This window comes from Ictalurus furcatus, chromosome 20 (assembly GCF_023375685.1).
Source record: "Ictalurus furcatus strain D&B chromosome 20, Billie_1.0, whole genome shotgun sequence".
Taxonomy (NCBI): Eukaryota; Metazoa; Chordata; class Actinopteri; order Siluriformes; family Ictaluridae; genus Ictalurus; species Ictalurus furcatus.
The window spans coordinates 11397934-11542112 of NC_071274.1; the positions used below are offsets into that span (position 1 = coordinate 11397934).

At 39.2% G+C, this 144179-nt stretch overlaps 4 protein-coding genes across 11 annotated transcripts; 2 read left to right on the plus strand and 2 right to left on the minus strand.

Annotated features, from left to right (window-relative positions):
* Positions 1-17652: 17652 nt before the first annotated feature.
* LOC128624473 (C-C motif chemokine 20-like) lies at positions 17653-18941 on the minus strand. Its single transcript, XM_053652156.1, has 4 exons — positions 18831-18941; positions 18475-18574; positions 18284-18361; positions 17653-18181 (listed from the first exon to the last, which is right to left on the minus strand). Exons 1-4 carry the CDS (start codon positions 18910-18912, stop codon positions 18127-18129), a joined length of 315 nt encoding a protein of 104 aa, XP_053508131.1. The 5' UTR covers positions 18913-18941; the 3' UTR covers positions 17653-18126.
* A 10736-nt stretch (positions 18942-29677) lies between these two features.
* On the plus strand, positions 29678-76083 carry capn10 (calpain 10). Of its 7 annotated transcripts, none has more exons than XM_053650941.1 (14): positions 29701-29838; positions 30092-30306; positions 30572-30709; positions 37193-37324; positions 37981-38177; positions 38866-39062; positions 57485-57626; positions 58127-58293; positions 61639-61892; positions 62138-62340; positions 65346-65586; positions 66850-67043; positions 69086-69131; positions 75293-76082. In XM_053650941.1, exons 2-14 carry the CDS (start codon positions 30304-30306, stop codon positions 75320-75322), a joined length of 1944 nt encoding a protein of 647 aa, XP_053506916.1. In that variant the 5' UTR covers positions 29701-29838; positions 30092-30303; the 3' UTR covers positions 75323-76082. The 7 variants fall into 7 exon arrangements, with proteins under 7 accessions (XP_053506919.1, XP_053506916.1, XP_053506918.1 ...); XM_053650942.1 differs by having other exon boundaries at positions 29703-29746; XM_053650944.1 differs by lacking the exon at positions 30092-30306 and having other exon boundaries at positions 29678-29746.
* Positions 76084-77819: 1736 nt separating this feature from the next.
* eif4e2 (eukaryotic translation initiation factor 4E family member 2) lies at positions 77820-86368 on the plus strand. 2 transcript variants are annotated; one of them, XM_053650949.1, is made up of 8 exons: positions 77820-77954; positions 83237-83348; positions 83558-83692; positions 83950-84054; positions 84209-84361; positions 84913-85049; positions 85236-85313; positions 85517-86368. In XM_053650949.1, the coding sequence occupies exons 1-7, from the start codon at positions 77935-77937 to the stop codon at positions 85282-85284; spliced, it is 711 nt and encodes a 236-aa protein (XP_053506924.1). In that variant the 5' UTR covers positions 77820-77934; the 3' UTR covers positions 85285-85313; positions 85517-86368. The 2 variants fall into 2 exon arrangements, with proteins under 2 accessions (XP_053506924.1, XP_053506923.1); XM_053650948.1 differs by having other exon boundaries at positions 85236-86368.
* Positions 86369-88653: 2285 nt separating this feature from the next.
* LOC128623806 (phospholipid scramblase 2) lies at positions 88654-117448 on the minus strand. The gene is made up of 6 exons (XM_053650911.1): positions 117432-117448; positions 117172-117200; positions 96092-96284; positions 94955-95066; positions 92449-92548; positions 88654-92264 (listed from the first exon to the last, which is right to left on the minus strand). Exons 1-6 carry the CDS (start codon positions 117446-117448, stop codon positions 92194-92196), a joined length of 522 nt encoding a protein of 173 aa, XP_053506886.1. The 3' UTR covers positions 88654-92193.
* Between the last annotated feature and the right edge of the window lie 26731 nt (positions 117449-144179).

Sequence of the window (144179 nt, forward strand, 5' to 3'; positions counted from 1 at the left end):
TCTTTCTCTCTCCTTTTTTTTGGTCCTTTACCCCTCCCTGTGAGAGTAATGAATCTGAAATTCTGGTGAATTCAGGTTATTTTAAGACCAAGAGGAAAGACAAATGAAAGACTGTTTTACTTTATTTTTGGTCATTAAGCCTGATGTAAGCCATGATAAATTGTCTGCTAAAACACTACTAAATGTTTCTAGACTGTTTTGTGATAATCAGCTTTTTCCCGAATTCTTGGTTGTTTTTAGATTATAGGGAATTACAAACACAGAGAACTTCCTTTACATACATAATGAGAGAGATTTATTTGATTTATTCTTTGTGATTGTCTCACAGCTGAACATGCAGCATAAGCATGTCACATTTGATGAATTTTAATAACTCACTCTGATTAGTTCTTTGCTTCCAATCAACATACAGCATGACCGACTGATGGGCTACAGCCCAATAGTAAAGAGTCTGGAGAAATGTACCATTTTATGCAGCATAGCTTCAAATAAATTCCTTTATTTTCCTCCTCATCTGTTGCATTAAAAAATATTTTTTAAACACAACTTAATCTGAGAGTTACTCTAAGCTAGTGGTTCTCAACCCGGGGGAGAGATCGGAAAGGGGGCGCAAATTGTTTAAGAAAAAGAAACACAGACAGGGCATCATTTGGGTACTCTGTGTATTTTACTGCATTTCAAACAGAATGTACATAAATTAAAAAACCCACGTTCCCTCTCCCTCTGCATTTTCTTTTTGCTGGGGAGAGGTGGAGCTTAGCCTGCCTTTTATCTAGCTGTCAGTGCAGACCAGTGCTGCCAACTTAGTGACATCTCAGACCCCTTTAGCGACTTTTTTTTTTAACCTTTTTTTTTGCAAAAAAAAGTGCCTAACGACAAATCTAGCAACTTTTTGGACAAACTTCAGCAACTTTCTAAATGTCGCCAGTACTGTCCTGCAAGCGCGAGGTCTTGTTTTTCTGCTGCACTCTCACCTCTCTCTGCATCTGCTCTGTTCAGTGAGTGGCTGAGAGCCAGAGCAACACATTCCGTTTATCGCATGGCAGTTGACATAGACGTGAATGTAAAAAGAAGTGAAAAATGTCATGGCTAACGAGATGCACCCTTTGTCCCAATTTGCATAATTCGTATGCGAATGTTTTTAGAATGCAAGACGAATGGAATGCAACAAGTTTTACATGTAAAATAGTACAAGTTATTACAGCCTAATTCTCTTGTTCAAAGTAGTTATAGTGTTCAGAAACATTTTTGATAATTCATGTTCCATACCTGTCCATTATATAGTTTTATAAAAGTCTTAAAAGCTATTTAAAAAATCATAAAAGTAATTTTAAAAAAGTATCTATCTATCAAAACAGATTATAGATTAGGTTATATACATGGATAGATAGATGGATAGATTTTTATATAGAATAGATAATCATTATACCTGGTCTCCTCCAATATGGGGGGGGTCGCCACATGATAGGGGAGGCTTGAGGGGGCTTTAGTTACAAAAGGTTGAGAACCTCTGATCTATCTGATCCACAATTATTGACAGTCTATCTATTTATCTATCTGTCTATCTAATCAACTCAATAACGATTGGCACTGTCTATCTTTCAGACTTGCTTTCTCAAGCCAACATCAAAGTTTGTCATGACGAACTTTACCTATCTAGTTATTATTCCTTTTCTGAGACCCAAAATTTTAAATTGCTATTCTTCCAAGAGCTTTCAAGCTACATGCACCAAACTAGGCCCAGACCATCAGCCTGTTCTGACTCGAGTTGCTTTGCTATACTTTTCTAAGTGATCTGAATTACGTAATTCCACTTACAGAATCTCAAAGTGGCCAAAATTTACATTGACTTTCAAGCTAATTCCACCAAACTCAGCACAGTCCTTCTGGCTGTTCAGACTGGTCAGATATACCGTTTTCTTGTTGCAGACGATCCCAAAAACTCTCATTCACTTACATTGACAGAATGTTCAGAGCCTGGCTCGGAATGTTCAAGATTTCAAACTCCAACTGTCAAAACTCACACACACCTACGTGCACGTGGCCTGAAGCTGCTCTTCTCTTCCTCTCACTCTGTCAATATACCTGTAACAGAGACTCTCACTTCATCTGTCTATCTATCTATCTATCTATCTATCCAACCCCAAAAGTATTTGCACTCTACCTATCCAACTCTTGAAGTATTGGCACGCTATTTATCTAACCCCACAAGTATTGGCACCCTAGCTGTCTTTCCACCTCTACAAGTATTAGCACACTATCTATCCAGCCAACTCTAAATGTATTGCCACCCTAGCTATCTGTTTAGTCCTACAAGCACCCGATTTGTCTAACTCCACAAGTATTGGCACCCTATCTATCTGTTTCTCTTTCTTTCTTAAAATGGGACATTACCTTCACATTTCAAATTGATAACTATTTTAACCTTTCAGGCCAGTTTGTCAAGCCAACATCAAAGTTTGTCATGATGAACTTTACCTATCTAGGTAAACAATTTTAATTCATGAGACTGGTGTAGATATTTAGCTAAAATGGACCTACGTTACTTATGATGTAGTTAAATGGAAATCTTGTTACAGTAGCCTAATTATGTTGCTTGAGAAGTGCAGAGCCCTTGAGAGAGAGAGTTGCGTCAACTCTGTTCACTCCAATGGACCAGTTTTTTACAGCAATGCTGTACCTTTGCTGTGATTTGGTCGGAACCCTGACTGGAAGACATCAAAACAGTTGTTTAGTTCTAAGTAATTGTTCAGCTGTTGAAAACCAGCTTTTTCAATAATTTTACTTAAGAAAGGGAGGTTTGATATGGGTCTATAATCGCTCATTAGTGACATGTCTAGATTGTTCTTTTTTAGGACTGGCTTGATGACTGTAGTCTTCAGGGACTGTGGGAAGAAACCTGAGAGAAGAGATGTGTTGACAATTTCTAATAGTTCTGAGGCCATGCAATTAGAAACCTTTTTGAAAAAGCCTGTTGGCAGAATATCAAGGCAGCAGGAGGAGGATTTCAGGTGTTGTATAATGTCCCCCAAGGTTTCATGAGTGATAGGATGAAATTGTATCATGCTAATTGAGTTGTTTTTAGGTGGACACAGAGACAGCATATATCCTGTACCTGACATGGAAACACGGATTGCTTGTCTAATTCTTTGAATTTTGTCAGTAAAGAAAGAGGCAAAGTCATTGCAGGCCCTGGTGGATAAAAAGTCAGAGGCTACTGACACAGGAGGGTTGGTTAGCCCAGTGGTTTTCAAAGTGGGGGCCGCCAGGGGGCGCCCGGGGGGCCTCAACAATTTGGTGTGAAAAATAAATAAATACATGATTTTCTCTTTCTCACTCTCAGACAACCACACACACACACACACACACACACACACACACACACACACAATCAATTCCTAATGTAATGTATTGTAAAGATGTAAGATGTAATTATAATAAAAAAGGGGGATATATTCAGAAGTCTGTATTTTTAATGTGTTTTAAAGACATCTTGCAAAAGGGGGGTCTCGGTCAAATGTTAATTCCATTTGGGGGGCCTTCTCCTGGAAAAGTTTGGGAACGCCTGGGTTTGCCTTTCGATAGTAGCAAACAAGGTGCATTCGTTATTATTGTTTTTGGAGATGGTGTAAGAGAAGAAGGACCGCCTTGTATTTCTCAGTTCTAAATTATAAATGCGAAGTCTCTATAGATGTCATAGTGAATCTGGAGATTTGTTTTTTGCCACCTGCGTTCAGCTTTCCGACACTCTCTCTTTTTCGGTTCTTACCAGAGTGGCATTTCTCCATGGAGATCTTTTCTTACCAGAGACCACCTTTACCTTAATGGGTGCAATGGTGTCGACAACATTTGTAATTTTAGAATTGAAATTATCTACAAGCTCATTTACTGAGACCCATGAGAGGGCAAGAGAAAGCCTGAATTTTTGATTACCTCTGTTCGAACTTTAGTATGCATGGAGATGGCGCTCTCAAAGAAAACACAGTAATGATCAGAGAGAGCAACATCAGTTACCACAACCTTTGAGATGTTCAGACCCTTGGAGATGATTAAATTCAGAGTGTGCCCCTTATTGTGCGTGGGCTCAGTCACATGATGAGTCAGTCCATAGTTATCAAGAACACCACACAGTTCTCTGTCCTGGGGGTTGTCAACATGGATGTTAAAATCACCAACAATAACTACACAGTCAAAGTCAATACAAATTATAGCGATTAGCTCGGCAAAGTCATCAAAAAAAAGGCTGTACAGTATTTAGGTGGCTTGTAAACATTTAGAAATATAGCTCGAGAAGAGGAATTCAACTGAAGAGCCACATATTCAAAAGAATAAAAATTTCCATAAGACATCTTACATTGTAGAGAGTCATTAAACAAAATGGCAACTCCACCTCCTTTCTTGTGTACCCTATTTTCACTTACAAAACTGAAGTTAGGAGGGGAAGATTCAATAAGAACAGCTGCACTGTTATCTTGGTCTAACCAAGTTTCAGTTAAAAACATAAAATTAAGATTGTACTTGATTATAAAATCATTAATTAAAATTGTTTTTTGCTGCCAGAGACCTAATATTTAATAAAGCTAAATTTAGTGTGTTAAAAACATTATCTGTCCCATTTTTTGCATCAGGCTGTGGCTGATGAGGAATTGATGCTAAATTTGCAGAATCTATAGAGCATTTTCTCTTTCTCAGCAGATTCACTATTCTATTTCTCTTACCTATCACCACAGGAATTGAAAAAAATACCGGCACACTGGGCCCAGCATATATCAGTTGGAGCCTGCTGTATTGGAGTGTGACAAATGTGTCAAAACTGGCTGAGGACTAAATGTCAATGGTGGAGGTGGATGGTGAGGGCCGTTTAGGGGAAAGAAAATGGAAGTAGGGTGGGGGGTAAGTTTAGTCCCAGCATTAACCAGCTCTTTCATATAGTCAGTGAACTCCAAGAGGAGGGAGGAGGGAGAGAGGGTGTCTGAAGATAGGGGTGTCTGAAGATGGGGTTCGGGAGGTGAAGAAGGTAAATCCTCAAGGTAAATCCTCAGGGGTGCATTGTGGTGCAGGGGCCCTCCTAATTTTGACCACAAGATGAAGCACAAAGATGGTGGGAATAACATCTGGCTCAGCCTAATCTTGGCCTTTTTGGTCCTGACAAACTGGTGTGCCATCAAAATGTACCTGCAGAGTGTTTTGAATTTACTTCCCACACACAACAACGTTTTGTCTACCCACATACTGTACATGTCCCCATAGTGGTTAAATGCACATTATTAGGGAACACTTTATACATAGTTAAAAGACACCTAAGAACATGAGCCCGAAGACCTGCAAGGAGATGGCACTGTCACCTTGAGTCTCAGCTACCTGGGTTTTGCAAGTCTTTTACTGTTCCTTATTTGTAATAAACCTAATATTAAACTTTCCCATGGTGTGGTCTTTGTGAGAAAGTGAAAGTATATTTAAGTATGATTACCTCACAATTGTTTTGATTTTCTAATGTTTTGTTATATTTAGATTGCTCCTGCTGATTTAGCCAACCATTTTTTCCTCCTCTCCATATTAGTGGGGACACCATCCATTCATACTCCTTTCTCTGAGTGATTGGAGCATCCCCATGTAGCACAACAAACCATGGTGGACACTATACAAGGGCAACATGGAGGAAAGGACAGACAAAATGCTTGACATGCTTTTCAGTTTATTAGAAATTTATTTATAAATCCATTGCTGTAAATAAGTACATAGTAAAAGTCTGCACACACACACACACACACGGTCACAGTGGGAATCAAACACTGACGGTGTGAGGCAACTATGCTAACCACTAAGCCACAATGTGCCTGTATGAACCTGTGTTTAAATTTAATATTCTATTTATTATTATTATTAAGCTATAAGATTAATTTCATTTCACTTAATTACATTTTACATTTCACTTATTTTCAATTTGTTTTCTAAGATAACACACTTAACTTCATGCTGCTACTGCTAGTCCATTGACCCATTGAGCAGTGAGTTGACAATCACTGATAGTATCCTGTCTCTTGTCCTATCTGAAAGTCATTAAGATGACATTAGTGATTGCCCTTGACCAACTTAGAAGTTTAAGAACATAAACAATATTAATTAAAAACAACAGCAACACAGTCTTTAACCATGGTATGTTAACAAGGCAGGTAACACTAATTGGCCACACTGATCCTCAAATATTAGTGGATTTTATTATTTTTTAAACAACACTGATGTAACTTATATACATACTACATACACATGTCGTGTTATATAAATATTCTAAATCAATGCATTTATTGCCTCCTAATTACCAAAAATCGCAGTTCTGTCTCTCTAATTCTATGAATTTAAAAAGCCCGCAAATAACTTCCTGGAACTATCTGAAGTCTGCATGAATCACGTGATGATCAAGCATTTTGAACTTCTTTTGGTGTAACTCTCTTTCTCTCAAAGGCTCTGGAGAAGTGGTCCAATGCCAAGCTCACATACAATGACAGAAGCTGAATAGAAATTAATTTGTGACAGTTTTTCTTTTAATTGTAGTGGTTTTGAAATCAATTTATAAACATCATATCTAAGCCCTGTGTTTAATTGCCCAAATTGCAGTTGCATTTTGTACTCGCATGCTCCCAAACCCCTAGGGGGTTCTCATCTTTGTCACCTTTTTCACCCCTGATGAGTTTGCATACTTGTCCTGTATTTTTAGTGAAGTCTATTCATTTCACCAAATAACATGTTTGAGATTTAATGAAAATATACTGTATGTGGATTACCTAAAGGAGACCTGAAGGAGACTTACAGAGAATTTCTTGATTTATTCCAACATTTATCAACTGTGTTCACACGTAATGTTTTTATTTATTTTTATTTTTTTTAAGCTGTTAGCACTTGTTTTACATAATAATACTATGGAGCAGACTGTGTTTTCAAAAACACCCCGGGCTTCTTTTGGGATGCTCTCAACTGCATTTTGGACCAGCGTTTTTACATAGCGTTACGTAACACAGCCTAACTTTGTTTAGCTACACTACGTTAGATACTAAGGTTCAGTCAGCTAAGATAGATAGATACATTAGATGCTAAGGTACAGCTCCAAGAAACACTTAAGGCACTGCACCTAAGCCTAAGCCTTTGTATGGTAGGGAAAACCCTGTTTTACAGGGTGGTAGCTTAAGTTGATGTCTAATTTATGCTTGAATAGATCCACACTATCATTAACTTTGTGAATTCTTTATTAACAGTTACAAGTAGGGATGCACCGATACCACTTTTTTTCAGACCAAGTACTTACATTTGGGTACTTGCCGATACCAAGTACCGATATGAGTACTTCACACTTTTCGGAATGCCCCACGTCTGAAGCATGTCATCAAACGCACCTGCTATGGCTTGGCCAGTGTGCGAACCCCTAAACTGCGTTGCTTGTTAAACGACTCTCTGGGGAGTAAAATCCTCATCAATCCACTGTGCTGTTAAACTTATAAGAGACATTGGGCTGTCACTGCTAGTCCAAATATCAGTGGTGAAGTCATGCAGCTTTGGTAATGCGGTATCTGTAATGTGGTGATGGCTGGGAATCTCATACTTCGGCTCAAGTACACCAAGAAGATGACGAAATCCTGTATTATCTACAACTCACAACGGTTGGTCATCAAGAGCAGTGAACTGGGTAAGAGCTTCTGTTATTTTTACTGCCCATGGGTTGTCTCTGGACATTTTCCCTCGCTTCTCCAGCATTTGCTGCAATGTTGGTTGTTCCTGTTTACCGCTGCTAGCATTAGCAAACTCTTTGCACTCGGCATTATGTTTGTTCTTTAGATGTTTAATCAAACTGCTTGTGTTAAATTAGCTATTTTTTACCCCATCCTCTTGACAGTTTAGCAGAGCATAGTTTGCAGTCTGCTCTATTTTTATCATGATCACTTATCTTAAAATATCTCCAAATTGCTGACATTGCTCCTCTTCCGACTACTTGCTCAACTGACGAGAGGTTAGGCTGTGTCACGTTGTCATAAAGTGGTATCGGCGCGGTTGTATCGGGGTAGTTTTACAAGTACGAGTACGAGTACATGAGCACAGTATCGGGCTAACACCCGAGTACTGGTATCGGTATCGGTGCATCCCTAGTTACAAGTCTGGCTTGGTCTTAGAATGTCTTGCATAGAACAATGTATAGTGCACTATACATGAACAATCTGAAAGGGCAATTCAAATACCTGGTTTGGCGGCATCAATAATGTAGAAGAACTTCAGTTTACTACTGTAATTCTGAGTAGTTCCATTAAATATTCAGTTATTTTTATTACCAAATTATATTGACCTTTGAGAATACTGAGGCTTGTTATAAATCTCAGGGCTGAGATGGCAATATGAATCATCTTGTTACTGATGCAACATTTAAAACCTCAGGTGATGATAAAACATTCATGTTTGAGGTCTTAAAGGCTACAGAAATCACAGGAGTTTTTGTAATATGTGTAACAGGAAAGAGCTCAACAGAGATTGTATTCTGTGACACAGGTGTAAAGAAGTAAGAACACTTCATTGTACAAAACTTTGGTCAACGCCTTAAAAAAAAAAAGATTACTTAGCCTATTTTTTCCTAAAAATATGGAAGGTCAAATATTAACGCTTGCTCAGATGCTAGTGAAGTCACTACATTTTCTTCCATTTATGTGAGTTAACTATGCTTCCCACCCAGAGAACAGGGACAGTTTTGCTCATTTTCTCAGACTTGCAGACATGGATGACCGTGGCATCTTTGGGATTCAAACTCACAATCTCCTCACAGTGAGAGTAGTTTATATTATAGATCTTGGCAATAATGTTCCTGCTCATTATATGTCTATATGTGCTCTTGCACTCCTTGCTCTCCTTGTTCGCTCTGGCTGGTTTTGTGGAACATTCAGCGCTGTCAGTGAGTTTGATGTAAATGTTATAAGAACCATTGACCGTTGATTGTGCCATGCAACCCGCCCAAACATCCCCCGATATCAGCCAGCCTTGTGAGATACTTTATTCTTTATTCCCGACTTTTTCTTCAGGGTTTACAATCAACATTCATTGCTGTCAGTGGATTTTAGTTTCTGAAAGTCACTGAACAATGAGTGTAACTGTGCCTGAATTTCCTGCCTCACCATGGGAGAAAGAGACATACTACACATTCACCCTCTGGGCCCTGCTTTCCCCTTTCCATTTTTAGCTCTCTAAAGCTGTAAGGCTTGCTTGGTTGTTCTCCCTCTTTTTTTTGCTCTTCCGCAAAGATCTCAAGCCTGCCTCGTGGGATTAATTGAAGGTTGTGTGTGCAGACGCATTTGTGTCTAGCAAATGGAAGGAAGCGGAAGATGAATGTGTAATCATGTTCTTCTCATTTAGCGATTTTGTTACTTAAATTATATGCTGCACTCGCTGCAGGCTGGAATGGGCTTAAATACTGCATTTTGGATGTATATCAGGGGGATGCGATCTGGATGAACGAACGGTTTGCCAGTTCATGAATGTTTCCTCTTGCGTGTTCCTCACAGAGCAAATCCCAGCCCTAACCCTCAGTTTTCTGAATTATCTGGACATTAATGTGAAATGTTCCTCTAGTACTTTTAAACACAGAAACCCATTGGTGTAAAGTAATGCAGGAAGTTATTCAACATAAACAATTAAATCAATGTTAAGACAAAGAGGTATTGACTGATTTGGTCTCTGAAGGAAAATCCAATCCAGTATCCAGAAATAAATGACTATCTGACTATCTGATGGGCACACTTTGACCAAAGCATGCTGATTTTAATGTATTAATGGAAACTGGGCTAAAAGCTGTGGTAACACTTTAGTAAAAATGAGTGCATTTTTTTTTTTGATCCTCTGAATATTGATGGAATAATGTCATCACATTGTTATATAGTATATAACACAAGACTCGTGTTCACCTCATGTTTGTGTGGGTTTCTTTCCACCCCTGAAAACCATGCCATGCCGGTAAGTGGAATAGCTACACTAAATTTCTGCTATGTGTGAATGATTGGCTGAATGTGATTGATTCTTATCTCTTAAATCTATGTTAGACTCCTCTAATCCTAGAGCCACTTTTGCATTGATGCTTTAGGCATGTTTCTCCTCTTCTGCATTTTTTCCGTCCTCATCTCAGGTTCTTTGTACACTTCCTCATCTTTTCTTTTAAGTTGCATTGTCTGTCCTTTTCAGACCACAAGGGGGCCCTCTGCAACTGATGGAAGGTTGTAAAGTCATGTCCATAAGTATTTGGACAGTGACACAATTTTTGTCATTTTACCTCCACCACCACAATGGTTTTGAAATGAAGCAGTCAATGTGTGCTTGACTTTCAGCTTTAATTCACGGGATTTAACAAAAATATTGCATTAACCGATTAGGAATTACTGCCATTTTTTACAGTCCCTCCATTACAGGAATTACAGTCCCTCGATTTTCACAGGCTCAAAAGGGCTGTGGTAGCTCAGTAGTTAAGACAATAAGACTACTGATCGGAAGGTCATGGGTTAAAATCCTACCAAGCTGCCAGTGCTGGGCCATTGAGCAAGGCCCTTAACTGCTCAGTTGTAGAAAAATGAGATAAATGTAAGTCGCTCTGGATAAGGGCGTCTGCCCAATGCCATAAATGTAAATGTATTTGACTGACAAACAGTATCATGGGCAGGTGTGGCCAGCTTCCTTGTTATTTCATGACAAATTAAGGAGATAATAGGGCTGGAGTTGATTCTAAGCATTGAATTTGCATCTGATATTCTTTCTGGACCCGACTGTAATTTAGAAATTTATTAATAAATAACCGTATGGTAAAATCATTGATCTCACCTAAGAAATAAGCTAAATAAAGGTAAATAAATTCTTGAATCCTTGAAAAAAATGCTCTGAGCTTTGGTCAGTTCCATATTTTCTGGGGCATGAATATATGGTTATTGACATGCATTCTTTTGTCATCCATTACAAGAGACAGATGCTTGTTGACCAACCAACTCTTATGTTAAGCACAATGGGCCTCACTCATGAAACATGAGCAAAATGATTTTTTTGTAAATGTTTTGTATGTTCAAAATGTTAGTTGGTTCAAAACTAATTTACACCTGCTCCCAACCATGCATAAATGATGCGTAAAACATCCAAATGTTTTGTGTTCTTTCAGGCAAACTGATGACCCTAATTAGTTAATTATTTCAATGTGAAAATAAATTATTTAAAACAAAAATTATTGAAAACACCTGCGCAGTCTGTTTTCCTTTTTATTATAGATTATTATTATTCTGAGCACCAGTAATAGCCTATAACTTTTCTAAAACAGTATGTAATGAAAACAAGTACACAAAAATATTTGCTCTAAACTTGAACGCGATTGTCATGTTAAATTGATAAGTAGCCTAATGTGCACATTATAAATTCATAATTGTTCTGAATTATTTTAAAATTGTGTTTAATTTCTTTATGCAAAATTATTCAGTTATTCATTAGCTGATTCGCAATCATGACATACTAAAAATGTTGCCCATTTAAGTAGTTTCAATATAGTTAGCTACTTTTTGTTAGTAACTTGTAGTGTAGCTAGCTAATTTTTTAAAAGGGTAGCTTGACTTTAGCTTAACTACTTCAAACTATGAGTAGCTTGTAGCTTGAGAAGCTACAGTTGCAAAGTAGCTTCCCCAACGCTGTTCTCATTGTAGAAGAAGTGCAGCTTACACAGAGAGAAAGTATAGATAAGCATGGGAAAAATAAATAAATTCATGCTATGATAAATTCAATATAACCCTTTTCAGTCAGTCTATATAACAGGATATAATTACTAATTACATGTTTTTCTGGGTAGTTTGAGTGATTTTTATTTTTATTTATTTATTTATTTATTTATTTATTTTTGCCAAAACAAAACTAGTCTGTGCCATAGTTCCAGAGTATCCAAAATCTATGAAATCATTAAAATCTGGGAAGTTAAGTGAAGTGTAGTATAGAGAGGTCAAGTGATGTGAAATGGTCAAAATAATTTTTTTTTACTGTGGCAAATATTTCTCACAATTAAATAATTCCTCTCAGTCCTCTCTTTTCTTTTCTTTTTTTAGCCATATTCTCATGTGTTGAAATCCAACTTCCTGGACAAACCTCATCATAAAAAAATAATTTAAATCATTCAACTATACTTCTTATACATATATTTATACTTCATAAACATATATTCACCGGTCACTTGCTCATTTTTACACCTGGACAATTGCTCATTTTTACACCTGGACACAGCCAATCAAGTGCCATCAGTACAATGCATAAAATCATGCAGGTACAGGTCAATAAATGTACAAGCTTCAATTAATGTTCACATCAAACATCAGAATGGAGAATGATCTCTTTGACTTTGATCATGGCATGTGAGTTGGAACCGTATGAGCTGGTTTGAGTATTTCAGACTGCTGTTTTCCTGGGAATTTCACACACAACAGTCTATAGTTTACACCAAAGGCATGAGAAAGAGCAGTGCTACACAATGGTATATTAGGCCAATGCACATGACTTCTTTGTAATGTCTTGCAAACGTTAGCATCTAGTTCTGAGCCTTGTATATTGTGATTGCTATTCCTGTGTTTTGATCCCTGACGTGACCTTTTGACTACTTTTTGTTGGATATCCATACCTGTCTGTGTTTGACCATTGCTATCATTATGACATTGAGTTTTGGATTATGGCTTGGCTTTGTTAATAAACTTTCTGTACATGGATCCTCAATTATCAATTATATTATCATTATTATTATTATTATTATTATTATTATTATTATTATTATTATAAGACATAGTATAGTATGTCAAGGAGTCCTTCACTTTTAACTGTGGCTCCAGCATGGTTGCCTCACAAAACCGACTATACGGCGCTCATGCCAACCAACTACAACAAATCTCTAGTAGGAGCTCATTCGTGAATGCTGAGGTACCATCAACAAATCAGTGGCACAAACCCAGAAGTATGTATGCAAAAGCCTTGCATAGTGCAACCAGATAAATATGATAGCTCACCATTAAAGGGATTTTCTTATGCAATGTTCTCCCTCTATCTACCCTAGATCTATCAACAATATTTACAATTTGCTGGGAAATTATGGTCAACATCATAAGAGCCCAGAGGGATGAGGCCATACCCCCAGACTTTCTGCCAAAAAAGAAAAAGTGATGCACAAAAGCAGTTTATCCAGTTGGTTCTTACCAAACTCAGTTCTGATCACCCAGGAATACAGAGAACCATAAATATTGAGCAATATATTATTTTAATAACATGAAATAATTTTCATGTTAATGAACATTGTCTTTTTACCTCCGAGCAAGTTTACCAGGTTTTGCCTATAATGGACATACATTGCAGATGCGCACCAATGGTAAAGAATGATGAGTCTACTATTTCCTATATTTGAACAAAGGTTTTGTGCATTTTGTTTGTAGAAGTTGGGGTATGAGTTTTGTGCAACCCTTATAGAAATCACAAACATCTAAAATCTCACATTTATATATATATATATTCAGATTCTTTATTCAGTGCTTTGTAGAAGCACCTTTGGCAGTAATTACAGCTTTTTTTTTTTTTTTTTTACAGCTTTACAGTGATTTTTGTTCACCAAAACTAACTGATATTTTTCCCCAATCTTCGTTTAGGTGGGCCTGTGTTCACTTTAGCCTCAAATTCCTTTTGTTGGCTCCTCCTGGTTCAGCATGTTGTATGTTCTGAGGTGCTTTTGTGCTTACAGCAGTTGTAAAGAGTGGTTATTTACAGTATTAGATACCATTAAAGTGCTGTCAGCTCAAACCAGTTCTCTCTGACCTCTTATCAGCAAGGCGTTTCCACCCACACATCACTGTTTTTTTTCTTTTGCATGATCCTGTGTCAACTCTAGAGACTGTTGTGTGTGAAAATTCCAAGAGATCACCAGTTTTTGACATAAACCAGCCTGTATTTTTTCCCATTCTAATGTTCAATGTGAACGTTACCTGAATCTCTTAACCTGCACGATTTTATGCATATGTCACTATGAGACTCCTCGATTACTCCCATGTCAAGCATATCCTTAATAATAGAAAGTACGGGATGTTAGTGCAACATTAGGCTGGTTTTGTTGACGATCAATTACTCTCACTTGGTCAAAGGCATGCCTCAGGTTCTCATTGCATGACTGCTCCCAGGGGAAATCCCAGAGGGGAATCCCCACCATCCTTGTCTCCCTGATGTAGAGCTTATGTAGATGGCCCCAGCACCGCCTCCCTAGCCAACGCTGTGCATATCCCACATTGTGCCTCACTACTACGGGATCCATCTACAAACATTTCTCACTAATGCCTGAAACCCTTTAATACTGACTGGCACCAGCAGATATTCATGAACATCAGCTTAATAAAATTGAGGAACGTGTTAAGGACATTAGGCATTGGATGCTTATTAACTTCCTTTTACTTAATTCGGACAAGACAGAAGTACTTGTACTAGGACCATGTGTAGCTAGAAGTAAACTTTCTGATTACATAGTTACTCTGGTTGGTCTTTTCGTTTTGTCACGTGCAGCAGTAAAAGACCTTGGTGTGGTTATTGACCACATTTGACGCTCATGCAGATAGTATAACTAGGACAGTCTTCTTTCATCTCAGAAATATTGCTAAGATAAGAAATATAATGTCACTACATATTGCAGAAATGCGTTCATGCTCTCCTCACCTCTAGGCTAGATTATTGTAATGCCTCATCACCTCTAGCCTAGATTATTGTAATGCCTTACTGTCTGGATGTTCCAGTAGGAGCATAAAGAAGCTCCAGATAGTCCATAATGCAGCTGCAAGAGTCCTTACTAGAACCAGAAAATATGAACACATCACCCCGATCTTATCCACACTGCATTGACTCCCAGTGAAATTTTGCATTGATTATAAAAATACTACTACTAACCTACAAAAGCACTAAACGGTCTCGCGCCACATTACTTAAGCAAACTTTTGGTCTTCTGTGATCCGTCACGCGTACTTAGATTAAAAGGTGCAGGCTATTTGTTGGTACCTCAAATAGTGAAGGCTACAGCAGGGGGAAGAGCTTTCTCTTACAAAGCCCCACAGTTATGGAACAGCCTTCTAATTAGTGTTTGGGACTCAGACACAGTCTCAGTGTTTAAGTCTAGGCTGAAAACGTATTTCTTTATTCAAGCTTACCATGAATAGACTTTCTTTTACGCAAAGTACACAGTCTTATCCATCACAGGTTGGTAACCATACCAAATGATTTCTCCTTCTCTTTACCTCCCTCTTCCTCTCTCCTTCTGTCGAGCCACACATGATTTTATGGAGATGCCAGTGATCCCGACCCTTTCTGCGCTCTGGACCTGCCTGATCCATCCGGATGCCCTACCACTGGATGGAGCTCCCATCAACTGGAGGCTGCAGCCTGGAGATTGCTTGAAGTACCATGAAATGGTTTTGGACCTCAATTCCACATGGACATTCTCACGGTGGTTGCTGGGACTATGGTTTCTACTATGGCCTTGGGACTGCAATTACCACATGCAGTTTTGCACTCAGGTCTCCTTTGGTGAACAGTGGACTAGTTCAGCAAAGACTTCATGTAAAAACCATAATGAACTTTCTTTTACTTTCACACTATCCGTTGTTACCCAGATGAGGATGGGTTCCCTTCTGAGTCTGGTTCCGCTCAATGTTTCTCCTTCATATCATCCTAGGGAGATTTTCCTTGCCACCGTCGCCACTGGCTTTCTCAGTAGGGATAAATTAACACACTTAAAATTAGGGCTGCAACTAACGATTATTTTCGTAATCGATTAGTTGGCCGATTATTTTTTCGATTGATCGATTAATCAGATGGGGGGCGGGGCAAACTTTCAGTACTTTTTTGTTGTTGTTTATTTAACATAAAATCCATAAACTGAGTGTTACAAATATAAATTCAGACTAAAACTTTACACATCTGTTTATCCAAAACAGAAAAGAACCCAACACACACACACATGAATATTTATTATTAATTTAGGACTGTAGTTTAATTCAGTGCTTTTTTGAATGTATATATATTATATATAATTTATTTAATAGTATTTATGCATTATTTTTTATGGATGCACAAAAAGCACAGAATTAAACCACAGTCCTAAATTAATAATAAAAACTCCCTTTCACTGCACCTTGTGGTTTCTGTTACTCACTGCCTTTAGACATGTTGTTTTACTTATGTTTACTTTTGATCATAATGTTTTAATTAGACATTACAGATCTTACTCGCGCTGCACACTGTATCACTGCGTCTACACTACACGTGATCAGTAACGCGGCCTCGTTACTAACACATCAGTTCCGTTATAATAAACGACAGAATTTACACTGCAAGCGCGCAAATACAACATATAATGACAATAAACTTAAATTGAATTAAACCTTTTAAGCAACTTGCGACCGCATCACTGTCATGCTCGTGCTAAACAAACTCCGCTTTATAAAGTTTGATCTTCTCTGCTGTGTTTAATATAAAAGGACTTGGAGGTCGCACACTTTCTTCCTCAGTCGCGTGACGATTTCGCTTCCGTCTGATGGTGACTGAGGTCATGTTGGGAATAAAAGGTAACACTGACAGAAATAGTAAATTGAAGGAAGTCAGTGTCGGGGACTGGGTATTAGGCTAAAGCTAGCGGCATCGCATTACGTCCATGTGGCGTCATGCACTGTCGACTAGGAAGCGAATTATACTTCCAGTTAGTAAAAAACCGCTAGTGTTCTATTTGAGATGATATTACCTTTCTAAAATCCACACACTAGACGGTAGTGCAGAGTGCACAGTGTAAGTGTACAGTACTTAATTTGGGAGACAACTTTAGCATTTACTCTCCGAAGCGTGTTTTCGGAAGAGAAGTAACGTAATGAGTAAATCTCCCCCTTACCGCACACAGACCAACTAATCGATTTTATCGATTAGTTGTTGCAGCTCTACTTAAAATCTGTATCCTGTGTTTATATGTTTCTGTAAAGCTGCTTTAAGACAATATCCATTGTAAAAAGCGCTACACAAATAAAATTGAATTTAATTTAACTTCTTTTGTGCCCAAACTTGAGGCTTATGTGTATTGTGTCATCCTTTTTCTTTGCCTTGTTGCAGTCAAGCTGATTACAGAGAAGACAAGGGGTGTGTGTGTGTGTGTGTGTGTGTGTGTGTGTATGTGTGTGTGTGTGTGTGTTGTGTGCGTGTGTGTTTGGACAAGAATGCAAGTCGCTCTCTGATTAATGGCTCATCTTTTTGCTGTACTCATTAAACAGGTCTGTAGATTTTCAGCATTCTAGCCATTCCTCTGCTCTTATATCTTTGCAGTTTTGCTTCCTGCTGTACAGGTGTGGGAAATTCCCACCTGGACATTTAGAGGTGATAAATAAAACCACCTTTGGTTTACTGTGTACAGATCTCAGGATAGACACCTGCTTAATGAGTTGTGTATGTAATAAATATGTTTATATAAATTACATTAATAAATAGATGCCTTTTCATATATATATATATATATATATATATATATATATATATATATATATATATATATATATATATATATATATAATGACATTTGGCAGACACCCTTAACCAGAGCAACTCTCACTTATACAACTGAGCAGTTGAGAGTTAAGGGCCTTGCTCAAGTAGCAGCTTGGCAGTGCTGGGATTTGAACCTTTTTTCCAATCAGTTGTCCAATGTCTTAACCACTGAGCTACCACTGCCCTGTTATTATTCTGATCTATAAAGTATTTAAAAATTTCCAAATGCACATGTTCTCTTTTCTGTGACAAAAGAGGAAGCCATTTTAGTGGCCTGTAAAGGTCAGACGGATCATGTTAAGCAATTGATGGTGCATTCACAACAATTTAATTAATATTTATAATGATGTGTAGGCATATATAGGTGTATGTTAGGAGGCTATTTCATGTTTTTTTAACGATGGGAAAAATCGGTGTTTATACGAATAGCACTTCCTCATTGACTATGCTTTCAGAACACAGAAATCAGTTTAACAAACACAAACTAATGAAAAAATAATAAATTAGATTTTATGTACTGAATCTTCAATGTACTGATCTTAATAAATCTTAATTCAATATCAGCTTCTCTTTCTTCTGCTTCTTCAGGGCCCACACTCTTTTCCTAGAGATGAAAGAAAACAATTTCAGTTGACTAAACAATTACTTTTATTTACCTAAAATCTTTCAAGAAATGGGCATATTGCTTAAATATGCTTATGCTTACGTTAGTTTCTGGATGCTGTCTGTCACCCAGGGTTGAGTTGGATCAGCACACATTTTTCTGCCTCCATATGTGTGGAAACTAACAAGCGGGATAAAAACAAATGATTTTAATATGATTATTCAATGAAGTGCATGACAGAAGAGGAAAGAGATGAAAGAAGAAAATGCATGTGTATGTATACAGAAACTCACATAATAGCATTGATGTTGCAGATTGCATGGATGGTCTGGATTGAATATCCCCTGATTAAATGAACAGGGAGCTGTCCTTTAGAATATCGCCTGCAACATGCTAAACAATTAATAAGAAATAAGTATATTAGCATGTATGATTTTAGTTTCTTAAAGCAAACTACTTTTTTTTCTGCTCATCCTCAGTACCTTTACACAGTACAGAACACATTGAAATGTAGTAAATTTAAGGCATTCATTCATGAAGTAAAAGAAACAAAAAAAAGATACCACATGCCAAGAGCAGTTCACGTGTGCAGAGATTTGTCTTTCTAGTTGCATACTGATAACAAAGAAACAGAAAGTGAAAATCTTACCCCAAGCAGCAGTGTCTTGACAGAACAAACTGACTGTCAGAAGCAGCAGAAACATGACAGCTGCACCACTAATCTGGGCCATTGTGTCTGAGTTACTTTCCAGGTGGTTTGTGTCCCTTTGTCTGAGAGCAGAAGCTTTATACCTCTCATGATGGAAAATCCTCACCTGACGAGACCAGTGGGTTTTCCAATTCCACACGTGCTTGAATTGGACTTTCTCGGTCAATGCAATGAGGAAGAGGTTTACATAAAAAGGAATTTGGGGAACTACTGAGGTCATGCTGTACTATTATATCTGACATTCATTGTAGTGTGTGCCACAGTGATGAAATAACATTTAGATATTTTTAAAGCATAATTGATTTCAACTGCAGCTGATGATGACTCTTAATTATTTAATCACTAGTTGCTTACATATATATATATATATATATATATATATATATATATATATATATATATATATATATATATATATATATATATAAGTATCTCACAGAATATCAGTATCTCACCGCAGGGCAGTATTCCAGCATGATAACGACCCCAAACACACCTCCAAGATGACCACTGCCTTGCTAAAGAATCTGAGGGTGAAGGTGATGGACTGGCCAAGCATGTCACCAGACCTAAACCCTATTGAGCATCTGTGGGGCATTCTCAAACGGAAGGTGGAGGAGCACAAGGTCTCTAACATCCACCAGCTCTGTGATGTCGTCATGGAGGAGTGGAAGAGGACTCCACTGGCACCCTGTGAAGCTCTGGTGAACTCCATGCCCAAGAGGGTTAAGGCAGTGCTGGAAAATAATGGTGGCCACACAAAATATTGACACTTTGGGCCCAATTTGGACATTTTTACTTACGGGTGTATTCACTTTTGTTGCCAGCGGTTTAGACATTAATGGCTGTGTGTTGAGTTATTTTGAGGGGACAGCAAATTTACACTGTTATACAAGCTGTACACTCACTACTTTACATTGTAGCAAAGTGTCATTTCTTCAGTGTTGTCACATGAAAAGATATAATCAAATATTTACAAAAATGTGAGGGGTGTACTCACTTTTGTGAGGTTAACTTTAAGCTCTAACAGTATACAGTCTCCTCCAAAACTATTGGAACGGCAAGGCCAATTAATTTTTTTTGTGCTATACACCAACGACATTTTGGTTTGAGATAAAAAGATTGATATGAGACAAAAGTTTATGATTTCAGCTTTTATTTCCTGGTATTTACATTTAGATGTGTTGAACAACATAAAACACAGAACATTTGTATCAGACCACCCGATTTTTAGGCCAGCAAAAGTATAGCTAGAGATCAGTCTTAAAATAAAAGAAAGTAAATAACACTTAATATTTGGTTGCATATCCCCTGCTTGCAAGGACTACATCAAGCCCGTGACTCATTGATATCACCAAATTGTTGGTTTATTCTTTTGTGATGCTTTTCCAGGCTTTTACCGCAGTCTCTATTAGCTGTTGCTAGCAGGTGAAATGCATGCTCAATTGGGTTAAGGTCTGGTGATAAATTATGGATACACACCATAGGGGAATCACTGAGAAAAAATGCATTAGTTATTTTGAAATGATCTTTTCTTGTATGTACAGTGCAAATCTTCCTAGTTGCCCACTACTAATTATTGCTGATGGAGTTTTTGATTCCAGACATAAAGGTGAAACCTGCCTCTGTGCGTCAGTCCTGCACAAATTAAACTCCATCCCTTGCATCAGTGTGAATGTGCTTCTGAGAATTTCTGTGAATTTCCACTCACTTAGCTCTCTCTGGACCACTAACCTCTGACTGGCAATGGCATCTGTACTGTAATAGTGCACAACAATGTTGACTTAATATACCAAAACTCTGTTTACAGTACTGTTTACAATAAACCAGCATTATATGCAATAGTCATACCTCTTGGAGATGTTAAGCATTCGACACCTGCTCGAAGAAGCGTAACTCTGAAAAGTGATGACAGATTTCTCCTCAGGGAATGTTCACTGTGAATCATTTCAGAGCTTTGCTACTTCCATTATATGGTAGGTGGGTCAATATTTTGTCTAATTATGTTAATGTTCACTATTAGTTTTTTTTTATTTTATTGGCACGTAGGTTTTATTTTATTCACATAGTGTTGCTTCCTAGTGGGGCACATAGTAGTGGTGCATCCTAGACACTCACTTTGGCAGGCACACATTTTTTTGCATGGGTTTTAGGCCAGCGTAACCACAGACATATAAATTCATAGATACCTCATTGGCCACTTTGGCCCATTGCAGTGATACATCAGCGCGTCCTCCATATTGATCTGGGCAAGACTGCGCTATAAACAAATACAAGTAAACAGGGCAGCTAGAGTTTTTCTGGATAAAAACCACAATAATGTTTACATTTCTCAAATTATTTCAATGGTTTATGAGCTGCGTCAGAGGTCAGGAACCTTTTCAGCTGGCAGAGCCATAAAAGCCAAAAAAAAATAAAAATTCTTTAAAGAGAAAAGTAAAAGTTTTTTAAAAAAATGTTTTTATATATGTCTTCTTCTTCTTATAGTTATTATCTTAACTATTATTGCATAATTATGAAAAGTAGTAATGCAATAAAGGCTATTTCACATTTTGCATGTTCTTGACCTAACAGCCTAATAGGCCTATATGTGGCACTTGGACTTCATTTAACCAACTATGATAGATTCATCAAATGGTAAATCAATACAACATGCCGTACATAAGTGAGAATAAACTGAACACTACTTACCATTAATGTGAATGGTTATTTCCAAATATGCAAATTTGTCTTTCTGTTCGTCTGTCTGTTCTGGCTGGAAAGAACAATACTTGCCATCTTTTTTTCTTTTAGCCATTTCACCTTTGTTTAAAAAACTGGAATCACACTGGCTATGTAGTTTTCAACCGATTTATGAATTAGCATAAGCATAGATTTGGCTTATTTTTCTTGGTTAATAATGGTGGCGACAATCTCTAATGTAATATAATTTAATGTACATGAAATGTGCATTTTTTTCATTGTGGAAATGGCTTTTTCTGTCTTCAACCCCATCATTTTAGCTTTTATTGTGCTCCAGCTCAGAACACAGCTCGTTCACTTTGAAATACTGAAATAAATAGTACAAATAATTGTGTATCTTTCAGTACTATTAATTGAACATCATTGAGAAAATGGAACAAAATTGGCAAATACAAATCAAATAGTGAGGCAGTCAGTCTGCTTTCTATATTTTTATTAGCAATGAAAAGATACAGATATACTCCAGACAATTACAAAGATAATTATTACATAATCCTTAAACATCTGGTAAAACATTTACAGTTGCACTCTTAAAACAGATGTTATTTTTAATACATCATGTGTTAACTTTTAACACACCTGCATGTCGATTTTGTGTTTATTTCTACAAAATCCGTGTGTTTGCACATTTAACACATGCTGTGTGATATTTAACATCTTTTTGTGGAAATATTTAACACATCATGTGTGTTAAAAATAAAACATCATGTGTTCATTTTTAAAACACCTCTGTGTCTAGTTAAGGACAACACATTTTGTGTTGCTTTCAACACAATCCGTGTGTTAGCACATTTAACACATGCTGCCCCACTCCCTTCCATTTGAAAAGCTCTAAAAGAGTGTTGGTTAGTTGTTAGCTACAAAATATGGACAAATGCCTTTGGGCTTCAACTGAGAAATTGTGTTACAGAATCCCAAATGTGTAATTTTGTAAATGTCTCCTCCACTCTCCTAATGAACAAAATGGCGCTGTAAACTCACCATGAAAATCTAGCTAACTTGTGAATATTTATTTTCCCTGCCTTTAGCATCTCAAGACCTAAGGTTTGTACAACCTAATTAAATCAACCAACATTACAGAGATAGTGGAAAGCATTACAACCTAAAGCCCATCCACTCTTTTTGTCATGTAAACCTTGTGAAGAACTTTTGGCCTCGACATTACTGAGCTAAGTAAGTTTCATTAGCCACTGACTGACTGTATCGGTTTTAACATTTCAGCATTAACATTCACTTAATATATGAAGAAACATGGCCCTAACCCATCCTCCTAATGCTAATTACTACAGCTTACCTTGTCCAAAACACTTGCTAAATGTAGGTAACATTAACCCACTCTCTGTATTACATCATGGTGAAGGCTGTAATGCTAGGTTATTGTTAACTTTCAAACAAGGGAATGGGATTGGGGACAGCATCCACATAGCTAAGCATAACTCGGAGCCTCAGATAAGATGCAAACCCAGAGAATTATAGAATTATAGAATTATAGAATAATCTCAGTCCATATTTCACAACCAACATAAACGCATGACACTAGTAGCGTAATGCCAATAATGAGGAAGCAGTACGATATTCACTTTTGAAGCTGTCACAATAAGTAAAGTTAATTATCACTTGCTACTGTTTTCCAATAAATACATTTTCGAGAGCTCCCTGCCAAAATAGCACAAACTCAGCCAGGCATTTTCAGCAGCATTAACGCAAAATTAACCTTAAAAAAATTTCTAGATTTGGTGCCAATTTATTTGAAAAACAATTTATTTGAAAAAGTTACTTAAGAACATGTAACAGAGTAAACATAATGCGTTGCTACCCACCTCTGCTGAGTGATCTAATAAAATCAAAAGGTGCTTAAACAAAGTATTAGTTTAGGGGTGTGCAAACTAATGCAACTAGGTTATTGTAAGTTTTCTTATTTTCCGGCTACAAAAGTTTCTGATTGTTTTTCACTTTATTTGTATACTTTGTAATTTCACATTAAAGGTGGGAAAAGATCTGCTATGATTTATCTTAGATTCTTTTTTTTCTTCTTTTATTTACATCACAGAAACCTCACATTTTAACAGAGGTGTGTAGACTTTTTAAAATTGATTGCAGATGTAGATATATAAATATATAAAATTAAAAGGATCAGACATCTTCCAGTTCATTTCATTTACTGGTATAGAAAAATGGATTTGAACAATGCCGCTTAATGGCCTTTTAGGAACAGAACGTTTATGTTAGCAGATGCTTGACCGCCCCCAACCAGATTAATGTATAAAATAAAAAAAATCAGCATCTCTAAATGCCAGGTATTAGAGCCAGAGTGACCAGTTGGGAAGCGAGTTTATTAAAGTTCACTACTACTAATTTTAATTATAAATTCTTTCTGTCTCGTCTTATGTATGATTTAGACTGTAAAGGTTGAAGTTTCAATAACTAATATACAGTTTATGTATATAATGTAAAATACATAATCTAAATATCAAGGATCAGAAATTTTCCAATTCCTTGGATTTACCGAAAAATCTATTTGAACAAAACAGCTTGTAATGACCTGACAGACAGTTGTATTTGGTATTTGACATAAATAACAGCTTCCCATGTAGCTCAGGGATTCCCCACTTTCATCCTCTATCTAAACTTCCCCCTAGAGTTTCCACAGGTTAATGTATATAAAAGCAGCTTCTCCAAATGCCATGTATCAGATCCAGTGTGACTGAGTGGGACAGGGTTTTATTATCACCAGCAATAAACGATATTATCATTGCTTCAAAATCTTATTCCACTGGTTTAGACATCATTAAGTGACTCATTAGTTTAGACAATGACCAAAACTCTGCTTCTCTTACTCATTGCATTAGTGCTATTGTGTGTGTCCCTTGGAGAAACCAGTAAGTAGAAAACAATTTTAGATTTTAGAAATTTGATACACTCACTACTGTACTAAACTATACACAGTATGTCACTGTATGTTTCATTAAATAAATGTGAATCTCCTAATGTATATATGTCATACTGGGTGGTACATAATTGACAAAGCTGTAATATTAGGCTCAGCTAGCCTCATGATTAAGTAGAAGTGCTAATTCTAAATCTGAGTAATGCCTAAAACAATAAAAGTACATTACATTATGTAACATTACATTTTATTACATTGCTATATTTTCCTTCTATCTTGCTCTTGGTTTTTTGAATATTCCTTCCTGCAGTACATACACATATGAATTTTGTGGAATTTTGTGCACTGAATCTAAAGTGTATCAACTTGTGTACAGGTCCAGTGAGATGCTGTATGAATTTCTCCCTAAACCTTTGCCTCTCAATTGGCTGAAAGACTGCATGCTGTAATGTAAGAAATATTTAACACTTAAATACAATAGCATTATATTGGTCTGTACATATCCCAAGCACTTTAAAGACTGTAGCATGTCTTCTGGAGAGCAGAATATTGTAGTGACACTAATATTACTAAACTGATTTTTACTTATTACTGTTTGGCTCTAGAAAGTTAATTTAGTAACAACTTTTGAGTCAGTTACTCCAGTTTTAGCATAATGGTATATTTATGCATTTAAATAATTCATATATAAATAAACAACATTTTTTATTTTAACAAATCTTAAAAATGATAGCATGACATAGGCAGGACATACAAAATGAGTGTTTGTATATTGGTTGTTATGTTCCAGGGATTTTGCTAATGTATTATGATGTATTAATTTATTTGAATGAATTTTACTTAATCATGTAATTATGTGTATGAAAGGTGTTTGAATCTTACTTTAGATATGTTATGACTATTAAGCCTCTTCTATCGTGCAAGTTGTTAATCTGTGGTAACTTATTAACACAACACATTAAAATGATATAAATGTTATGTTAATATCCATTGATTGTGCCTGTTACTGAAGAAAGCCACTAGATGGCACCGTGTTAAGTGTTATGTGACGAATACTATGCAAGGAGTAACGAAGAACACTACCACGTGTTGAAATGGGAAGAGAAAATAAAACAGACTTGTTGAGATTGTATGGAAAAGTATTTTATGTGAATTATTTAACAAAACAATTATGTTAGTAATGTTAATTGTCTCTTTCCCCCTTTTGCAGATTTACCATAGTGAAAGATTTGTTCCAATCCTGATTCATCATGGGTTAAAAATGCAGTGAATTACATTAGTAAGTTCATCATTAAACTGATTGGTCTAGAAGTATTTACATCTAACTGTGTTAAAAAAAGTTTTATTTTATTTATCAGACCACCCAATTTTTAGGCAAGCAAAAGTATAGGAACAGATAAGTGTTGGTTGCATATTCCTTGCTTGCAATAACTGTATCAAGCTTGCGATTTATTGAGATCACCAAATTGTTTTTTTTTTTTCCATTTGTGTTACTTTTCCAGGCTTTTACCACAACCTCTTTCAGTTGTTCTTTGTTTCAGGGGGTTTCTCCCTTCAATCTCCTCTTCAGGAGGTGAAATGCTGCTCAATTGGTTAATTTTAAGGTCAATTTTAAGGTCTAAAAACCTTCCACTTTTTCCCCCCTCAGTGAAGTCCTTTGTTGAATTGGCAGTGTGTTTTGAATCATTGTCTTGCTGCATGATAAAGCTCTTGCTGATTAATTTGGATGCATTTCTCTGTGAATTGGCAGACAAAGTGTTCATGTAAACTTCTGAATTAATTCTGCTGCTACCATCATGAATCACATCATCAATAAAGATTAGTGAGAATGTTCTAGAAGCAGCCATGCAAGCCCAAGCTGTGACACCACCTCCACCATGCTCCACCTCCACTGATGAGCTTGTATGTTTTGGATCATGAGGAGATCCTTTCTTTCTCCACACTTTGGCATTGCCATCACTTTGGTAGAGGTTAATCTTGGTTCCAGGACTTTTGTGGCTCATATCTGTAGTTCTTTGCAAATTCCAATCTGGCTTTCTGATTCTTACTGCTGACGAGTGGTTTGCATCTTGTGGTATGGCCTCTATATTTCTGCTCTCAAAGTCTTCTTTGAATGGTGGATTGTGATAGCTCCCTGCCCTGTGGAGGTTGTTGATGTCACTAATTGTTGTTTTTGGGTTTTTCTTCACAGCTCTCACAATGTTTCTTTCATAATCTGTTGCTGTTCCTTGTCTGACCCATTCTGTGTCTGTTGCTCAGTACACCAGTGGTTTCTTTCTTTTTCAGGACATTCAAAATTGTTGTATTGGCTATGCCCAATGTTTGTGCTATGCCTGTGATTGATTTTCCCTCATTTCTCAGCTTCAAAATGGCTTGCTTTTCTCCCATAGACAGCTCTCTGATCTTCATGTTGGTTTATTCTTTTTAACAACAAATGCAGTCTTCACAGGTGAAACTGAAGGCTAAAACCAAGCGTAGACGTAAATAGCTATTTATAGTTTATACAAGACTAACAGGACACATCTGAGCAACAAGAAACACCTGGCAGTTCCAATATTTTTGCTCACCTGCAAATTATATGGTCTGATACAAAATGTGCTATGTTCTATGTCGTTTAACATGTCTGTATATACATGCCAGGGGAAAAAATGATGGTTTTATTAAGCTGAAATTCTAAAACAAATTAATTGGCTTTGCCATTCCAGTATGTGTGTGTGTGTGTGTGTGTGTGTGTGTGTGTGTGAGAGAGAGAGAGAGAGATTTCATCAAACATGATGCTCTGCATAGTGACAGATACAATTCAGATGCAATTTTGAAAAGCTAAGTAATGCTGCCATATACTGTACTATACTTTTTGAAGAAAAGGGGCTTTTTTCCTAGCCACCCTTCTATGAAAACTATACTTGTTGAATTTGTTGGGACTCTCACTCCTGGGAAGATTGGCAGCTGTCTTGAAGGCTCTCCATTTCCTCCTCACTGCAGAATGGTGAATTTTATGATTACATATTGAAATATATTGTGTCTTTTGTTGTTTGTTTGTTTATACAAGTTGGTGACAAATAAAAACATTGATTTAAAGGAGGGTGTACTCCCCCCCCATGACTGTATATACAGTGCATTTGTTCCAAGTTAGTGTTAAACATAAATTAATAAGAATGGTGTGATTAACCTCTGGTATGCACAGCGTTGTACTTGGGCCAGCTCAGTTTGATGTACTACAGCTTTTCACCCTCTAGATGGCACAAAAGTAATCTTTGACGTCAAACGGTTGCCAGTACTGTAAAAATCATGAGCATTGAATGTGTACTTTTGTTTTCTCCTCTTTTTTCAGTTTTTATCCGTTGCCTGTTTTCACCTAACAGGTGAATTTCCACTATTTCATGACAACAGTCAAAAGAACGAAGTTAACAGTAGGCTATTCCAAGCACTGTTAATTCATTTATATATACTATTATTTTATGCTTAGAAGAGTAAGGATATTTAGTAAGCTGATGATTGCATTTAGTTGTGTGGTACCAGAATAAATGCAGTGGAGGAAAGCCACAGTGCCTGAACCTGTGGGTCTGGTGATTTAATAAATAGCCCCAAAATTACCAGGAGGTAATGAATACATCTGTGTACTTGGCCAGAAGGAACGTGCAATCAAAACATTGTGGTGACACCCAAATTAGCAAACAAACTGCATGTTAAATTGTTGAGACTTAAACTACATAAACTGCATAAAAGAGTCTCTGAAATAAACTTTTTCTAGCCATATTCACATCTAAAGGCTTATTTTACTTTTTCTGATGAACATGGGGGGTGACAGTGGTGCAAGACAGAGCAATACCATATCTCCAGGGTCCCAAGTTCAGTCCTGAGTTTGGGTCGCTGTCAGTGTGGAGTTTCTGTGTATGCTCTTCCTGTGTCTGTGTGGGTTTCCTCTGGGTTCTCTAGTTTCCTCCCAATTCCCTTAAACATACCAGTAGGTTGATTGGATATGCTAAATTGCCTCCGGGTATGAATGTGTGTGCATGATGAAAGAATGAATGATGAGCATGATTTTGTTTCTCTCTCTCTACAGAGATTGCCTTTTGCTAAATAAATAAATAAATAAATAAATAAATAAATAAATTCAGTAACTGCTTTATCGTTGTCAGGATCATGGTGCCTCCAGAGCCTGGGAACACTTGGCTCGAGGTGGGAATACAAGCTGGATAGGTTGCAAGTTTATTGTAGGGCACCAAGCAAATTCACACACTCTTTCATACCTAGGGAAATCCATAACGTGATGAATGTATTGAGGGAAAAATAGCATTGGTATGAGCTTTGAAGACATAATACAGTGTCTGTCCGAAGAAAATTGCTAGCAGCATCAGCAGAGAAAACACACCATGGACACTGACTCTCTTAACTGCAACCATCTGGCAAGTGGTACAGAGTGATTCGATCCCACAAATACAAAATGAAAAACAGCTTTTCCCCTAAAGCTGTGGCCTCCATCAAAAGTAGTGTTAAAGGACTGATCAAACCCCCTCTTCTCGACAAACTGCAAGCAGAGCCACTTTAGATATCCATAAATATTTAGTACCACTTATCCTACACAGGGTCGCAGGAAGCTTGGAACCTAACCCAGGGAACTCAGGGAACAAGGCAGGAGACACGCTGGACAGGGTGCCAACCCATTACAGGGCACAATCGAACACACACTTACACACTATAAACAATTTAAAGATGCCAGTCAGACTATAATGCATGTCTTTTGAATGAGGGAGGAAACCGGAGTACCCGGAGGAAGCCCCCGAGGCACGGAGAGAACATGCAAGCCCTGCACACACAGTTTGGAGCCAGGAATCGTACCCCCAGCCCTAGAGGTGTGAGGCAAACGTTAAACAGCATTCAAGTCATCCTGGGAATTTGTATTTATAAGATGGGAAGTTGTAACTATTATGTCAGTTATGTTCAAGTCACTTTGGTACAAGATGACAGTGTGCCTTCTCTTATTTATCTACACAAAAAAATACAGTTTTTTTTTTAACTCTTAGAAAATGAAGAACAAATGCACCTCAGGTGTGTTTTGCCTTTTTGCGTTTTTAATACATTTATAAGTATAATGACAATACAAGCATAATGACAATAAAGATTTCGTAAAATACATGATCATACCTGGCAACCCTTGTTCAGTCGCGGTGACAGAGCGCAATGCAACGTGTCGTCTTTCCGGAAGTGTGCATCATAGTTTAGACTGGTATTTATGCATTTCTCAATTTATTGTCCTTAATACGAGCAGTATGAATTTAAAGAGAGCTGGATAGTCAGACTGTATTTTGCACGTAACAGGTACTCGGTTTTATTCCATTGACTATAATGCAGAAAGATTTGAATTAACTGAAAAATTAACTGTCTAGCTAGCTCCGCCCAAGGTAAAACGATTTTAAAACACCGATTTGTACTTGTTATTTCGGCTTGTTATGAATTTTACTTTGGGTTATTATTCCATATAGTACACTAGGAATAGTATTGGTATAAGGGGTATTCATTTGAAACCGTATTAGAGTTCCATCCATCTTCTATACCGCTGTATCCTTTTCAGGGTCACGGGGAAACCTGGAGCCTGGACAGGGTGCCAATCCATCCCAGGGCACAATCGCACACACATTCACACACCCATTCATACACTACGGACACTTTGGACATGCCAATCAGCCTACCATGCATGTCTTTGGACTGGGGGAGGAAACCAGAGTATCCTGAGGAAACCCCCGCAGCACGGGGAGAACATGCAAACTCCGCACACACAGGGCCATGGTGGGAATTGAACCCCCCCCTGTGAGGCGAATGTGCTAACCACTAAGCCACTGTGTGCCCCCCATATTAGAGTTAAAAACATGAAATCGATTTATATAAATACTGTTATAGGTTTTATATGATTTATATGACTACTGATTTAGGCTACTGTTACCTCTAAATATTGTCAATAATGTTGAGGATCTAGTTTTCAACAGTGAATACAGAACAACAACCCACATACATCTGTGGAAATAATCATGAAATGACATTGCATGCCTTGTAGATTTGGTTAGAGATGACAGCTGAGAAGGATGGGCTATTTGAGGATCCAAACTTTAAAGCTGATGACTCCGCCCTCTTCTCGGACTACACCACACCCCTTTCCAGGCTCACTGGCAAAGTTACTTGGCTCCGCCCCAAGGTAAATGGTCTGCACTTGTATAACACTCTTTAACCTTAGCATTTCTTTCAACCATTCACACACAAGCGCAAGGCTAGCCTGCCATCTGGAGCAACTTGGGGTTCAGTGTCTTGCCGAAGGACACTTCGGCATGCAGGGGGAATCGAACCACCAACCCTACGATTAGTGGATAACCCGCTCTACCAGCTGAGCCACAGTGTCCTTATAGACATGCCGTACCACTGAAAGATCTGACCTTGTGTCCTAAATTGTGCCCTACTCGCTATTACCTATAAATGGAAATATGTATTATGGGTAATCTGTACCATATGATGTGCATCATTTAGAAACTAACATATTGCATTATATTATGGGATTGCACGAGTGCATTTGATATGCTCCACTTTGCTCTTGAACATGGAAAAACTGCCAAAATAGTGGCCTATATGGTAAATAAGGTGCCATTACAGACAGTCCACCAACAAGATCACCAACAATAATATTTTTACCTGATGCTGAATTTTTAAGAACTTAATTTAAGATCCACTTATTTAAATATCCATAAAAAGCAGCACCCCCCATCCCCCCAATTTGGTCAGCAGCTAATTCCTACCCATCAACCACGTTTCCCTTTTCATATAACAGCTATGTTGTGTCAAAGGAAGGCTAACACACACTTGCTATGAAACATATGCCAGTCAACTGCATCTTTTCTCACAGCTGCTCATGCTGCGTCATAGGACAGTGTAACATACCAGGATGAAAGTGCTAACAGCGCTTGTGAGCTCTCAAACTCCAACGATTGGCTAATGTGGTTGTGATTGACAGAGTGCATGCCAGTTTTTTTCTTCCAAGCATAAATTCAGATTCAGGTGAATCTTATATGACCAATCTGATCAATATTGGTTCACTGAATCTGCTGTGATTGATATTTATGATTGTGATAACCTCTGCCAGTCCAAATTATTCCACTTCTTTCTTTAATTCCACACTCTCTAACCAAATTCCACTCCACAGTGCAGTAGTATCATGATGCCTCTCCATGATCCAAAGAGTGCAGGTATAAATGTAGGTGTTGGTTATGGACATAGTTTGATTTTTAAGCCCAGGGGGCCAGGATAAGAGGATAAAATGCAATTTTATAGTGTTATCAATTTAGTGTCCAGTGTTAGCACATTGTAGTGACATCGTAGCAAAGTATCTTCACAAAGTATATATGAGTACCCCATTAGATAACATGGAAGTAGAGATGTATACACAACTTATCTACAGTAGGTTAACTAACCTAATTAATCTTATAGTGACAACCACAGAGACAGTGGTAAGGAGGAGAAAGAGAGCTGTAACAATATTGCTTGTTACTGAAGTTAAAATTTAATAACCAACGTTCGTTCTTATTCAGAATAAGATGTGTTTCCTATGTGGATGTGGGGTGGACATTAAAAAATGTAGTTACACACCTAATTTATGTTCCAAAATTTTTGTAGTTCTTACACTTAAATTTGTAAAATTTTCTCAGTATGGACAACATGGTGGTGCAGCGTGTAGTGTATCTGCCTCACAGCTCCAGGGTTCCTAGTTTGATCCTGAGCTTGGGTGACTATCCAACCTTCAAACCCAAGTGTTCTGCATCCTTTGTTTGGAGGGATCATATATTTTTAGAGGATACCAAGCAAAATATTTTTAAACAGGAGTGAAGCAAGCCTACATTCACTCTCAAGTACTTCAGACCTACCTATCTAGTGTGTCTTGGAAATTAGACAACACTTGTAGACTTGCCCTCTCAGGTGAAATAATTTATTACAGAAGGATGAATACAGGATAGAAGATGAGAGCGCTCTGAGGCGCTTGTGCTGAACAAGTACTAAGCGCAGGGCACGATACACTTCTGTGTACCGATAAGGAGCAGTTTGAGGCAGTTCAAACAGGCTTTGTATCAGGGTCGAACCCTTAACAGAAAATCATGTTTGTGTTCTCTGTAAGCAGATAAACATTTTGTACTAATCTAAATGACATGACATGACCTTCTTAGGCGTTATCCTCTGATGAACATGAACAGAACAAGAACAAAACTAATAATAACTAAATAAATTAATAATTTCCTTCACAAGTGATAGAAAAAGCTCCTTAAAGTGACCTCTGTGTGGGCTGTACTGATAAATAGACTGGCTAAGTATATGTCAATATAATATATGCAGTAACAATAACCAAGTATATGGTCCCCTCTGAAAGTATTGGAACAGCAAGGCCAATTCAGTTGTTTTTGCTATACATTGAAGACATTTGGGTTTGAAATCAAAAGAGGAATATGAGATGACAGATCAGAATTTCAGCATTCATTTCCTCATATTTACATCTAGATGTGTTAAACAACTTAGAACATGGCACCTTTTGTTTGAACCCACCCATTGTTTCAACTGATTCAAAAAATATTGGAACATGTGACTGACTGTGATGTTTCTTGCTGCCCAGGTGTGCCCTGTTAGATTGATTGTTTAAATAATTAATAGCTCTGAATGTCTACTCTTGGTTTGAGCCCTAGGTTTCACCTGTGAAGACTGCATTTGTTAAAAATGATAAACCAACATGAAGACAAGAGAGTTGTCTATGGGAGAAGCCATTTTGAAGCTGAGAAAGAGGGAAAATCTATCAGAGCCATTTTACAATCATTGGGCATAGCCAATACAACAATTTGAAATGTCCTGAAAAAGAAAGAAACCACTAGTGTGAGAAACAAACAGACATGGAACAGGTTGGCCAAGGAAAACAACAGTAGTTGTTGACAGAAATATTGTGAGAGCTGTGAAGAAAAAGTCAACAGTTGATGACATCACCAACAACCCTTGCAGAGGTGATGGTCTCACAATCCACCATTTGAAGAAAAAATAATGCAGAACTATAGAGGCCATACCACAAAATGCGAACAACTCCTGAATAGTAAGAATCAGAAGGCCAGATTGGAATTAGCAAAGAAATACAGAGATGAACCACAGAAGTTATGGAACCGAGATTAACCTATTCCAACGTGATGGCAAGACCAAAGTGTAGAGAAAAACTGGATCTGTTCTAGGTCTGCAAGTGACAATTGTTTTCATAATCGATTAGTTGGCCGATTATTTTTTCTGTTAATCGATTAATCGGATTGGGGGCGGGGCAAGCTTTCAGTACCATTTTTTTCGTATATTTAAAATAAAATCCACAAACTGAGTGTTACAAATAAACTTAAGACACAACTTACACAACTGTTTGTCCAGTTATATAAGACTGAAAAGAACCCAATACATACAGACACACACCAGAATATATATTATTAATTTAGGACTGTAGTTTAATTCAGTGCTGTTTGTGCATCCATAAGAAATTATTTCATAATAATAATATAATTAATAATATTACTTATATATAATATAAACTAAAATAAATAAAATTAAATATATATATATATATATATCTGTGTATATACACACAGTATCACAAAAGTGAGTACACCCCTCACATTTTTGTAAATATTTGATTATATCTTTTCATGTGACAACACTGAAGAAATGACACTTTGCTACAATGTAAAGTAGTGAGTATACAGCTTGTATAACAGTGTAAAATTGCTGTCCCCTCAAAGTAACTCAACACACAGCCATTAATGTCTAAACTGCTGGCAAAAAAAGTGAGTACACCCCTAAGTGAAAATGTCCAAATTGGGCCCAAAGTGTCAATATTTTGTGTGGCCACCATTATTTTCCAGCACTGCCTTAACCCTCTTGGGCATGGTGTTCACCAGAACTTCACAGGTTGCCACTGGAGTCCTCTTCCACTCCTCTATGACGACATCACGCAGCTGGTGGATGTTAGAGACCTTGTGCTCCTTCATCTTCCGTTTCAGGATGCCCCACAGATGCTCAATATGGTTTAGGCCTGGAGACATGCTTGGCCAGTCCATCAGCTTCACCCTCAGCTTCTTTAGCAAGGCAATGGTCATTATCATGCTGGAATACTGCCAGTCTCCAAAGGGAGGGGATCATGCTCTGCTTCTGTATGTCACAGTACATGTTGGCTTTCATGGTTCCCTCAATGAACTGTATCTCCCCAGTGCCAGCAGCACTCATGCAGCCCCAGACCATGACACTCCCACCACCATGCTTGACTGTAGGCAAGACACACTTGTCTTTGTACTCCTCACCTGGTTGCCACCACACATGCTTGACTCCATCTTAACCAAATAAGTTTATCATGGTCTCATCAGACCACAGGACATGGTTCCAGTAATCCATGTCCTTAGTCTGCTTGTCCTCAGCAAACTGTTTGCGGGCTTTCTTGTGCATTTATCTTTAGAAGAAGCTTCCTTCTGGGACGACAACCATGGAGACCAATTTGATGCAGTGTGCGGCATATGGTCTGAGCACTGACAGGCTGACCCCCCACCCCTTCAACCTCGGCAGCAATGCTGGCTGCACTCATACGTCTGTTTCCCAAAGACAACCTCTGGATATGATGCTGAGCACGTGCACTCAACTTCTTTGGTCGACCATGGCAAGGCCTGTTCTGAGTGGAACCTGTCCTGTTAAACCGCTGTATGGTCTTGGCCACCGTGCTGCAGCTCAGTGTCAGGGTCTTGGCAGTCTTCTTATAGCCTAGGCCATCTTTATGTAGAGCAACAATTCTTTTTTTCAGATCCTCAGAGAGTTCTTTGCCATGAGGTGCCATGTTGAACTTCCAGTGACCAGTATGAGGGAGTGTGAGAGCGATGACACCAAATTTAACACACCTGCTCCCCATTCACACCTGAGACCTTGTAACACTAACAAGTCACATGACACCGGGGAGGGAAAATGGCAAATTGGGCCCAATTTGGACATTTTCACTTAGGGGTGTACTCACTTTTGTTGCCAGCGGTTTAAAAAATTAATGGGTGTGTGTTGAGTTATTTTGAGGGTACAGCAAATTTACACTGTTATACAAGCTGTACACTCACTACTTTACATTGTGGCAAAGTGTCATTTCTTCAGTGCTGTCACATGAAAAGATATAATCAAATATTTACAAAAATGTGAGGGGTGTCCTCACTTTTGTGAGATACTGTACATGTATGAAATTCGGTACGCGTGTGTAACATGCCAATGCTTACAAAAAAGTCTCTTGAATCCATGCCCTAATCTCAACAGGAAGTCAGCCATTGTGATTTTTTTTCTTAAATTTTTGCTATGTTTTTGCCATTTCCAGGCCTCGTACTTTAATGAACTCCTTCTAGAGATTTCATTGGATTGACATAATATTCGTCAGATACTGTGAGATATTGTATATATATGTGTGTATGTGTGTGTATGTATATATATATATATATATATATATATATATATATATGTATATATATATATATATATATATATATATATATATATATATATAATATATAAAATGCAAATTAAAGTGTTATTTACTTTCATTTATAATTTATTGCTTAAAAATTGGGTGGTCTGCCACAAAGGTACCATGTTCCAAGTTGTTTAACACATCTAGATGTAAATAAAAGCTGAAATTCTAATCTGTCATCTTGTATTCATCTTTTGATTGCAAACCCAAATGTCTTCAACGTATAGCGAAAACAACTGAATTGGCCTTGCTGTTCCAATACTTTTGGAGGGTACTGTATATCAATACAGTGATAATACAGTGTATCAATATGGGATGCCAAACAACTCAAAAGCTGTTCCAAGCTCAGAAGAACAGTGCAGCACAAACCAAATACCTGTGTGACCCACTGAGTAGCATGGCACAAACCACTCAACAGCACAGCGTGGACCAATTGACATGCACGATCCACTAGACAGCGTGGTGCAGGCAGGTTTGAACTGTGCTGCGCGAAAAAGTTTGGACCTCCCATGAGACCTGCGCGATCCACTGAGCAGCACGGCACAATACCATTAAGAATTTTAGGACTATTTAAAATAGTTTCAAATATTCTCCTAGCCCTGTTTACCATCTGTTGATCACTGGTCTGCATAACACGGTTAAAACCCGCTCACGCCGCAGTATCCACTGGGTCGCAAATGTCAATTTTCTGAGGTGCTCAGTTTGGACCAGCTTTTCAGTTTTTGGCTTTTCCATATATCAATATACTACTACTACTACTAACAACAACAACAAGAATGATACAGTAAAAGCAATAATAATAATTAAACATAACATAAAATAATTATTAATAATAATAATAAAAACAAGGCTCTTACTTCATCAAACTGACTTTTGGACTCCTATTTTTATTAATAGGTTTCAGCTGTATTTGATACTGGAATTTTATACTGTAGTATAATTGAATGCTAACTAGTAAGTGGATGATGATGACAGATATTGTAACCTAATTGTTTGCTGTCTTTTGGATTTGGATTATAGCATAACCATATAGGACTATTATGAAAGACACCCATTGTACTGTATGCTTTCCAGAAGGTGTTGTGAGTCTGTGCCATGATGATGCCAGAAACAACAGAAGTCTTTATTTTTACACAGCAAATCTGTAAGAGTCCATGCCTCTTCCCTGATGACTTTACTGAGGCTTACCCAAAGCAAGGCATTCTGGGAGACTGCTGGTTGCTGTGTGCTTGTAACATGCTGCTGAAGAGCCGCTATCTGCTGGATCAGGTAAAAACAAAGACACAGATCACAGATCATTAGTGTCCCATCCAGGGTGTATTCTTGTCTCACACCCAGTGCTCCCAGGATAGGCTCTGGGTCCACTGTGACCCTGATAAGGTTAAAGCAGTTTCTGAAAGTGAGTGAGTGACTGAACGACAGACAGTAAATGACTTTTTACTTTTTTAATATGTTCAATAATGTGTGGGTTACACAGAGGCACAGGGAGTCACATTGCTGTGTCACAGATTCTGGGTCCCCCATTCTATTCAGAGTTTGGGTTACTCTCTGTGTGAAGTTCCTCATGTTCTCCCTGTGTCCACATGGGTTTCTTCAGGGTTTTCTGGTATCCTATGATTTCTCGAGGTTCCTCCCACCTCGTACAAACATGCCAGTAAGTTGATTTGTTACTTTAACTTGCCCTAAAGGTGTAAGTGAGTGTGTGTGACCTGTTACCCTGCAATCGATTGGCTCAGTCCCAGTGTTGCCCAGTGTTCCCAGGTTATGCTCTGGCGCCAGCACAACCCTAACTAAAGAAAGTTAAAAGATAAAGATAAAATTTGAATAAAATAAAATAAAATTTGCAGTGTTGTGCATCCCCAAATCAGGGACTGAAAAACCCAGTAAGAATGAGATGAGACTGAATGTGTGTATGATTGTTTCAGGTGATGCCTCCTGGACAGTGTGTGTGGGGTAAGAGAGGTTATACTGGTCAGTTTTGGTTCCAATTTTGGAGGAATGGCCACTGGACAAAAGTTCAGATAGATGATCGACTGCCCTGCATCAACAACACACTCTGTTTCTCTCGCTGTCACAGCCCCATGGCTTTCTGGGTAGCATTGTTGGAGAAAGCATATGCAAAGTGAGTACTATGGGGATGTTAATTAAATGAACTAGAATAATCTCATTATTGTTATTCCGTATTTAGCCTTAGCCTTCATCCATATTGATGATAATCAAACACACAAATCAAACAAATCCAAACCCCCCTTCTGATAAAATGCTTGTGTAGTTGACAAGTGTTTCTCTGTATAAATCTCAGTGTCACTAATGTTATATTCAGAAATGTTGGACATTACCTTGAGTATATAGAGATTAAGTGTGTGGTTTTCTTATTTCTTGTCTATTTACACTATATATCCAAATGTTGTGGACAACTGACCCTCACACCCATATGTGTTTTGTGAACATCCCATGGCAAATTTACATAATTTCAGGTGCATCCCAATGGTGTTCAGATAGGGTAGAGCTCAGGGCTCTGTGCAAGCCACTCGAGTTTTTCAACCTTGTCAAACCATGCTTTTATGGACACCTCTTTGTCATTGTCATGCTGGAACAGGTTTGGCCCCATTAGTTCTAGTTAATGGAAATTGTAATGCTACAGAATATTAAAAAAATCCCTCAATTGGGTGCTTTCAAATTTGTGGCATCAGTTTGGGGAAGGCCCACATATGGGTGTGATGGTCAGGTGTACCCCAAAATTTTTTTTGCTATATAGTGTGTTTTCCAGTATACAAAAAAGCATATTTTGTCTGTCTGTTTTTCTAAAGGCTGCATGGTTCATATGAGCGTTTATGGGCAGGACAGGTGTGTGAGGCAGTGGTGGACCTGAGTGGGGGTGTGGCTGAACGCTGGAGTTTAAAAAAGTCTGTGAACACACCTGGAGGGAAGAGCTTGTTCCCAGAGCTCTCAGAGGAGATGAGGAAGCAGAGTTACATCAGTTGCTGTGTACACGAAGCCCCTATGGGTGAGTGGGTGAACAGCACAAGTATAATGTGCAGTTGTCATTGTGATACATTAGACAGAGTTTTAGAGCACTTGGCAACTTTTGTTGAAATACCAGCTATTTAGACCAACAATAGGGAGTATGTTAACAGAAATCAAAAGTGCTCCTCTGTCTGATTAAAACTGTATAGTAACAAGTAGTTTACACAAAACGTAATGAGACGTTGTTCCTTAGGACTCTTAGATAAAAAAACAATTAATGAATTCATCATCACATTTAAAAGACTTTAATGGTGTATGATGAGGAATAATATAATATAAGAATATGAGGTGTAACCGAAATTCTAAGCAATACTTGTTTCAGTGGCTTGAATGTGCTGTACTCTGGCAACTAGCTAGCTAGGTACATATGGCCAGGAAATAAATCAGTACAGTGAACAGATTGCAGTTTGATTAAAATTATAAACATGTTTTATTGATTGGTAAATATAAATGAATGTCTGACTGATGCATCCTTTGTTTGAAGCTAACATTACCACATAACTTATTATCATCAGCCACCACTGGCACAGTTGCACTGGAACTGTGCTACAATTCCTGTAACTGTGAATGCAACTCGTACTCGGGTCTGCGCTAGTTCAGGATGTAAAGTAATCTGTGCATGTGTTTTAGCCAATGATGACATCATTAGTTTCCACAACACATGTGTACCATGAGTGACAGGGGAACATTTTGGGACACAGAAGTGGTCCACTGCTGCACATAATATCTACTATGCATAATAGCACCAAAATAATAATTACAAAATATGGTGAGTTGCGTTGTGTTCTCGATGCATGTTTGTGATGACATATGATGAACGTAAATGTACCGGGGTTCAATAGAATCAAGTGAGTCTGAAACCAGACCAACACTGAAGGGGGGCACCGGGAACAATCGCACTCGGATTCGGACCTCAGCAAACGTGCACAGTGTGAAAACTACAATATGAACATGTCAATCGCGCCCGGATCCACACCAAAACGCAAATTCATTTTGGATAGGTTTGCTTGTGGTGAGAAAGTAATCCGACCAAACGGACCAATGAACCAACTTGAATAGCAAAGCATGATGGGAACTGCATTACGTAAAAAGCATGTTTGTTTTGTTAATGGCTTGCAACAAAAATCGTGGTTTAACTTTGACCAAAGATGAGGTAAAATGCCTCATTGAAATTTAGAAACTTCCAAAAACACATAAAAACACCTAGTTTTACAAGGTGTTTAGTGAGGATCTCAAGGAGATGGGCTTTAATTGCAATAAACTCTCAGAGCTGCTGTCTATCCCACTTGATGGATGACTGCTATGAGTGGAACCCTGGAACATAAGGTGCACTCTGACCAATGAGAGGACAGTTGACTCACATGTGACTTGCATATACACATTTTGGTATACTTCTAAATGTAGCCTTGTGAAAGCAAATTGAGCCAAGGAGAAAATGCAACATTGTAACAATTTAAGTTCCCATGTTGGAACGAAGCACATATCTACAGGTCTGAAAATTCCCCTTCCTGGGGGCAGTGGTGGTTAAGGCTCTGGGTTACTGATCAGAAGGTCGGGGGTTCAAGCCCCAGCACTGCCTAGCTGCCACTGTTGGGCCCTTGATCAAGGCCCTTAACCCTCTCTGCTCCAGGGGCACTGTATCATGGCTGACCTTGCGCTCTGACTGACCCCAACTTCCTAACATGCTGGGGTATGCAAAGAAAAGAATTTCACTGTGCTGGAATGTATATGTGACCAATAAAGACTTATTATTATCATCATCATTATCAAAAGTCTTAGGCACAGAAAAACACACAAAAGATTCTGTCAAGTAGAGTCACGTTCAAAATAATGTTTCTATATATCAAAATGAAATAATGAAAATAATTGTAATGAAATAAAGCCTAAATTATGTTTTTTCTTTCTTTCCACTAGCCCAGTCACCTGGGGCAAGTGTATTTTGTGTCCAGATGTTGTTGTTGTTGTTTTTTTGCATTCATAGTTGCAGACAAGTATGTTCAAAGTTTAAAAAAATGTTAAAGACAGTAAAAACCCTCCTTGTTGACTTTATCAAAACAATGGTTCTAATATATGTATAGTGTATTTAAACTTAATGCAATTCATGTAATGCTGTAACTAGGGGTTAAATTGGGATTTGTTATGTGGGGGGGCTCTGTGGTTTCAGGCTTTTGAGGGGTGCACATGTGTATGCAAAGCCTACAAAATCTTATCAGTTGACAAACTGTAAAATGTAAGTTGAGAGAGCCCTCTGCTATGAACACTAAAATGCTGATCAAAATCATTCTAGATGCTGGCAGTGTGCAAAGCTACATCTGATGACAATAAAATCTTTCTGTAGGCCTGTGCCCTCTCCTTTGTGTCAGTATCAAATATAGGAATGATGTATCCATTAAAGAAGATAATATAAATACAAAATATTAAGAGTAGAACGGTGCCCTACGATGAATTAGCACCCTGTCCAGGGTGTTACCCTGTCTTGTGCCCCATGCTCCCTGGGATAGACTTCAGGTTCCTCATGACCCAGTAAGGATACGCGGTATAAAAAATTGATGGATTGATGGATGGATTAAGAATTAAGAGTAGAACTGTCTTTTTATTAGGAAAATTAAACTGGAATTGAGTTATATCCTACAGCATTACAATACACAAGTTTTACACAGTTCCATCAAAGGGAGCCCAACAAATTCCATAACTTCAAAATGTGCTCAACTCATTACACTTAAGTCCATCATAGTGAACACAAAATTATCCCTATGACATAAAAATGCACAAAACTCTTATCAGTATGACCAGTTAATTCATCAGATCCCAGATGGGCTGATATGTGGAAGCCTGTATGGTGTCACATCTCTGCCTACAAATGCTCTGCAGACCTTCTGGTAGCTACTCACTTCCGAACATATTTTTATGGGGTCCCAAAAGGTAAGAGGAGGTCCAACCATTTTAATGAACGTTAGAGCAGAGAGATTCTAGATTTTCAGTTGTGAACGTAATTGTGTCACAACTGTATTAATTTCTGAAAAACCTCTCTCACACTCTTCACTACTCACAGCAATTGTCTCCGCTGCATATTTAAGCTTCAGAAGGGACTTGTGCATTGATACACTGGCCTTCTCCTTATAATCCCTATAACTCTGCTTAACACCAGAGAATCCTATTTTCAAATGATCATCACACAGTTCTCTCATTTCATTTTTCCCATACACTAAAGGTAGTGGGCTTGGCCATGTGTTTTTATCCAACACATGATTTTATGAAAGAGTGATTCCTCTTCATTTGTGCCCATCCTTGTTTGCATGCTTTTGCATAGTGCTTCATAGAACATTGTGGGATCTACTACTTTCTGCCTGCTGTCACTCTGTAGTAGAGCTGCAACAACTAATCGATAAAATCGATAATAATCGATTATGAAAATTGTTGTCAACAAATCTCATTGTCGATTAGTTGGTCTGCACATGGCATGGGGTGCTCACTACATTACTTCTGTTCTGAAAACAACCATTGGAGTGTAACTACTAAAGTTGTGTCCCAAATGACGTACTATACACTTACACTTTGCACTATGCACTCTACCGTCTAGTGTATGAATTTTAGAAAAGTAGTATTGTCTCAAATGGTACGCTAGCGTTTTTTTTACTAACCGGAAGTATAAGCCCTCAGTGGCACATGACGTCATACACACATAATGTCATGCCACTAGCTTTAGCAGATACCCAGAATCACCGACAGTGACTTCCTTCTGTTTACTGTTTATGTAAACATTACCTTTTATTCCCAACATGACCTCAGTCACCATCAGACGTAATCATCAAGTGAGTGAGGAAGAAAGTGTGTGACCTCCAAGTCTTCCAAGATAGGGGTGCATCTTATATTAAACACCATGGAGAAGATCAAACTTTACAAAGCAGAGATTGTGTAGCACGGAAGCACGACAGTGATGCATGAGCACAAACTTATGTTTGTATCCAAAATGCTCCACTGTGTGCAAGGTGTTGGGAGAAACTGGTGCAAGTTGCTTAAGAGGTTTAGTTTAATTTAAGTTCATTGTCATTATATGTTTTATTTGTGTGCATTCAGTGTAAATTATGTCGTTTATTATAACATAAGTGATCTATTAGTAATGAGGCCGTATTGCTCCTCACTCGGGGTGTAGGTGCGGTGATACACAGTGGGAGCATGAGTAAGATATGTAATGTCTAATTAAAACACTATGCTCAAAAGTAAACAGAAGTAGAACAATATGCCTAAACTCAGTGAGTAACAGAAACCAGAAGGTGCAGTGAAAGTGAGTTTTTATTATTAATTCAGGACTGTAGTTTAATCCAATACTTTTTGTGCATGCATAAAAAGTACTGCATAAATACTATTATATAATATAAATTTATATATAATGTAAACTAATATATGTATTTATGCATTATTTTTTTATGGATGCACAAAAAGCACTGAATTAAACTACAATCCTAAATGAATAATATTCTGGTGTGTGTCTGTGTGTATTGGGTTCTTTTCAGTCTTATATAATTGGATAAATAGTTGTGTAAAGTTTTAGTCTGAAGTTTATATTTGTAACACTCAGTTTGTGTATTTTATTTTAAACGAAAAAAAAAATGGTACTGAAAGTTTGCCCCCTCTCAATCCGATTAAGCAATTAATCGGAAAAATAAAATAATACAACCCCCCCCCCCCAAAAAAAATGGCCAACTAATCGATTATGCAAATAATTGTTCATTGCAGCCGTACTCTGTTGTGTTATGCCATTAAAAGCCACACAAACAGTTTTGTAGAATGGACCACTGTCTGGGTTCCTGCTGCCTTTTAATCAAATTCACTGATTGAGACAGTCTAATGTCTTTGGCCTGCAGAGCCTCAGAGAGGTCTTTAAGTGCATCCATCATCAGACCAAGGTTTTTCACAAAAGCAACTGAACTCAACTTTGCTGCTAGCCCATCATACATATATATTTCACTTGAATTTTGGCTCACATCTCTACTTGTAGCTATGAGGTGATTGTAGAGTGCAGCATATATTGTCCAAACAGCTTTTACTGTTCTGAAAGATGAAGCCACCCACCTTATCCCTAGGACTCTACCAGTCCTTCTTAAACATACACCTAATTCAGAGACTACAGCATCAAGCTCTCTTAGTTTTTTTTGGTGAGTGATTATACAAACAAGTATAACTTAAGGAAAGCTGTGAAATAGTTGGTCTCTGTGCAGTGTTTTACTGTATTTGATACAAACTCCAACCTATGGTTTAGACAATGCCAGCCAATGAGGCCTGGGAACATAATTTTCAGTTTTGAGTAAACTCCATTTTTTCCCCTATCATTACAGAGGCTCAGTCTGACCAGGCATACTTTAAGAAAAGTATCATCAAGACCATGTTTCCGCAGGCAGTTGATTAGTGTACTAGTGATTCCGTCTGCAGTCTCTGGCTCAGGAAAATCTAAGAAGAAGGTCAATGGCTCTAAGCTATTAACTGATGTTCTGAGGTACACAATTAGACAAGATTTCTTGTCTAATGAGGTGCTTTCATGCACAATAACAGTCAGCTTTGCTGGGGTCACCCTGATGCTTGCTAATAATGCTTGCCTCATCTCTTTGGCTATAAAATTCACATTGTCTGTACAAGTGACATTTGAGTGAAGAACACGTCCAACATTCACACCATTTTTTCATCTGAAGGTCTATTAATCCTGGATAATCAGAGTAAGGCTGGTTATCTTTTGCAATATAGTGTGCTGTTCTGAAGATGCTGAAACTAAAATATCACTTTGTTTTCAGAAAACTTGATTCTAGAGCTTTCTAACATTGTTTTTTCACAATGTCTTCTGATAATTTGTGACTGTGTGACAAACTATGCTCATAATTTTTTTTTTCCTCAATGATTTCTTTTGTTTTTCACTTGTGTCGCCATATGGGTGACATTTTTGCCATTCAGTAGAAAATGTTTTTCCCCATTCTCAGTGCCACAAGTGACCCTGCTTCATAACATGTTTTACATCCCATTTTTAATTTTTAAGTTGTGAGAAATGGATACGTCTTGGTGAAATAATCATATTGATTGGTGTTCCAACAGTCTGGCAAGTCCTCCCTAACTCCTCCTACACTGATTCCTTTTCCTGCTCCTCTCTTCTGTCCCTCTCTCCTGTCCAATGTCTGGCACTTCCTTCTCCTGTTCACTCTCCTCCTCTCCTCTCTCCTGTCCACTCTCCTCCTCTCCTCTCTCCTGTCCAATGTCTGGCGCTTCCTTCTCCTGTCCATTCTCCTCCTCTCCTCTCTCCTGTCCACTCTTCTCCTCTCCTCTCTCTTGCCCACTCTCCTCCTCTCCTCACTCCTGTTCAAACTCCTCTGCTGCTCCCTCATGCCCTGTTCTGCTCGACTCTGCATCTAAATTATTTAAACAGATTGAAAATACGCTGAAGAACAACAAACCAGAATTATCTCTCAATATTTAATATCTCAAGAAAAACACTCAATATTGACAACATTGTTTATAAAATGTATGTCACGTAATATTAGCTTAAACTTGGCCTATGTTTTAATTTGTAACTATTTATTTATGAGTCATATAGACTACCATTGGATAAAGTATACAATAGTGATGATCTTAAAAGGAGGACAAATGAGCGTCCGGCTCAAGGTTGTGCCAGTAGACGGACATGGTATTTTAAAACCGGACTGTCCGGCCTAAAATCGGACAGATGGCCACCCTATTTAGCATTTTTATTTTAAACTGTTAACAAATATTGCTGTATTCAGCCTTGTCATGTTCAGTTCCTTACATGTTATCTCGCATTAAGCAGTAAAAAGCGCCGTGCTGAATTACTGCTTGGGCTCGACTTCTGTGAACAGTAAACCCCACCTTCTTTGATTTGATTGGCCATCTCAAACATTTTGACATTGATGAGCGCTGTTAGACTGCTGCAATGAGCCAGAGCCCACTAAATAGATTAATCATTTTGAGTCATGTTGGCCGCGCGACATTTGCCTGGGCCGACAGAATACGTAAATGTACTATCATTCGTTCTTTATATATTTACATAGCAATGGGCTGGCCGACATTGTCCAGTGGCCAACCGGGAAACTCCTAGTACTCCAGATGGCCAGTCTGCTCCTGACACCATATGATATGAAACGAACTCAAGAACAGTAGGTGTTGTAGGCGCTAGAATATGCTAGTAAGCTAACGTACCTGAGAAAAAATTAAGTGTTCAGAAGTTTGAGATCAGATCATCGGTAGGAAACAAACTTATGACTTATAGTCTTGTATAATACGAGAGCAAAAAACATAAACGAAACCTTACGTACACTTCACACCAAATGATGACAGTTATGACCTTATGACACTTCACGCTTGATGATTATGGCTTACAGCTCATGGAAATAAAAAATCCAGTATTTCAAAATATTAGAATAAACAATTTATAATACAGAAATGTCGACCTTCTGAAAAGTGTGTTAATTTATGCACTCAGTACATGGTTGGGGCTCCTTTTGCATGAATTACTGCATCAATGCAGCGTGGCATGGAGGCAATCAGCCTGTGGCACTGCTGAGGTGTTATGAAAGCCCAGGTTGCTTTGATAGCGGACTTCAGCTCGTCTGTATTGTTGGGTCTGGTATCTCTCATTTTCCTCTTGACAGTTCAGGTCAGGTGAGTTGGCCGGCCAATCAAGCACAGTAATACCATGGTCAGCCAAGTCCTGCTGGAAAAGGAAATCAGCATCTCCTTAAAGCTTGTCAGCAGATGGAAGCATGAAGTGCTCTAAAATCTCCTGCATTGACTCTCGACTTGAAAAAACACAGGGGACCAACACCAGTAGATGACATGGCACCCCAATTCATCACTGACTGTGGAAACATCATAATGGACTTCAAGCAACTTCGCTTCTGTGCCTCTGCACTCTTCCTCCAGACTCTGGGACCTTGATTTCCAAATGAAATGCAAAATTCACTTTCGAGATTAAAGGCTCAGGAAACCTTTGCAGGTGTTTTGAGTTAATTAGCTTATTACAGCTCATCTCAGGTCGACATTTCTATATTATAAATTCTGTATTCTAATATTTTTTTGTGATACTGGATTTTTGATTTCCATGAGCTGTAAGCCATAATCATCAAGATTAAAAGAAAAAAAGGCTTGAAATATTTCACTTTATGTATAATGAATCTAGAATATATGAAAGTTCCACTTTTTTTTTTTTATTAAATTACGGGAAAAAATTAACTTTTTCACGATATTCTAAATTTTTTTAGATGCACCTATAATACTGAATAGGACAAGACACATAGTTCCTGTGATGCACTTGCTGAAAATTTTATTCAGTATTGTATATTCACAATACACCACATACAGTGCTTCAAAATGTGTCAGTGAAATTTAGCAACATCTGAACAAACAATTGTTTGGCACATTATAATGATTTAAAAGGAAATCCCCTACCCTGGACAGTATACACATTTGTTTCCCTTAGGCTGTATTAAAGCAGTTAACTATGCTCATACTTTATGACATTATGTTATGTAACACTTTTTTTAACGTAGTCAATTAGGTTTCCAGGCAACCAAAAAGTGAGATTGGGCCCCACATTGAAGCTTTTGCCTGGTGTGCTAGCTAAATAAATTTGTCCACTCCTCTTAATATCCTCCTAAAGACAAGTACCTTTTATTTAACAATTATCTGTGGAGGAAAAAAACCTTTTTTTACTGACACACTAAAGGAGGAGACATCAATAATGCAAGAATTTAGGGTGTTTAAGACTGTTGCACAGCACTGTATCTTATTCACTTAATAGCCAATTAACACTGGGCTTAATATGGGATTTGTTCACCACTGGAGTAAAAGTCTGCAGTGAACAGGCTGCAAACAAGTTCACAAAAGTTGCTATCTAGTGCTACTGCTCTCAACTGCACACTGTTTTAGTTGGGTGCCTTGGGCACTTAAAAAACTGAAACAAGGAACAGCCCAAATAACAGCTCTGTTCCACAGGAACTACCCCAAGGACATAATCTCTCACATCCCATTCAAAGTTTTGAATGCTAAAAAACTTTTCCTATTCAAGCACAATGCAATTGCTTATCTGGTTAGGTTGATCTACATTGTGTGGGTGAAAGGGGAATTTTTCTTTTAAAGTTTTATCACCTGGGGGGCAGAGTAGCTTAGTCGTTCGCATGCTTGCCTCGCACCAGCGGAGTTGGGGGTTCGATTCCTGCTTATGCATTTGAGTTTGTATGTTGTCCCCATGCTTCAGGGGTTTCCTCTGGGTACTCCGGTTTCCTCCCCAGTCCAAAAACATGCCTTTTAGACTGATTGGCATTTCCAAATTGTCTGTAGCATGTGAATATTTGTGCAGTTGTGCTCTGAGATGGATTGGCACTACATCCAGGCTGTCTAATGCCTTGTGCCCTGAGTCCCCTAGGATGGGCTCCAGGCTCTCCGTGACCCTGTGTAGGGTAAGCGGTACAGAAAATGGACGAATGGATAGTTTTATCACCCGTTGTGAATCTTTCTGCCTTTAAGGAAGTACATACTGTGCTTAACACAGTAATGTGATAATGGAAAGAAAACAATTTAAAAGTTAAAGCTGCAAGCAGCGATGAACAGGCTCTTGCACCCAGGTGCATGTTGGGGCTGCTCTGCCAGGGGAACGCCATTCCATTTTTAGCACTTTTTATCACTTGTATTTTGCTAGGAGTGTAACACAATGTAAAACATGTCAGTACAAGTTGCCAGCAGGTGGCGCGATGACTATAAATGAATATAGGCATGTATATATACTCCGGCCAGGATTCGTATCAAACGTGACATTAGGTGGAGATTGAACGTTGTATTTTTGAGTTATAACAACTTCCTGTTTCATGGCGAAACATCGAGCTTTGTGAGACTGCCACACCCACACCATGCAGTGAAAACTCAAAAGCTTTGCAGGCCAGGATTCATATCAAATATGTGAAGTTTGGTACAGATTGAATATTGTATGCTTGAGTTATAACAACTTCCTGTTTAATAGCAGGAATAGCATGCTTTAGCACTTAGCAAAGTGTTGCTAGCATGTTTTAACATGTTTCTAGCGTGTTGCTACCATGTTTAGAATTTGCTGGCATATTTTTATATGTTGCTAGGAATTCATAAGTGTAAAACATGTCATTTCCTGTTACCAGCAGGTGGTGCTATGACTATAACTGAACATTGGCATGTAGATGTCTTCAAGCCAGGATTCATATCAAACGTGAAGTTTTGGGAAAATTAGGCATTGTATGCTTGAGTGATAACAACTTCCTATTTAGCATGCTTTAACACTTAGCTAGCAAGTGTGGCTAGCATGGTGTAACCTGTTTCTAGCATTTGCTAGCATATTTACCACTTGCTGGCATATTTTAATATATTGATAGGAATGCATCACAGTGTAAAACATGTCACTTCTGGTTGCCAGTAGGTGGCGCTATGACTATAACTGAATATCGGCATATAGATGTCTTCAGGCCGGGACTTTTATCAAACTTATGTAGTTTGGTGCAGATTGGACATTGTATGTTTGAGTTATAACAACTTCCTGTTTCATGGTGGAACATCAAACTTTGTGAGACTTCCACGCCCACGCTGTGTAGTGAAAACTCAAAAGCTTCACAATTTAACATTGTCAAGGCCTTTTGATGAGACTGATTGAATATGATGTCAATCCGATGAAATCTTTAGGAGGAATTTGGTAAAGTACGAGGCCTGTTGAGTTTAGGGCATGGGTACAAGAGACTTTTTGTACGTATTGGCACGTTACACATGTACTGAATTTTGTACATGTAGGTGAAATGTAGCGTGAGGTGCACATCGTTGAAATTTTGTAGCTGGCACTATTGAGTCATTTTTCCTCACTCCATTCTAAAATCTGTATCAGATGTAAATGTTCACCATTTTTGAGGTGTGCGCAAAGTTTCATGAGTTTTTGAGCATGATTAGACCTCAAAATTGTGATTTGTTTCATATCGAAAATTGTCAGGCCGCCACAGACACGCCCTTTAATGAAAACTCAAAAGCTTAGCAATTTAGCATCGCGAACGCTTTTAGATTACACTGACTGAATATGATGTTGAGCGGATGAAATCTCTAGGAGGAGTTCGTTAAAATCGTGGCCTGGAAATGGCTGTTGCCAGTAGGTGGCGCTATGACTATAACTGAATATTGGCATGTAGATGTCCAGGCCCTGACTGTTATCAAAGTGATGTTTGGAGCAGATTGGAAATTGTATGTACGAGTTATAAAAACTTGTTTCATGGTGAAACATTGAAATTTGTGAGACTGCCACGCCCACGGCGTGGAGCCAAAACTCAAAAGCATCACAATTTAACATTGCTAAGGCCTTTAGATTAGACTGACGAATATTATGTCAATCCGATGAAATCTCTAGGAGGAGTTCATTAAAGTACGAGGCCTGGAAATGGCAAAAACATAGCAAAAATTTAAGAAAAAAATCACAATGGCTGACTTCCTGTTGAGGTTAGGGCATGGATTCAAGAGACTTTTTTGTAAGTATTGGCATGTTACACATGCGAACCGAATTTCATACTTGTACAGTATCTCACAAAAGTGAGTACACCCCTCACATTTTTGTAAATATTTGATTATATCTTTTCATGTGACATCACTGAAGAAATTACACTTTGCTACAATGTAAAGTAGTTAGTGTACAGATTGTGTAACAGTGTAAATTTGCTGTCCCCTCAAAATAACTCAACACACAGCCATTAGTGTCTAAACCACTGGCAACAAAAGTGAGTACACCCCTAAGTTAAAATGTCCAAATTGGGCCCATAGTGTCAATATTTTGTGTGGCCACCGTTATTTTCCAGCACTGCCTTAACCCTCTTGGGCATGGAGTTCACCAGAGCTTCACAGGTTACCACTGGAGTCCTCTTCCACTCCTCTATGATGACATCCCGGAGCTGATGGATGTTAGAGACCTTGTGCTCCTCCACCTTCCGTTTGAGGATGCCCCACAGATGCTCAATAGGGTTTAGGTCTGGACACATGCTTGGCCAGTCCATCACCTTCACCCTGAGCTTCTTTAGCAAGGCAGTGGTCATCTTGGAGGTGTGTTTAGGGTCGTTATCATGCTGGAATACTGCCCTGCGGCCCAGTCTCTGCTTCAGTATGTCATAGTACATGTAGGCATTGATGGTTCCCTCAATGAACTGTGCCGGCAGCACTCATGCAGCCCCAGACCATGACACTCCCACCACCATGCTTGACTGTAGGCAAGACACACTTGTCTTTGTACTCCTCACCTGGTTGCCACCACACATGCTTGACTCCATCTTAACCAAATAAGTTTATCATGGTCTCATCAGACCCCAGGACATGGTTCCAGTAATCCATGTCCTTAGTCTGCTTGTCCTCAGCAAACTGTTTGCGGGCTTTCTTGTGCATTTATCTTTAGAAGAAGCTTCCTTCTGGGACGACAACCATGCAGACCAATTTGATGCAGTGTGCGGCGTATGGTCTGAGCACTGACAGGCTGACCCCCCACCCCTTCAACCTCTGCAGCAATGCTGGCAGCACTCATACATCTATTTCCCCAAAGACAACCTCTGGATATGACGCTGAGCAGGTGCACTCAACTTCTTTGGTCGACCATGGCGAGGCCTGTTCTGAGTGGAACCTGTCCTGTTAAACCGCTGTGTGGTCTTGGCCACCGTGCTGCAGCTCAGTGTCAGGGTCCTGGCAATCTTCTTATAGCCTAGGCCATCTTTATGTAAAGCAACAATTCTTTTTTTCAGATCCTCAGAGAGTTCTTTGCCATGAGGTGCCATGTTGAACTTTGAGTGACCAGTATGAGGGAGTGTGAGAGTGATGACACCAAATTTAACACACCTGCTCCCCATTCACACCTGAGACCTTGTAACACTAACAAGTCACATGACACCACGGAGGGAAAATGGCAAATGGGCCCAATTTGGACATTTTCACTTAGGGGTGTACTCATTTTTGTTGCCAGCGGTTTAGACATTAATGGCTGTGTGTTGAGTTATTTTGAGGGGACAGCAAATTTACACTGTTATACAAGCTGTACACTCACTACTTTACATTGTAGCAAAGTGTCATTTCTTCAGTGTTGTCACATGAAAAGATATAATCAAATATTTACAAAAATGTGAGGGGTGTACTCACTTTTGGGTGATACTGTAGGTGAAACGTAGCGTGAGGCGCACATTGTTGAAATTTAGCAGGTTGCGCGATTGAGCCATTTTGCCACACTGAATTCTGGAACCCCTAGCAGATGTAAATTTTCCCCAGTTCTGACAGATGTGGAAAGTTTCGTGAGTTTTCGGGCACATTTAGGTTCTCAAAAATGCGATTCATTCTAGAAAAGAAGAAGAAGAAGAAGAAATGGAACAGATCCAATAGGGCCTCACTTCATCTGTGCTCAGGCCATAATAATAATAATAATAATAACGAGGGGTCCCCCTTGTAGGGCCCTTGCATGTCATAGCCACAGCAAACTAGCAAATGTATGTCTCGGTTTTAAAGCGTGTCACTAATCTTGATTTGTGTAGACAGATGAGTGAGTGATTATTATACTAGGGTTGTGTATTTCAAACTACACTAAAATTTATGTAAAACTTACAACAGTAATTTAGGTCTTACTGTATAATGTTTTACAGTACATTCCATATAATATAACTATGACTTATAGTTGCCATGTTGGTGTAATCAGGAAGGGCCCATTGGTAACAATGCACAATTTGAAGCTGATCAGATGACCAAGATATACTCAATATATATATACAGTGTTTGCTGACTGCAGCTGAAAAAGGGGCATACCAAAAATGCATATTTTATAGGGGGCAAAATAAAGCCCATTTGATTGTGTCACAAAATTACCACTTCCTATTTGGCATGCCATCATTCATTGCCATAGCAACCCCATAATGACACATCAACAGACCGTATTCAGATGAATATTGCATGTTAATTTGTAGAGTTTGGTGACTACTTTTCAGGCAAATCACATAAACTCTCTGGTACCCCAGATAAACCTTAAAGACATCCATATAAACTGCTTCAAAGTGTAGCATAACTATTTCAGCTATAACTTATAGTTGGCATGTTTGTGCAATCAGGAATGGCCCATTGGAAACCATGCACAAAGCTGATGAAACAAACCAGGATATACCCACTTCCTAACGGGCCTGATGGGCCTTAAGCACAAAGTTGTCCGGCTTGATGTAATCTATATATTACAGAGGTGACTGTAGTTAAAAAGTGATGTGCTACAGAGCATCCAAAAACTGCATATTTTGAAGGGGGCAAAACAGAGACCGCCCCCCCTCCACAAACCCGCATGTGAACTATTACCTAGGTGTAATGGTTAACAACACTGATGTTTGTGCCAAATGTCAAGTAAATTTAAGCACTCCAAGTGCCTCAAAACACACCTAATATATAAAGAAAGGAATAATAACATTCAATTGGTTGCCATGGCGACATTATAAAAGATACCAATAAATCCTTACCAATTTCACATCACCATTGTCTTGACACTATTCTAGACAGGTTTGATCAACTTCAGGTAAAAATGGGAGTGCTGTTACAAAGTATGTAAAAAGGGCCACACTTCCTGCTGCCAGTTAGTGGCACTATGACCATGCCCTGCAATAGTCACATCCATGTGATCAGCCCACAAGAACAAATAAAAATCAAAATTTTTATTTAAATCACAAAATGCAAACCAAAGATATGAGCTTTTCCTGTATCTCATTTTTATGCAATAAGTTTATCTTCTCACCATGGCAACACTTCACAATTTACAATTTACAACAACCTTCACAATTTAGCATCTTCAATGTCTTGGCATGATGTTGGCCATGTTTGGTGCCTGTCACATAAATCTGTCACAAAAATGTCAAAATCCAGGGCATGCATTTTTTCAAACAAACCAAAATGGCCGACTTGCTGTAGGGCAGAGCTAATACAAGCCAATGGAAAAAAAATGTCTGTCATGGTGAGAACAATGTCCCCACCAAAACTTGTGATAATCGGACAAACTGTGGCAACCACGGTGATAAACTTATTCGGAAATGTTAGGGGGTGCTATGGAGTCCACTGGCCACACCCAGGACAAATGACAAAAGAATGATAGACTATTGACAATCTTTGATGGGTGTACCAAGTTTCAAGAGCATTCGAGTATTCCAAAGGCATGAAATATGCATTTGCAAACTAGGGGCTGCTGTGGAGCAGATGAGGCATTTGTATGCCAAATTGCGATAACAAATCAAAAGCTATCCTAAGATAAATGTATGTGTAAACTTTCATAAGTTTTTAGCCATCGTAAGCCCCTAAAAATACCGTGGGATAATGCCAAAAAATGTCCTATATTCCATCCAACATGGTGACTTCCTGTTGGGTGGAGTCAAAACTTTGTCTTCCATGATGATATCAGTAACCATACCAAATCTTGTGCACCTCTGAGCAACTTCATCCCTACCATTGACTGCGTTGGGTGATGCTGTAGAGCTCCTCGACCACACCCAAGCCTAAACACTACATAAGTTTTTGATTTTACGCAGGTCTGATGCTTGTGCTAAACTTCATGAGTTATCATGTATGACAAATACCTAAAAATTAAAATGGGTGAATGTGTTAAAAATAAAAATAATAATATAGCTGCAAGCAGCGATGATGGGCCCAAGCCCGGGCGCCACTGCCACCCCGGTGGCTTTAGGGCAATTGTGCATGGCGGGTAATGTGCATTTAAAGTGGGTAAATGTAAAAGAACTATGTCACAATTGTTTGAATACGCCACATTTACTGCAGCCAGCTGGTGCCACTATGACCACGAGCCACAACAGCTCATTAAATTTCAGATAAATTTCATGTAATAGGCTGTCATAGGTCGATATCTAATGAGTTTGAAGTTATCATTTGCAGCTCAAAATTTTTTAAGTCTAGAAATCTATTATTTATCTCGAGGTCTTTTTTAAAAATATTTTTAACCTAACTGTTAAACTAATTATTTAAAACTATATTGTCAGTGCCCTACAAATGAATTGGTTCTATGCCTTTATTTTGTTATTCAAAGTTATAGAAAAAGACAAGAGATTTTTTTTTATCCTTTAATGCTGTGATTTCAAAGCAATTTGAAAAGTTATACACTTCCTGCTGCCTGTTGGTGGCACTATGACTTTGACTCACAGTAGTTGCATCCATGTGGTCGGCCTCCTTCAACGAACATAAAGCTGAAGTTTTATCCAAATCAGTCAAGGTATGCAAAAGTTATAACACACTTCCTGTTTCCCTTTTCTCACCATAAATTCGTTTCAATGCCACGGTCAAACCGTTCGAGATATCAAAACGTTTGGTGGCGATTGGAGGAATTCCCTAGGATGAGTATATCAAATTCCAGAGCATGCGTTTTTCAAACAACCCTAAATAGCTGACTTCCTGTTGGACGGATGACAATTGTCTACTGAGTTTCATACATATACATAGGTGCTATTATGTATCCAAGATTTCAGATTGTGTTCAAGGGGGCGCTGTAGAGCCCCCCTGCCATGCCCATGTTCCAGTTTTGGCTGGCCCTAATGACCGCGGATTCTGATTGTAAATTTTCAAGAGGTTTTGAGCATGTTAAGAGCCCCAAAAGCCCCCGAAACATTGAAGAAAAATAATAAGAATAATCCTAAGGAAAACAATAGGGCCTTCGCCCTTTCAGGGCTTGGGCCCTAAATAATAATTGTGAAAAAACATTCCAAAAACAATAGGGCTTTAGCACCTCCGGTGCTCAGACCCTAATAATAATAAATGGAGCAGATCCAATAGGGCCTCACACGTCGGGTCCTAATGACACATCACAAATTGTTTTACTAATTCTGCACTTATATAGTGAATAGAAAATTAACACACCCCCTTTAAAATTGTTACATTTTGTTGAGTAAACATCATTGATTTAAATGGGACTTGTTTCCCTGATTCAAACAACACAGCATACCACATGAATGCAATTCTTTTTTTTTTTTAATTTGGAAAAAAGGAGAGTGTTTAATTGACGGAACTGAAATTTCCTTATTTTTTAGTATACCCTCACCCCAGCCCCCATAGTCAATACTTGGTAGAGGCACCTTTGGCAGCAACTGCAGCTACAGTACAGCTACCAGTCTTTTTGGTTAGCTCTTCAAAAGGTTGCCACATCTTGATTCAGAGATCCCCCCGCCACTCCTCTTTGCAGAAATGTTCATGCTAGGAGAGGTTAGTTGGTTTTCGCTGATGGACAGCAACATTCAAGTCATACCATAGATTTCATGTCAGGGCTTTGATTAGGCCACTCCACAGCATCCACCTTGCTCCTGCATTCATGCCAGAAAGTTCTACTTTGGTTTCATGTGCCCACAAAACTTTCTGCGAGTTTGTTGCAGGATTCTTCAGGTGCCTGTGCAAACTTCAAACTCGACATCAGATGGACATTTTTGAGAAATTGCTTTCTTCTTGCCACCCTCCCTTGTGGGCCAGATGTGTGCAATATCTTTGATAATTTTGTATTATGCACATGTTTTCCTCTGTTGGTCATAAATCCCTGTAGATCTTTCAGAGTTGGCATTGGGTTCCTGGTGGTCTCTCTGACCAAGTGTATTCTCTCCCGGTCATCTAGTTTCTATGGACACCCAGATTTTTGTGGTGCTGTGCACTTTCCAATTCTTAATGAATGACTTAACTGTGCTCTTAACTATATATTGAAAGCCATGGAAATCTTTTTATAATCCTGTTAACTGCTACGATTTCACAGAGGTGTGGGGAAATTTAACTGACTATGTGACCTTGAAGGCAAGGTTTTTCCTGAGATTGTTTAAGGGATGTTATAGTAAAGGGGATGTATAATAATCAAATCAAGATATTGTAGTGGTTAATTTTTAAATAATTTTAGGAGTGTTTTTATTGTTAGCTTTTTACTTTAAGTGTTGTGTGTAGATTAGCAAAAAAAATTATTTAGTCTAATTTAATTTCAGTTTATTGGTCAACTGAATGTCAAAAATGTTAAAGGGGGTGTATTAATTTTCAATACACTGTATATCAATATTATATGTACAGTATTGTTATGGTCATTGAACTTAAACCTGAAGTGGGTGATCTTCATTTTACCTTTTTGTTATGAATATCATATATCTATCATATCATTATGTATACTGATTATTGAAATATAGCATAGTATTATACATTTGACATTATAATATATAATGATACAGCATATTGTCATACTTTATGTACAGTACTGCAGTGCTGTAGGTTGTAGTTTGTACTTTAGTATTTTGGAATTTTGTTTAGTATTTTAGTATCTGTGTAGGTTATTCATAATATGTATAAGTTTTTCAGTAGCTCCAGCTACAGTGTGTTTTCTCTGTCTTTCTGTAGGTGCCTCGGAGCAGGGTCAGTTTCACGCTCTGAATGTAATGGAATGGAAAGATGTGAAAACAAGTGCTGGAGCACAAGTGCAGCTGCTACAGATACGAAACCCATGGGGCAGGAGGTGCTGGGAAGGAGCCTGGACTGAGAGGTGGGTGCGTTATTTTCCAGATTATGTGACATTATTTTTTGCAATCATTGCTCTGTCTTATAATTTGAAGTTGTAAATTTTGCATTAGCCTAATTGCAATATGCAGGTAGCAGTGAGAGTTTGCTGCCAAGACACCAAATAAAATTGCATTCTATTATCACAGTTGTTGTCATACAGAACAATAACACGACTATTAACATTACAATAACATAACTTTGAAAGCTCCATTAGGGAACATGATTTAAACCATGTTGTTTAATTTGAGCCACAGTCAATTAACTCTAACAGTATTAAAGTTTAAACAATAGAAGTTAAAATTGATTCAGCTTAATGGCTTAAGGACAGCAGTACAATAATTTGAAACTCATCTCTGAGTAACAAAATAATAATGGCTATTGTAATGCAGACGTGCAGACATACATGAAATATAACACAACCTCCTTCATTCTCTCCCCATTCCGTCTCTCTGTCTCCTTTTCACACATACACACATGCTTTAGAGGATCAGGGTGGACTTTGCTGGACCCCTCGTGCTCTGCAGATCTGTTGGGCCACACAAAGGAGGGAGAATTCTGGGTAGATGAGATGGAATTCCGGCAGAAATTTGATGAAGTCACTGTAGGATATCCAATCAGTGAGGATCATTGTCTTCAGAGCATTTACACGGGTACCCATATGTTTGATTCTTGTGTTCTGTTCACCACTTAGCAACAGACATCCTACTGACTGACTTTGGGATTTTTCATCAATACCAATTTTGCTCTATTTATAGCAATATAAACAATATTTATTAAAAAATAGAGCTATAACCAATGTACCCACACTGCCTGTTAGGTTTTGTATTGATTACAAAGCACTGTTTCTGATGTTCAGAGCTTTAAACTGTTTCTTTTTGGCATAGCTTTCTTGTGTCTCGAAGGAGTATAACCCATCCTGAGCACTTTGTTTGCTGTGGCACGCCTTCTGTTAATCCCAAGGATCACTTGCATCTCAAATAGTGGAGGATTTTCCTTATATTACTCCTAAACTCTTGAATAGTGATACAGAACATTAGAAATGTGGGATGTTTGTATGTTTTTAAAATCCTACTTTTTAACCTGGGCTATTAATTGTTCATGAGTCTGCAACTATAAACTTTTTAATGACTTTTGAATATTTAATTCAGAAAGTAATTCAGCAGTAAAGTTTTAATTATCTGAAAGCCTCTTCTGCACATGAAATAAAGAGCTTAACACATTTAAAGTGTACGTAACCATCTTGTTAAAACAATTCTTTAACAAACAAAAATTACCATTGACAAATGATAATCATGCCTAGACCAAAATGCTTACTTACAGTGGTGCTTGAAAGTTTGTAAACCCTTTAGATATTTCTACATTTCTGTATAATGACCTAAACCATTATCAGATTTTCACAAATCCTAAAAGTAGATAAAGAGAACCCAATTAATTTCAGGTAATTAAGGTCAGGTCTTTGACTTGGTCATTCCAAAACATTAACTTTATTCTTCTTTAACCATTCTTTGGTAGAACGACGTGTGTGCTTAGGGTTGTTGTCTTGTTACATGACCCACTTTCTCTTGAGATTCAGTTCATGGACAGATGCTCTGACATTTTCCTGTAGAATTCGCTGGTATAATTCAGAATTCCTTTGTTCCATCAATGATAGCAAACTGTCCAGGCCCAGATGCAGCAAAGCAGACCCAAACCATGATACTACCACCACCATATTTCACAGATGGGATAAAGTTCTTATACTGGAATGCAGTGTTTTCCTTTCTCCAAACATTGCAGTGTTTTTCTTTCTCCACAAAACATTTTTCCAATAGCCTTCTGGCTTGTCCACATGCTCTTTTAACTGCAGAAGGGCAGCAACGTTCTTTTTGGAGAGCAGTTTTTACAACCCTGCCACGCAACCCTGCCATGCACACCATTGTTATTCAGTGTTCTCCTGATGGTGGATTCATTAACATTAATATTAGCTAATGTGAGAGAGGCCTTAAGTTTCTTAGAAGTTACCCTGGGTTCCATTGTGACCTTGCGGACTATTACCTGTCTTGCTCTTGGGGTGATCTTTGTTGGTCGACCACTCCTGGGGAGGGTAACAATAGTCTTGAATTTCCTCCATTTGTACACAATCTGCCTGACTGTAGATTGGTTGAGTTCAAACTCTTTAGAGATGGTTTTGTAACATTTTCCAGCCTGATGAGCATCAACAACTCTTTTTCTGAGGTCCTGAGAAATCCCCGTTGCTCGTGCCATAAAAAACTTCCACAAACGTGTTGTGAAGATCAGACTTTGACAGATCCCTGTTCTTTAAATAAAACAGGGTGCTCACTTACACCTGATTGTTATCTCATTGATTGAAAACACCTGACTCTAATTAACTGCTAATCCTAGAGGTTCACATACCTTTGCCACTCACAGATATATTGGATTATTTTCCTCAATAAATAAATGACCAAGTATAATATTTTTGTCTAATTTGTTTAATTGGATTCTCTTTATCTACTTTTAGGACTTAATAGTAGGTAAATAGTGTAGGCAATATAGCACAGTGACGCATTATCTGCAACAGACTAGACAAATTTCATCTGTCTCAAGTCACATATTTATATATTATTCTACACAGTTTTTTTTTTTTTTTTACATTTTAGTATTACCACTAACCAATTTTGTATTACACTTTGAAATGTTTGAATTTCAAAAAACCTCTCATGTAGCTTTCAAACTTAAACTATTAGACTGTTTTGCAGACCAGTGTTCTGGATCTTGTAGATTAGTTAAAACTTTTAAATGTAAAGTCATAGTTTTCGACTGAGACACAGATTATGATAACAATCAAGATAAAGGCCGAGGGTGGTAAAGATAAATTAACCGTTCTTGTCCTTGTGTTTAATGTGACTAATGTGTGTTCCACAATCACTGGCTTGAAATTGTTAAACTTAGAAATTGACAATAGGAGACAGGGATGTTTTTGCTCTGATGTGCCATCTGGTGGAACTGGTTTTTAATCTTCCTGATGTTCATAGCGTATGCAGACATCTTTGCATTCAATTTCAGCCTTTACGTAATCCAAAATAGTGGATCAGAACAGTACAGGAAAATTATTGCAATTGCACCTGGCATTAAGACTATTGTTGGTGCCTTAAATTAAATATCTAAAACATAGCAAACATACTTAATTTATGGGGACTACTGTTATCATATTGGGCTTCTTGGCTCTTACAATACAGTTAAACTTTGTTTTTACTAACAACTAGTCAACTTACCTTACAGAGCCTGCACAAGCACTTGTACCAGGATGTTTCTATTATGTTATACTTTTGCACCAGACTAATCCACATTTGCATAAACTTAATGAAAGGTAATGTTTCCCTACATTTTTATGTTTTCATGTGGTTTTGCTGATCATCTTGGTTGTGTTCCATGTTTCAGTTACTTAGCTACAGTAAAGATAATAACTTGAGTGCCATGAGAAAAAAGCTTTTACTGGCCCCATATCACATTTAGAAGGTAGAACACACTGTCTGTTAGTCTATGTAAGTTTAAGGTTTAAAAGTAAAGTAGTAAATTTTTTATTATATACATATTTTTATTAAACAGTTATTGTATTTGTTTAAGTTATCAAATGCTTCTTAAGTATACTTTTCATGATTTTAGTAATTCCATAAATATATTATAAATCATGATATTCATGAACCATGAATGAATTATATTGTTGATTGTATAATTAATGTGCTTTAGCACAAATAATTTTATAAAGATTATAAATTAAGTTTAAAATGATAATTTTAGCCAACAAATATGTCAAATCATATAATGTCTAAGATAGTACCTAAATCTGTTTTTCATTGCAGAGAATCCTAATCTAGATTTAATCTAGGAAGTTCAAGTAACAGGCCTCAATGGATTATAATACATAGTTTCCTCCAATCCTTATGGTCAGCTTTAAAGAAATCATATGGAATGTGGCTTCAACTGCCCTCTTTGTGCCTCCTCACTTGTTACAGGGTCTCTCTTGACTCACACCCAGCAGATAGGCGGCTCCTGGGTCAAAGGCCACTCAGCAGGGGGGTGCCGTAACAATAGTAGCTACAGCAGCAATCCTAAATTCTGGTTAAAGGTTCGAGAAGGAGGAGAGGTGCTCATGTCACTCCTGCAGCATGGACCATGGAGCTCACTGTACAATTCCCAGAAACGAAAATCAGTTGGCAATACTCCTCAGCACCCGTACTATCAGGCCATTGCGCTGCATGTATGGAAGGTTTGTGGAAAAAAATTGTCTAGTGAGTCTTATTTGTTATATTTTATCCTTAATTGGTTTCTTCTGTCTAAGAAATTATATCCATGCCTATCAAACAGTTTCTAGTGTTTCTTTAGTCATATTTCATTCTCACACTTTGGTGCTAGTAGTTCATTTGACCATTTCTCAGACACTCGAGGGTGAGTACAAAGATTTGGAATATGACTAGTCATTGTGTGATTTTATGGTTTATTTTGGTTTCACAGGTGGACAAAAAGCGCTTTAACTTGACAAGGATACTGAACTCGACGCCCTGTGCATCCTCGCACACACACACGTATGAGCGTGAGGTGGTAGTACATGCACACTTAAGTGCTGGGTTCTACCTGCTCGTGCCCAGCACCTTCCTACAGGGAGCACAGGGGCACTTCCTTCTTCGTGTGCATGCTACCTGCCCCACTTACCTCAGGTGTGCATACATTTATTTTATTTTTATTTTAAATTCAATGAATATAAAAAGTCTACACGCCCCTGTTAAAATGGTAGGTTTTTGTGAAGGAAAAAATGAAACCAAGATAAATCATATCAGATCTTTTTCCACCCTCAGTGTTAAATTATAATGTATAAGAATTCAGAAAAAAACAACCAGAAACTTTTTAGAGAAAAAAGGGGAAAATAAAAAACACAATAACCTAGTTGCATTAGTTTACACAAGTGTGAACTAATACTATGTTGTAACACCTTTTGATTTTATTACACCACTCAGTCTTTTTGGGTAAGGGTCTATCAATGTGGCACATCTTGACTTGGCAATATTTTCTCACTCTTTCTTGCAATAGAATTCTAGAGCCAACAAATTGTAAGGGCATCTCCTGTGAACAGCCTGCTTCAGGTCACCCCATAGATTTTCAGTTGGATTCAGATCTGGGCTCTGGCTAGATCATTTGAAAACTTTGATCTTCTTTTGGTTAATCCATTCCTTTGTTGATTTGGATGTATGCTTTGGGGTCACTGTCATGCTGAAAGATGAAAGTCCTTTTCATCTTCAGCTTTCTAGCAAACACCTGAATGTTTTGCATTAAAAGTGACTGGTATTTGTAACTATTGATGATTACTTCCACCTTGATTAAACCCCAGTTTTCTTTGAAGAAAAGCAGCTCTAGAGCATGATGCTGCCTCCACCATGCTGCATTGTGGGTATGGTGTTCTTTTGGTGATGTGCTTTTTTTTGCACCAAACATATCTTTTGAAATTATTTTATTATTATACCTTTTGGAATTGGAATATTATACCTTTTGGACCATAACATTTTGGCACATGGTTTGGGGTGATTTTATTTGAGCTTGTTTTTTGTGAGAAAGGGTTACCACCAAGTCTAGCCACCATAAACCAGACATGAACAATTTTTGTCACATGCAGAGAGTAATCAGTTCTTGTCAGCTATTCCTACAGCTCCTTTAATGTTGCTGTAGTGAATGATTGTCTCTTTTATATTTATATATATATACAGTATCTCACAAAAGTGAGTACACCGCTCACATTTTTGTAAATATTTGATTATAACTTTTAATGTGACAACACTGAAGAAATGACACTTTGCTACAATGTAAAGTAGTGAGTGTACAGCTTGTATAACAGTGTAAATTTGCTGTCCCCTCAAAATAACTCAACACACAGCCATTAATGTCTAAAACGCTGGCAACAAAAGTGAGTACACCCCTAAGTGAGATTGTCCAAATTGGGCCCAAAGTGTCAATATTTTGTGTGGCACCTTTATTTTCCAGCACTGCCTTAACCCTCTTGGGCATGGAGTTCACCAGAGCTTCACAGGTTGCCACTGGAGTCCTCTTCCACTCCTCCATGACGACATCACGGAGCTGGTGGATGTTAGAGACCGTGTGCTCCTCCACCTTCCGTTTGAGGATGCCCCACAGATGCTCAATAGGGTTTAGGTCTGGAGACATGCTTGGCCAGTCCATCACCTTCACCCTCAGCTTCTTTAGCAAGGCAGTGGTCATCTTGGAGGTGTGTTTGGGGTCATTATCATGCTGGAATACTGCATACTGATGATGTTCTGCTTCAGTAAGTCACAGTACATGTTGGCATTCATGGTTTCCCTCAATGAACTGTAGCTCCCCAGTGCCGGCAGCACTCATGCAGCCCCAGACCATGACACTCCCACCACCATGCTTGACTGTAGGCAAGACACACTTGTCTTTGTACTCCTCACCTGGTTGCAGCCAAACACGCTTGACACCATCTGAACCAAATAAGTTTATCTTGGTCTCATCAGACCCCAGGACATGGTTCCAGTAATCCATGTCCTTAGTCTGCTTCTCTTCAGCAAACTATTGGCGGGCTTCCTTGTGCATCATCTTTAGAAGAGGCTTCCTTCTGGGACGACAGCCATGCAGACCAATTTGATGCAGTGTGCGGCATATGGTCTGAGCACTGACAGGCTGACCCCCCACCCCTTCGACCTCTGCAGCAATCCTGGCAGCACTCATACGTCTATTTCCCTAAGACAACCTCTGGATATGACGCTGAGCACATGCATTCAACTTCTTTGGTCGACCATGGCGAGGCCTGTTCTGAGTGGAACCTGTCCTGTTAAAACGCTGTATGGTCTTGGCCACCGTGCTGCAGCTCAGTGTCAGGGTCTTGGCAATCTTCTTATAGCCTAGGCCATCTTTATGTAGAGCAACAATTCTTTTTTTCAGATCCTCAGAGAGTTCTTTGCCATGAGGTGCCATGTTGAACTTCCAGTGACCAGTATGAGGGAGTGTGAGAGCAATGACACCAAATTTAACACAGCTGCTCCCCATTCATACCTGAGACCTTCTAACACTAAGTCACATGACACAGGGGAGGGAAAATGGCTAATTGGGCCCAATTTGGACATTTCCACTTAGTGGTGTACTCACTTTTGTTGCCAGCGGTTTAGACATTAATGGCTGTGTGGTGAGTTATTTTGAGGGGACAGCAAATTTACACTGTTACACGAGCTGTACACTCACTACTTTACATTGTAGCAAAGTGTCATTTCTTCAGCGTTGTCACATGAAAAGATATAATGAAATATTTACAAAAATGTGAGGGGTGTACTCACTTTTGTGAGATACTGTATATATATATATATATATATATATATATATATATATATATATATCTCTGTGTGTGATTGAAAACAGATGTATGTGACTAAAAGTCCAGTGATTGAGAGCAAATAAGCTGCCGTGGTTTCTGGGATGTGTAATCTGGAGCGGCCATGTTTGTAGGCTGTGGTGTGTTCTGGGAAATGGAGTTTATGGTGCTGACACTGGCATTTTAACAGGGTCGAGTAGACTTTTTATATCCATTGTAAATGTATACAGTATAGTCATCTTTTAGTCAGATTTTGTTTATACTGTATTTGTTATTTACCAGACATTTGGTTGTTGTAAATCAACATCCTTTCCTCCACACTCTTTGTAGTACAGTAAAGGTGAGTGTGCAGCAGGAGTGTGTAGAGGGAGAATGGGAGTTGGCAAGTGTTCGCGGCTGCTGGACAGTCGGCTCTACAGCTGGAGGAAGTCGGAACTTCCCGTCACATGGACAGAACCCACATGTTCCCCTCATAGTGACTTATGACCCTGGGGGGACAAACGTTAGAATCACTCTACGGCAGCATATGCCAGAGAATTCTCTTCATGCCATTGGCTTTCACATTTATAAGGTTAGTAGTGGGTGGGGGCAGTTGGTGGTGGAGTGGTGGTTGGGCAAACTGTAGACATATCAATTTGATGGATCTAATACATAGACTTTATTATAATGTGTAATTGACAGCCCACAGTCCAAGACTCCCAGCCTGTGATGCCAATCAAACAGAGCTAAACACAATAACACAATTGGAGTGATGTGATTTAGTTCAATACTACATGTACAAATTTTAGGTTATACTTAGAAAATTCCGTTCCTCTTGGTAGTATGCATGCTTTTACGTGGTTGTTTGCTGAGATTCAAAAAGACCATTCAAGCATGAATATCAAGTATTATATAAAAAATTATGCAGGAGGACAAGCAACATTGGCCTTGCAAATGGTGAGAATCACAATGGTGTAATATTTGGTGTGAATATTAGTAACTCACAATTGATTTCATATTGTTTACATGCATATTGTGTGCCCACAAGGCCACTATTAACCTGATCATTAATCCATGTAGACTTAAATATTTTACTGGTATTGTATATGTTCTATGTAGATTGTAGCACACTACAAATATCGACTTGCATCTAATCATTTTCCTGCTTTTAGGTGGGACTACTGTGACTAAGACACAGTCACTAAACACATACAAATGATGCACAACAAAGAACGACTGTACAGATATATGGCCCACTTAGTGCAATGATTGGTTCCTGTAAAAATCAACAACATAAAACAAAACACCAAGAACAGGAATCTGGGGCACAGTCTCACTGAGTCTGGGCAGTTGAAATATAATTTTATATGTTTTTTTTATAAATAATATTCATCCAGCCACCATGTTATTCCTACTATTTTTATATGAACAAACATACAGCATGTTATAAGTATGTGAAGCATGTGGGTGACAGATAAACAGAATTTTCTTCAGTCACACTGTGACAGGAAGTGTCTTTTAGCCAAAGCACTGACAGAATTTTATTTTTTCTCAAACAGGATGATGTCATATTAAGGAACATGAAACATCCCAAAGAGTTAGTGATTTTGGTTAAAACACACCCAGTCATATGCCAGTGACTTGATTAAAAAAATGAACTAAAAGCATGAACCCATATCGCACCCAGTACATTAACATTACCTTGCTTGTTCTTATCTATGACTTTATAGTAGCATGTATTCAAAATAAAGCTCTCACCAAATCACAATAGCAACATTTACATGATGTTTATTGTCAAAATGTGAAGGCAGCACTGGACACACCATTAAAAGTCATACCTGGTGTGTGTGTGTAGGTTCCCAGTGAAGTGGACTGCATGGTGATCTCGGGTACAGTGTGCCCTGTGACGAGTTGTGTTCCTCATGCTCACTCTCAGGAAATCAGTGTCCAGTGTAGGCTGCCCCCTGCTGGCTATGTCATTCTGCCCTCCACATACCAGCCAGACTGCAGTGCAGAATACACACTCACCATCGCACAGAAAATACCAAGGTAAACACACTCAGACTTTACCGAATACAAGCTTTAATCACCATTACTCAACAGATGATGGTATTAAAACCAGTATATCTTGTAAAGGGTGGACAAATCAAATTCATTAGCTAGCCCACTTGGCAAGTAAAAGCTCCAATGTGCTACCCAGTCCCATGTTTTTGCCTGGAAACCTAAATGACTAAAACATGGTAGCTAACTTAATGTAATAACTTATGGCTAAGACTTACATCTGTGAGTGGCAAAAGTATGTGAACCTCTAGGATTAGCAGTTAAATTCAAAGTAAAATGAGAGTCAGGTGTTTTTAATCAATGGGATGACAGGTGTGAGTGAGCGCTCTGTTTTATTTAAAGAACGGGGATCTATCAAAGATCTTCACAACACGTTTGTGGACTTCCATTTACACTTGTATCTTGGCACGAACAAAGGATATTTCTGATGCTTATCAGGCTAGAAAAGGTTACAAGACCATGTCTAAATAGTTTAACTCCACCAATCCACAGTCAGACAGATTGTGTACAATTGGAAGAAATTTAAGACCATTGTTACCCTCCCCAGGAGTGGTCAACCAACAAAGATCACTCCAAGAGCAAGACATGTAATAGTCCCCGACATCACAAATTAACCCAGGGTAACTTCTAAGCAACTAAAAGCCTCACTCACATTGGTTAATGTTAATAAGTCCACCATCAGGAGAACATTGAACAACACTGGTATACATGGCAGGGTTGCAAGGAAAAAGTAACTGCTCTCCAAAAAGAACATTGCTGTCTGTCTGCAGTTTGCTAAAAATCATGTGGACAAGCCAGAAAGAAGGATGTTTTGTGGATGGATGAGACCAAAAAAGAAAGTGTTATTATTAGAGAAAGGAAATCACTTCATTCCAGCATAAGAACCCTATCCCAACTGTGAAACATGGTGGTGGTGGTAGTATCATGGATTGGGTCTGTTTTGCTGCATCTGGGCCTGGACGGCTTGCCATCATTGATAGAACAATGAATTTTGAATTATACAGGTACCAGTGAATTCTACAGGAAAATGGCAGGACATCTGTCTGTGAGAAAATCTCATGAGAAAGTTGGTCATGCAGCACGACAAAGACCCTAAGCACACAAGTCATTCTACCAAAGAATGGTTAAAGAAGAATGTTAATGTTTTGGAATGGCCCAGTCAAAATCCTGACCTTAATCCCATAGAAATGTTGTGGAAAGACCTGAAGCAAGCAGTTCATGCGCGGAAACCCACCAACATCCCAGAGTTGAAGCTGTTCTGAACTGAGGAATGGCCTAAAATTCTTCCAAACCAACGTGCAGGACTGATCAACAGTTACAGGAATGTTTAATTGCAGTTAATTCTGCACAAGGGATTCACACCAGATACTGAAAGCATAGGTTCACATACTTTTGCTACTCACAGATATGTAATATTGCATCCTTTTCCTCAGTAAATAAATGACCAAGTACAGTATTTTGAGTAATTTATTTAAATGGGTTCTTTATCTACTTTTTGGACATCAGAAAATCTGATGCTGTTTTAGGTCATATTTATATATAGAAAATTCTAAAGGGTTCACAAACTTTCAAGCACCACTGTAGACTTACTGTCAACCAGATGGGTCCTTGGAACAAAGAGCCCATGCTATAGTAATAACATCAGATGCATCACACCAACATGCAGTGCATTACATTTAAGCATATCTACCAAATTAACATTTTTGTTTTCATAAGTGCTATTTTCTTTTTCTGGTTGTTGAACCTACTTTTCCTCAGTGCAACTACGAATTACATAGTGAATCTGCTTTTTCTCAGCTGCCAGGGCTACAGTCCACTCTTGTTATGCCCTGTTCTCTTTTTCTGAATTGCAATAGTTTCACTGTGATGGTTTAAAGCACCTTAGTGAATGATTTATTCTTGAGGCTGTTAATATGAAAACTTTAAGCAGTCTATTTGCTCAAACTGTAGGATTTTGCTCTGAAGTTATCTTTTCAGTCTGTTCAGACATTGGTACATGTGTTTTTTGTTGGTATTGTGTGTGTGTGCAGGAAAGCAATAAGCTGTCAGGAGCGTTTGGGCCAGGCAGTTCAAGAGGTGAGTGCAGCTTTAAAGCACTGGATATCAGACAGGCTATTTCTGTTCATTCTTTAACTACATTGACACCCCACAACAGCCCTACCATTATTCTTCTAGTTTTAGTTTTGGACAGAAATAATGTACCATCAAAATTCTTATTGTTAGATTGGGGATGTGCTGCTATAATTTCCATATCACAGTATTTCTGCAGCAATGCCTACAATAACTAAAGCCAGTTCAGTGCTGTACTACATTTGTATATTTTTCATCTCTGTCTTCAGTGTAAACTAAAAATCATGCATGTTATATGCATGATCCAAATGTGACACAAGATTTTAGATCTAGACAAAAATTCAATTTAGTGGTGTCTTATTGCCTATGAGGTTTGTGTGTGTGTTTCTGTGTGTGTGTGATGACAGGTCAGAACCAGCAGGTGACACTGTGCAGTCAGTGTTAACTGGACAGGGTCTCGTATGCTCTAAAACCAGTGTTTGTTACATTATTACTCAGTGTTTAGAACTGAAACTTGGACATGGATCCAGCAGCTACATATGGAAAACATTTACTTGTCCAAGAAAATTTACTATGCAAAATTTTCTACTTCACATACTGAAAGTTTTGTCATTTACCACATTACACTGCAAATATCTATCATTAGATGTTTACTGTTGGGAGTAAGCTATGAATTTATCTCTGTACTCTGTACCTCATGAGAGTTATTTGTGCATTACAAACCACAAAAGCCTTGTGTACAAAAATACATGTATTTTTATTTAATAAACCAAATAAATTTTTGTAATGGTCATCTGGTACATAAAAACTCTTCAAGGGATACACCTAGAAATAAGGTCCTTTGCAAAATTATCTGTGTAAGGATAAACAGATGACAAAATGTCAATATGTCATTATGTGTGTTTATATATATATATATATATATATATATATATATATATATATATATATATATATATATATATATATATATATACACACACACACACACACAGTATCTCACAAAAGTGAGTACACCCCTCACATTTTTGTAAATATTTGATTATAACTTTTCATGTGACAACATGACACAATGACAAGTGTCAAGTGACAAAATGATACTTTGCTACAATGTAAAGTAGTGAGTGTGCAGCTTGTATAACAGTGTAAATTTGCTGTCCCCTCAAAATAACACAACACACAGTCATTAATGTCTAAACCGCTGGCAACAAAAGTGAGTACACCCCTAAGTGAGAATGTCCAAATTGGGCCCAAAGTGTCAATATTTTGTGTGGCCACCATTATTTTCTAGCACTGCCTTAACCCTCTTGGACATGGAGTTCACCAGAGCTTCACAGGTTGCCACTGGAGTCCTCTTCCACTCCTCCATGATGACATCACGGAGCTGGTGGATGTTAGAGACCTTTTGCTCCTCCACCTTCTGTTTGAGGATGCCCCACAGATGCTCAATAGGGTTTAGGTCTGGAGACATGCTTGGCCAGTCCATCACCTTCACCCTCAGCTTCTTTAGCAAGGCAGTGGTCGTCTTGGAGGTGTGTTTGGGGTCGTTATCATGCTGGAATACTGCCTTGCGACCCAGTCTCTGCTTCAGTATGTCACAGTACATGTAGGCATTCATGGTTCCCTCAATGAACTGTAGCTCCCCCGTGCCAGCAGCACTCATGCAGCCCCAGACCATGACACTCCCACCACCATGCTTGACTGTAGGCAAGACACACTTATCTTGGTCTCATCAGACCACAGGACATGGGTCCAGTAATCCATGTCCTTAGTCTGCTTGTCTTCAGCAAACTGTTTGCAGGCTTTCTTGTGCATCATCTTTAGAAGAGGCTTCCTTCTTGGACGACAGCCATACAGACCAATTTGATGCAGTGTGCGGCGTATGGTCTGAGCACTGACAGGCTGACCCCCCACTCCTTCAACCTCTGCAGCAATGCTGGCAGAACTCATACGTCTATTTCCCAAAGACTACCTCTGGATATGATGCTGAGCATGTACACTCAACTTCTTTGGTCGACCATGGTGAGGCCTGTTCTGAGTGGAACCTGTCCTGTTAAACCGCTGTATGGTCTTGGCCACCGTACTGCAGCTCAGTGTCAGGGTCTTGGCAATCTTCTTATAGCCTAGGCCATCTTTATGTAGAGCAACAATTCTTTTTTTCAGATCCTCAGAGACTTCTTTGCCATGAGGTGCCATGTTGAACTTCCAGTGACCAGTATGAGGGAGTGTGAGAGCGATGACACCAAATTTAACACACCTGCTCCCCATTCACACCTGAGACCCTGTAACACTGACAAGTCACATGACACTGGGGAGGGAAAATGGCTAATTGGGCCCAATTTGGACATTTTTACTTAGGGGTGTACTCACTTTTTTGCCAGCAGTTTAGACATTAATGGCTAATGGCTGTGTGTTGAGTTATTTTGAGGGGACAGCAAATTTACACTGTTACACAAGCTGTACACTCACTACTTTACATTGTAGCAAAGTGTCATTTCTTCAGTGTTGTCACATGAAAAGTTATAATAAAATATTTACAAAAATGTGAGGGGTATACTCACTTTTGTGAGATACTGTATATTAGAGATGCACCGATACAAAATTTCTCAGCCAATACTGATAACCGATTATTCAGAGTGATATCGGCCGATACCGATAGTTCTGCCTTTTATGCCTTCTTTTAAATGAATAATAATTAAGTCCACAATTCTGAAAGACACACATGCACATATACACACACGTACACATACACACACACACGCACGCACATATACACACACACAAAGTCAAACTTTCATATATTCTAGATTCATTACACATAAAGTGAAATATATCAATGCTTTTTTTGTTTTAATCTTGATAACGGCTTACTGCTCATGGAAATAAAAAAAACCTAAAATATTAGAATAAAGTATTTATAATACAGAAATATTGACCTTCTGAAAAGAATGTTAATTTATGCACTCATTACTTGGTTGGGGCTCCTGCATCAAACCACCACACATTCCATTTTTTTCAGGCTTGACAAAGTTTAATGTGCTCTGCTGCTTGTTGCAAAATGGTTCTGAGAGAGGTTCACAGATCCACGGGCCAAGCACGAGCAGGTCATGGGCTTCAATACAAGAAAAAGTACCATTTGGCTGGTAAAAGAATTGTGGTGGGTAGACAACAGGATCAGTGCATCTCCAAAATGGCAGGTCTTGTGGGGTGTTCCCAGTATGCAGTGGTTAGTACCTACCTTCAGCACAAATTTAATGCCTTAAGTCAGAGCTTGCTGCATATGGGGTTGCGTAACCACAGACTGTTCAGAATTGACCGCTGTCCACCGCCGAAAGTGCCTACAATGGGCATGTGAGCATCAGAACTGGACTATGGAGCAATGGAGGAAGGTGGCCTAGTCTGATTTGTCATGTTTTCTTTTACATCATGTGGATGGCCAGGTGTGTGTGCATCGCTTACGTGAGGAAGAAATGGCACCAGGATGCACTTTAGGAAGAAGGCATGCCGGCAGAGGGATGATCTGGAAATGTTCCCTGGGTAAACCGTGGGTCCTGGCATTCATGTGAATGTTATTTTTGACATGTACCACCTACCCAAACACTGTTGCAGACCAAGTACACCCCATCATGTCATTCCCTAATGGCAGTGGCCTCTTTCAGCAGTTATAATGCGCTCTGCCACACTGCAAAAATTGTTCTGGAATGGTTTGAGGAACATGACAAAGTGTTCAAGGTGTTGACTTTTCCCAAATCTGAATCTGATTGATCATCTGTGGGATGTGCTGGACAAACAAGTCCAACCCATGGAGGCCCCACCTCGCAACTTACAGGACTTAAGGGATCTGCTGTTAACATCTTAGTGCCAGATACCACAGCACACCTTCAGCAGTCTTGTGGAGTCTGTGCCTTGACAGGTCAGCGCTATTTTGGTGGCACAAGGGGGACCTACACAATATTAGACAGGTGGTTTTAATGTAATGGCTCATTGTTGTGTATATATTGGAACAGCAGGGCCAGTTCTTTTATTTTTGCACTGAAGACATTTTGGTTCAGATGAATGAGGCAGTAGATCAGAATTTCAGCTTTCAATTCCTGATGTTTACATCTGGATGTGTTAAACAACTTAGAACGTGGCACCATTTGTTTGAACCTGCCCATTTTACCATTCATGTAACTCATGATGGTAGCAGCAGAATGAATTCAGAAACATTCTGTGCATACGTTGAAGGACTGCAACCTTCTCAGAATGTAGAAGCGACTTTGACCCTTCTTGTACACAAGTCTGTCGTCCAAATGTATGCCCAGATACTTATGTGCTAAAACTCCACATGCTCTCTATCAGTGGTGTCAGACGTTATGTGGGGCTTGGACCTCTGGAAGTCCATCACCATCTCTTTTGTCTTGCTGATGTTCAAGTTTGCACAACTCAGCCACGTTCTCCACCAAGGCCCTGTACTAAATCCTCCTGCCCTCCTCTGATGCACCCCACTATAGTCATCAGAGAACTTCTGCACATGACTTGTGTTTTACCTCAAATCTGAGGTGTACAGATTGAACAGAAAGAGAGCAGCAACAGTCTCTTGAGGGGCCCAGTGCTACACATATCTGTGCTATAGCTGACACACAGCTACAAACTGTAGCCTGCCAGTTAGGTAGTCCATTACCAATGAGATGATGGATTCATCCACCTGCATCACTTGGAGTGTCTCCCCCAACAGTTCAGGCCATATGTTGTTAAAAGCACTGTAGAACTCAAAGAACATAACCCTCACAGTGCTGCCTGATGTGTCCAGGTAGGAGTATTCCCTGTTCTGCAAATAAATAACTGCATTATCCACATTATCCACCTGCATTATCCACATCTAAGCTTGGTAGGCAAACTGTAGTGGGTCTTGTGCAGCTCTCACCAGTGGGTGAAGGTGAGCTAATATCAGTCTTTCCAGAATTTTCATTATGTGTGATATGTTAAGGTCACCGATGATTGCCCCTTCTTGGGCACTGGGACCACACATGAAGTTTTCTATTTAACAGGAACCCTTTCCAGACTGCAAGCTGCTGATTGAATGAGTTGCTGTTGTCCAAAGATGAGAGCTGTTGGGGGAGGCAAAGGTAGTACTGAAGAGGAGAGGGTGGGAGTGAGGCTGTTATCAAACCAAGTAAAAGAATTGATTGAACTCATTTGCCCATTCATGGCTGCTTTTAGGTGATTTGGAGCCACTCCTATTGAAGCCAGTGATGTTCTTCAGGCTTCTACAAACATCACACAGGTTTATCTGCTCCAATTTCTTCTCCAGTTTGGTCTTATACTCCTCCTTGGCTTCTTTAATCCTCACTTTAAGCTCTCTTTGGACCCTCTTCATTTCCTCCCTGTCCACTGCACTGAAGGCTCTCTTCTTTTGGTTAAGAGGAGGTTTCAGCTCACCACTGACCCATGGTTTATTGTTGGAGAAGAAGCATACAGTTTTAGAAGGTATGACAGTGTCTTCACCGAAGTTAATATAATCCGTTATGCAAGTTGTTATGCGCCTATGTCCTCACCATTTGGAGCACAGAGTACAGAACACATCTCAGCCTGTAACCTCAAAGCATCCCTTCATTGATTCAGTGGCCTCAGCTGACCACCTCCTCACTGTCCTGTTGGTCACTGGTTGCCGATTTACCGTGGGCTTATACAGGGACATGAGATGAACCATGTTATGATCTGATCTCCCCAGTGGTGGGAGTGCTTTGAAACTGTAGGCGTCTTTGACATTTGCGTACAGCAGATCCAATGTTGTTTCTCATTTTTCCATTCCACATACTGTCTGAAGATTGTTAGATGTGAAGAGAGAAGCATGGTTCCAGACAAATCTCCACACATAGCTATAAATGTGTTGGGGTGATGGGTCTGTAGTTTGGTGATGGATGTGTGAATAACATCACACGTTGTGTCTGCGTTTGCAGAAGGCGGAATGTCAACAACAGACCCAATGGCATGGTAAATAACATGAATGCATTCCGACAAGAAATTATTCAATGTCCGGGTTACAGATAACTTCTTTTACTGTGATATGATTGGGGTTATACAATTTATTAGCATATTTCCTTATTACTGTAAAATGATATACCAATATACTATTCCACCCTTATTGTAAACCACTAATGTTGTTTTTTTTCTTTACTTTTCAGACTTCTCATGTCTGTGTGATGGGGCTGTAGTGTTTCGGAGGAGGGTGCTTTTTCTGTCTCCAGCTTTCTGCTGACATGGGTCAATTGATACTGGGCATAGTTGAAAGCCAAAGCATTTACATCGCGTTTAGTACATATTGTCTACTGGTTGACCCTAATGAAAGCCAATGGCACTCTGCCCTGCCATCTAATAGGAGCTATTGAAGCTGCCGCCACATGCCATGGTCTCTCTCATAGTTTTTAGAAGCACTGTGCTGCCATACAATGATCAGCTGAAAGCAAAATGTCCCACCATCAAGAACAAAGAGATCACTCAGGGAGAGAGTTACCGGCTGACCCACACAGAGCTGGTGTGCCTGCCAACAGCTAAACCAGGTTTGAGAGAGTTGTGAACAAGTCAGCTCTCATTCCTTCTGATGTGGCCAATGGCTGTTTTAGGACAGCACATTCTTATAGCCTAAACAGGTCACATACTATGTTGTAAATGTTTGAACAATTTTTACTATGGTACAAACCCAACAGTTAAACATTCTGTTGGGTAAAATAAGTGTCTACTGTCACCTTCCCTTTGATCTGCATGTATATTGTTTGTGTATAAAATTTAACAAATAAACTGGTGCATGGAAAACAATTGTATTTTGCTACTCTGTGACTAACTTGTTTTTCCTTTTTCTTTTAACATACCTGGTTCTTGCAGAAACTTAGGGTGGAGAACTCCAATGCCTGCATGGATACAATGCACAATTAAATCTAGACCAGATGGGCTGAACTGCAGTCCAGGAAGGCCTGAGACGTGCACAGTTTGATGATTTCCCTGCTTAGTATGCCCATTTTCATATCACCTGATAAAATCAAATACAGATTACAAAAAATAAAATTTAAACAAATGTGGTGTTTACATTCACCTTTTCTACCCAAAAACATTTCTTAAAGCTGCAGTATTGAACTTTACATTAAAATCAGTTTTCAAAACCGTCTCCTTACCTTACCACGATTCGAAATGGTAAGCTTATAATAATGATTTATAATTTGAGCTGTTGGGTCAGATTTTGCAGGAAACGTCAGTTTGACATCATTTGCATGGCCTTTGACATCACCATGCCTTTGCGTGGTTACGTCACATCTGTAAACAAAGAAGAAGAGCCGGCTACTATATAATGTGTGTAGATGCTGAGGGTGGTGGATTGTTTGTAGCTTGTCCTTACAAGAGTTTCTTGGAATTTAAACTTGTCGTCTTGATGGCTGCCTCTAATCTGGATAGTTCTAAATGCAGTCATTGTTGACATCTGGGTAATCAGCTGTTGTCAAAACCAATAAGCCTCAAACTGTGGAGAGCCTGCAGTCAAAAAGGGAAAGTGACAGAGCCCATGCTAAAATAAGAATAAATATCGCCATGGCTTTTGAGAGGTGCCGACAACTCGGAGATCTGAAGGGATTGAAGACTGACAGAGCTGGCTTTTGCTGCTGACCAGGTAAGATATTTCTGTGGCTCAATAAGTAGCTAGCTAACATTAGTGCGCTTGTTTGGTCTATTTAGCTAGGTATTGGACTTTCCTATGTTTTTTTTTGTTTTTGTTATGGTCAATGTGGTCAATTGCACTTATTTTCTGTTCGCTATGAGAGCAACTCACCTCTACTCCAAGAAAACCGTATCTGCCACCACCTCAGATGTCAAGTATTGGAGCTAATATACGACACATACGAATACCTCAAATACCTACCTCCTCAAAAACCATCAGCTTCATCCGTGCAGATGAGCAGTGCCGAATCACAAACCAAGTAAATAAAATAACTCTGCAAGTAACATGCAGTTTTATGTTTCAAACAGAGATGGCAATACAGAGGCAAAAGTTCAGAACTGCATCTTTAAGGCCTTACACAATTCTTGAATGCATTCTTATCATATAGAACTTTGGAATAATTAAACATCATTTTATTTTTTTAAAAACTTTATGTAAAGAATGCCACTTTTATTGTTTGAATGAATAGTCACTATCATTCAAGTAAAAATTAGGAATTTTCTGGATATGTTTGATATTCCCCTTGGGGATATCAACACTTGTCAGTGTTTCCAGTGTGCAAATGCTTATCCATGATTAAGCTATCATCTTTTTTGGTACATTACTTTCTTCTGCTCATTGTCATGGAGGTCTGTTTTCCTTTTCTTTGCTCTTATAATATTAGTCTTCAACCAGCAAACCTGCAGCCACATTGACAGATCACTGAATCAATGTTACTTTTTATACTGGATACTGCAAGTACAGTTTCAGACTAGTATTAGAACTACAACATAACTGAGCTGAATATGGCAGCCAAAGTAACAGGCCAGTTTGAGTATATGAAAGTTTTAGCCATTAATTACAAAATATTTGGGACCCTCCTCACGTGTACACAAAATGATAGCTAACATTTTGTACCCAATTCTAACAGTATTATTATATAGGCCACAGGATTTTATATATATATACTTTTGGTTTACTTTAATAAAAGATAAACAGATTTTCCTATATAAGGTCGTTTCTGAAAGAGGCGCATGCGCGGTCCGCTCGCCATCGAACCAGGATGCTCGTGCGCTGATGCTGCGGATTTGACGGGTCGGCCGCCGGAACAGCGAGCGGAGAAAGGCCGGAACTTAGGAAATAATGAACAACAAATTTGACGCGTGAGTAGATAGTATCCATCGAAACTCGCTGCCGTCCTTAAATAGTTGTTCCTGTTGTCAATTCAAATCCTGTGGGTAAAGTTCTCCCATGTAGCTGTTTGCAGCAGAGAGAAGGAGTGAGAGGCGTGTCTGCTACATGCGTACAGGTCTACAGCCCAATGGGATACATGACGACAGAAACTTGCATCGTCTAGTTTTTCTACACAAAAGGAATGTTAAGTGGGAACATAAACATAAACATAATTAAAACATAAACATGTGCATTACTAGTCTGAATAGTCAGGCGGTCTTGTAGGCCGCAAATGAATCCCCGGGTTCATCGTGAGCACCCAGCCGGGGCAGGTGCACTGGAAGCCGCCGTACTCTCGCTGACGTACCGCGCTCCAGTCAAAGAATAATTGCTCGAATTTTCGCCCTGCGAGAGTGTTAATGATAAGTGTAGTTTAAGCAGATTCTTTCGTGAAGACATGACAGTCAAATCAACAGGCTTAAAAGTTAACTTTTTTTGGATGAGACTTTTGTACTGTTTAAATAAATGTACAGTAGAGCAGTGGTTCTCAAAGTGGGGTCAGTGAAGCAAAGCCAGGTTGTTGTGATTTATTTTTTCCTAGTTTGTTACAGTTGCGGAAATCACAACTCTGTATTATCAAAGCTTCTATTTATTATTAAGGTCTTATAATTATTATCCTATTTGTCTGGTCATTTGAGTTTAATGGGTTTAATCCAAACAATAAGTAGGCCTATAAATATTGTCTGCTTAAATTTAAAGTGTAATATTGGGGGACAGTTCATTTGCTTGTTTCCTTGCCTAATAGAAATTGTACCAAAAGTTGTCACCTCATGACAACTTTGCTATTGGGAAGGAAGTGGGGAAAATTCCATTAATTTTAAAGGAAACTGTCCTGGCAGTCTGGAATGAAAAGAAGCAGAACATGGTTGTTGCCTGCTTCCCTAGAAAGAATATTTCTTAAATATCTGGTGAGCACAATCAAAGATAAACTTGATCCATGTCAGTTTGCTTACAAGCAAGGTTGTGCATATTATTTCTAAACATTTAGACAAATCTAATACCTTTGCAAGAACCCTCTTTTTAGACTTTTCCTGTCAGGTCCTCTTATGACCCGCGTGGGTGGCTGTGGCTCAGGTAGTAGAGTGGGTTGTCCACTAATTGTAGGGTTGGCGTTTCGATTCCTGGCCCACTTGACTCCACATACTGAAGTGTCCTTGGGCAAGACACCGAACCCCAATTTGCTCCCAATGGCACCCTAGCACCTTGCATGGCACATACCATTGCTGTGTGAATGGGTGAATGAGAACTAGTGTAAAGCACTTTGTAGAACCGCTAAGGTTAAAAAAGCACTATATAAGTCCAGTCCATTACCATTCAACACAATTCAAGCTGACATCTGAGAGTCAAAACTTGTATGGTTGGGTGTAAATCCATATTTGATTCAGTGGTATACTTCTTTTCTCACAAATAGAGTCCAAATTGTTAAAGTGAACAAAACCTTGTCATCAGCAGTTAAAACAAATGTTGGAGCACCCCAGGGCTGCATTAGTTCTGCCATGCTTTTTACCTTGTACACAGACGACTGTCATGTACACAGACAGGTCTAGTAATAATTGTGAATGAACATACTGTCATGCAAGAAAAATGTCAGACTAGTTCTCACAACAGTCACTATCAATCTATAGTATGCACATGTATACATTCCCTATAGTATGAATAGTATACAGCAGTGCTTGAAAGTTTTTGTGGTTTTGTTCTTCTATTTTCTTTATGTCTGCATAAATATGACCTAAAACATCAGATTTTCACACAAGTCCTAAAAGTAGACAAAGAGAATCTAATGAAACAAATCAGACACAGATATTATACTTTGTCATTTATTTATTGAGGAAAAAGATAAAATATTACATATCTGTGATTGGCAAAAGTATGTGAACCTCTAGGAGTAGCAGTTCATTTGAAGTTGAAATTAGTCAGATGTTTTCAATCAGTGGGATGACAATCTGGTGTGAGTGAATGCCCTGTTTTATTTAGAACAGGGTTCTATCAAAGTCTGATCTTCACGACTCTGTTGGAAAAATGTATCATAGCACGAACAAATGAGATTTCTGAGGGCCTCAGAAAAAGAGTTATTGGTGCTCAATAAAGCTGGAAAAGGGTTCAAAACCATCTCTAAAGAGTTTGAACTCCACCAATCCACAGTCAGACAGATTGTGTACAAATGGAGGAAATTCAAGACCATTGGTACCCTCCCCAGGAGTGGCTGACCAACAAAGAGCATGACTTGTAATAGTCCGCAAGGTCACAACAGAACACCGGGTAACTTCTAAGCAACTTATGGCCTCTCTCACATTGGCTAATGTTAATTTTCATGAGTCCGCCATCAGGAGAACACTGAACAACAATGGTATGCATGGCAAGGTTGCAAGCCACTGCTCTCCAAAGAGAACATTGCTGACCGTCTGCACTTTGCTAAAGATCATGTAGACAAGACTAGAGCTGCAACAACTAATCGATAATAATCGTTTATGTGAATTGTTGTCAACGAATCTCATGATCAATTAGTTGGTCTGTGCGCGGTACATTTACTCATTACGTTACTTCTGTTCCGAAAACATGCTTTGGAGAGTAAATACTAAAGTTGTGTCCCACATGACATCCGATATACTTTCACTATGCACTACCGTCTAGTGCAGTGTTTCTTATCCGGAGGGCAGGGGGTATAATTGCAGGGGGTCTGTAGGAAAGTTTCAAATGTATCAATGTATCAAAACATATTCAAATGTATCAAAACATATTCAAATGATGTTTTTAAATTAATCAATTTGGTTATTCGCAAATATCATATTAGCTGAGCTGACGATCATTCATTAATGGATTTATTTTGGATTTATTTTAAATTTATTTACAAATGAAATGATAATTTGCAAAAACCTGTGAGTGGTAGACAAGTTCAAGGGTTGCACTGATGGATAAAATAAACAAAGGATAATTCAGAGAATCAAATTAAATGTCACACCAACAATAAAATGTAAAAAATAAAATCTTAATGTTTTGATTCAATTTTAATGTTAATATTATTAATGTTAAATATTAATAAAATAAAGCAACATATATAGAAATGACTGTTTAGTATATAGCCTATAATTGTTGTGGAGTGAGGGGGTCCTTGTGGATTGTTCGAAATATGCTTGGGGTCCAAAGCTCACAAAAGGTTGAGAGGCACTGGTCTAGAGTATGAATTTTAGAAAGGTAATATCACAAATGGAACCCTCCCCCCCAACAAACACACACACACACACACACACCTTATACTCTGAATGCAAGCATTAGTTTTAATTCACTGATAAGGTGGCAGGCCAAAAAGATTTATTAAAAGCATTAACATTTGAATAATTATTAGTGACATTAGGCTACATTTTGCTGACAGGACACGGGCTAAATGGCAGTGCATGGTGGCCCATTAGGAGGTAGTTTATAATATTGCAATGCATTAGTGTCGTTAACAAATAACTGGCTATCGCAAGCATTACATGGAGCATAACGTTGGCTGGTTTCATGGCCACAATGAAAGCTGCCTCCAACAAACATAATATAGGACCCGTCTTTCAGATGTTTTGCCAAATTCCAGGTGTTTCCTCGCTTTGTTTGAAATGAACGATAGCATCGGCTGCACACTAGCAACCGATGCTAGCTTTCCACTCTTTTCCTTTCAACTAGTCGGGGCGGAGCTAATTGCCATCTTCTGTAGTTTTACACTTGTGGACCGACTAAAACACTTGCGCGTATTTGTTGCCCCATTAGGTCCGGAAGAATTGCAACCTCGGTACCTTCATTACCAACGATACCTACACTACTGCAGAAAAACAAGTACAGTCACGTCTTAAGAATGATGGTACCAACTTGGTACCAAAGTTTCGGTTCTCGTGACATCCCTAGTAGTATCATGGTTTGGGCCTATTTTTGTTGCATCTGGGCCTGGATGGCTTCATATCATTGATGGAACAATGAGTTCTGAATTATATCAGTGAATTTTAAAGGAAAATATCAGGACATCTGTCTGTGAACTGAATCTCAAGAGGAAGTGGGTCATGCACCAAGACAACAACCCTAAGCACACAAGTCGTCCTACCAAATATTGTGTAAAGAAGAATAAAGTTAATGTTTTTGAATGGCCAAGTCGAAGTCCTAGCCTTAATCCAATAGAAATGTTGTGGAAAGACCTGAAGGAAGCAGTTCATGTGTGGAAACCCACCATCAACCCAGAATTGAAGCTGTTCTGTATTGAGGAATGTGCTAAAATTCCTCCAAGCCAATGTGTAGGACTGATCAACAGCTACTGGAAATGTTTATTTGCAGTTATTGCTGAACCAGGGGGTCACAACAGATACTGAAAGCAAAGGTTCACATACTTTTGCCACTCATATGTAACATTCTAACATATGTAATACTGGATAATTTTTCTCAGTATATAAATGACCATGTATAGTATGTTTTGTTTCTAATTGGGTTGTCTGTATCTACTTAAACTACTTTTAAAAAATCTGATGATGTTTCAGGTTTCATATTTATTCAGGAATCTAGACAATTCTATAAAGTTTACAAACTTTCAAGCACCACTGTAGTATGTACTTGCACACATGAACTTTAAATGTTATCCATTACCATGGGAACAACTAAAGACCTTTTCAACATGGTTGTTGATCTTCATAAATCCGGTAATGGTTATAGAAAATACATTCAGTGATTTAAAAAAAAAAAAAAAAAAAAAAATGGACTGCCAAAAATTGGACCCATGTGCACAATGAGGATGATGGTGAAAAAATGCAGAGTTTTAGAATTGGTTAGTTGACTCTGTGGCTGTCAAGTAAAATCAACTATTAAACACCACTTTCATAATAACAAGCTCTTTGGAAGAGTTACAAGAAGGAACTTCTTTCTGAAACTGACTCGCAGTATGCATCCACTGACCTTTACCAATGAAACTATGGAATAATGTGCTATGGTCAGAGGAAACCTTTTTGGTCTTACAAACCATCAGCATGTTTGGTGACCAAATAGTCTGCATATAAAATAACCACTGTAAAAATATGCTGGAGGGTTTGTTGTTGTTGTTTTTTAATGCATTGGGTCTGTTTTATTGCTGCTCATTCAGGGGCTCTTATAAAGAGTGGTGGCATCACAAGGTTCAGTCTTTTTAACGCTTTTAGAAGGTAGTTGATGCCATTTTTTCCCACTGACTTCTCCTTTTTTTCCTCTGTACTAACTACAGTCTGAAAGATGACGACAGTGGAGATCACGACCAGGACAACGGCTCACCGAAAGATGGTGAGAAGGAAAGGAATGAGGATGAGGAAAAGGACCAAAACACTACCAAGAAGAAGGTGTGTGTGCTTCTGTGTGTGTTGGTTCATAAAACTGCCCTGTGTTCATCCCAGGACATGTATTCACAAAGCTCACAAGTTTACACTTGGTTTTACTTTTTGGTTTTGTTTTGCTGTTATGCTCAGTGTGATATTTGTGGCCTGTGACAGAACTAACTAGTGAGATCGATAAAACTGCACACACATTCTCTTCTGTGTATGTGTTATAGGCTGTGGTTCCTGGGGCAGGTGAACACCCTCTTCAGTATAACTACACATTCTGGTATTCTCGGCGAACCCCAGGCAGACCAGCCAGTACACAGAGCTATGAGCAGAACATCAAACAAATCGGCAGCTTTGCTTCGGTTAGTCACACGTTTGTTTAAATTGAGGGCCATACTTGAATATATAGACTATACACTTAATCCCTCTCTCCTTAAGCCTAAATTTTGTCTAAACCCAAAATCCACTTACACTCATACCAATCCACAAACATTTGCAGTCATAACTGTAAACAAAAGCAAACACGCACTCACTAATACAACCCTACGTTTTCTTAAATCTTCACAGTTCTGGTTGTTGTATCATTTTCATTAAAACTAATATACAGTCTGGGCCACAGGTGGAGCAGTTTTGGCGGTTTTACAGTCACATGATCAGACCAGGTGATCTGACTGGCCACAGCGACTTTCACCTATTTAAGGAGGGAATCAAGCCCATGTGGGAGGTGAATATACCAATATTTCTTGCATAACTCAGTGTAATTTGTTTTGATTGATCTGCTGTTGTTGTGTTATTATTTATTTTTGCATTTTTTTTATGTACTTAAGTGAAATAAAACTAACGTCTCTCTTTCTGTTTTGTCTCATCTATGTCACTAGGATGATGCTAATAAGAGTGGAGGGAAGTGGATAATTCGGCTGCGGAAGGGTCTGGCCTCACGCTGCTGGGAAAATCTGATCCTGGCCATGTTGGGTGAGCAGTTCATGGTTGGTGAGGAGATCTGTGGCGCTGTTGTCTCAGTCCGCTTCCAGGTACTAAAACACTGTGCCTGAATACCTAATTACATCATGGGCGTTTGCTTCATTGTACTAATCTGGAGGTTTGTAACTTCACTCCTCCAGTCTATAAATTCTGTAAATGTGACTAATCTGGAAAAGCATATGGAGATCTGTTGATGTGTTGCCTACATTAGAAAACTTAATGCAGTTGTTTATTCAATTTTAGGTTATTTCTCCATTATCACACACTTTATAAATAAAGTTTGTAGGTGGCATCATATTTCTAGCCTTCTCCATCTTCAAAGCAAGCAAAACATTGTAAAATATTTTGGTGTGTAGGGTTTTATTAAATTGTTGTTTTAAATATTTCCTTAGTGGTTTGTATGAGTAGATATGTGATGTCAGACTTTATTTAATGTTCTTACCACAATTACACTCATGACCCATTTAATTATGAAGCAAATTGGTTGAAATAAGTTATTTAGGTTTATTGCTAGTAATCTGATGGCCTTAAGAGTAGGTGGTTTAATTGATGTGTGTGTGTGTGTGTGTGTGTGTGTGTGTGTGTGTGTGTGTGTGTGTAGGAGGATATCATATCTATCTGGAACAAAACAGCAAGTGATCAGGCCACTACTGCTCGCATCAGAGACACGCTTCGCAGAGTCCTCAACCTGCCACCAAACACCATCATGGAGTACAAAACACACACTGACAGCATCAAGTGAGTGGCTGCACACAAATGCACACATGCTTGCATTATTAACTTTAAGCACCAACAGGCTGTACAAAACATGCACATCTCTGAACTTGATCCAAAACACAACCATGGAGAACAAAAGACCCATTGACATTTCATTTTAATAGGAAGATTTTATTTTACATTTGTGTACATTTTCTTTGTTTTCAGGGCTTGGGAGGATTTTCATGGACTGGTGAATGCTAGTGGTGGTCGCTAGGTCTTTCTCAAGGGTGAACAATGGCAGGGGTAGGGCCAGTATAGCACCTTAAAAAAAAATCCATCTATCTCCATATAACACTCCAAAACCTCTTCATGCCAAAAGCAAAACTACACCATACTTGACCTTATCAGTCTAAACCTTAACCACTATAATGGTTATAACCCTGCTACATTTGATAAACAATTTGCTATTTTCAGTCTCTAATTTAATACAATGTTTTCATTTCTAGGTTTAGTTACCTTCAGTGTGGATGAAGAGGACTTTCCTAGGGCATACAACTCACTTATTTATGAATTAACATTGTTTTGAATAAAAAAACAAAAGGGATATTGGCTACTGGAAAGCCCATATTCCTGGTCGAAATATCTGTTCAGCTAAAATGCCCCTGAGAATGAAGGAGGAGTCAAATGACCAGTAACAGATGTTTTCAATACTTATTAAGAAAAACATAAGCCGGTGCAGAAATAAGCCTCAAAAATTGTCGCTACTGTGGTTCTGATGAAGGCTGATTAACAAAACCAATCAAATTAAATTTGTTGAATCTTTGTACAATAAGTCATGTTGACCTCATCTGGCAAGTTATTCAGCTTCACATAACCCACACTTCTTAGAAAGCAAGTACTTTTATTTGATATTGTCATAAACAGGGTTGCATTTTACTATAGTGCAGTATTTTAATTTCAGTGTTAAAGTTTTGTTTTTGAAATTGTGAGAAACAATATATTTTCAAAGTTTTTTGAAGAGATATATGATGGAATCTGTTCTTGATAATTTTTTTGTTTTAAGCTGAGTGTGTTGAAACTTAAAAGCCTAAAAGATATCGGACAGTGCCTGCTTCCCAGAAGCACTCAGCATTCTGTGATTTTTGCCTTGGAAAGATATTTTTGTGATTATGCTGTCAGCCGAAAAATCCTGATTCTCCTTTACCACCAAGTAAAACTGAAGAATGTTAACTGATGTGGATTTGGAGATTGGGGTTGGTCATGGTTTGTGTACATCTTACATACTGCCTGGATTTATAAACTTGGGTGTGTTTGAAGTAATGTTTGGATTACTGATAGCAATAAACGTCAAATATGCAGCTGCTGCTAACACTGGTTTGTGCACTGATGTACTTTTAACAGAGTGTAAGATGGAGGAAACACTGAGGCCTGTAAGCAATCTGATCTTTAATTGAGATCCGATTTGATCTATCTGCATGTAATCTACTTTTAAATGAAAACAGTGACTTGAGGTTTTCACAGTTGTAGACTACTTCAATTTGATTGTTGGTTTACCCGATATAGCTGTAAAGTTTAGGAACCATAGGAAGCACTTAAAATAATGAAAGACTGGTTATTTCTCCCAGTAAATTTGTCATGAGTGAGAGCGAGGGGGGGAAAAAAGTCAGGAACCAGGAAAATGTAAATAATGAGCATTTGTATGAGGGTGGTGAGGGAGGTGAAGAAAACCCCCAAAATTGCAGATTGTTAATTGTTATCATGAAAGATTTAAAATCAGTTAGACTACATGTGTCAAACTCAAGGCCTGCTGTCTTGTTTCATTTGGCCCACGCAAACATCAAAAAATAATTTTGAAATGACCAGTACCTACTAAATATCCCACCAACGTTCCACATGACCCACTCTACAGCATGTGTGGGCTCATATCTGATGGCTGAAATACTGGTTAAAGTCAATGACTGACTACTGTATTTGACGCTTCTAAAAGTTATTCAGAAACATGTAAAGTGTTGGCCTTTAGTGTGATTCAGTGGTTAAATACAGCTCCTGAAATGTATCACCTCAGTGTAGAGACATACAATTAGGCTGAAAAAAGAATAACTGATAGTGTTGTGGGGCTAAAATATTAAGGGTTTATTACTTGGCCCACTGCTCTCCTATGACTAAAGACAGAAATAGGTACAGCCAAAGGTTGAAATCGTGTTTTAACTTATTTATATATATATGACTCCATTTACCTAATTATCTGACTCCAAAAGATAATCATCTAGTTAGTGCTGGAAGTATAATATTTCAGTGTTCTGATTTTATATATAATCTAAAACAGTTTCATGCTAAACTTTCATTAAAATGACATTCCTGTATCAGAGACTTTTATATAGCCCATAATAATTATTGTTAGCTCAGAGGTTTACATCAACGTGTAAGCCTAGGCCTTTCCTATTAGGTGTCAGAGTTCGATTTTAACGTGTCTAACATAAGGAAACTTTAGCTTAGGAAACTATTTCTAATAACCATATACAGTCATGCATTTTTAATGCAACATACTTTCTTACAGAAGAACCACTAAATATTTAAAGATAGAAATGGCAAATGAATTTATGAAACAAACCCACACATGAAGTTATACATAGAATGTATATACATAAAGTACTCCTGAGCCTCTTTGAAATGTATAGTGATCAAGATATCAAATACGAACAAACCTGTGTTTTATCGGGGGAATGAACCCAGCTGCTTAGGAACTATGTTAATTAAGTTCCTGAGAATGGGTCAGTGGGATCAAAAGGAAAAATGTCCCCCATGTAAACCAGGGGCGCCACTGTCCGTATGTGTGTGGAGAAAGAGCAAATATTACAACATGTACTGTAAATGTTGTTTCCTAAACCTATATGATATTTATATCACCACATCTTTCACCAGGAAATATGGATACAAATGATACATTCCCTGAGGAATAATGTAATTAACATCAGTTCAGATGACCAGTTTTGGCTTACCTGGTATCTGTGAAACACATTCCTGATCATTTTAATCGTAATGAAATTACTGCTACAATTGATAAATCCTCTACGAATCCCTCCTCCGGGATGTCTGAATGCAGAGCCATTTTTAATGGCCTGAGAACATGTGGCAGTCATCGTAGGTCGACGGGCAGTGATGATACAGGTGATTATAGAGCTGACCAGGACACGACTCCTGAAGATTCAGTTCCAGTAGACATCTTTAGTTGTGTGGAGGCACTGGTCTGGTTTGCACTCTGTTGCAGCTGAGGTCAGTCGCCTGGTGTGGGTTCCTGTGCCCCCCCCCCCCCCCCCCCCCCCCCCAGCAAGCTGCGTTTCTCCTTCCAGCAGAAAGATGCATCAGTATTCAGTGGTAATCTTGTCGAAGATGCATGAATGCCCCCATTTTGAAGTTAGTCCTTACTTCCTTTGAGGGACTCAGGAGACCCCCATATTTCAAAGAGGTCCTCAATCCTTCAGAAACTTTTCTCTGTTATTTGGACGCACACACTTGGATACACTGATATTCTTCCATTTAACACGTATTGCAACTGTAAACTTAGAATGACAACATGCACATGGCATAGTGTCATATTTCATGAAAAAACAACATGGTGAATATTTCTTTATCTTTAAGCGATGTAACCATTTGGTCCCATTTGATAACCTGATCCTTGATGATGATCTCTAATAAATTATTAAATCGAAAAAGTATGCTCAGGATGTATAAAAGGGTGTGCATTAATGTTAATCAAAAATGACAATAACCTACAGATATTGAAGATAAGTTACTCCTGTACAAACTGAACTTGCATTACTCATAGAGGTAAAGAGTCTATGCATGTGGTTCAGCAGCTATAGTGGAAGCAAACTTAAATAATTTAATACAATAAAACTCAATTTCACAAATGTGAAAAATAAAAGGATGTGATATTGGATCACAAATAAATCTGATTTTGTACATGTATTTATGATGACTATAAATAGGAATTTTTCCCAGTGTTGACTAGGCTATACTGATACCCTCCTCGGGTACTGAGAAGTAGCCTAATATAATCTATAGTTTCAGTCAACATTATTTAACCCCCATTGCAAATCAGGCTTATTGTCAAAATTTACAAACTTTCAGCTGTTTGCAATGAACAAATCGGACAAAAGCAATTGAAATAGTTCAACACAGCGAACGTTTCAACTGGTTTCCCCAAATTCAACTGAAAATGCAATTTTCTCCAGTTTCAAAATTCAACTCCTTCATGGCAAGCATCTTAAGTACTTAGTAGACCACCCTTTTGCTGTTATCACTGGCTGCAAACAAGATACATAGCCAGACACCAGCTTCTGGCAGCGTTCCTGAGGAATCTTAGCCCATTCCTCATGAGCCATGGCCTCCAGCTCAGTAATATTCTTGGGTTTGCATGCTGCAACTGCCTTCTTCAAATCCCACCAGAGATTTTCTAAGGGGTTCAAGTCAGGTGACTGTGATGGCCCTGTAGAATCTTCCAGGACTACTTCTGCAACTAAGCCTTGGTGGAATTTGAGGTATGCACTGTCCTGTTGGACGGTCCAATGACGCCCAAGCTTCAGCTTCCTCAAAGACGGCATGACATTTTCTCCTAGGATTTCTTGACACTTCAATGAATCCATCATGCCTTCCACACGTTGCAGGTTTCCAGTGCCAGAAGATGCAAAGCAGCCCTAGAGCATCACCAAGCCACCACATTGCTTGAGTGTGGACAGTGTTCTTTCTTCATTCTTATTCCTCCAGACATACCACTGAACCAAATGTTCCAGATTTGTTTCATCGCTCCACAGAACAGAATCCCAAAACTTCTGTGGCTTATTTATATGATTTTGAGCTGACTTTGCTTGTGCTTTTGGATCAGTAGTGTGTACGTCTTGGAGTTCTGGCATGGAAACCTTTTGCGTTTAGTATGAACCATAGTATGCTCACTGAAACCTCAGTGTCTGTTGCCATCAAGTCTTGCTGCAGGTCTTTTGCAGTCATTCGTGGGTGTATCACAACCTGCCTTCTCAGAAATCTGGTTGCAGCCGTTGATGGCTTCCTTTTTTGGCCCCATTCAGGTATGTAATGTATTTTCTGCCCCTAGCCAATTCAGTTATTTCATGTGTTCCAGCTCAAGCACACCTGGTGCAACTAATGAAGCCCTTGATTAGTTGCATCAGGTGTGCTTGAGACAACACCTGTTTTGCATATTTGTGCTGTTGTGAGGGATTCTATTCAGGTGGTTAAATAATTTTGAAACTGGAGAAATCATTATAAATTGCATTTTCAGTTGAATTGTTAATGTATAGCGCCCAAGATATCAAATGGGAATTAACCTATATGTTTTATGGCAGGATGGAACCCAGCTGCTTAGGAACTATATGTTAATTAAATTCCTGAGAATGGGTCGGTGGGAACAAAAGTGAAAATGTCCCCCATGCCAACCTGTGTGTGTGTGTGTGTGTGTGTGTGTGTGTGTGTGTGTGTGTGTGTGTGTGCGGAAAGACCACATATTACAATATATATTTTAAATGTTGTTTCCTAGAACTATATCATATTTATATCACCACATCATTCACCATGAAATTTGGATAAAAATGATACCAAATATACCCTGAGGAATACTGCAGTTTTGGTTTACCTGATATCTCTGAAACACATTCCTGATCACTTTAATCTTAATCTAATTACTGCTACAATTTATAAATCTTCTAGAGTGTGATGTGTGTTTATCTCAATAAAACATTTTTATTAATCAGTGTAATAAATGTTATACATTATGCAAATATAATTAATAGTTTCTGGTATCCAGTATTTTGCTAGAATCATCCTATTCTGCTGTCAGAGCTTAGATTATTTGTGTTAATCAATAGAGCCGATAATCATAAATTTAAAAAAAATTATAGCCTTAGATTACGGCCCTTCAGGGTGGTGTTAATTTTCTTAACGAAAACTATGATGAAAAATGATGGGATGATGATGAGATGACACCGACATCATTAAACACTAACTGTGACTACAGTATATCAACATGTAATATTGTTGATACATATATTTATTTTCACTACCATGCAGTTATTTATTATAAGTACTATATGAAACTTGCTCAGTAGTTACATAGAGAGATATGAAAAAACTCCCCAACTAGATTCCCCCCATTGCCTCACTGTATCAATTATAATCTTATGCTAAAAATGTTAACAGTTTCAGTGACTAAAACTACACTAAACTATTTAGTTTTCTTTGAGTAAGATAAGACTAAAATGCCCAGACGTTTAGTTAACTAAAGTTTGACAAAAAAAACAAAAAAACAAAAAAACAGGATAAGGTTGACTAAATAAAATAAAAACTATCAAGGACATTTGACACAGGACTAAGACTAAATTAAATAGAGCTCTTGTGAGGGCCGATAGCATGAATTCCCTAAAGTTCCAGAATATTTTACCCCAAAATACTGCCAGGCTTGGCCATAGATGGATACGTCAACATGATAATGATCCCAAGCATGCAAATCAACACTGAAATGGTTTCAGGAATAGAAAATCACTGGTGTGCTGTGGTCATCTCAGTCTCTGTATTTCAAACATTAAAACAATCTGGAAAGATTGTAAAAAGGACTAGAAAAGGCTGACTGTCTAGATCCTGCCCTTCAATTTAGTTTAATTTCAAATCCAAGATGCTGTAGTACACATTGAATCCCAAGCAACAAAAAAATCCCTGTATTTTTTTTTTTTTTTTATGAACGATTACTTAAATGAGTGTAGACATAAGTATTGTTGAACTTTGTGTTTAGACAGCAAATAAATATTATCTTTTTTGAAAGGTGTTGCAAAATAATTCATTGTAGATGATGGTTTAAATAAATGATAGTGTTAGTTGAAATAGTATTTTACTGTGATGTAACTCCAGCCATGTATTCTACTCATATCAAGGTTACTCATTTCAAATTCCAGTAGTTCAATGTTTATATAGTCTTTAGTTTTTATAAGTCTTTACAGTGGCTGTTTGGAAATTCAGGACATTTTGTAGATGTTTACAGTCCAACAATGCTGGTTTTCAATGTTTCTGGTTCAGCTCATTTCAAAAAACATATGATTCTGGGAAAAGAGAACATAATATTTAGTGTTCTCACTCTATGCTGAAATTCGTTTAGGTATATTTGATTGAGATTTAAATTTCATAAACTTACCAGGAGAAATGTACTGGCTAGAAGTAAGACTTTGGCATTCACATTCATGTTCTGAGAGACTAAGGGAAGAACATAATCAGTAGGTAACCCAATCTGTTTGTGATTAATTAATCAATCAATTAATTAATTAATTGTAATCTCAGGGAGCTAAAATCTGTATGTTTACCAGAAATCCAATCATTCAAATTCTGTTAATTTTGGCATATACTACATTTTAAATAAATTGGACATTCGGATTCTCACCATCCAACCCAAAATGTTCATGGTCCATGTTGCAGCTTTCATTGTAGCCTGGCCACTTTTTCCATACTGTTCCAATGTGTTCACCGATCATGGAGACAACCTAAGGTTTTCATGAAAAATCAGCAGCAAAATCTTTAGTATTACTGCATTTGTAATATCTTAACTAAAACAGAACGATAGTACATAAAGGCAATCCAACTAATGAGCCTATAAATCACAAAGGAAAGCTGGCTGCTTTTGGAAAAGATCATTAAAAGTTAATCTACTTGGAAACTTTTGTAAAGTGAAAAACTACATTTAACTCCCATTCAGGGACAATCAAAGCATCCTTAAGGGTTCTAGAGGGGTTAATCCCCCCCCCCCGAGTGCAATTTACTTGTCTACATGGTTTAGTTTCCAAACTGCTCCTGAAGCTTTGCTGTCCTGCAGCATTTAGTTCCATTCCAACCTATCTAGCAAAAGCCAGGTGTGTTCAGTTCCACTTGAAGATTTGTTTGTTTGTAACCTTTATTTAACCAGGTTAAAAACTCACTGAGATAAAATGTCTTTTACAAGAGTCACCTGGCCAAGATCTACAGGAGCATATTCATGGAAAGGGGTCTTAATTCTGATCTAAAAATCCAGGATCAACAGACTGATGGTGTTAATCTATAATTTGTCATGAGACAAGGCCAAGGCCTTATTCATCAAAGATGTGCATGATCAAATCTGATCATAAAATGTTTATGCAACTTACACCAACAGTTTCCTTATTCCTTATTTCATTTTTGCCATATCTGTTCAAAATCTTATCAGAGTGCTGCTTTTTCTCTCTCTCTTCAATTTACATTTGAGCATACAATAAACAACCCGAAAAATGCTTGATTTGTGATTAATCAAAAGTAATATCAAGAAATACATCTATTATACTAATTAAAATTGTAGAAATATTAACCACAATAATCAAATAATATTATTTGAATAAAATACAGGAATTGAGATTTACTGTAATTTTCTAGAGTCCTCCTGAAAGTATAGGAACAGTAAGGCCAATTCTATTTTTTTTTTTTTTTTTTTGTTATACACTGAAGACATTGGGTTTGAGATCAAAAGATGAATGAGACAATAGAATTTCAGCTTTCATTTCATGATATTTACATCTAGATGTATTAACTTAAAAATGGCACCTTTTGTTTGAACCAACCCATTTTCAAATATTCAAAAATATTGGAACATATGAGTGACAACTGTTTCTTATTGCCCATGTGTGCCCTGTTAAAACAGTGTATAGCTCTGAATGTCTACTCTTGGGTAAAGAGAAAATCTCACCTCAAGATTCACCTTTTCAGACAGGCTTTACAGTGACTATGTCTATGTATCTTTTTATTGTTTGTGGTGTTTTTAAGCTTGCATTGAGGGCTTCTGTGTGTTTTAGGCCAAACTGATGGCCTCCTGTCATTTTATGTTTTTATGTGTTTTATTGCTTGTAAGGTGTCCTTGAGTGCCATGAAAGGCACCTATAAATAAATTTTTATTTTTATTTTTATTTTTATTATTATGTGTGTGAGTGGCAAAAGTGAACATTAGCTTTCAGTATCTGATGTGACCCCCTTGTTCTCCAATAACTGCAACTAAATGTTTCTGGTAACTGTTGATTAGTACTGCGCATCGGCTTGGAGGAATTTTAGCTCATTCCTCAGTACAGAACAGCTTCAACTCTGGGATGTTGGTGGGTTTCCTCACATGAACTGATTCCTTCAGATCCTTTCACAACATTTCTATTGAATTAAGGTCAGGACAAGACATTGACCTGGCCATTCCAAAACATTAAATTTATTCTTTAACCATTCTTTAGTGTAATGACTTGCTCAGTGGTTAAGATGTTGGATTACTGATCAGAAGGTCATGATTTCAAATCTCAGCACTGCTGAGCTGTCACTGCTGGGCCCTTGAGCAAGGCCCTTAACCCTAAACTGCTCAGTTGTATAAATGAGATAAATGTAAGTCACTCTGGACAAGGGTATCTGCCAAATGCCATAAATGTAAATATAATGTCCTTAGGGTTGTTGTCTTGCTGCATGACCACTTTCTCTTGAGAATCAATTCATAGATAGAGGTCCTGACATTTTCCTTTAGAATTCCTTGGTATAATTCAGAATTCATTGTTCCAGCAATAATGGAAAGCCGTACATATGAATCTTACATACAATACATGCATCTTATGAAAGTGTATATAAAAACAGCACACTTACATATTTGGTTATAAAATATGCGCCCAAAATATGCCTAATTTCAGCTTGTTTCCACAGCAGAAACTGATTTATCAATTGCACTTGATTTGATTTGCTTGCTTGTTTCCTTGTTTTGATGTCATATGACTGTTTTATGAATTATTATACTTAGATTCATTCACCATTCCATGTGCTTAAAATTGTTTATTATTTCCAGCAATAAGATCTTCACCAAAAAGACTAAGAGAGAGATAAGCCACATAAAGTTTGATTTAACCTAGTATGAGGTATCTGACCTTAAACTCCTGGTCGGAGATGCAACGGATTGGACAGTAGGAGCCTTGTATCCTCAGGAAGGGAGAGTCTGCAGAGTCACACACCTCAAAGTAGGGTGTGAACATACTCCACCTGGCAGATGGGAGAGCCGTGTTATGCACAGCCACAGTTGCTGTAGGTGACACCAAAATGTTGATCCAATGTGCTACAATCAGTGACCCTTAGGTAAGACTGATGAAAACACAAGTAGTTTATTTTTAACTGCATGCATTCACGTCAAACAAAGTGGTTTAGGGTTTGATACACCTCTAGGACGTCTACCTTTATTACAGTGATAGTTAAACAACATCAAGTCTGCACTGTAAATGTACAAGTGGCCTACACTGGACAAGTAGCTTTGGCTCAAATAAAGTCAGAGTTATTTTTCCTGGCGCTGTGAATAAAATGCTATGAGTAATTTAATTCCACAGAGTTCAAATATCATTGGGTGTGTAGTTGCATTTTCAGAGCCAGCCAAAAAGAGAAAAGAAGGAAAGAGAGAGAGCTGAATGCTCACAAAGGTGACATCTGATGATGCAGAACAACTAGTACTGGAAGAAAGTGGACAATGCGGAGGGAGAAAATGGGTGATAATATAAAGGGGGAAGAGAAGAGTTTTGGCAGCAGCACACTCATTGAAGTATCCATTTTAAAAAAAGGTTTGAGTGTGATGTAATATTGGAAAATTTAAATTGAGCGGATTCTGCATAGAAAGGTGTCAGAATGGCAATTCAGAACAGGACATCTTTTTTTGTGCTTCTTTTCTCAAAACTGAAAAAAAAAAAAAGTGTTACTGAGGTTAAGGTTAGGGTTGCATTAGGATTAAATGTTACATACAGGCAGTTACATACATACAATACAAGTATGTGAACACTTGACAATACCACTCATATGAGGGTCTTCCCAAAACTGTTGCCAAAAAGTTTTAAGCATAGAATCCTCTAGAATTTCTTTTCATGCTGTAGCATTAAGATTTCCTATCACTAAACCTTTCACTAGAAGAGTGGAGGTTATGGTTTTTGAGTGGGATGTTCAATGCTCAGGTGTCAACATACTTTAGGCCATATAGTGTATAAATATTATGTATTATTTTATATCCTAAATGTTTGTGTGTGTACCTCTGGTGGATAGTGCCAATGAGCTCCCTACTGGCCGTGTAGACCCTCATCTCCATCAAACAGAAGCCCAGGCAGCACATATCTCCTCTAAGTGGCCTTTCAAATAGGAAAATCTTCTGCCGATCCTGGTCAAAACCCTGCAAAGAGCAGGCACGAGCAGGACCACAGCACTGCATACAAAGACATGAGGTCTCTGAAAGACAGAGCACAATATATATTTATATATATATATATGTGTGTGTGTGCGTGTGTGTGTGTCTGTGTGTACATGCATATATATATATATATATATATATATATATATATATATATATATATATATATATTCAGAAAAAAAGAAGAAACGTCCATTTTTCAGGAGACGTTTTTTAAAGATAATTTTGTAAAATCCAATAAACTTTATTGGAAAGGATTTCAAGGGTTTAAACAATGTTTTTCATGCTTGTTCAACACCATAACCATAAACCATGAACCATAAACGATTATTGCACATGTTTATTGTGTGTATTGTCCTTGTAGTGCCAAACCACATGTAACCATGTGTTGCCCCAGACGTGATTGAGAACTTGCAAATGCTTTGGTGGAAGAGTGGGGTAATATCTCCCAGCAAGAACTGACAAATCTGGTGCAGCTCATGAAGATGAGATGCACTGTAGTACTTAAAGCAGCTGGTGGCCACACCAGATACTGACTGTTGCTTTTGAGATTGACACCCCCCTCCCCCCCACTTGTTCAGGGACTCATTATTCCATTTCTGTTCATTAAATGCCTGTGAAACTTCTTCAGTTTCTGAATCTTTTTATGCTAATACAAATATTTACACGTGAAGAAATTTCCTGGTAATAAAAGCAGTTGGATGTGAGAGGACGTATCTTTTTTGTTGAGTTTATATATATATATATGAAGACCACAATGAAAAAACGATCAGAGTCACAAAACTGTATTTTTGGAGTTGTGCATCCATGGCTGTTGATTGAGCATTGAAGAATGATCTCATAAATGTACTTGGATGATAGAAAGATCAGGGTCACAGAATTTTCCATTTAAAATAAAGTCATACTATGGAAAAATGATCAGAGTCCAGTCACATAACCGAAATCAGCCAATAGGCTGAGTGAATCAGCCAATAGCCCAGCTGAGTGAATTTCATTGTTAACTTACTGTCAAATTTCTTCAACATATCTCATTAGTAATTGCTATAATATAAATAAAATAATATAATATTAATAACATTGATAATTAATGTTAATATTAATAATATTCATGTTGAGATCGATGTATAATGTATATTCTGTGAGTTTTAAGTATTTAAGTGATGTTGATGATGCTCAGTTGAATAAATTAGTATAAGTTCGTCACTGTATTACTGTGAATACCCACGAAAGAAAGATCAGAGTCCGCGCAAGCATTTTTTCATGCTTCAATTAACACAATGTAAACAATAACGGCTGATAAATTTTGGTGTCTTCATAAAGACTATAAATGGGTCTAGTGAACATATCCATCCATCCATCCATCCATCTATCTTCTACCGCTTACTCCTTTTCAGGGTCAAGAGGAACCTGGGTCTCTGTTCTCAACTATTATGACATACGAAGTTTCTGAACTTTTAAATTCAAATTCTGGAATTCAAGCACAATGTGACTCTGATCGTTTTATCATTGGTGCCTTCATATATATATATATATATATATATATATATATATATATATATATATATATATATATATATTGTAATTTATAAACAGTCACGAGCAGTCATTTTAATAGGACTGCTTGTACCCCTTCTCACTCATGCAATAATCCAATCAGCCAGTCATGTGGCAGTAGTGCAATGCATAAAATCATGCAGATACAGGCCAAGTTTGATTCATATCAAACATCATAATGAAGAAAAAAATGTGTTCTCAGTGACAGACTATGGCATGGTTGTTGCTGCTGATCTCTTGGGATTTCATACACATTCTCTAGGGTTTACACAGAATGGTGCAAAAACCAAAAATCATGCAGGTAGTGGTAAACTGGGTGGAAATGCCTTGTTAATGAGAAAAGTCAGAGGAAAATTGCCAGACTGGTTTCAGTTAATAAGAATGCCACGGTAAGTCAAATAACCACTCTCCAACTGTGGTGAGCAGAAAAGCATCTCAGAATATGCAATACGGCAAACACTGAATCAGATGGGCTACAACAGCAGAAGACCACATTGGGTTCCTCTCCTATCAGCCAAGAACTGGAATCACAGACTTTTTTCTAACTCCAACTATCCAGTTTCTCTGAGCTTTTACACACTGTGGCATCAGATTCCTGTTCATGGCTGTCTTTTGATGTTGTAGCCCATCCGCTTCAAGATTTCACATGATGTGCATATTGAGATACTTTTCTACGCACCACAGATGTAACCAGTGGTTGAGTTACTGTTATATACATCCATCCATCCATCCATCTTCTATACCACTTATCCTTTTCAGGGTCACGGGGAACCTGGAGCCTATCCCAGGGAGTATCGGGCACAAGACGGGGTACACCCAGGACAGGGTGCCAATCCATCGCAGGGCACACAATCACACACACACTCACACACCCATTCATACTCTACGGACACTTTAGACATGCCAATGAACCTACCATGCATGTCTTTGGACTGGGGGAGGAAACGGGAGTACCCGGAAGAAACCCCTGCAGCACGGGGAGAACATGCAAACTCCGCACACACAGAGCCGCGGGAATTGAACCCCTGACCCTGGCCTGTTATATACAGTGGATATAAAATTCTTAGGTTTTTGTGACATAAAAATTAAGTCAAGATAAATCTTTTTTCCTACTTTAATGTGATATAGCAATCAACAAAATTCAAGTGATAAACATATAGAAACATTTAAAAAAAGAAGAAAAATAATGACAATAACCTGGCTACATAAGTTTTATGATAGGGCATCTGTTCATGCTAAGAATTAACTACTTGATTCACACTCATGTTCAAAAGTAATTATCATACATCTGTAATCAGTGAAGCAATCCTGTTTAACCCCAAATAAAGAACAGTCGCTTTTGCAGGATATCTTGGTTTCATCCAACTGCTGAAGCCATAGTCTGCAAAAAGAGCTTACAAAGTATGTACAGGATCTCATTGTTGAAAGGTATTGATCAGGAGAGGAGAACAGAAGAATTTCCAATGGAATGCCATGGAACATTGTGAAGGCCACAACAAGTGGAGAAAATGGGGCACCACAGTGGCAGAACAGGATGTCCCTCCAAATTAGACAAAATGACAAGTTGAAAACTTATCAGGGAGGCTGCCAAGAGACCAAGAGACCTACAGAAGCAAAAGGGGCTGCAGAATATCCGTCAAGTAATGGTCACTCCCTGCATGAGATGGCAATCTCTCATATTCTTTACCTGTCTGGGCTATGGGGTAGGGTTGCTAAATGGAAGCCCTTTCTCATGAAAAAACAAACAAACATCCAAGCCCACCTAAATTTTGCCAGTACCATGTGGCACAATGTGTTATGGTCTAACAAGACCAAGGTAGAACTTTTCAGGCTTAACTGTAAAAGATATGTTTGGCACAAAAACAAGACCGCTTATCGGAGAGAACACCATAATGATGGTAAAGCATAATGTAATGGGGCTGCTCTTTTCACCTGGAACTGGGGCTCTAGTCAAGATAGAGGCAATCCTGGATAGCTCAAAATACTGTTTTAGCACATTGTAGGCCTCTGTTAGATAGCTGAAGAAATTTCACCTTCTAGCATGGTAATAACCCAAAGCACAAATGCAAGTCAACAATGGCTTCAGAAGAAGATGAAGATCAATGTTTTGAAATGGCCCAGTCAGGGCCCAGATCTAAATACTATTAAAAACCTAAGGAATGACTTAAAGCGGGCTATGCACAGGAGATCCACTCACAATTTGATAGATCTGGAACATTTATGCAAGGAAGAGGAGAATAAACTTGCGAAATCAGGATGTGCTAATTTGGTAGACCTCAAAAGACTAAGTGCTGTATTACAAGCAAAAGATGCTTTAACAAAGTAATTGCCATGTAACATCAGAGAAGTAACTCTGGACTACAGTTTCCAACAGCCACTGCACCACACCACCATGTCACATGACCACCTGCACCTGAACTTCATTCATGTTAATGAACACTTACGTTGTCTTACGTTTGTCTTATTTTGCCGTTGCTATGTTGTCTTGTTTCTCTGCCTGAATTCCATAGTTTATATGTTTAATCATTTGTGTTAGTACTTTTGTTTTATTTCATGTAAATCTGCACTTGTATCCTACTCGCATTCCGTGTCGTGACAGTAATAGTTACTTATGCACTTTTTTTTGTTTTTCATTTCCCCCACTAAAACGTGCAAAACTATAATTTTGTGTGTGTAGCAAGGGATATTCATCTTTTGATCTCAAACCAAAGTGTCTTATCAGTCCAGTATTTCAGAAACTGCTCTTCTCCTGGGTCTGCAGGCTGAAACACCTTGTTAATGAGATCAGTGGAGAATGACCACACTGGTATGAGTTGACAGGAAGGAACTCAAATAAGCACTCTGTACAACCGTGTTGAGCAGAGAAGAGTACCTGAACGGATATATTTTATTTGCATTCAACCTGAATCCTGACGACGATTGTGGGCAACATCTGTCATTAATAATGTTGGGAAGTATGCGTTTGGAACTCAGATTTCGACAACCACTTCCAAGAACAGTGAATCCAATTGTGTACGCCAGTTTCGACAGTATTCTAGAAATAAACAATCGAAGAAATGTGCTTATTGATTACCAGTAACACGTGGATACCAGAGAACTAATGGAGGTTATGAGAAGTTGTCCTGAAATAGATAAAATATTTCACATGTGATGGCCTGTGACAAGCTACCTGTGACTACACTGAGATAGTTTCCTGCTTTGTTCATTGTAAATACACATCAAAGACACATGCTGGGTGAGCACTGGCTAGCTTTATGCCTTAATGCCGAAACCACCTGAGAGTTTTTTGACTTGTACGGAAACCTGCCAGATTTTGAACTCTTTCGTCGCTCAAAATAAATGTTGCAAGATAAAATATAACAAGTTCAAAACTTTACTTCAGTTTGCTGTGGGCAACACTGTGTATGTTTTTTTTTTTTCTGTGTCACAGAGCTAAAGGTTATTCGTTTAAACCTATTATGTCTATGTATAGCAAAGATTTAAATAGAAATGATAATGCTGTTGTGTCTTTTGTTTAAAAAATGTACCCTAGAGTAAATAAAAAGCAGTCATTTACTTGTGTGCAATGTGTTAACTCTCTAGATATGTTTCATTTGCATGTGTAGTGGAATATTAAATTACAACGCTTCACAAGAAAATTGTTGATTATTGAAATAAATGGTAACAATATACAACATTTGTTGTTCCTCATCATTTCAAAAATCAAACCAGGCAGAATGGTTGAGTGGGAGACTTAAAAACTGGCTCAGAGGTAAAAGTATCATAGTCTTTGCTTGTAGGGGTAAATAAGTTGAGGGGTATCTTTAGATATTTTTATGTCAGATATTGTGCATCAAACACCCCCTATTAGTTATTGCAGAAAAGGGTAAATTTAGGTTGGATACTGTCTGTAAGAACTTTTTCCATCCTAAAGGCCTCCGATTGTCGGATACTTTATAAGGGGCCATGAGATTCTTAAGGAAATCCACTGTGAGGGAAATTACTCATTTTTACTTTGTAATAATTTTGTTCTTGTTCTGTTTCATTCTCATTTGAAGATAATGCCCAAGAAGACCATGTCATGTGACTGAGATCAGTACAGAATGTGTATCTGCTTACAGAGACAGAAACATGTTCTTCTGTTCAAGGCTCGTCTAAACATCTTCCAAGTTCCTAAAACAAAGCCTCAAACTGCTTCTTATTGGTACGCAGAATTATGTCATGCGCTGAGTTACATACATATAGTAGTGGTTTAGTACAACGGCGGCAAAGCGCTCTCATTATTCTATCCTGCTTTATTCTATCCTGAATTAACCATCTTTCTGTAATAAACCTTTTTACCTTCAGAGGACGAGTCTGCGAGTGTTGTCTAATTTCCACGACAATTTGGCGTCTCCTGGCTGGGCTGCGCGAGTCTTTCAGCTTTTCTGAACAACAAGCAAACTGGAGGACGCCCATGGAAAAGTTTTACCCTGAGGTCCATGTTGATACAGGCGGTTTGCCCTTTGTTGTGCAGAGCGAAAGACCAATGCAGCCTTACCACTGACTGGTAGGAATCATCAAGGAATCATACCTTGCCTTAAGGTAAATTATAATTTTATAAAGTCATTGTGTATTGCTGTCTGTATGGAAGGGAGTCAATGATATAAGAAATGCGTGTATTACATTGAGCGATTTCTTATAAGAAGTTCTGGGAACTTTGCCTCTGCGATGGCAGAGATATTGGTGTTTCTTAGATCACAGCTTCAAAACTAAGATATATACCGACGGGTATATATAGAGAGAGAGATAATAATGGTAAAAATATTTGCTAACGAAAAGAGTCCGTTTCGAGGAATAAATAAGTAAAGAGAGTACTTATTAAGAAGCGCAAGAGGCGCAGTATTTTTACGGCGGATTATTATCAAGTGGCATGCCCCATTGACTCATTCCATCATATCAGCGGTACATGATATATTTGGCAAAATTAACGCACAAGTAAATTTTACTGAGATAAAAAAAAAGAAGGGAAGAGAAAACTGTAAGTCCTACCAAATTGCTGTATGTGGACTCGCCCTCACAGGTAAACTATTTTACATTCTTAAGGTTTGCTCTATTGAACCTATAAGTTATGTGATTAATTGAATGTCTAGAGATTTCGCACACATTTTGAACCTTTTCTGTCTGTGCACGAGAATTCATATTCATTTGATTTTCATAGCATGTTAAATTGATTAAACTTTGAAAGTTATAGAAGGTGTGAAAAGAAAAAAAAATATATAAAAGAAAAATATGGGAAAACATGTACCAAACCACATACATGCTATGGTATGTACAGGGTGCGCATATGTTGGTTCTAATATCACATTTATGCGTGTAAATTATGGGGAAGGATATTTGAATCAATATGATGTATGGGTTAAAGAATGTGCTTTTCCTGAAAAAGGTAGTTTTAGCCTCAGACAGTTAGAACAACTGAAACTTAATTTAGAGACAAAGGAGAGAGAGAGAGAGACCCCTAAAACAAAGAGTGAAGTACAGTTTTTGGCTGATTGCGAGGCATTTGCTGAATGGCAGAGCGAGGCACATAAAAGAGAGAAAAAATGTCAGGCAGGGCCCTCACCTGTTTCTCAGTGTGCTAAATTGCAGAAAGCCGATCCTGACCTGGACTCCGCCCCACCACGACACCCACAGCCAGTAAGGAGGGAGGAACCTGCAGTTTCAGAGGCACCTCCTCACGATAAAGCGGTCCAGCCACTGAGCCACCAACCCCCACTGAACTATGCACCAGCCATCCTAATTTCACTGGTGGTGTTATACACGAGATCCCAAGTGAAGGGACCAACAACATTGCTGCCTGAGGGCTTCAGACCAACAAAATCGGAAAGATAAGGGACAATGCATGCCGTGGTAAATGCCCCAATGCTAGAAGTGGCCAGAGAAGGAGGCCCTATGCTAGTTCACAGACCCTGGATATTGGAAGACATCAGGAGCAGCATGACGCATCTGCCGGCTCTCCGCAAAGTAGGAGGACAAAAGTTTGGGGATGAACTTCAGATATTCTGCAGAGAATTCAGACCCACCACTCATGAACTACGACGACTGCTCATGGCAAAACTTGGTATGGACTGGGTCAAGGTTTCACGTGAATTCCCAGAGAACGATGTCCGCCTGATCAACCTACAGTGGGATGATGAAGTCAACGCAAGGTACAGAGCACAAATCACTGCGCTCCAGCACCTTTCCTGTGTGAATGGATATGACAAAAAAAAAACAAAGTGCAAGCAGCAAGATTCAGAGACTGCATTACAGTACCTGTCCAGGCTCACTGAGGTCCATAATGCAAACTCAGGCTTGGAGAAACCCAATGCTCTGGCAGATGTGCAGGCGGCCATCACAGCATGGGAGGCACATCTCAGAAACAGCTTTATGAATGGCATTAAACCAGAAATTGCCGCTACAATCAAACAACAATGTATCACCTGGGACACCGGAAACCTCACACAAGTGGAGAGGTATGCAATCCACGCGGAGAAGCTCCTACGAGAGGCAAAGGAAAGAAAGATGGAGAGGAGATGAAGACCAAAAGCACGCAGATGAGGAAGACCCGGCCTTCAGGGCTATGGACCAGGATTAAACTGTTACAACTGCAGAAAAGTTGGACATTTTGCAAGAGACTGTCCAGAGCAGAAGCGAACTGACGGGCAGAGCTAAGGAAAGGGTGAGGCACCTGGGAACAGAAGAGGTGACATCAGACACCCAAATTATCAGTTAGCTCACAAAGAACAGGAATATATGCACACACCCACATCCAACATTAGTCAGACTGACAATTCACAAATGTCTGAACCAGTCAGGACCCTTAACCTTTTAAAATACAGCGCCTCCCCTTTTACACAGTTACTATGTATATCTTTTGTAGTTAATGGGCAAAGTGTCACATTTTTGATTCAGGAGCAATGTATTCAGTAATAAAACACTGAGAATTAAAAGAATCCCCGAAAAATGAGTTCATGGTCACTGCGCTCCATGGGCGGGACATTCAGTATCAGAACTTTTCTCTGAACCGTTAGTTTGTGAATGTGAAAATGGGAAAAGAGTTACCCACCAATTCCTAATTTCGTCTTCATGTCCAGTCAATCTACTGGGCAGGGACTTAATGTGTGTTTTACACTTAAATTTGATGTTCTTACCTCAGGGAGTAACAATAACTGATGACTCATATTTGGGAACTCCGTTTGTTAAAGAAACAGAGCTCTGTGTTTATCAATGGTCCATGCATAACAAACCCATGTTCGTTTGTTGACGTTGGCACATGATAAGATGAAGGACAACAATGTTGATTTTATGCTGTCCTCTGCCCTTCATTGCACAGCGCAAGTGCATGAAGGAAGAGACCTTAATTTTGAGAAAGAATGGTTTATGGATATCCCAGAAAGTGAAAAACTGTACCTATATTGGTGTGACAAATTTTGTCCATGTTCAGTCAAATTGAATGACACACAGTTGCGTTTATTTTTCATCCCAGAATCAGTGCCCCACGTCTCATTAGCCAAAATAAAGAACAAACAGTAGAAAGATGTGTTACTATGGGTCAGATTATGTGAGAGTGGGAAAATTACAGATTGGGAACAGAAACCCACCTCCATCCTGTGGTACAGCCTGACACTGGGAATTTATATAAAAAAAAATTCTTTCTGGAAATGTGCAAGGTAAACCTGGATGTTATTTGTCATGACAAGGGAATGTTTCTGAACTTTGGGACAAGCCCCACACCCCTAGAGATACATCCACAATTGAAGAAGGTGCCTCTCACGCTGTGGGCCCAAGGGAAAGATGACATAGGCCTGATTAGGAGTGCACTTCCAGTCGTGATCACGCCCAAATCTGACTTTAGGCCCAGACAATCTCAATATCCTCTTAAATCAGAAGCTACTGGGGGCATTGGACTAGATTTCAATTCATTATTGAAGGCAGGGGTCATTGTCCCCTGTCCAGATTCGCCAGTGCGCACTCCAATATTTCCAGTGAGAGAAGCAAAAAAATGATGAATGGTGATTTGTACAAGATTTGCAAGCGGTTAATGCAGCAGTCAAACAGAGAGCTCCAGACATGCCAAATTCTTACACTATATTAAGACAGGTTCCAGCAAATAGCGAATGGTTTTCAGTCATAGATTTATCTAATGCGTTTTTGCAGTATATCTCTTGATAAAGACGATCAGTTTTGGTTTGCATTCATATTTGACGGATGTCCTTACACTTTCACTCGCTTGTGTTAAGGGTATTGAGAGTTACTAACGATATACAACCAAATCCTAAAGGACAGCTTAGCACCCCTACCACTTTCTCCAGGGCACAGTGTGAAACTGACACCATTAAATTGTTACAGCATCTTGCCAAAGAGGGACACAGAGCCAGTCTCTCCAAATTACAGTATGTACAACAAGAAGTGAGATTTCTTAGGTCATGACATTTTTGCAAAGAAACTCTCCGCAGAAAGAGTATCTGCAATCCAAAAGATTCCCAAACCTCTGACAGAGAAACAAGTTCTCTCTATCTTAGGTATGTGTTTGTATCAAAGATCTTTCATTCTAAACTATACTATTCTAGAAGCACAGCTCAGAGAGATGGCATATGCAGCAGGTTGGACAGCTCATTCTCAGGTAAGTTGGATCCAGTCGCTGCAGAGTTTCCCGTGTGTATGTGCAGTAGCACCAGCTGAGAAAGCTACGGTGGCATCAAGAGACCTGGTAGGTTACTCAGAATTGATCCTCTTGGTTCCACATGAGGTGTTACTCCTACTTGAACAGAAAACCTCACACCTTTCCACCCAATGGTGGCTGCATCATAACGCTATACTACTAGACATGCCGAATGTCACTATAAAACGATGTACAGTCCTTAACCCTGCTACTCTTCTTCCAACAGAGGGAGATGGGGAACCACATGATTGTGTTGTACTGACTAATGAACTCTGCTCTCCTGAGTCGACCTGAAAGATGTTCTATTGGAAAACTCAGATTTGATCCTCTTTATGGACAGGTCAGCGTCACGTGACCCAGAGACAGGTAAAAATCGAGTGGGCTATGCAGTAGTGACCGCACACGAGACGGTCTGTCAGGAAGTCTCCCCTCAAACCTTTCAGCACAAGCAGCTGAACTGTATGCCCTCATAGAGGCATGAAGACATGCTGAGGGACCGTCAGTAAATATCTACACAGACAGTAGATATGCCTTTGAGGTAGTACATGATTTGGGGACAATTTGGAAACACAGGAACTTCCTGACGAGTTCAGGAACACACATAGCCCACCACAAACTAGTCTCTGAGCTGCTGGACGCAGTCCTACTCCCCAAAACTATTGCAGTATGCAAATGTGATGCACACACTAACAAATTAAACCCTGTTTTCCTAGGAAACGCTCAAGCGGACAGTGCAGCAAAGCAAGCAGCTGCATCTATGGTCCCAAAACTCAAAAGAAAATAATCACACCTTCTTTACAGCTTTCAGACCTCCAAGCACGAGCTATGGACGAGGAAAAGGCTGTGTGGCGCAAAGCAGGCTGCACGGTTGTTGACGGAGTTTGGCAGTGCCCCCAGGACTGTCCTTGTCTTCAAAGTTGACGCATGCGTCAAAAAAGGGGGTAATGGATAGCTGTGATAAGGCATTGGTTTCTCTAATTACTCTAAAAAAAAAAAAAAAAATTTTGTTTACACTGTTTGCGCAACTCATAACGTGGGTTGAGGTTTGAAGGCAGAGAAGGCCATGTCCCTACATCCAAACAGGACTCAGACACGGTAGTGATAATGATAATCTCCAGTGATAATGGCACACCTTTTGTGAGCCATGCCCTTAAGTAGGTGGGTGAAAATTTGGGTATTGACTTAAAGCAGCACTGTGCATATCATCCAGCTAGTGGTGGCGTGGTAGAGAGAGAAAATGGGACACTAAAAAAACAGACTTAGCCCCTTTGGGATACTGTTTGGGAGACCTCCACACACAGGAATTGGACCTGTGACAGCTCCTCTTCCCGATGCTGCAGCATGTGATGATGTAATGTTAAATTACTGTGCAACCCTGTCCTCTGCTCTGCACTCTATCCTCAAGCAGGTAAAGGCAGCACTTCCAGCTCCAGCTACTGGTCCGCTGCATGATCTGAAACCCGGAGAGTGGATCGTGATCAAGGACTTCCGCAGGACCAGGTGGGATAAGCCACGGTGGTCTGGGCCATTCTAGATCCTTTTCGTCACTCACTCCATGGTAAAAGCCAGCCAGAGAGCGATGTGGATGCATGCGAGCCACTGCAGGAGTGTGCCAGAGCTGAGCACTGAGCTGGAGAAGACAGACTGCAATAGGAGAACTAGACCGTAATTCTCTATCAAGAGGCCTCTAGGAGGACCGACGCTCACGAGCGACAATCTGCATATACACACCCACACACATGACACACTGAACTCAAACACACATCAACACACCAATCCCACGCGACTCCACGATAGACGGTCTTAAGTGGTATCTAGTAGCAAGCGAAATCACGGACATGTAGTTTTTGGAGAAAATGTTGACGACTGAAACAGTACTCTTAGGAGGACTGAACTTCATTAGTGCGTACTATATAGCCACGTGACCAGGACAGAGGTTAGACGACGTGACTTTGCTACCGCACCTCTTACGCCCCAAAGTTCCCTGACCACAGACTACAGTTGAAGACTAGACACAAATCATTAAACGTTGACCTGCATATCCACTCATAAATACAAACCTTTTTCCTAATCGTGCACCCTTCTCCTGGTATAGGTGGTGTCTGTTAGTAAGCCTTGTCACAGAAATAAACCCACAAATCACTGGGACCACTCCCGACAACTCTGGGGGTCCGGGGGTAGACCCTTAAGCTGGAAAGATAAACCAAAGCGCGATATTGAAGTTTATTGGGTGGAAGACTTAATGATCAATCACGCCAATCACATCATTGCAGCAGAAAGAGTGCATGACGCACACACTTTTATAATTTAATTTATTTATTCATTTTCATATGATACATTTACATGTGATTCATTTATATGTGATTCATTTATGTGTGATTCATTTTCATGTGATTCATATTCGTGTGATTCATATTCATGTGATTCATTTACATGTGATTAATTTACTGATTTGCTTCTCTTTAAATCCAGTTTTAGACTGTGATATTACAATGGTCTTTCCAGATTATTACTTGCCACACTGTATGAGATAACCCCAGTAAAACTGCCTGAATTCTATAATATAATTTGTTCACCATGTTAGGTTTAAATCCTCTAAAAACAGATTTGCAATTGGCTACCATTACTCCGTTCCAGTTCACATCCTTCAAAGCACTGGCATGTTTTGTTTACTCTCACAATCCCCCAAACACACACACACCCAAAGTCTCCATAAAAAATATGAGACAGCAGTGTTTCCCACAATAACCAAAAGTTGTACACAATGTGAAAACAACTCGGAGTGTAATCTGAACTAACCAAAAAAATTACCAAGACACAAAGTTCCAGTAAGAGAAAAAGCCCCTACTGACTTCAAGTCTGATAAACAGTCTGCACACAATAACAAATATAATGTCCTTAACTTTTAAAGACTTGTAACAAATAATATAACAGTGAGCACGTAAAGCCGAGGAAAAAACACTAATACAATTAAATAAACAGAAACTCTAACCCAATCAGAGCCTCAAAACAGAGAACCACATTAATACCGAAGTAGATTTAAGAGCAGTGAGTCCACAAAATCTAGGCGAAGTAATGCAACAACAATATCTTCAATAAAATCCAAATACTGTAGAGCTGGAAGGCCGAGTGCAAAAAATAAAAATGAAAGAAGAGCGAAAAATCCGCCGCTGTGTAGGTGATGCAGTTCACCCCGATATCAAGTGTTTAACATAGTCTCCTGCTTCCTCCGCTGAAATAAAGTCCTTCTGAACACCGTTATATGTAATGCGAAGCCGAGCTGGGTGAAGTATTCCATAGAGAGTGCCCTCAATACCACGAAGCTGACGCCGAATCTCGTTAAATGCGGCTCGGGCCTGGGCTATCTTGCCTGTGTAGTCAGGGAAAACGGAGATGGTCAAATCCCTCACTTTAATCGTTTAAGCTCTCTCGCACGGCGTAAAATGTCAACACAGTCACTGTGATAGTGGAATCTGCACACAATAGCTCATGGTCATTCACCAGGCTTGGGCTTCGGCTGAAGGGTCCGGTGGGACCGGTCCAAAACCGGCTCCTTCTCCAAACCAAAAGCCTCTTTTAACAAGACCGCTACAGCAGCAGTTGTACATGTGTCAGCGCCCTCTGGAACTCCCACTATCCTAACGTTATTGCGCCGTGACCTCGACTCCAAATCCTCACATTTATTCTCTAATTGAGTCACGGTCGCAGTGAGAGACTCGATAGACTCGATAGTAGTCTTAATTTGACGCACACACTTTTATCCAAATTTGGTATTTAGCTGACTGTGGTGACGGGACTAAGTGCCTAAGGCGACGTGATTTCTATAGGTCCCACGTAAGCCAGCGAAGTTCTTTAGTTGACTATTGCTGCAGATTGGATGACAATTAGTAGTTAAAAGCCCGTATGCGAAGATATTGGCCGCCTCTGTAAACCGTTCTTTATCGCCTTTCATCAGAAGAATCATTGCCAACAGTGCTACCCACACAACGTCACACGTCCCCTCGTCAAGCAGACACATAATGGTTATTCTACCATTGAACACATGCGGTCTGCGATACGCAATCCACCACAGACTAGCGAGATGGGGTTTGATTGGCTGAACTCAGTATTCGGGGGATGAGGCTCGTGGATAGTAACCGTCTGTCTACCAATAGGTGCAATAATTCTTCTTGTCTTGCTCATTTTGCCTTGTATTGTTTCTCTCGTTCGGAGCAGTCTCTCATGCTCGTTGAAATCACTAATGACCAAACGCTGATGTTGACAAAGACTGATTAGGATACCTACGAAGACCAACCTGACTTGTATCCTAAACCTGACTGGGAATCAGATTCTCTCCGTGACACTGACGATGACGACCCATTTCTGTTAATTTTAGTTATCATATTTTGTAATGATAAAATAGGGGGATGTGAGGGAAATTACTAATTTTTACTTTGTAATAATTTTGTTCTTGTTCTGTTTCATTCTCATGTGTGGATAATGCCTAAGAAGGCCGTGTCATGTGACTGAGATCAGTACAGAATGTTTATCTGCTTACAGAGACAGAAACATGTTCTTCTGTTCAAGGCTCGTCTAAACATCTTCCAAGTTCCTAAAACAAAGCCTCAAATTGCTTCTTATCGGTACATAGAATTATGTCATGCGCTGAGTTTCATACATATAGTAGTGGTTTAGTACAAGGGCGGCAGAGCGCTCTCATTATTCTATCCTGCTTTATTCTATCCCGTATTAACCATCTTTCTGTAATAAACCTTTTTACCTTCAGAGGACGAGTCTGCGAGTGTTGTCTAATTTCCACGACACCACCATGTGAGATCCTTTGATAGTGTTTCCTTTAAATATAAATCCACCACTATCATTCCACGAAGCACCGTATTTTTCAATAATGGAAGTTTTTCAATAATGTACAAAGCATTTCTTTTGTTCCTCAAAGAAATGTTAGCAAGCAACTCTTGTACAATCTCGTCTTCAGGAGGTTCGGTCACTGTTGCTTCTGTTTTGCTTTCCAGTATTTTAGGTGTGGACAGGGTCAGTTGAGCGGTTTCCTGCTCTCTTAGTTTAACCAAGTTTAAAAACTTTTGCCGGGCTGACACGTAGAGTTTCACCTTCTCATGATCATTCAGATCAGTCCTTGACAAAATCCCTCGTATTGCCTCATCCAAATTGTTTTCGACATCCTTCTAAAATTTCCTTCTCTTTGGTGATATTTTTAAGTTTATCGCGCTGATGTTGAGGGACTAAATATATTTTCTCTGTGGTCTCCATGTTAATTGTCGCAGGATGCAGTTAAGCTGCTTATAAAAGGAATGGCTACACTGAGCAAAGGCAGAAGAAATCCTCTGGATTGATTAAAAAATTTCCTTTTTCTTTCTACGGACGCTCTTTTACATAGTTTGATCCATTTTTTCAAGTTTTTTTTAAACCCGGTACAGTTTTTTTGTCAGTGGTATTTTCCCTCAGAGCACGTTTAAAGCTAGTTCACATAAGCTCAAAATGAGATCTGTGGGTGCATCATGTAATATATACTTTCTCCTTCGGGGTGGAGACCAGTATAATGAACTCAGCAACTGGAGGGTTTTGTTTTGTTTTTTTTACAATTGAACAGACATTGTTTGTCGATTCTTTAAAGTTTTTTCTTCTTCTTCGGAACATACACAACCGGATTCTCTCCTAGAAACAACCTTGACCGCAGACAAAGATCTTCTGGTGTTTGTGCTTTCAGGTCAACAATCAGTATCTGTAAGGTCTAGAGATGGCATCGAGAAAGCATTCTAAATAATACTTGCTGTTACCTGGATACATTTGACAAGCAAATATGCTGATCTGTAATTTGTCTCTAGGGTTTTTAAATAGAACAATTTAGTTGGTGTTCAGATTGATTGTTCTGCTAGTCTTGCTTTGAAAAAACAAGTTTTGAACTAGATAGATGACGCTCAGATTTCTATGCTGGGTGTATTTTGTAAAAGCCTTTTGTACTTCATCGTTTTTATTGGCAGATTCCATAAAGTCCTCGATTAACAATTTGTTTTATTTGGAGGAAATAGTTTGTCATCACACAAAGAATCAGGGATTCCTTGAATGAATTTTACATTTATTCTGGTCATCAATTCATTGTACACAAGTTGCCAACACATAACACCAGACGATGTTTCCGGGAACTACCGACATTGTCTCTTTACAGTTTAACAACATTTTGATAAAACACGATTTTCCACAATTACTCGTCCACATTTGATACATGAAAAGGGCAGTTGCATCCTAGCATCAAAAGTAGGCACGTTCATATTTTCCATTACAAAACACATCAACAGAAACAAAAAGAAACTATATACATATATACATGGATAGTCTTAATATTCATATTTGTAAGGGAGAGTTGTGAAATCAGGTATTAAAACGTGCTTATCGTACGCAACCCTGAACCTTTTTAACTGTGATTGGTTTCTCAAATGAAAACCCTTTGGTTATGCAAGGTTATGAGTTGACCGGTTTGATCCGGATTTTTCACTCGCTCGTCCACCAGGTCTGTCACAATTCAAGGTTGAGGCGGAAGCAATCGCAGATACACAACGTTTTAATTAAACAAACAACAAAACAAAGACACTGTTCTGTATGGTCACATTGTTTTTGTTGTTGCTCGGCACACGTTTTACATAGAGAAAAGAGGAGTTTGCTTTTTATACAACATGGGAGAACAGGTGCCCACAGACCCCTAGGTTGTAATACTTTTGCTCTGACGATAGAGAGAGGAGTGGTTTGTATGTTTTGTAACCTTATTTTGACAGGTTTAGGTCAAAGGTCAACATCAGTCGTTGACAGGTGTAGGTCAAAGGTCATCACCAACCGTCATTATCTTAACAGGTGTAGTTAAAGATGAATAAGGTTACACGTTCTTTCCCATAGATTAATCATTGATCTTGACAGGCGTAGTTAAAGATGGATAATGTTACATGTGTTAGGTTTGTTGTAATCTGTTGTGTTCCCACACATCTGTTTAAATATTTAGGTCATAGGTAATTGATTATTATCAGTAGTAAACTTTAATACCGGTTCTGGTGCATTCCCGCACACACACACACACACACACACACACACACACACACACACACATACACACACATACATAAGGCTGATGAAATAATAAATAATGAATTTCCATACACATCCAACAAAAAATATGACACACACACACACACACACGTTCTTTCACATAGATCAATACATTCATGTGTATTCCACATGCATATTCTAACAAATGTTTAGGCTCAACAACAACAACAAAAAAAAACATGACAACTTCTAATGAAGGTATGACAACTTTTCATGAAATTAATTTCAACCAACGAACTACATTGGGTTAGAGAAATTACCTTTTCCTCTACAATCAAATGTATTTTGAATTAACACTTGTTTAATAATTTATATAATAAACACAAGTTTTTAAGTTGATTACTCATAAAAATTAAGTTGTTCCAGCCAGTTTTTAGACATTATTTAAAAGGAATTTAAGTGTTATGTACTTAAATACCATAATTATGAACACAAGTTTTTAAGTTGACAAACATTTAAAAAATGTATATTGCTCCAATTAAACTTTCTCCAGTAAAATGCAGCCTTTTAAACCAGGAAGAATGACTAACTTTAAGTTGTATAACAGTAGTAACTAAAATCTGGTGTAATTTACAATACAAATATCATACCTAACATCTCTGCAGGTTTTCTAGACATAAAAGCACTGAATGAAATGATCAATATAGACAAAAAAGAAACACTCTGTGCCTACTACTTTTATCCCTCTCATAGAACTATCCACAGTCCAAAGGCTGCTAATTTTGGTCAAAGGGCAAACTGACTACAATGGAGCTAGAAGGCTATATGTGTGAATGACAAAAGATTTTTTTAAAAATGTGTCAATACATGAAATTAGATTACACAATGTAGTTGACGTTTATACGAATAAGCAGAAATTTAATCATGCTTTTCCTTCCTATGGCACAAATGAAAGCCCTCTCTAGATGAGCAGATTTGTGAAATGAAACTTTATCATTCTTTTCCACTGCTATGGTAAACTAAAGAGTAGATATTCAAATTACACTGCTAAATATGACTAGCATTAGCTACGTGTAGTAGTACAAAATAGTCCATCAACTGTATTAGCAGGTGTAGCCTAACCTATACACAAGTCCACTATTGGTCATATAACAATTGAGAATATGCCCAAATTCATTGCTTTAGTAGAATTTATTTGTAAATGAAATGATGCTCAAATTGAAATGTCCTCTGTATAGTATTTGTTCAATCTACAGGTCCTCTAACACAGTCTTAACTGTCTGAATTTGTCCAGACATGTTAAATGGGTAGGGGAGGGGACTTGAAATTAGTGAGTTGAAGTTATCAAGCCAATTTCATTAAATTACTACAACTTACATTTTGTTTTAAATACTCAATCAAAAATAATAACATCTTGGTTAAAAGGCAAGATAGGATTTAATTATACAGTGGCAAGAAAAAGTATGTGAACCTTTTGGAATTTCATGCTTTTCTGAATAAATTTGTCATAAAATGTGATCTGATCTTCATCTAAGTCCAGGGTATTGACAAATATAATGTGTCTAAAATAATAACACAAAAAAAATTCTGATCCCTCATGTCTTTAATGAGAACAACCAAAAAAACCTCATAGTGCTTGTGGAAAAAGTATGTGAACCCTTGAGTTAATGACCTCAAAAAAGCTAATTGGAGTCTTGTTAAGAAAATGAGTTTGGAGGTGTGGACTACAGCTACTTTGACTGATAAAAACTCCTCAAACTTTTGGAGTTTGCTCTGTACAAGAAGCACACGCTTATGTGAGCCATGCCTCGCCAAAAAGAGCTTTCAGAGGATCTACGTTCAAGAATTGTTGATTTACATAAAGCTGGCAAGGGTTACAAAGTGATTTCAAAAACTTCAGAAATTCTCCAGTCTACAGTTTGGCAAACAATCTACAAATGGAGACACTTTGGGACTGTTGCTACTCTACCAAGAAGTGGGTACCCAGTCAAAATGACACCTAGAGCATAACGAAGACTCATCAATGAGGTAAAGAAACAACCCCGAATGACAGCCGAAGATTTGAAGGCATCATTGGAACCGGCTAACATCTCTGTTCATGAGTGTACAATACGTAAAACATTGAACAAGCAGGGTATCTACGGCAGGACACCACGAAGGAAGCCACTGCTTACTAAAAAGAACATTGCTGCACGCCTGAAGTTTGCAAAAGAGCACATTGACACTCCACAGCGGTATTGGCAAAATGTTTTGTGGACTGATGAAACTAAGATTGAACTATTTGGAAAAACCACACAGCACTACATCTGGCGTAGAAAGGGCACGCCATATCCTCATGAAAACATCATCCCAAACGTAAAGTATGGTGGAGGAAACATCATGATTTGGGCCTGCTTTGCTGCATCAGGGCCTGCCCAGCTTGCAATCATTGAGGGGAAGATGAATCCCCAAGTATATCAGACAATTCTTCAGGATAATGTGAGAATGTTTGTACGTCAGCTGAAACTGTGTAGAAGTTGGGTGATGCAACAGGCCAACGACCCAAAACATCGGAGCAAGTCCACAACAAAATGGCTTTAGAAAAACAAAATCCACCTTTTGGAGTGGCCAAGTCAGAGCCCAGACCTCATCCCAATAGAGATGCTATGGAATGACTTGAAGAAAGACATACACATGAGACATCCAAAGAATATGACAGAGCTAAAGCAGTTCTGCCAGGAAGAATGGGCTAAAATTCCTCCTGAACGATGTGCAGGTCTGATCCACAGTTACAGGAAGCGCCTGGTTGAGACTATTGCTGCCAAGTTGGGGTCAACCGGTTATTAATTGTAAGGGTTCGCTTACTTTTTCCACTGCCATTTTGAATGTTGAATGAGTTTGTTCAATAAAGACATGAGGGATCAGAATTTTTTTTGTGTTATTATTTTAGACACATTATATTTGTCAATGCCCTTGACTTAGATGAAGATCAGATCACATTTTATGACAAATTTATTCAGAAAACCATGAAATTCCAAATGGTTCACATACTTTTTCTTGCCACTGTAAATATATACATGAATATATTATGCTTCTTCATCATCTCCAAAATGGAGAAAATCTAATTGGAGCAACATACTCATGATATTAAAAGCATATCCTATTTAAAAGGTCATTTCAAAATGAGTTGGTAACTTATCAACAAAGACTGTACTATCATTTCTAATATAATGCATTTAAAATGAAAAAATATTTTCACTGAAATATTTCAAATATACTCTTTCCATGCCATCGTGCTCTTTGCCTGACAAAGCCATTCACAAAACATATTTGACAGTTGGGGCCTAATTCTAAAATCACCAGATACCAAATGTACAACAGTTTTGTGAATGGCTTTGTCAGGCAATGAGCATGATGGCATGGAAAGAGTATACAAGAGTAATTGGGGTGATCTAATGCTTAGGAGTTCTACATTACTTCAACTTGGGAACATTCCAACATGGCCAGAGTCAGAAATGACTTGTACACTACTGTTGCAGATATTAAGTCAAACCATTTTGTTCAAACTTCAGCATGATCCATAGAGTAGCAGAATCTTATGGCAACTTATGAATACCATGTGAAGGATTAAGTTGACTAATCACTTACAGTTGCAAAGACATGTCCTTCTGCAGGCTTACCTTTGCACCAGCATTGCCCATTGGCCCTTCTTCTCCCATGTCAACGTATAAGAAAAGGCAAAAAGTAATATAAGATGTATAAGAATATATTTATAAAATATGACATTATAAGGAAAAACCATAATAATATTATTTAACAAGGTCTGCCATCTGTGGAAGAAAATATCCTTAACATGAGCTTCATTTCTTAATTGAATGTGAACCTAATCATAGATATAATCTAAACAGGTGATGTGCTTTTATTTTCCTTACTGCCTGACCTTTGAAGATGTAACATGTTTGACTTTCTATTCAACTAGGAGGCCAGTGGAGCACATGGTGAAAATCCATGTTCCTACATTCATACATTATGTTAGATGCCAGACTCTCCTAGGTTGAAGATACTTCATAAAAATAATAATAAAATGAATAAAAAAAACCTGAATATGAAAATGAATCAAGACGGATCCAAATAAACCATAAAGTTCCAATGAAAAGTAAAGCTACATATTCTCTTCCTCTAACTTGTTCAGTACTTGTAATACAGATTAAATACGTGTGGGCAGATGATCTAAACTATGGATCTGGTCCAATGTTATTTGGGAACAAAGAGCAAGCTGAATTTTCTCAACATAAATTTTGTGTATAGTTTGTTATCAGATTGTCTAGATGTACATCACACATCTGATGAACAAGATCTCCCATTGTCACGCACCGTGGGGAATACGGAAGCAGAAGCGGGCAGCAGGAAAAGGCAGTATAATCCAAAGGAGTGATCAAAGTACGTAGTCGGCAAACAAAACAAAGGTCAAAGTCAATCTATGAATAAACACTGGAGAATAGGCTTGGAAAACGACAGAGAAATTAGTCTGCTGAACGTATACTTCGCAAAGTATGTTTGCATTCAAAGTCCCACATGCATGTGTGGGAAGTGTAATTCGCAGCGGCCATGTTGGAAATGGGTGTTGCTTCTCGGGAAACAGAGTCCTGGCTGGGCTGAGATATGACACCCATGCTATAATAATGGCTGGAAACTAGTACTTAATGACATATACTGTAGAAAGGTCATATAGTGCTTTTGGAATTTAGTCACCTTTCACGTTGCCTTTTATTCTGATCACAACCAGACAGTTACATTGTTTCTGAGTTCAGATCTAAGAGACAAATTTAAATTTCCTAGTAAACTCGCATTCGTTTGATACGTTATCCTAGACACTAGAATCAGATGAGCTTAGTTCGGTCTTGCTCTGTAATATAAGTGTATTGAAAATTAAATTTTAGATATAGTCCCGTACCAAATTACATAATGACTGTCGTCAGAAATAATCACAATGCTGTTGTCTAAAAACAGTAAAGCAAATAAAATATAGTTTTAGTAACTTAACATTTATCTTTTAGCTCACTACACAGATCTAAGAGACATTTTGAAATGACCTTTTAAATAGGACATGCTTTTAATATCATGAGTATGTTGCTCCAATAAGATTTTCTCAATTTTGGAGAAGAAGAAGCATAATATATTCATGTATATATTTATAATAAAACCTATCTTGCCTTTTAACGAAGTTGTTATTATTTTTGATTGAGTATTTAAAACAAAATGTAAGTTGTAGTAACTTAATGAAATTGACTTGATAACTTCAAGTCACTAATTTCAAGTCCCCTCCTCTACCCATTTAACACGTCTGGACAAATTCAGACAGTTAAGGCTGTGTTAGAGGACCTGTAGGACATTTCAATTTGAGCATCATTTCATTTACAAATAAATTCTACTAAAGCAATGAATTTGGGCATATTCTCAATTGTTATATGACCAATAGTGGACTCGTGTATACAGTTAAAAACTGCTAATACAGTTGATGGACTAGTGCTAGTCAAATTTAGCAGTGTAATTTGAATATCTACTCTTTAGTTTACCATAGCAGTGGATAAGAATGATAAAGTTTCATTTGACAAATCTGCTCATCTAGAGAGGGCTTTTCATTTGTGCCATAGGAAGGAAAAGCATGATTAAATTTCTGCTTATTCGTGTAAACGTCAACTACACTGTGTGATCTAGTTTAATGTATTGACACATTTAAAAAAAAAAAAACTTTTGTCATTCACACATATAGCTTTCTAGATCCATTGTAGTCAGTTTGCTCTTTGACCAAAATTAGCAGCCTTTGGACTGTGGATAGTTCTATGAGAGGGATAAAAGTAGTAGACGCAGATTGTTTCTTTTTTGTCTATATTGATCATTTCATTCAGTGCTTTTATGTCTAGAAAACCTGCAGAGATGTTAGGTATGATATTTGTATTGTAAATTACACCAGATTTTAGTTACTACTGTTATACAACTTAAAGTTAGTCATTTTTCCTGGTTTAAAAGGCTGCATTCTACTGGAGAAAATCTAATTGGAGCAACATAATTTTTAAAATGTTTGTCAACTTGAAAACTTGTGTTCATAATTATGGTAATTAAGTACATAACACTTAAATTCCTTTTAAATAATGTGAAAAAACTGGTTGGAACAACTTAATTTTTATGAGTAATCAACTTAAAGACTTATGCTTATTATACAAATTATTAAACAAGTGTTAATTGAAAAAACATTTGATTGTAGAGGAAAAGGTAATTTCTCTAACTTAATGTAGTTCGTTGGTTGAAATTAATTTCATGAAAAGTTGTCATACCTTCATTAGAAGTTGTCATGTTTTTTTTTTAGCATAAACATTTGTTTTTAGAATGTGCATGTATGTACGTGTGGAATACACACGAATGTATTGATCTATGTGAAAGAACGTGTGTGTGTGTCATATTTTTGGTTGGATGTGTATGGAAATTCATTATTATTTCATCAGCCTTACGTATGTGTGTGTGTGTGTCATATGTTTGGTTGGATGTGTATGGAAATTCTTTATTTATTATTTCATCAGCCTTATGTATGTGTGTGTGCGAGGGAATGCACCAGAACCGGATTTAAAGTTTACTACTGATAATCAATTAGCTATGACCTAAATATTTAAAAAATATTTAATTGATGTGTGGAAACAACAGATTACAACAAACCTAACACATGTAACATTATATATCTTTAACTACATCAAGATCAATGATTCATCTATGGGAAAGAACATGTAACATTATCCATCTTTAACTACACCTGTTAAGATAATAAGGATTGATGATGACCTTCGACCTAGACCTGTCAAAATAAGGTTACAAAACTGTTACGAAACGAGACTGGAGTGGAAGTAAGAGCAGATCAAAGTCTTTATTACTTGAACACAAGGTCAATAAACATGAAACGAGGTATGCGGTCTAAACACGGAACGAGATTCGAGGCATGAAACATAAAACAAGAACAGGACACAAGAACACGCTCGCTTAGCATCAAGCTAGCTAACACATACTGATACTTACTTATACTTAATACTGTGCGAGGTGCACAGAAGCACGAGGGGTTTAAATAACTCACGTAATTAAGCTTGAACGCAGACAGCTGGAAACAATAATGGCACACCCTCGAACACCAACCAATAACACAGGGAGGAGACAGAACAGAATCAAAACAAATGCACATGTCCATAGTAAACAAAGTCACCATCGTCCATAATCAGAGTGTGTGTGCTCGCTGAGCGCTCGCGCACTCTGACTCTGGCGCTGCAGTGCCGCCTGCAGGGGAGATCATGACAAAAACATGCAAACCGCTCCTCTCGCTGACGATACCAAAGCAATTTTTCAGTGGTTTAAAGTCACGATACATGATGATAGGATGATCAATCAGGTACATCTTTGTCTTATTTACAAATGGGTAAAGAGAGCTAAAATTGAAATAAATGATTCTGAGCTACATAATGCAAATGTAACGCATTGCTCTACTGCCATAAAGAGCATCTTGCGCGTTTAAACGCTCAGGAAAGTCGAACTATTTTAGAAAGTTTATCACGCGGTTGTCGCTTTTCTTCATTTCATTCCACTCATGTTCCCACATCAGTGTGACTTGCAAATTGCAAGTATCTTGCAAATTCTTAATTTTCTTCATCGATTTTTGACAGACATCTCCATAGGTAGCGTTGAATGAGCTAAAAGGATGTGGGGTTATTGAGGGAAAACACTTTCCACAGCCGTGATGAAAACAACCAAGAAACTCAAAAGCTTTACATATTTGTCCATCTTCACAGTAACCATCTATAAAATAGTTACAAACCTGGCTCCACCTTCATTCAATGTGTGTCGAATGGGTAGGTTTTGTGTGTTAGAAACATATTCAAGCCATTGTATGGAAGGTGATGAGAAAGATTTCTATCTGCTGATGTAATTATCTGTAACGTATCGTAGACTGGAGGCGGATGCAGGTGCAGATCAAAGTCTTTATTAAACACTAAACTCAAAACCAAAATAAACCCAGTCTTCGCCGGCAAACGAGAAACGTGGTATACAGTGAGATCATTCAAGGCATGGAAACGACCGAGACAAATAATACAACCAATAATACTAAGCACCGTGCTCAGTAACCAAGGTGTTTAAATCCCAAACATAATCAAACTCAAAACATAGACACCTGTGGCAAACGAAAGTCACTTCAATAAATGTTCAGCAGGAAGTGAGCAAACCAAAACGATATCATGTGACTCGTCAGGAGCCGAGCCACAGTGCCCTCTGCTGGCCGTAGCGTAACATTATCAAGCGTTGGAATAGCTAAAGTGTCTTTATAAAGGAACTTGGTTCTAAAGATTTTCCTGCACACAGATGCAATTGTTATGCATTTAAAAGGATCAACCTTTGTACTTTTCAGAATTTCATCTCTGAAAGCTAAACAGCCCCTTCTCAAAATGTCTAACGTCGTTCACACAGTATTCGGCCATCTCTTTCTTGAATTCAAAGACTTTGTCAGAAACCATTCTGTACCACTTAAAGAATTCTTCTCTATCCTTAGGCATCATGCCATCTACACCGTAAAACTTAGGGTCAGGTTACGGTCCTACGTAATCCTGATGTTCTATGGTGTTCCAAAAATGGGGAAAATAGCCTTTCTTGCTTTCCGAAAACCCCATGACTTTCGGGATGCTGCTCAACTTCATGGGTAACAATGATGCAGGACTGGCGAAACGCACAATCGATGAAACACAACATTTTGCCGCCTTGCGCTAGGATTTTGGCCATGATTCCTTCTTTCACTAAATGATATAACAAAAACTATGAATCGAACTCTCTAGCATTATGTGCGATAAACATATTGTATCTACATACATATTATATCTATTATAATGAAACTTTTTAAAGAAGGCACTGGCACGCATTCATCCCCTTCACCCACCCACTCATCTCCATCAAAATTAATACAGCATAAGAAATTAGCTACATGAGTTCCTGTTTCCTGTCTCATCTCGAAATCATAAAACACATAATTCTGATTGGCACGTTCTTTCCTAGCCGGCTGTACAAAACATCTATGCTCAATATTCGCATCGAGATTTGGCCAGAGAGTTTGCATTTGGAATCGATGCACACATGTTCTTTACGTTTAAAAGGTTTCTCTGGTATCACACAATTACATTTACTGCAGTAGAAACCCGTTTCACACATAGAATATTCACCTTCGCACGATCAAAGCTTTGCTTTATGCCTGTCAAAACAATATTGTGAACTACATAATCTCTGACACTCTGGACCTTCAGTTGCATTCTTAGGGTGTTTGTGACAATCGGGATCATGACAAACATTGCAGATATAAAAGCATTCATGTTTTCATAAAACGTCAAACCCTGAGTGACAGAAATGACAAACATGACTCAGTCCTAAAAGACTGGTGATACTTTTAACCCCATAATAGTGGTTGTCATGCAAAAACAAGTAAATAGTTTTTTCATGGGGAGTCTTGCTATCAATGGCTCAAGCCTCCATTACTAGCTCTAAAATGATGTTTTGGAATTAGCAACGGAGGCTTGAGATGGGATGCATAATAAATTAGCTCCACACACAAGCGTTTTAAGGACAAAAACCTGACAAATGTCTTGAAATAAAAAATCTGAACAATATCTTTAGTTGTGGTAACTGTGGTATAAGCATAATAATTGACTCCAGTCCATTGAATTATTAGAAAATAATGCACACTTGAGCTGGTAATGAGGCCACGACATGATGTGCATTTTTTTCTAATAAATTCAACAGCCGATCTTCAGGTATTCCTTATGTAAATATGCGCATGAGCATGAGTAGAATAAAACTTTTTTTTGCAGGATATTTACGGCATTTTCATGAATACCAAATTTCTTGTATAAACACTCGTATGAATGATTTTTGAATAAATCTGTTAGCATCCAGCTAAATAAATGAGGCCCAATAGAGAGTATTCTTTTTATTTGTTTGTGATTTTTAGTTTTTTTTTTTTTTTTTTTTTAGAAAGCTTGCCAGCTTTAGTGATTGGGATCCTGCAGGACGAAACAAAAAAGGCACACACACAAGAATCAGGAATGCACTAAAGACTTTCAGACTTTAAAACCAAACCCAAAATGTTCAGTCATAGGAAATGGCAGACAAGGGTTTTTTTTCTCTCCATCTTTTCTGGGAAACAAGTTAACAGTGGTATGCATTTATGATTAGCAATATCTGCATTATATGTCAGAACCAGGTAGCCCTGCCAGAACTTAAAAGAAGACCAAGTTAATTAAAATGATACTAATAGGAGATGCACTATTTGTTTTTAACCCGTCCTAAACACTGCCTTACTGAGCTGCAAAATAAAAACATATTTCTACCATATTTTATATAGCTCATGCAGCCCACACCCTGTGAGCTGCATATCTCTGTGTGTATTTCCAAAAATAATCAGTTAATTAATTTAATTAATTAAAAACTGAAATAAATTTGATAAAATACTATTTAGAGTCATGTAAAAAAATCAGTACACTCCATGGAAGATGGGTTGTTTTTTTTTTTTTTTTTTTTTTTTTTTACATATTTGGACAAGCAAATATTTGATCATCTTTGAAACTGTGCCTATTAATAAAGTTGATACACTCGAACAAAACCACAAGGAAAATGAACTTTTTCAATCATTTATTCAACAGAAATATCAGTAGATGTGATATTCTTCTGTGGAAAAAGTAAGTACAGCCTTGGCCTTCGAAGCCAGTATTGCCTCCTTTAGCAGAAATAACTTCTTGTAGGTGTTTTGCATAATTGTTCACCAGACTTGCTGGAATTTTTTACCACTCTTCCATGCAATATTCATTCAGTTGCAAGATGATTGAGGGTTTTCTTGCATGTACTGCAAATTTCAAATCCCCTCACAACATTTCAATGGGATTAAAATCTGGGCTTTGACTAGGCCATTCCATAACCCTCCATTTCTTCTTTTTGGGCCATTCCTTGGTGGATGTTGAAAAGGTCCACTGTTGAAAGGTCCACTTTCAATTTAACTTAAACTTTCAAACAGATGGCCTCACATTATCTTCAAGCACTCTTTGATATGATGCAGAATTCATAGTAGAATCAATGAATGCAAGCTGTCCAGTCCCTGAGGCAGCGAAGCGACCCCAAACCATAACATTTCCACCACCGTGCTTCACAGTTGGTATGAGGTGCTTCTCCTGAAAAGCTGTCTTTTGTTTGCGCCAGACATGTCTGCTGTTACTGTGGCCAAACAACTCTATCTTTGATTTGTTGGTCTAGAGCACATTATTCCAAAAGGCCTGGTTTTAGCCTATATGCTCACTGGCAAACTGTAGTCTTGGAAAGGCTTTTTTCTGGCACGCCTCCCATGAGGTCAAATTTGTGCAATCTCTTTCTGATTGTAGACGCATGCACTTTGACACCAACAGTTGCAAGACTTACTTGCAGATCTTGTGATGAAATTTTGGGGCTCTTGGAGACTTCTTTTTGCATCAGACAGTCTGCTCTTGGGCAGAATTTGCTGGGATGGCCAGTCCTGAACAAATTGGCAGTCGTTTGAAATATACCTTTTCCTTACAGTTGAATGATGTATTTAAAATAATTTGGAGATCTTTATAAATCCCTTGCCAGACTCATAGGCATCAACAACCTTTTTTTCTGATGGCTCACAGAACTATTTAGATCTTGGCATAATGATACCACACACCACACACCTTGAGGGGCGGCTGTGGCTCAGTTGGTAGAGCAGGTTGTCCACTAATCGTAGGGTTGACGTTTCAATTCCTGGCCCACATGACTCCACATGCCGAAGTGTCCTTGGGCAAGACACTGAACCCCAAGTTGCTCCCGATGGCAAGATAGTGCCTTGCATGACAGCTCTGCTACCGTTGGTGTGCGAGTGTGTGTGTGAATGGGTGAATGAAAGTGTGCCATTTATCATTTACAGTATCTCACAAAAGTGAGTACACCCCTCACATTTTTGTAAATATTTGATTATAACTTTTAATGTGACAACACTGAAGAAATGACACATTGCTACAATGTAAAGTAGTGAGTGTACAGCTTGTATAACAGTGTAAATTTGCTGTCCCCTCAAAAAAACTCAACACACAGCCATTAATGTCTAAACCGCTGACAACAAAAGTAAGACCACCCCTAAGTGAAAATGTCCAAGATTGGCACCCAATCTTGAACACCTGATTCTAATTTAATGGATTTGAAGGTGTAATAAATGTACTTACTTGTGTAGTTACTTTTTCCATGTGACTGAACAGTTTTTGTTAATTTAAATTGTAAAAATTACTACAAAATATCAATTTGATGTGTCATTTGATAGAGTATCAAATTCATTAATAGGCACTGTTTCAAAGAGGATCAAATGTTTGCTTGTCCAAATATGTCAAAAAAGCCAACTATGTATCTATGTATATATAAAGCTAATATATATATATATATATATATATATATATATATATATATATATATATATATATATACACACACACACAGGTGGATTGCATTATACAGATAGATAAACAAGTATTGCATTATACCCCTATATCCATTTTGGTACACAAAAGCTAAATAAATTGTGAATTAGGTAATGTAATATGAATATTTTGAATAAGGCAGCAAAATTACTTTAAGATAGTGAAGCAAAACCTTTCCTGCTTTGTTAGTTTGTTGTATATCATTTCTTTCTTTCTTTCTTTTTTATATTTAGTGCATCTCTTTATTGAGACAACAATTCACTCAGCCAAGCAGAAAAACATATAGGACAAGGGACACCAAGAGACTTCAATAAACTGCACAATGTTCATTACTACTACTAACTACTACAATTTATTTGTTATTAAATTTCCTTAATATAAAAAACATAAATGGGAAATGTCATTTTTACCTTCCACAGCCAGAAACAGTTGCCTGGTTTCTGCAGCAACACTGTAAATCCTGCGGGAAATGCACTGAGGACCTGGGACACAAAGTGAGAGTTTAATAAGAATTTATGTGTCTAGGGCAAGGGTGGGCAAACTTTTTGACTCACGGGCCACAGTGGGTTCTAAAATTTGACAGAGGGGCCGGGCCAGGAACAGACGGATGGAGTGTTTGTGTGAACTAATATAAATGACATTTAAAAGCCATTACATGAAAGGGTTTGGCCTTTAACAGGTAGCAAAGCATGAATGTGCAAGGCTCATTGTACAAATTGTTTTCCAAATGCATTAATTTCACAACACAGTAGAGAAACTCGTGTTCAGTTTCAGTGGGAACAGTGTTGTTGATCTCCCTTTTTTGCCAGTGCATCAAAGTCTGGAGTTAGTTTCGTTGTGGCAATTCTCAAGATAGATCCGAGGTGTTGGTCAGTTAACTTGGATCTGTGAGGGGCTTTGTTGGTGTTCATGACGCTGAATGTCTGCTCACATACGTAGGTCGAGCCAAACAACGTCAACATCTTCTGTACCGTCCTCCCGAGGTTTGGAAACGTGGCTTCGTTAAGTGAAGCATAAAAGTCATTCAGTTTTAGGGAGTTGAACTTCTCCTTTAAGACGAAGCCAGACTGAAGATCGATCAGTTCAAATTGCAGCTCCTGTGGTGCTGTTTCAGGGTCTTATGACAGGGGACAGGACACCAGCTGAAATGACTTTTCAATTTTTTCAAAATCAGAGACCCGACGGCAGAATTCTCTGTGCAGGTCGTCCAGTGATTTGCTGTATTTTTTCGCGTTTCCAGTCGCCTCATCTGCATGGCTAGTGTGGGGGAATGAGAGAAAGATTTGTTTGAAATTTGTCTGGAGAATAAAGTCCGCTTTGATTTGAAGGCTCTAACATTTGTGTACATGTCATGCACAAACTGATCGTTCCCCTGTAGCTTGACGTTCAGCTCATTCATGTGTGAAAATATGTCCACAGCAAACGCAAAGTCACAAAGCCAGTTGTTGTCGCTTAGCTCAGGAAATTCGTCGGATTTCCCCATTAACTCCAAAAATGCGATAATCTCCTCTTTGAGCTCCCACACTCGTTGAAACACTTTGCCCAAACTTAACCAGCGGACACGAGAGTGGTAAAGTAAGTCCTGGTGATCCGCATCGGTTTCCTCCAGGAACGTAATAAACTGACGATGCTGAAGTCCCCTTGCTCGTATAAAGTTAACAAGTTTTACGACTGGATTCACAACATGATTAAGCTGCAATATAGACTTACACAGAGATTCCTGATGAATGATGTAGTGAAGGAAAATAACATCCTGGTCAGGGTTTTCCTCTTTCACTTTATCCTGGATTCTTTTCAACAGCCCAAAGTTTTTCCAGTTAAATTTGGAGATCCATCCGTGGTGACACTGACTACGTTTACATGGACAGCAGTAATCTAATTATTGACCTTACTCTGATTAAGATAATAATGTGATTAAGGTGTTTACATGAGTTGCTTTTAGAATACTCCTGTCATGTTCCTGTTTTACATGTTATAGAACATAATTAGATTAACAGCCCGCGTCATTACGTCACCGCCGTCTGACTTCCCTCACGTACAATTTCACGTATCAACATACAGTTCGTCTTTGTTACGGTACTGTATACAGTTTTGGGTGTTTTTATTTATTTTTTTTTACGAACGCTTTAAGTGCAGTTAATTATTTGTCATGCTATACGTGCTAATAGACAACTGCTTGAAGCCACGGACTGCGTCTCAAATCGCGTAGTTACCGTCTATATAGTAGCCGAGATACATGTATTTTTCCCCACTACAGGCCTATAGTAGGAAAGTTTGCGGTTTGGGACGCAGCCATGCTCTCTTGTTTGCCATAAAACGTAAAACTGCCGTGTGTGATCGTGTCCTGTCACAAAATGCGGTGAAAACTCTCACACGACGCTCATAATGTGATTAAGGTGTTTACATGTCTGTAATACACATCCATAATGCGACTAAAACAGGAGTACTCCACCTGTCTTAATAGGATTAGAGCTTAATTCGATTATGACCTTAATTAGATTAAGGTAAGTAAAAATTGCTGTTTACATGGTAGTTTCTTAATCAAAGTATGGTCTTAATCGGATTAAGAGTGGATTATTGTTGTCCATGTAAACGCAGCTACTGGCAAGTTTACTCCAAGGTAGCTTCATTCTCTCGATGACAGCAGACACCTGGTTATACAAGTCCTCTCTCTTTCAGGGACTCCATGGTCAAAAACTCCACCGTTATCTCAAAACTGTCGTTAATACCTCGGATAAAAATTAGGAGCTGAGCTGGACACAAGAGACCTGCTGTCTCTACCATGCATTCTTTCCAAAACTCGCCTTCGGAGAAAGGCTTGCTAGCCTTTGCTAATTTGAATGCCAGCAAAAAACTTGCCTTGGTACTTGACTCTTGAATCGCAGTTTGTCTGTGAAAAAAATTTAGCTGAGTCTGTAAATTAGCCGTCAACCTCTGAGCTGTGGCCGCCCGTTCTTGCGTTGACTGCTTGCTAGCGTAGTTGGCATGCTTCGTGGCAAAGTGACAGCTGATATTGTATTCTTTGAAAACCGCAACAGTTTCTTGGCATATCAGGCATACAGCCGTTGATCGGACTTCAGTGAAAAAAATATTTTGTTGTCCACTCCTTATTAAACACTCGGCACTCACTGTCCACTTTTCTTTTCTTTGGTCCGCTCATTTTTACAGAAGGGCTCAAAGGGCAAAGCGAAAAAGTGGAGAGTAATACACCATACTACAACAAAGGTCAATGTGTCTGGAGTGCGCCATCTATTGGGGGAATGTGGGCATTGCAGGGAAAAGGTAAAATGAATGAGGTTTAATAATATAATTTGGAGAAGTTCGGCGGGCCGGATTAAAAAGCCCAACGGGCCGTATATGGCCCGCGGGCCGTAGTTTGCCCATGCCTGGTCTAGGGATATGAATACATCCTTCAAATTAAACATTATTTTCCTTCCCCAGCTCTAAACCTTTTTTGTTTATACAGTCCACAAGTCTGAAATGCAAATCCACTATCAACATTTTATGTCATTATTTGTCAGAAACATAATACAAAATTTTATCCAGTTGAAACTTATTTAAAATACATTGTTCAATCTATTTTAAGTTGAGTGGAAAATATTTTGAGTCTGGGGTATTGCTCAAGGTGAAGACATACTGAGAAATAGAATACTTGATTCAGACGAAGTTGATTAAGTTTCCATAACATCACAGCTTGGACAACAGTTCCAGCTATAAGGTTTATATTAATGCGCTCATATTTTGGCAGCACTCAACATAAACTGATTTAAAAAGAGCTATATTTATTGATATGGTAATGCTTTCTGTAAGAAGACATTTATTTATTTTTTTAGTGCATTGTAACAGTCAGAGGTAAAGCTGTAATTTTAAGTATAACTATCTGACATATGAAACTCTCCAGGACAGAGGACTTTGTGGCTTCTTGGTAATAATACAAGTTGCATTTTTTTTTTCTCTTATTAACTTTATGAGATAGAAAAAAGAGGCTGGTGAGTGAATGACAATTTTTTTTAGCTGTTATTCAGTCATGGGAAAAAGAAAGTACAACCTCCTTAAATTCTATGTTTTTATTTATCAGGTCATAAATAACACTTGTTTGGTCTTCACCAACTTCTGTAAGGCTTATTCCATTGCAAGTGGTCCAAAGGTGGTTGTGTGACCGTTTTTAAATTTTCAAATTTTTTTTTTGAGCGATTACCTCTATGAATTGGCATTACAAAACCACCAGTTTAAAAAAATAGATATTTTACTTGGTTTCACTACAACAGCCATATTTGTGTCATGGCACACAATATATAAACATTTTGCACATTTTTGTTCCTTAGACTTAGAAATTAAGTCCAAATGTAATGCTGAAGATTGCTCACAGTTCCACATTTAGGATCAATTTATAATGGGAAGGGTTCGAGTCTCAGTCTTCATTTTTTTAGGAGGTACCTAGGTTAGTATAGTGTGCATGCAGAACATTTCAGATTTGAGGTTTCTGTAATTTTTTTATGGTGGTGAGAATGTGAGTTTTTAAAAACATTTCCTTCATTTTCTTCAGGTTGAATATCTCTGGTGGAGGACGTGATACAAACCTGAAATTTTGAGAGAAATAAGTCCTCTATAGTAACATTCTGCTCTGAGTTTGAGACTGGAGGTAAACTCTGCAGGACAGTGGACCTTGAGGGTCAGATTTGAAAAACCAATCATGAATCTATCATGTTGGAACAACATTGCAATGACAATACATAGAGGTAATCACTCAAAATAAATAAGGAAAATTAAAAAAAAAGTCAAGCAACCTGCATTGGGCCACTTGAAATGGCATAACCCATAAACAAATAAATAACGGCAAGTGACAACAATAAGCCACAACAGATTTCAATATGTAGTCATTTTCTCCCATTCAGAAACCAGGTGGGAAAAAATAAGTACACCCTTCTTACTTCCACAATCATTAAGAGAATAAATAGTAGCCAGGTGTTACTAATGAAATGCACAAGAAGTGCATCAAGAAGTGTGACTACCTCTTTAAAAGTGGAACCTTTGGCAGTTTGGTGTTCTGGAGCACCCAGCAAATTCAGTCCAAGGTCGGACCATTTAATTCTCAGAGACATAAAGAAAAACCCAAGAGCTACATCATGTGACCTACAGGTCTCTGTAAGCACATTAAATGCTTATGTTCATAACAGCACAATCAGAAAAAGACTGGCTTTTAGTATGACATTTATGAAAGGGTGGCTAGGAAAAAGCCCCTTCTCTCCAAATTGAATGTGGCATGACTTAGGTTTGCAAAATTGCATTTGAACAAGCCACAAAAGTTCTGGAACAATATCCTTTGGACTGATGAGGTAGAGTTTGGTCATCATGCAGAACAGAGCATATCAGCGCAAACACATCGTACCAACTGTCACGTATGGTGGTAGGAGTGATGATTGGGGCAGAAGATTGTTTTGCAGCCACAGGACCTGGGACACTTGCAGTCATTGGGACCATAATGAACTCCACTTTATACCAGAATATTTTTGAGACAGCAATGAGGCTATCTGCCCAGCTGGGCCAAAATTGGGTCATGCAACAGGACAATGATCCCAAGCACAGCAGCAAATTGCCAACTGAATAGTTAAACAAGAAAAAAATCAAGGTGCTGGAATGGTCAAGTCAAAGTTCAGCCCTACGGTGATGCTGTGGTTGGATCTTAAGGGAACTGTGCATAAACAAATGCCCTCAAATATCAGTGAACTGAAGCCATGCTGTGAAGAAGAATCGGCAAATTGTTTCTTCAAAACAATGTGAGGGACTGATAAACTTCCTCAGAAAACATTTACTTCAAGTTATTATTGGTAAAGGTGTTTTTACATGTTACTAAATCATAGGGTGTACTTATTTTTCCCAACTGGTTTCTGAATGTTGGTTTACTTTTTGGGGAAAATAACTACATCTAGATATCTGTTGTGTTATTTTGTTGTCACTTGAGGTTATTTGTTTGTTTACAGAAGTAGGTGAGGACTAAACAATTCTTGTTTAAGCCATGATAAATAAAACATAGAAGTGAAGGAAGGTGTACTTTCTTTTCCCCATGACTGTAAGTGATAACAGGAACTACCTTGTTTCATAGATGTTCAACAACATTAAATGTAACTATAAATTAATAAAAAGAATAACATTCATTCATTCATTCATTCATTCATTCTGTGCAACCATGCATCCCAAATATATGACATGTCATTCTTGAATTAATAAAAGTTGTAAACATTAGCAAATTGCCATGGTACAAAACACTTTGGAATGTGTTGTATAGGAAAATATTCAACTGTGGCCCCTTAACATTGGGCCAAATCACACCACCCCATTGTTGATTATTTTCCTATAACAACAAGCCCTGTCGTAGTTTATTCCTTACATATACAATACAATGTGTTTTATTCAAATTATAACAAATGTATACTATATCAACATAAGTTTATGGACACATGACCATCACACCCATATGTGGGCCTTCTGCAAACAGTTGTCTAGAATGTTTTTGTATGCTGTAACATTTAGATTTCCCGCTGCCGACAGCATGCCGACAGTGTCCCAGACAATGCCTGGCCTCACTAATGGCCTCTCTTGTAGCTGAAGGGGAAATTCCCACAGCCTTACTCCAAAATCTAATGGAAAGCATTCCCTAAGGATTGGAGGTTATTATAACAGCAAAGGAGATACTCAATAAGCATACATGTGTGTGATGGCCATGTGTCCACAAACCTTTGACCATATAATGTATTTTGGGAAAGAGAAAAAAAATCTTTAAAAAACATAATTGGCAGTACAAACAAAAGTAATATATGTGAGCGAGATTAAAAAATAGTTTTCTGCATATATCTAGTTGAACCCAAGTATGAACTTAGGTTAGGTCTTGGTTTGGGAACTATAAGAGCAAGAAATCACAGACCATGCTCTTAGTACTAGCACTAAACAGATACAGATATTAGCACTGTGTTACTAATCATTATTATACCCCTAATAACAACTAATTAATAATTGTTTTCAGGTTTGGCCCACATGTCTTACCCTGAAGCTCAGGCATAGCGGTTATGTATATTTGGCTGACTGTTCTCAGAGCAGCCAGACCTGCGGGTAATGTCTGTGTGACCCACTGCTCTCCATTATGCCTGTTTGTCTCCAAATCTGCAGCCTGGAATGTAGGTAATAGATCCTCATAGATGGGACCTTGTGTTGGAGCAAAAGTGGTAGTGAGGCCCTGAGGGTCCATGGAGGACCTCCACCTCTGGTACAAAGCTCTGTAAAGCATCTCAATGTGTTTTTCTCTTTCCAGACCATAGGGTAAAGGCTGGGCTGTTATAGTGGACATGATCTGAGAGAGAGAGAGAGAGCGAGAGAGAGAGAGAGAGAGAGAGAGAGAGGGGGGTCACTGTAATAGTTGCTATTAGGCTTTGATGTTCCATTATGACTTTTTCACTATAAGTATTTATTATAAATAATACAATTATTCACCATGTATTTTAATGCATTAATCAAATGTTAGATGTTAGAATTTTGGATTACCTCTTCTGTGACTTTATCTTATGCTATGTACAAATCCCAGTACACAATCTTTTTTTGACAACTTTCTAATATATTTATTTTCCACTTATCAGGAGGTACTGTGTTTGATGTTATTAAAGTCTGAGAGTCTGTTGTTGTTACCAATTTACTAAAAGCACACTATTACAACATAGTCATATGGTATATTCTGGTGTAACACATATGCCCTAGGGATTCAATATGTTATGTAACTGTGGTAATTCATCTGAAACCACCATGAACATAGATTATTGATAATGTTTACTTACCAATGAAAGTTTTAATCTCACAATTCTTGGAAACAAGCCATTTTTGTATGTAACAACTAAGATTCTAATTCAGCTCTAGGTTAGATATATTAATATATAGATATATTAATGCAGAAATAATGGCTCCTTTTTATTTGTTTGCTTGTTTGTTTCTTGATTAGCCTGGCATTGGATAAGATACTATGCAACATCAAGAAGTTGATCATTTATGTTAGTTTATGAATGTTCATGTCACGTCAGCACTGGAATCAAACAGCAATTGCGGCCTACAAACACGGCTACCATGAACTACAAGCTCCAACACAACACTTCATCAACATTTACAGTCACCTGAGGTCTAACTATGTACACCTGTTCCCAATCACACCTGCTCCTGCGTAAACAGACGTGGACATTGAGACAGTTGCATTTTGTATCTTGCTATTCTGGTTTTTGCTCTTGCCTTGTTTAGTTTTTGGATTTCGGATTTGCGACATTGTACTGTTTGCTGACTGCCTGGCTTTCTGCATGCTCATATTTAATAAAAATGCTAATCTCCACTTGCATCTGACTCCAGCTTTGTCACATGACATATCATGTTGCCTAACTCATGGATGCCACAGGAGAGCTGGACTGGCAAGACACCCTGGCAGCCAAATGGAAGACCACTGGGTGGAATTCTTCTAACGAGTTTTTGACCATTCCCCTGAAGGCAAGGAAATTGGAGAACAATTCCTCTCTGTAACCCAGGGCAAAGAAATGTGGATAAATATGCAATGAAGTTCCGCAAACTTGCAACGGGTAGTGGCTGGAACGAACCTGCACCAAAGCCGCCTTCCACCAAGGACTAAACCTGGAAGTGCTCACAGAGCTGGCCTGCCAAGATGTCAAGATGTTCCTTGATTTCTTGATTGATCCTATCCACCTGGATCGCCTTATCCCTAACAGCCAAGTGCATAAGGGTGCTGTAAGTCCAACTCCCAAAACTAACTGCTCAGAGCCAGTGCAGTTGGGTCACACTGGGTAAAGCAACACAGCATGAAAAACTGAGGAAGGAAAAAATGTGTTCTCCTGCAATCATCCTAATAACTTTGTGGCACAATGCCCTTCTCGGGAGAAAATTCCCATCAAACCCAGCCTTGCTGAGAGAACCACCACCTCCACCCATGCATCCATGGTGAGTCCACCCCATTTTTGTTTTATCTGCACATTGGAGTCAGACTATGTCTCTGATCTCTCAGCTCTGATTGATTCCAGCGCAGCTGGGAATTTCATGGACCACAATACCATCGTGAAGATCGATATACATACATAGCCATTGCAACACCCATTAAAAATCCATGCTATTGATGGAAAACACATAGGAAATAGTTATGCTATGTACCAAACCTCTCCTGCTGAAGGTCAGCATTCTCCACCAAGGGTACATTTCCTTCTTCATCACCTTCTTCACCACAGTTGAACAACAGGCAATGGAGGATTATGTTTGAGAGGCATTACAACAGGAGTACCTTTGTCCCTCCACCTCTCCTGCATCTGCAGGATTCTTCTTTGTGAAGAAGAAAGGAGGACTTTGGCCATGCATTAATTATCATGAACTCAACCAGATCACAGTAAAATATCGAAATCCCCTCCCACTTGTCCCGTTTGCCCTGGAGCAAGTTCGTTCAGCCAAGATATTCACCATGCTTGAACTATGCAGTGCCTACAACCTTATTTGCATCAGAGAGGGTGAAGAGTGGAAGAGAGCCTTTAGCACCACCTCTGGCTACAGTACTGCATTGTGCTATATGAGCTCTCTTGTGCCTCCTCAGTCTCCCAATGCCTAATAAACAATGTCTTAAGGGACATGCTTGGAAAATTTATGATTGCATTCCTCGATGACATATTGATCTATTCACCCTCTCTGTAAAATGGTGATCAGCATGTTCAGCCAGTCCTTGCACGTCTCCTTGACAATCAGCTCTATGTAAAAGGCAGTGGTGGCTCAATGGTTAAGGCTCTAGGTTCCTGATCAGAAGGTTGGGGGTTCAGGACTGCCAAGCTGCCACTGTTGGGCCCTGAAGCAAGGCCCTTAATTCTCTCTGCTCAAGGGGTGCTGTATCATGGCTTCCTAACAAGCTGGGATATGTGAAGAAAATAATTTTACTGTGCTGTAATGTATATGTGACAAATAAAGGTTTCTTCTTCTTCAAAAAAAATGAATTTCATGTGTCCACCATCTTCTTCCTTGGGTACATCATAGGCTCCAAATGTAGTGGCCATGGACCAGGAAAAGGTGTCTGCTGTTACCAAATGGCCCACTCCCAAGACTGTCAAGAAATTTCTAGGCCTCTTCAATTGCTATTGAAGGTTCATCTGGGGCTTTACTTCCATCGCTACTCCCCTCATGTCCCTACTAAAGAAAGGACCCAAGCATCTTGCATGGAACACTGCAGCCAATGAAGCCTTTGAGAAGCTCAAGACAGCACTCAACACCACTCCCATTTTGAAGCATCCAGATCCCTCTAAACAAATCATTGTGGAAGTAGACACCTCTGAATCTGGAGCGGAAGCTGTGCTGTCCCAAAGGTTTGGAGGTAAACCTAAACTCCACCCAGTGCCATTCTACTCTAAGAAGCTTTCACCAGCTGAATAAATCTACAATATTTGTAATCAAGACTTACTGGCTATGAAACTCACCCTAGAGGAGTGGCATCACTAGATGGAGGGAGCTGCCCATCCCTTCCCTTCTTATGATCTTCACAGATCACAGACCCTTGAGTACCTGAAATTACCAAGTGCCTGAACGCTCGCGAATCCTGGTGGGCCTTGTTCTTTGCTCAATTTGAGTTCACACTCTCGTGTAGCCCTGGCTCCAAGAACACCAAGGTAGACCCTCTGTCCTGCCTGTACCCCACAGAAAACAAGGTGGACCGCATTATGATTACGAACACCTGCAGACATCTAAAGTTATATAAGGGCCTCGTTAGCATCAGCTGCTTGCGAAGTAACCGCTCAGCAGCCTCGTTTCTGTTGGTTAACCAAGCCTGATTATTATTAGAAGTGTCTTCCCGGATCTCGATTTCCGCTTGTCTTTTGACTACGCTTTTGCCTACGCCCCTGTTAAACTGTTTTACCTGCATAATCCCGACTCTCATCTCGTTCCATGTTCCGCCTGGTGTCCGTCACACGTCATCTCCTCACCTGCCCGCGTTTGTCTCCGTCAGCGTCACGTAACAGATTACTTCATCGTACAATGGAGGCAGCGGGCACCCCGGATTGGGAACGTTACATCCTTGAGCAAAACCGCACGCTAGCAGTGTATCGGGATGAGTTATCCGCGTTGCGTGCAGAAGTCTCGCGATTGAGCGTTTTCCGCATCTACCAACGCCACGCCCTCGGCTCTCGCTACACCACTGCCGACCACCCCAGTGTATGTTCAGCCCACGCCAGCTGCACACATTCCAATACCGACGGCGCACAACCCGCCTCTGCCTACACCTCAGATATACATTGGGGAGCCGGAGCGATGCAAGGGCTTCATGTTACAATGCGCGCTATTCTTCGAAAGCCACCCGGATATGCCAGAGGTCCGTAAGTTGACCCATTTTATGGAACTACTCTCTGGAACAGCCCTGGCTTGGGCTACGGTGGAGTGGGAGCGAGGAGGCGGTATCAGACCCTCATTAGCTGACTTCCTCGCACCAGCGCACCTTTGTCCATTCTCCTGATGGCTGGGAGACTGGTGACGAGCTCATGCAACTTAGACAGGGCTCACGTACCGCAAGGGAATATGCGCTAGAATTTCGCACTATTGCTGCGAACGAACCAGCCCTCAAGACTGTGTTCCGTCGCGGCCTAGATCCGGAGTTACTGCAAGAGTTGGCCTGTCGGGGAGAACAGCTAACTTTTGATGACCTCGTGGACCTGACCATAAGACTGGATCGCCTGCGCCGTACCAACTGCCCCATATCGCACGGTTTATTGCCACCAGAGCCAGGTGCACCGAGCGAACCCATGCAGCTCGGAAGGGTATGGACCCGCGAGAAGGAGAGGGAGAGAAGACGTAACGAGTCCAGGTGCTTCTATTGCGGTGAGGGCACCCACGTCATCCGTCAATGCCCTCACAGGAGACTCCGAGCAACCGAGAGGAGCACGGACAACCCACCTCGTTGTGCCCGGGTGAGTCTAAAACAGTTACATGTATCCCACATATTTGTGTTACCAGTCGTGATAGAACATTCAGGCCGTTGTTTTGTTCTTTCAGCGCTCGTCGACTCCGGAGCAGCGGAGAACTTCATAGATGAGAAGACGGCGCAGGAGCTCGGCCTCCCCATACGTCCCCTTCTCCGTCCTCGCGAGCTCCAATCCATAGACGGGTCGCCTATAGGGGGAGGCATAATATCTCACAGCACACACCCAGTCTGCCTTCAAGTTAGTGCCCTCCACCACAAAACTCTGGTCCTTTACCTCACGGTCTCCACTAGACACCCCGTCATACTCGGACTACCCTGGCTAGAATGGCACAACCCCCAAATCTCCTGGACAGACAAGCAACTCACCCAATGGTCCTTGTATTGCGTGCAGAATTGTTTGAGGTGTTCCGCGGTCCCTTTGGCCACCACGACTGTGGAGAGTCCCCTGTCGCTTGTCCCGGTCAAGATCCCCCCAGGGTACCGCGACCTCCATGAGGTGTTCAGCAAGGAGAAGGCCAGTTGTCTCCCACTTCACAGACCCTACGACTGTGCCATTGACCTCCTACCCAGTGCCAGCCCACCTCGGGGCCTCATGTACCCGCTCTCCCAAGCAGAGCAGCAGGCCATGGAGGAATACATCCAGGAAGCCCTCCAGCAGGGGTACATTCAACCCTCAACGTCCCCTGCGTCTGCCGAGTTCTTCTTTGTAGAGAAGAAAGGAGGGGGCCTCCGGCCATGCATTGATTATCGGGCCCTCAACCAAGTGACCGTAAAGTACCGATATCCTCTGCCTCTCGTCCCCTCAGCCTTGGAACAGCCTTGGACGGTCCACCACCATCTTCACTAAGCTGGACCTATGCAGTGCTTATAACTTGATCTGTATTAGGGAGGGGGACGAGTGGAAAACGGCCTTCAGCACCACTTCTGGACATTATGAGTACTTGGTCATACCGTATGGGCTCGGTAACGCCCCCTCCGTGTTCCAGAACTTGATCAATGACGCCCTAAGGGACATGCTGGGAAGTTACATTATCACCTATATCGACGATATTCTGGTGTATTCGACCTCCTTGGAGGAGCATGTCCAGCATATCCGGCAAGTACTGCAACGCCTACTGCAGTACCAGCTTTATGTAAAGGCGGAGAAATGCGAATTCCATCAACACACGATCTCTTTCCTAGGGTATGTCATTAGCACAAGGGGAGTCGCCATGGACCAGCGTAAGATTCAGGCGGTCGTGGAGTGGCCCACTCCGCAAACCATCAGGGAGTTGCAGCGTTTCCTTGGCTTCGCCAATTTTTACAGAAGATTCATTAGAGACTTTAGTAAAGTAGCGCAACCCTTGACGTCCCTCCTGAAAAGTAAGCCCCGGCGACTTCTTTGGACCCCAGTTGCCCAGGAGGCTCTGGAGAGGCTTAAGCGGGCTTTCACCACGGCTCCCATCCTCTGACACCCGGATCCCTCCAGGCCGTTTGTCGTGGAAGTAGACGCGTCGGAAGTGGGAGTAGGAGCCATTCTGTTGCAAAGGTTTGGCGAGAAACCCAAGTTGCACCCCGTGGCGTTCTTTTCCCGGAAATTGTTGCCAGCAGAACGCAACTATGATATGGGGAACCATGAATCCTGGCTGTTAAGCTGGCCCTAGAAGAATGGAGACACTGGCTGGAGGGGGCCGTACACCCATTTGTTATCTTCACGGACCATAAGAACTTGGAGTACCTGCGAACCACCAAATGCCTCACTCCTCGCCAGGCCCGCTGGTCCCTATTCTTTTCCAGATTCCAGTTCACCCTGTCTTCCTGGCCGGGTTCAAAGAACACAAAGGCCGACGCCCTGTCTCGCATTTATGCCCCCGAGGGGCTGACGGATCAGGAGAGTTACATTGTGCCTCCCTCCTGCATAGTGGGCGCCTTGGAGTGGCCCCTAGAGCAGAACTTAGCCCGTATCCCCAGCTCACAAATCCCAGCAGCCTGTCCTCCCGACAAGCAGTTCGTGCTGAAGCGGTATCGTCTCGAACTCATCACCTGGGCCCACACGACTTTGGCCACGGGCCACCCGGGGGCCTGCCGCACGTACTAACTGCTGGCCGAGAAGTACTGGCGGCCCAACATGCCCAGAGAGGTTCAGCGCACCGTATCCTCGTGTTCCTCTTGCGCTCAGTCCAAGGGACACCGTGCGCTACCGGCTGGGAAGTTGGTGCCCTTACCCATACCTGAACATCCGTGGTCCCATCTGGCCCTAGATTTCATAACAGACTTGCCGAAGTCGCAGGGAAACTCCATGATACTGGTGGTTGTAGATCGGTTTTCAAAGTCCCTGTGCCTAATTCCTCTACCAGCCATCCCATCTGCCTTCACCACGGCAGAACTCCTCTTTCAACACGTCTTTCGTTACTTCGGCATCCCCGAGGAGATTGTGACTGATAGGGGGCCACAGTTCACATCTCGTGTTTAGACTAGTTTTATGAGGAAGATGGAGGTCACCGTTAATCTCACTTCCGGGTACCACCCCCAGGCCAACGGACAGGCAGAATGGGCCAACCAAGAGGTCATACGGTTCCTTCGGACCTATTGCTCAACCAACCCAGGGGACTGGAACCAATTCCTACAGTGGGTGGAGTACACCCAGAACTCGCTATGGCATTCCGCCACTCAGCTCACCCCGTTCCAGTGTGTCTTGGGTTACCAACCACCATTATTCCCCTGGAATGTGTCTCACACGGACTTACCAGAAGTGGATGAGTGGTTCTGCCGGAGTGAACAGGTCCAAATGAAAGGCCGAACGGCGCCGGAGGGCTCACCCCAATTATCGACTCGGGGACAGGGTGTGGCTCTCCACAAGTGATTTGAAATCACACCGTATGGGCACAAAACTTCAACCGAAATATATTGGGCCCTTCTGAGTTCTGAGGAAGATTAATGAGGTCACGTATCGTCTGGACCTCCCGAGACACAGTTGCATCGCCCTGTCTTTCCATGTCTCACTTCTCAAACCAGTGATCTCGGGGCCCTTGGTCACAGCGGTGCCGGAGGACTCCCCACCGGAACCACTAGAGATAGAAGGCCACCCAGGCTACCGCGTCCGCGACATTCTAGACTCCAGATGGAGGAGGGGAGGACTTCAGTATCTGGTAGACTGGGAGTGGTACGGACCAGAGGAGCAGTGCTGGGTTCCAGCCCAAGACATTCTGGACGCAGGCCTGCGTAAAAAGACTTCCATGTGGCTCATCCAGATAAACCGGGTCCCCGGAGGGGGGGGGGGGGGGGCGCGAAATCGGTGCTGCAGTTCACAACGTGTAGTGCCGCCCAGAGACATAGCGGAAGCGGACTACACTTCCCAGCCATACCCGCGCTTGAGTTCGCTGGAGTTCTGATTATGAACACCTGTAGAAATTTAAAGTCATATAAGGGCCTCGTTAGCATCAGCCGCTTGCGAAGTAACCGCTCAGCAGCCTCGTCTCTGTTGGTTAACCAAGCCTGATTATTATTAGAAGTGTCTTCCTGGTTCTCGATTTCCGCTTGTCTTTTGACTACGCTTTTTCCTATGCCCCTGTTAACCTGTTTTACCTGCATAATCCCGACTCTCATCTCGTTCCGTGTTCCGCCTGGTGTCCGTCACACGTCATCTCCTCGCCTGCCCACATTTGTCTCCGTCAGCGTCACGTAACAAAAACAAAAAAGGCTTGAAATATTTCACTTTATGTGTAATGAATTTAGAATATATATGAAAGTTCCACTTTTTGGATTAAAATACAGGAAAATATTTACTTTTCCATGATATTCTAATTTTTGAGACCCTAAATTTGGCTTTGAGAAATTATTTTGAGAGATTTGTTTTTATATTTGTTTTATTTGATTTTGACAAATTAGACACACACATTTGGAATTCAGCATTGTAAAGAAAAAAACTCCTCCCATTCTGAGTGAAAATGCTATGTGTTTTTTTTTTTGGCTCTCTACCTGCTTCTGCTTCATCCACCATTTGAATTTGCAATCGTAATATGCTTTTAACTGCTGCTGTACTTGCTATTGGTTCTTATGGTAACTGTATAGCTTTATAAGCATATGATCAGTGTATGATGTGTATGATGGCAATGCACTGGATATATCTTTTATAAATCATTAGGCCTATGGATAGGAAATAAAAGTGATCTTGCAGATTGTTTTATTATAATTAAATATGTGTTTTTAATTTATCTGTGTATAGAACACATGAATGAACACACAAATGTGTGAGGGTATGGCGAAAGACTCGGTAGACAGACACAATTTTACCTGAACTTGTCACGATTTCCCCTCAAGCTAGCAGTGTAGCATGCAGCATGCTCGGAGACCCGAAGGGCGAGTTGAGGTGCGAGCTCTAAGCGAGTGCATGCTTTTTGGTCTTCAGTAACATTGACTTTGTTTACTTTGGACATGTGCTTTTGTTATGGTTTTTGTCCTGTCTCCGCCCCATTTTGTCATTGTTTGTTTCCCAGAGGGGTGCATCATTGTTTTCAGCTGTCCTGTGTTTCACCCCTGACTACGTTTGTCATTCAGGGGTGAAACACAGGACAGCTGAAAACAATGATGGCACCCCTATGGGAAACAACCAATGACAAGATTGTTCCTTATTTCTCATTTTTGATTCATAATCACTGACCTTGTTCTCGTTTCTCATTTTGTGTTTTGCCTTGCCCTGTTTATGCCCATCTGCCAATCGCCTGACCTTTTGCCTGTCATTACACCACGCTTTGCATTACCGTTTTGGATTTGTCTGCTTGCCTCTCTCTCTAATAAATGTCTGTAACTGCACTTGGATGCAGCAGGAAGATGGAGCAGATGTCATGCTAGGAAAAGCAAGCAAACTGTCCCAGCTGTGGATTCAATCCAGTTTCCTCAGTGGACTGTCGTAGATCTCCTGGAGCAGTATGATGGGTTATAAGGCTATCCTGAATATTTTCTTGTGGACTGCCAGATCTATTTTTCAAGCCTAGCAGACCTCAAGCCCGGCGAGAAGCAATGGCTAATTTTTCTGTTGTCCAGGTTTTGTGGCCCAGCACGACAGTGGCTGCAGCTCTAGTGGCCATATGATCCAGGGGACTTGAGAATGTAACTCAGTTTGTGGGACTGTTCATGATGGTGTTCGGCAGTTCAGAATCCTGGGCCGTGCTGGAAGATCTTTTGGGGGAGCCCTGCCTCAGAGATGAACCTGAAATGCCGTTCACCACCTATTATGAGCAGGCAAACTGGGTGATCTCCTTCTCAGAGCTCCAACCTGAGACCCACGAGGAGGTATCACCTGCTGAGCTCCAGCCAGAAGTCAACATGGTGACCTCTTCTCCAGAGCTTGAACCTGAGACCCATGAGGTGGCCTCACCTGCCGAGCTCCAGCCAGATGTCAACATGGTGACCTCATCTCCAGAGCTCGAACCTGAGACCCATGAGGTGGCCTCACCTGCCGAGCTCCAGCCGGAGGTCAATGTGGCGACCTCAGTTCCAGAGCTCCAACTTGAGACCCATGAGATGGTCTCACCTGCTGAGCTCCAGCCGGAGGTAAATGTGGCGACCTTGGTGCCAGAGCTCCAACCTGAGACCCACGAGGTGGTCTCATCTGCCGAACTGCAGCCAGAGGTCAACGAGGCGACCTCACCTCCAGAGCTTCAACCTGAGACGCACCAGGAGGTCTCACCTACCGAGCTCCAGCCGGAGGTAAATGTGGCGACCTCATCACCAGAGCTCCAGCATGAGACCCATGAGGCGGTCTCATCCCCAGAGATTCAGTCTGAGACCTGTGAGGGAAATTACTCATTGTACTTTGTAATAAGTTTGTTCTTGTTCTGTTTCATTCTCATGTGAGGGTAACACCTAAGAAGGCCATGTCATGTCAGTGAGATCAGTACAGAATGTTTATCTGCTTACAGAGACAGAAACATGTTCTTCTGTTCAAGTCTCGTCTAAACATCTTCCAGGTTCCTAAAACAAAGCCTGTCTGAACTGCCTCAAACTGCTTCTTATCGGTACACAGAATTATGTCATGCTCTGCGTTTCACATATATAGTAGTGATTTAGTACAAGGACTTCAGAGCACTCTCATTATTCTGTCCTGCTTTATTCTATCCTGTATTAACCATCTTTCTGTAATAAACCTTTTTTACCTTCAGAGGACGAGTCTGCGAGTGTTGTCTAATTTCTACGACAG

Coding starts and splice junctions, on each gene's coding strand:
- LOC128624473 (XM_053652156.1), bottom strand. CDS start 18,912: ATGGCCCAGATTAGTGGTGCAGCTGTCATGTTTCTGCTGCTTCTGACA. Junction 18,362..18,474: donor TGCAACATCAATGCTATTAT/GTGAGTTTCTGT, acceptor CCCGCTTGTTAG/TTTCCACACATATGGAGGCA. Junction 18,182..18,283: donor GACAGCATCCAGAAACTAAC/GTAAGCATAAGC, acceptor TTTCATCTCTAG/GAAAAGAGTGTGGGCCCTGA.
- capn10 (XM_053650941.1), top strand. Junction 38,178..38,865: donor TTGGAGAAAGCATATGCAAA/GTGAGTACTATG, acceptor GTTTTTCTAAAG/GCTGCATGGTTCATATGAGC. Junction 57,627..58,126: donor GAAGGAGCCTGGACTGAGAG/GTGGGTGCGTTA, acceptor CACATGCTTTAG/AGGATCAGGGTGGACTTTGC.
- eif4e2 (XM_053650948.1), top strand. CDS start 77,935: ATGAACAACAAATTTGACGC. Junction 83,693..83,949: donor AAATCGGCAGCTTTGCTTCG/GTTAGTCACACG, acceptor TCTGGGCCACAG/GTGGAGCAGTTTTGGCGGTT. Junction 85,050..85,235: donor ACACACACTGACAGCATCAA/GTGAGTGGCTGC, acceptor CTTTGTTTTCAG/GGCTTGGGAGGATTTTCATG.
- LOC128623806 (XM_053650911.1), bottom strand. Junction 96,285..117,171: donor TGGGCAATGCTGGTGCAAAG/GTAAGCCTGCAG, acceptor TCTGTCTTTCAG/AGACCTCATGTCTTTGTATG. Junction 95,067..96,091: donor ATTGGCACTATCCACCAGAG/GTACACACACAA, acceptor CCCATCTGCCAG/GTGGAGTATGTTCACACCCT.